Source organism: Streptopelia decaocto (genome assembly GCF_964273445.1).
Source record: "Streptopelia decaocto genome assembly, chromosome: 1".
Lineage (NCBI taxonomy): Eukaryota > Metazoa > Chordata > Aves > Columbiformes > Columbidae > Streptopelia > Streptopelia decaocto.
The window spans coordinates 183,529,279-183,673,457 of NC_138663.1; the positions used below are offsets into that span (position 1 = coordinate 183,529,279).

The 144,179-nt window shown below is 42.6% G+C and overlaps 3 protein-coding genes across 5 annotated transcripts in view; 1 reads left to right on the forward strand and 2 right to left on the reverse strand.

Moving 5' to 3' along the window:
* Positions 1 to 18,020: 18,020 nt before the first annotated feature.
* WDFY2 (WD repeat and FYVE domain containing 2) lies at positions 18,021 to 85,217 on the forward strand. Its single transcript, XM_082053651.1, has 12 exons — positions 18,021 to 18,289; positions 52,746 to 52,813; positions 57,836 to 57,909; positions 65,693 to 65,747; positions 72,422 to 72,572; positions 74,213 to 74,325; positions 75,265 to 75,391; positions 77,320 to 77,425; positions 80,711 to 80,812; positions 82,950 to 83,080; positions 83,328 to 83,436; positions 84,090 to 85,217. The coding sequence occupies exons 1-12, from the start codon at positions 18,153 to 18,155 to the stop codon at positions 84,117 to 84,119; spliced, it is 1,203 nt and encodes a 400-aa protein (XP_081909777.1). The 5' UTR covers positions 18,021 to 18,152; the 3' UTR covers positions 84,120 to 85,217.
* Positions 85,218 to 92,308: 7,091 nt separating this feature from the next.
* On the reverse strand, positions 92,309 to 118,728 carry DHRS12 (dehydrogenase/reductase 12). 3 transcript variants are annotated; one of them, XM_082065439.1, is made up of 10 exons: positions 118,612 to 118,728; positions 117,979 to 118,112; positions 114,233 to 114,315; positions 109,879 to 109,971; positions 108,333 to 108,414; positions 98,355 to 98,416; positions 97,521 to 97,625; positions 96,900 to 96,990; positions 95,419 to 95,556; positions 92,309 to 92,766 (listed from the first exon to the last, which is right to left on the reverse strand). In XM_082065439.1, exons 1-10 carry the CDS (start codon positions 118,716 to 118,718, stop codon positions 92,639 to 92,641), a joined length of 1,023 nt encoding a protein of 340 aa, XP_081921565.1. In that variant the 5' UTR covers positions 118,719 to 118,728; the 3' UTR covers positions 92,309 to 92,638. The 3 variants fall into 3 exon arrangements, with proteins under 3 accessions (XP_081921565.1, XP_081921567.1, XP_081921566.1); XM_082065441.1 differs by having other exon boundaries at positions 117,979 to 118,131; positions 118,612 to 118,624; XM_082065440.1 differs by lacking the exons at positions 92,309 to 92,766; positions 96,900 to 96,990 and having other exon boundaries at positions 95,488 to 95,556.
* A 12,059-nt stretch (positions 118,729 to 130,787) lies between these two features.
* TMEM272 (transmembrane protein 272) overlaps positions 130,788 to 144,179 on the reverse strand; it is a gene marked incomplete at both ends in the record, with an annotated part of 18,994 nt that continues 5,602 nt past the window's right edge. The window contains 3 exons of the mRNA XM_082062386.1: positions 130,788 to 131,150; positions 135,747 to 135,829; positions 142,564 to 142,623. Coding sequence (XP_081918512.1) covers positions 130,788 to 131,150; positions 135,747 to 135,829; positions 142,564 to 142,623 — 506 coding nt within the window. The remainder of the gene's footprint in view (positions 131,151 to 135,746; positions 135,830 to 142,563; positions 142,624 to 144,179) is intronic.

Sequence of the window (144,179 nt, forward strand, 5' to 3'; positions counted from 1 at the left end):
TTAGGACACCCTTCTTCCCCACAGAAGCTTGCCAGTATCTTCTGCAGCTCCAAAGGCTGGCAGTACTGGTTGCTGCTAGAGTAGTAATTGTCTCCCTAAGGTGGTGGGATTCAAGTTATTAAGTAAAGGCTGTGGTGCTGCTATAACGAATCATACCTTGGGATTAGTAACTTCATTTGGGAGTAATGTTGAGTGAGTGTATGATGTGAGCCTCTAATTGGCTTCCTTTTAAATCTTGGAGATACGCACATTCTTCAGACATGCCACCTTCTCTCCTATTTGTATGTTGCTGATGTTTCATTGATGGTCCTAATAAAAACAGCTTCACTTTTACATGTCAAACATCATGTATCTTCTTGGAGAGCATCCTAAAAATGGAAAACTTCTGGAATGGTTCCTTCTTAAAATTGCAGGAAAAACCACATTTTAGAGTCCTTGCCATACCAGGAAAATGTTATGGAAGCCTGGGCCATGGAGACTCTGCATAAATCCTGGAGGTCATTTGGAATTTCTAAGTTTTGTTGCCAGTAAGTGAAGAGAGAGGGGAGCAAAAAAAAGTTAACTCATAGTGGTAGAATCAGTCATCAACCAGCATGAATTCTGAATCAGCTTTGAAAATTGGAAGCTGCAGGCACACTGTAATTTTCTTACCAATACAAGAGGGAGGTGGGACCAAAGCATCTGGGCCTGCTCTACCCTTAGTCCCCTCATCCCCGGTGATTATTACTGATAGAAGAATCCCACAAGTAAAACTTACACGCAGTTCCAATGGGATTTATAGAAGCAAAACCACTTTACTGTACTTTTCTGTATGTACTTGCTTTTTGCTGTTGTCTTTGAAGCTGTTTGGAACATTCAGTTCTTCCTGCTCCTGTGCATCTTAGATCCATATTAGATCCCCTATAGGGCAGAATCAAGGCTGGGTGGGTGTTGTCGGTGGCAGGCATTAGTACTTTTCTGCTGGGAGTGGGCCAATTTGTTTAATATTGAGAAAGATTCTTTCAAAGATAATCAGCCTGAGCCTTAAGTGCGTATCAGCCTCTTGATGTGAGAGTCATAATGGCTAGTGCTGCCATCAGAGTCACATTTATAAATCTGTACGAGAGATTTGCTGCAAAGGAACAAAACCCAGTGATATTAGTGCCTGTGCTCATTACTGGTAGAGCTGACACAGCTGAGCAGGGGGAGAGTTTGAGGCTGCCACTAAAGGCAGATGCATCTTCCTTTGGTTTCAGCTTTTTTGCATGGTGGGCAAAGTTATACCGCATGCATAGTCTAAATCACAGGATGGTTTGGGTTGGAAGGGACCTTAAAGATCATGTCATTCCAACCCTGCTGCCATGGGCAGGGACACCTTCCACCAGACCAGGTTGCTCAGAAGCCCCATCCAGCCTGGCCTTGAACACTTGCAGGGATGGGGCATCCACAGCTTGTCTAGGTATCCTGTTCCAGTGCCTGATCACTCTCATGGTGAAGAATTTCTTCCTTGTATTTAGTTTAAATCCACCCTCTTTCAGTTAAAAGCCATTACCCCTTGTCCTATCACAATGTGCCCTTGGTGGCCTTGTAAAAAGTCCATCTCCAGCTTTCTTGTAGACCCTCTTTAGATACTGGAATGCTGCTATCAGGTCTCACCAGAGCCTTCTCCAGGCTGTGTAATGCCTGTTGATTATTACAGATAGAAGAATCCCACAAATGAGCCAGTTCTACCTTTTCTCCTAAATCTAGAATGATTTCAGCACAGTTCTGTCGGAAGGAACACTCTTGCTCTTCTGATGATGCAAAAGATTCCTGCTACTTTCATACAGTTTGTTGTCATGCATTCATAAAGTAGCATGAATGTATATGTATGCCTAAGAATACTCATTTTCTGATCTTCAGAATGGGCACTGTCCATTTGGGGACAAATAAGATGGTATTAACAATACAAATTTCACGTTAAATTTGAATGCTAAGTCAGTAAATCAGAACTAAAACATAAGTACGAAAATATACCTAAAAAATCATATGAAAAAAAATGAAGAGCATTTTTCATATAGTTTGTTGTTACTGTGTTTTTTCCTTAAACAGCTGCTTCTCCCCATTGATATTTGTGAGATTTTTGTTCTGTTATCTCATAGTGTTAGCCTTATTTGGTCCTAAACTGCAGGCTCGAATGGAAGATGTTATGCTAAAGACCTTCAAGCAGGTCTGAGAACTAAAATTGACAGTCTAACTTTTTTTTTAGTAGGCTTTCTCTGTCTCAATACAGAATTGTTTCAGGAAGAATATGTCAAGATCTTGTTCAGTCCAGGTTTTATTGACACAGGTAAATTTTTCGGAGCTTCCTTCAGAATACAATTCTGTAGCCTTGTAGGTTGTCAGCACTAAGCTTTTTCTTCCCATTTTAAAGTCTTTTACTTTCCATTGCCTAATTTTATGTTGCTGCTTATCATTAAAATATATATCTTTATACAGAATTCTGAGCTTCAATTTATTATGTTTTAATACTTGTGCCTTATTCCTTTTAGTGTTCCTTTAGCTAAGTTCTGTGCATTCAACTTACTTGCTTTTTTTAATAAATAAAATTTTATTTTTCACTTGTCTTGCGTACACAGCAGCTCATATTGTTGTTTTTTTTGTTGTTTTTACTAGTTTCAATTCAGTAGGTTTTGACCCTACTTTTTTTCCCCTCTTCCCGAAATTGTCACCAAAGCAAAACAGATTTAATCTTATAATTCAGGTAAACATATAAAACTCATCCTAGACTGAGTAATTACGGAGAATGCTGGGATCAAATACGATATAACCCCCAAATTTTTTCAGAAAAGTGACATTAAGATAACTGGATTTCAGGTTTTTGTGTATATTCTATGACTTGGACTGAGGAGGCCTATTTTTCTAAAATTTGCAGAGGCAGCTGCCTGCCTTTGAAACTGTCTAGCACCTTTTAGAAGTCTGTACTTTGGCTTCCCCAGCACCAGAACACGGTGAAACTACATCCCTTTGCAGAACTATGACCTTTAAAAGAAGTTGTATTCTGGCTTCTCTTGGCCCATCTTCAAAGACAGCCTCCTTTCCATTGTCCGTCTGTTGGGAAGCCCACAGGATCGCCTTTGAAGCTTCCTAGGGATTTTTGTATTCCCCACCACCCCTCCAGTCATCCACATCCCTTGCTGTTTCCTGGCTTGGGATTTGGAACCATGGTGAACAGCAGCATACCAGCCAGGGGAAAAATAGTTAATGTGGAAATGCAAGAAAATGGGTATTACAGAGGTTTGATATAGTTTGTTTTCTAACTGTACAGACTGAATGTGGGTAGTGGGAGACTAGGTTCCTGAATATTTGTGAAATACTTAGGTTCTTCCAAAGAAAGTTCAGAGGAAAAACTAATCTCTTTGAGGACCATCCGTGCGGTGACAGCCAGTTAACGACGGAGAAGTTGCAAGGCACCTGAATAGATGATAAGGAGGCTTTTGTCATTAAAATCAAAGTGCATGTTTGATACATGCCTTTCCTTTAGTATTGCTGGCCTTAGAATGAAAGGTCTTATAGGCTGTGAGTTGTCTTCATATGTATTTAACAGTCATAGAATCATAGAATATTTTGGATTGGAAGGGGCCTTCAAAGGTCATCTAGTCCAACCCCCTGCAATGAGCATGGACACCTTCAACTAGATCAGGTTGCTCAGAGCCCCATCCAGCCTGGCCTGGAGTGTCTCCAGGGATGGGCCATCAACCACCTCTCTGGGTAACCTATGTCAGCATTGAACAGAGCGGGACCTCTCCTGTTTGGTGCCATGGGCGAATATTAAATCTAACATGGAGAAAGTTGCTAGAAACAAACATTTCAAAATTACCATTGTAATGAAGTAGTATGTATGAGAATTCAAAAAGATGCACAGTTCTTATCTGTCCTTCCTGATGTGTTGCATTGTTCCTTTCACTTAAGGTAGGATTCTGGTCAAGAAAAAGAAACCCTGTCTGAGCTCCAGGACTTTAAATTTATTTCGTCTCTTGGGTATCTCAGCTTGTGTGTCAAGACCCAAAGAGAACAGAAAACACCCTCTAGCATACCAAAGCTAAGACATTTTACCTGTCTTTTTTTGTTTACTTTCTTCTGGAACTTATTTTCCATTCTTGAGATGCTGGTAGCAGCAGCAGTCTGCTTGATTCCTGACAACATCAGAGTGCCCAGGGAAATACTGGTACAGACTTCACAGCTTCCCTCCACCCCCCCCAGGCCGTGAAGACAGGAGGAGTCTTTAGTGTTCACTAAAACAACAGGTCTGAGGAGACCTTTGCTTATTATGCCAAGGAAAAAAAAAAAACAATCCTCTCTTGTCAGGATAGCCAGAGATAATATTTATATCTATCATATAGTCTGAGAGAGGTCATATGTAGCAGTCCACCCTGGTTTTGTTTAGCTTTCTCTTTTTGTAGCCCTCTTTAAAAGCTCCTGCATGTGTGGTAAGTGGCTAATGCAGCCCTCCACGCAAATACCTGTAACACACAATGTTGCCATGCAGGTTCTCCTCAGGATGACAGGAATAGAACTAGGATATTCTTCCCCTCCAACACCACTTTTACACAACCTTTCAGATGGCTGTTGCATCCCTCCCAGGGAAGCTTTCCTGGAGTGTCAGTGCCCTGCTGACCTGAGCGATCCCCTGTCACCATTCCAGTGATTGCTTTTGTTCATTCCTCCAAGCATTCCTTCTTGTCTACACTACCGAGTTCCAGTAGCCCTGGAAATCATATCCTTCCCGAAATGCTGCACCCTCCCGCACATTTCATAGCATAGCAACGTGACTCCATTACCATGGATCCCAGACAGAGGCGTGCAGAATTTATCTAACTAATCAAGCAGCTGAGGGACACCAACTCTAGCTTGGAGTATAAAGCAGTTACAGCAAAAAGATAGTCTACAAGCACTTCCCAGAGAGGCAAAACAATGAGGTGTATTTTTCTTCTTTTCTTCTTCTTTAGTGGCTAATGTAATGGGCATAGTCTTGGTAAACAAGAGGACAGAATTATTCATTCATCCCTAAATTGCTTCCCACTGAGGTATCACACCTGCATGTGCTATTTGAGAGCTGGGAGCTCTTTCTTTAAAATATTGCCATGCTGTAGAAGTTTATTATCCAGCTTTTACTCTAAATGTGATTATTGTGCACTGCCAACTTTTGCCCAAAGTCAAAATACACTGTAAAAGAAAGATGCACATGGTGGCTCTTTGCAAAGCAGCTGGCATGCCTGGTGTCAAATGGAATATAGACCTGTTGGTCTGTCTTTTACCACTTACCAGTTAATGAAAACTTATCAACTCTCAACTAGTAGCTAATTGGAAATACGTACAAAGGCCATCTATAAAGCACAGACATAGGTCTTCTAGAATAAAGCATAAAGCCTTTTTCATCCAGGGAAGAAACCTGCTCATCTGTATTCCATGACTTTGAGCACCTCTGGCAAGGATTTTGGAACTGTTTGCTGAGCATGTTACACCAAAGATAGAGTTAAAATGAAGTGAGAGGGTTTGTGTTTTTTCTACTTTCATGAAGACACTGAAGCCCTGAAATAAGGCCCGTTTGATAGAGAAAACTTGAATGGATGCCACCATAGGCAAATCTGTCTTGCACCAACTTGCGGAAAAATATTGTTTTGTTTTAGATATATTTCAAACAGGGAGGACACTTAAAACACGGCTTTGAAAGGCACAAAAGTATAATTCTTACCAAGTTGAGCTTACAAAAACACTTCTCACTGGGAAAATTTTAGACCTGCCTTGAGACCAGCTTATAATGAACCTTGAATTACAAGTGTAAACTTTTCTCTTAAGAACAGTCTTCAGCAAGCACCACTGTTTTGGTCAGTGATGAGTTCTTTTGTTGTTGGAGATGGCTTTCAATTTCATGATGTTGCAATCAGAAAGCCTTGAATATTTTGGGATCCGTTCTAATATTTTCCTGTTGGGGAGACATTTTTAAGGCAATATATGGTTTACGGTTATTTTCCAAACAGGGGTTCAAAATAAAAAGTCCAAGAAAACCCATCCCATAATTCAGGCTGACACTAAGTGTATGCTTCTCCAGGTTTGGCAGAGTGTGTTGTGTACACTGGTTGTGTGATGAATGTAACATTTTCTCTGATATCCTCCTGCCCCTTCCCTCCTTAAAGGTATTTCTATTTTCTCTTACTTCTGTTTTCCTAGGGCCTTGACACTTATATGCATTCATGTTGGCTGGTTTATGTGAGCTGTGAATATACAGCTAACAGTGATTTACATAACCGGGGTCTTGAAGGAAGGTGAAACTTAACAATGCAAACGAGACAAAAAATCAGGCTTTTAACTATTATATCCGTTCCATTTACTTTCAAAGTATTGCAGTGGGGTTTTTGTATTTTATTTGCCTTGATCAATTCTTATTTTTCTTCATGTCTGCCATTTCAGGTCCTCTTTATCTTATATTTTCCTTCAGAAAAAGTTACAATATGTTTTTCTTGACATTTCTACTTAGATATTCAGTATGGCTCATCTCAGCTGGGTGAGGGAAAACAGCCAGAACTATGCATTGCCCTGACAAGTGTTTTCACTCTCTGTGTTTTCAATGATTGGTTATGCTGTGTGCTTGACTTCTGCAGCAGCTAATAAGTAACTCCTGATTCCAGAGTAACTCCTGATTCCAAAGGTTGACAGATGTCACTTGAGCTCTCATTTCAGAGGTGACAGCCCTTTAACCCAATTATAGTCCAGTGCCACATAACTGGACACACTTGTGATCCTCTACCAAACAGCTACTACAGTTTATTTATGGGTAATCGAACAGTGTTCCTTTTTCAAGAGGAATTAGGGTTTGTTGTGCCTTGTTTGGAATGCTCCAGCCTGTTTCCACCACAGCACTAATTTTTCCATTGGTGCATCTGCTCCTTGTTTCCTAATTCCCTTTTCTGTAGTGAAATTTATTACTTGTATGTTAGCTGAGACATTTGGAGTTTTTACTTTTATCTAGTTAATGGGACACTTTTGTCACAATGTCCCTCTAATTAATATGGCAAATTTTGCTATCATGTCAGTTACTTTGTGGAATATGTAATTGTGACCTTCGTCTAAATCTGTTCCATATCACACTGGTAGCAATCCAGCAAACCACTGCCACTAGCACCAAACTTCCCTGTAATTTTGAAATCGTAGTGAATTCATCCCCAGCTGGCAATAAGAAGGTCTTACATGGCTTTTTCTCTGCTTGAATTCTCTGTTTTCTGGATTGTGAAATTATCCTCTGCATAATTCAAGAACCGTTTCATGATCTATGTTTAGCAGAATTTGTTACCCAACAGATGTCTGGACAGTTAATGACCTCTGTAAGTACAGCCCTGTGATTTCTTGCTACTGATGGTCCAAGAATTTTTAATCTCTTCTGCTACAAGTCAGCACTAGGGCAGCATGTCACCTCTTATTAAAAACCGAAAGCATAAAATGTGTATAAATTTTATTTCAGAATTGTTATGCCTAGTCAGAAGTGGTATTTCTCCCTCATTCTCTTTAGAACCTTTTTGTTAGTGAATGTGTGCATACATCAATATGCATAGTTCCATATTTTTCTGGAAAAAAAAAAAAAAAGGACATGAATAAACCCCCCTGAAATTTATCAAAATATAATTTCAAAGAAAAAGTATTTCCATAAATATAACTCAGAACTGACACTGCCAGCCTTCAAGATGGGGAAAAGGTAGCTGTCTAGAAAAGTCCATGGTAGGAAACCCTCTTTGACTGTCACTTTTACATGTATGGCAAATGTAGTCTTACAAGAAGATTTGGAGGCACTGGAGCCAGACCATTACTCCAGGCTAGTGATGTGTTCACAGTATGGCATCATACTGCAGCTGCATAACCATTCCCTCCTTCTTTCTCCCCATTCAGATCAGGCTCGAGCCCATCCCTACATAGGAAAGTTGTCCTAGTTTCTCTTCTGGTTTTGCATTTTTGGGGGGTTTGTTTGTTTGTTTTGGGTTTTTGTTTTGTGGTTGGTTTGTTTGTTTGTTTCTCTTATCTCTCTTCAGTTTTAGGCACTTGGGAGAGGAAAACTATCAGGCAGGATTGTATCAAAGAGGAGGTAATAGAGTCCCTAACATCTGGCACTCCTCTGGCAGGGGAGGGGGTCAAGGAATTGGATGCTGATTGATACAAGTCCGGTCAGACATCCCTATGGAGAAATTCTGCAAGCCAGATGCTGAAGTCCCTAGAACATAAATTTGCTTGAGAGGATGGCTCATACTTCACTGTCTGCCACTGTGAAGGAGAGAGACTGGGCTGGGGGCACACGAGTGCACCTGTACTAGTTGGGCTTCCAGCACCTGCCTGGGACCATCAATACATAGTTCCCGAATGCCAAGAAGTTTGCTAGATGTCTTGATGGTACCTGCTTCTAGACTGGAAGGGTCATTGTGGCCCAGCTGCTGGAGTGGAAGGTACCAAAACCCACCCTGGAGAAAGATTCATCAGCTGGATCTACACTGGTAGGGTTCAGAGGCCAACGCTCTGGCACTGCTACGCAGAGCTCTTACCTTTGAATTGTAAGCATGTTACCTGGCAGTTTTTGCACACAACACTTAGCAGCCTCTCAGGTGGTACCTGGACATGGCTTGGAGGACAACATGGAGCAAAGGCCATTTTTTTCCCCAAAGGCAGTTGTACATCATCACTCTTTCTTGGGGGCAGAAGAAAATGTAGTGCTGTGATGTGAGCAGGGACACAATTTTTGGCCTCAGAACCCAAAGAACAATCTCTGGTCTGTTCTAGGAGCTAATAAAGTTGGACCTATAATGGAGGAGGTACCGGAGTTTCTTGTTACAATTTTGGCCTTGGGCTCTCTAGCTTTAGGGAAAGGCTTCTTTTTTAGTTTGGTTTTGTGGAGGGGTTCTTGTTGTTGTTTTTGTGTTGTTTTGGTTTTGTGCTTGTTTTTGTTTGTTTTTTGTTTGTTTATTTTGTGTGTGGTTTGGGGTTTTTTTTGGTGGTGTGTTGTTTTTTTTTTTTAATGTGTTGAAGTATGTGCATATATGCATACCTACCCATGTGGATTTTCAGGTGGAGAAAACTCTTTCCAACACTCATTCATTACAATTTGAGGGTCTTTACATGTTCTTAATTACTACCTGTCCCTTCCCCAATGTCTTCTCACTTGAACAGTTTGGGAGGACTAACAAAGCCCGTTCTTACAGTGTTTCTTGTTGTGGTTCAGTGAAAAATAACTATTGCCCTAGTTCCTTCCTACTATTTGGAACTGATCTAACACTCCAGAGAAGTTCTTTTGACTTCATGAGCAATGCTTTGCCTCATACCTTAATTCTTGACACTGATACCTGATTTAGAACCTCTGTCTGAAAATTTTCCTGTGCTCATATTAAGCGTACAATATAGAGGCAATTCTGGGACCAATTAGCCTGAGCAGCAGGGGCTAATCAAAACTACTGGGCATGTCACACTTTTTTAAGTCAGTACCAGGTGAGCTGACTATGGAGTTTCCTCATCCACTTTCAGAGGTAGAAGATGTACATTCACCAGTTTCTCAGTCTTTACGGAGGTATTTCTACCATCTTGTCAGGTGATATTTTTATACCAGGAGGTCACCAAGTTACAGATGAGGACATGACTGAGTAACTGGTTTTCCCCTGCAAACACATGTGGCCTCTTGTCTCTAGAGCATTTACTGTTTTACAGATTTCTTCCACTTTTATGGATTTTCCTATTTGGTGGCTGTCCTGGAATGGGCCAGTGCTTCCACACATACTCTTGTGCCAAAGGATGTCTCCCCAAAGCAGCTAAACCTGACTTAAATACGGTTATCTCTTCAAAATCAAAGGGCACTCTGTAAATTCTGACTATAGACATATGGGCCTACTACTGTGCAAGATGTTCAAAGCAATCAGACATTCTGGCTGTAATCTATCTAGAATAAAAATTATGCTTATCAGGAATAGCCATGAGGTAATTGGGGAATCAAATGCTCCACAACACCATCTGTGATAGTGCACATCTGAATGTGGTATCGCTGTGATGTATAGATGTGCTCACAGGCTGAGGAACCCTGTCCTGCAGTGATGGCCAGAAATGCTGACTTACCTGCTAAAGTGAAGGTGACTCATAGCATTTGGACAGAATAAGATATTAAAAAGTTGGATTAGACACTCTGGGATTCTTTTTTAGCTCCTCAGACAGCTCTATGGTACTGAGTCATAAGTCCCTTTATACACTGAAACTTCTGCAATTTTGCTCTCAAGTTGCTTCCTGGGACATCTTTGAAAGAATTGTTTTCCACAGAAAGTATGAGTTGAGCCACCCTGCTTCAGGAACCACAAGCTTTTAAAGCAATTTGTTGTCACAGGTGTGCTGGTTTAACTGAAAAGGAGTTAATTTTCTTCATGCAGTTAGAAACCTTTATTTTTCATAGCTAGCATGGTCATTGCTTGGACTTATTTTGAGAACAAGAAGATAACACCCCAGGACACAGTTAATGTTCTAAATTGTTGTTGTCTGCCAAGGACATTCTGAGCACTCTGCCCACAGGTGTGAGGCAGCGAGGAATGGGCGCACAGATGGGGCAGAGCTTGACTGACACCCAGAATGATCGATAAGAATATCCCATGCCATTAGTGTCATGCTTCATATCTAAAGAGAGTTGGGATCTTCCAGTTGTGTTCGAGTTGGTTTGTAGCAGACAGAGACCTGTTCAGGGGAGTTCTGCTTGGGAGCTTCTTTAGTTTGGCCTTTTGCCATCCTGCCATTTTCTCTCTTCTCTTTCTGAGATGGGCTGCTCAGGACCAGGTGCCACTTCCTGGGACTGACTGCTTGGTGTGGATGGAGCTCATAAGGAATTGCATTGAGTATCTTTTATTTTATACTCTATTTCCATTTTATATATAGTAGTAGTATATTAGTGTTGTTTTGTTATTTTATTAAACTGTGTTTATCTCAATCCATGAGCTTCTCCCTTCCTTTTTTATTCTCTCCTGTATTCAGGGGCGGGGTAGGAGTGAGCAAGTAGCTATCGTGGTTATATTGCTAGTTTGGGTTAAACCACAACAATAGGTTTGAATCGACAAAAATTGGCAGCTTTAGTGAGGGACTACCTATTTATTTTTAAGACTCTAAAGCTTATTTTGTACAATATGAAGCTTTCCATGTAATTGCAGTAAAGGATAGTCTACAAAATGGCTTCACTTAAAGAAAACTGCCCAGCTCCAAAAACTTTCCATTGAAAAATGCATATTAAAATGATGCAGTAGCTGTGTTAGCAGTACCACTCTTAGGATCTTTTTGTCTCAAGTTGTATAAAACTTTTTTTTTTTTTTTTTTAATATTCCTTCATTCCTATGTCTAAGGTACTTTCAACATTTGCAAGCAAAAAAAAAGTGTTTAATAGTTTAACGGTAGTTTTATTGTTTTGTTTTCTCTTGATATGCTCAGATCATAGGGTCAGAGAATGGTTTGGGTTGGAAGTGGCCTTTAAAGATCATCTAGTTCCAACTCCCCTGCCATGGGCAGGGACACCTTCCACCAGGCCAGGTTGCTCAAAGCCCCATCCAGCCTGGCCTTGAACACTCCCAGGGATGGGGCATCCACAACTTCTCTGGGAAACCTGTGCCAGTGTCTCACCACACTCCTCATAAAAAAAAATCTTATGTTCAATCTAAACCTACCCCCTTTCAATTTAAAACCATTGCCACTTTTCCTGTGACTATAGTCTTCAGTAAAAAGTCTCTCTCTGTCTTTCTTATAAGCCCATTTTAAGTACTGAAAAGCCACAATAAGGTCTCCCCAGAGCCTTCTTTACTCTGGGCCAAACAACCCCAGCTCTCTCAGCCTGTCCTCACAGCAGAGTTGTTCCAGCCCTCTGATAATCTCATGTCCCTCCTCTGGCCCCTCTCCAACAGGTCCATGTCTTTCCTGTACTGAGGCTCCAGAGCTGGACACAGGACTCCAGGTGGGGTCTCACCAGAGCGGAGCAGAGGGGCAGAATCACCTCCCTCGACGTGCTGGCCACACTGCTTTTGATGCCACCCAGAATAGAGTTGGCTTTCTAGGCTCCAGGCACACATTGCTGGATCACATCCAATTTTTCATCCACCAGCACCTCCAAGTCCTTCTCACAGGGCTGCTCTCCATCCCTTCATCCCCCAGCCTCTATTGATACTGGGGGTTGACCCGACCCAGATGCAGGACCTTGCACTTGACGTTGTTGAACCTTATGAGGTTTCAGATTGTTGAAAGCATTTTGTCAACCTAGCAACATCCACTGCTAGGTCCATGTGTAGTAAAGGTGAGGAAAAAAATATCTAAAAGACAAATGTTATTGTAGGAAAATGTTCCTTGATATTCCCTGAGCATGTTTGTAATTGTACACTTCAGATGAAAGAAAATGAAATACTTCAAAGTAGTTTGTGCATTATGTAAGATAAATTTATTTACCTTTCAAGCAGGTTACGTAGGTGATTTTAATGCGTTTTCCAAATAGGAAACGTATTTATTGACAATACGCTGTGATGCTTCAATATTGCAGAGGGAGGGAAAACTTACAGAGGAAAGAAAAAAAAAAGGAGTTCTGAAGTCCCAAGGCCTAGAAAAATAAAAGAATAATGAGCTTAGAAGAACTAGTGGTCAGAAAGCTCCAACAAAAAGACAGTGAATTAAATTACAGATTTTTTTAACAGTAAGTTGGGAGCCCAAAATGTGAGTATCACTATAGCAGGATCAGTGAGGACAAAGGAAACAGCAGTAAGACTGCATACAATGCCAGAACTGCTTATGGGGCAAAATGTATGAGCCAGGAGTTCTCATTTTCAGCCCACACACTGACACAGCATCACTTTTTTTTGTTCTCACATGTTCACAGTCAGTTACAAAGCCAACAGCACTTGCATGGCAGCTGAAAATGAGTGTATTTCTTCTCGATAAGGTGCTATACAGTGATACTGCCATCCATATTTTTTAAAGCTAATCTTTTGCTCCATAACCTTGACCTACAGCAGATTCGAGTTGTGTTTCTGATAGGTCCTCATTTTCTGCATACCTGCATAAAACAAAACTAATGAAATATAGGAGAAAACTGTCATAATGAGCCTGTAGGGGTTATTAATAGAAATGTGATAGGCAGTACTATTCATTGTGTGACTGATAAATGCCTGGAGCAAAGTGAGGAGCAATGTCTAAATTTGAGGGTGCATTTTTATGACAAGTTTTGTATTTTTAAGCAAGATGGACAAGCAAATTTTCCACAGAACATTTTGGTGCTCTGTTAAGTTTGCCCTTCTCTATAAAGAGCTCATCTATATTTGTTTCCCACATGCTTCCAAGAATGATGTAGTATCTGAAATTAAAAATATTTTTCAGTAACTATCTTATGAAGGCTATCACTGCTGACAAAACAGGAGAAGGAGAGAATTTTAAGCACACATTTTTGCAGTCGCACACGAGTGCAAGTTTTGAAGAAATTGTAAATCCTATATACTGTCAAGCTGGAAAACATTTAGTTTACAAACAGGCAGAAAAGAAAAGCATGGGAGAGAATAAAACACTGCCATATTCAATGGCTATTGAGAGGCCGCTCTACTTGTTGCCAAGTGGTTTTACCTTTTTTATGTGGTTATCTTTTGTGTAAATAAGTTCCCTGGCTTTGCATGGGTGATTGAGGAAGAGGCCTCAGAAGCTGAAATCTGGCTCGCTGTCAACAGAGCAGTTTTAAATTTAAGCACTGAATCAGTCTAAGTGCAGTTTTGCTCCCACACTAGTTCCCCTCTTTGCAGAACGAGAGCAACTGGCGTCAGATTACTTAATGGCTCAAAGGAGCATGTGTTGAACAGTTCGTACCTAAGATTTCATCGCCATAAACCAGTTTTTCATTATTAAAGGCCTCTTCTTGTGATTATTAATATTACTCTTATTATTGTTGAGCACTTTATGAAAGGGCTGTTTTTCTTAGTATCCGCAAAGAGGCCAACCTGTTTATTAAACTGTCCTACCCAGGGGCCCCAGTGCTTGCCAGTTTTAGCTGAAAGGTCTGTGAGATGCCACTATGTTGCCAGATCATGTAATGATCATAATTTTGAAGAAAAGTTACAATTACACCAAAACAGAATATATTGCTATGCTTTTTGGCCAGGTTGTTTTTCCCTCTTGTAAGAGAAAACCCAGGGCTGGCAGAAGAGCTGGAGAACCTCCAGCTCCCTCCTCACCTGTGGGTCGGGATTCTCTTCTGCTTGTCTGAACTGCCACACAAGACATGATTACCTAGTTTTTAAACAAATTTACTTCATAAAACTCAGAAGAATCTGACTCACCCTGATAAACCTAAATAAATAAATAAAACAACCCCAAACTAACCAATTAACAAACAGAAGATGGAGCCAGAGAGCAGCTTTTAAAGCAAATTTCCTGGAGAAGGTGGGGAATTCACTTTGCCCCATCTCCCAGGCTTCATTCATACCAGACTGCAGATGTGGAACTGGAGGAAGTCCCCTGAGCCTCTGGTGCGGTACGAGGGCACGTAAGGTGGTGGCCCCACTGTGTGCGAACACATCGTTTCCAACCAGCACTGCTCCTTCCCAGAGGTCAGGATCCTGTCATCATCCTGCTCGGGAACACATCAGTGCTATTGCTCATAGGCAGGCAGCCTAATTCTGCTCCATCCAAATCCAAGGAGGGAAAGTCAACCTGCATCAAGAAAATAAAGGCCAAAACTAACAGAGGGAAGGATGTCTTGTTTACTCTGCTGTCATGCCAAAATGCAGGGCGAGAAAATGACGCTAAGCAACAGAGATGAGGTAATATTAATCCAATATAAAGTAAGCTTGTTTTTCACCCTGTGTTACTGAAGGATATGCTCTTCCAGGAAAGTTCAAATAATCCAAGCATACCACACTAGTAACCACACTTTCTACCCATTCATAATTTTTTTAATAAGAAAAAGAACCTTTAAATGAAGTAGTCATATGAATTTCCTTCCAGGTAATGGTTATTATTACCTGCAAAAATTATGTACCAGAGCAAGCAGCATATAATTCTTAACCTCACTTTTTTTTAAATGTAGAAAAAGAACTGAATTAGCTTTCCTTTCATGGCTTCAAATTCAGTTACTAAGTCAGTTTGCATTCAGTGCTAGCAATATTTTTAATCCATGAAATTTGACCTCAAAGCTAAGACAGAAAATGAAAAAAAAAATGCTAAGAAGTATTTGTAACATTTATTTTCCTGATTTTTTTTTTCAATTAGGTGGGGAAACACTTTTCTACCCTGATTTTGCTTATGTAGGTACTAATTTCATTTAATGTCTAAAGTGATTCTAACTTGAAGTATTTTTGTCCATTAGTTTTTGTCATTATGGGAAAACTTTTTTTAAAGTTTTTGATTGAATTGTGTGTGACAACAGTAGATCTGGAAGAACACTCAGGTCTTGATGCTAATTTCAATGTCTTTTCCACCATTACAACAATATTCTTTTAGCCTGTTGGGTGCAATGCAGGAGGAAGCTCCATGTTCCTGCCTCCCTTTGAAATCTATTTCTTCTCTGCTTCCCCTCCTCTCCCCAGTTTTCCATGCATTACTTTTCCTCCCCTCTGTCACATCAAAACTGCTTTTGTGTACAATAGTTTCCCAACCATATTCCCCTTTCTAATAAGGCAGAGTAGAGCACTGACCTCAAGTCTGGACACCTGGTAAAGCGATGTACTACACCTCAGGACATCTTTCTATTATTCAAGAGCCTTCCTGGTCTTGCAGAGGAAGTCACCATTACCGATAAGCTTTAAAACCTGCCCTTAAGATTTTTATCTTGACTGGCTGCTGGAGCCTCTCTTGCATTGTAGTTGCTTTTGTTTGTTTGTTTCCCAAAGGTCAACTTATTTCCTAAGATCAAAACTTTATATAAAGCATATATTTTATTTCAGCATACTTTTTTTTTTTTTATTTGGTCCAAAATGCATGCTCCCCTTTCAGTGTTTTCCTCCAAACAGTGTCTTAAGCTTTGAAGGAATAGTGTTGGACCTGAAACTGTTTAAAGATATGGGAGAGACAAGGTTAATAGGGAAATGTAGCATGTCTCGATAGGCAATCAAAGAAAATCCAGCTAATTTGGGGGATACGTAGGACATAATTCCAGCCCTGTGAATCACACCTTTGCCTATCAAGACAATAATTTTCTCCATTACCTGCTTCCTTAAGGAAGCCTGTTTGGCAAAAGCAGGGTCTCCCAAGAGCTGGCAGTCTGTTCTCTCCAGCACATTCTCAGCCTGTTTATCTGTCAGCGATGCACAGCACCCAGTCTTGAATACGAACAACTGCAAAGGCAGCAAACCTTGCCAGATTTCCCTTTTAAAAGACATTTTTACATACATTGTCCATTCTGACAACTATCAGGTATATGAGCATCCTGAAAGAATATCTCACTTGTCTCATCAAATAGCGAGATAAGCATTTCTATCTGTAGGTCTAGCCTAAGACCACAGGATGATCCATAGCAGTAAGAGGATTGGTTTTTGTCTCTTTATAAGTAGTTCCCTTCTAGGAATTGTGAGAAAGAGATGTGAACTAGTGCAATCACATGTCCTCTGGGAAAGAGTTTGAGACTGCAGATTCTTTTCCTGTAAGCCATTATGCAGCCTTTTGAGTGTTGCTGACCAGACCTTTCCATCCACAGTACACTTCTGAATCTCCAAAGTTTAGTCAAGTGAAGCTTGTATGTCTTGCTGTGGTCCTGCAGATACTGCTTGTTTGTTTAGCATAACACAGATTACTAAACATTATGAAAGTTTAGTTTCTGCCCCAAATAATTTCCTATATCTTTCCTCTGTTGCCTCTGTTATACTACATAGGCAATGTAAGTGCCAAGCAGGCCATCAGGATTTGTTCTGTTGCTGTGTGTTACCCCCAGAGAAAAAGTGAACTCTTGATCTTTGAGTTTTTCGTACCTGAACTCTTCCAATGTTTCCTCAGTTTTCTGCTGATGGGCAGGAGCTCTAATTTTTTTCACAGAGAACTGCTGTGGATAAAATTAAAGTTACAGCTGAAATAATGCTTTCCTGTCAGCTGACAGGTTCTCCAACGTAGGACAACCGCTCAGACATTGAGCATGGTTTTCCAGAATCTTTTGAGAGAGATTATGAAAGTTTGGCACACGCCTCCGGAGGAAGTGCTTTCTTACTGGCTTTAGCACAGAGCTTTGGGCAAGTTATCTGGTCTTCTTGGACCTCAAAAAATCCGCCAGGAAAAGTGAGTGAAAAGTAGCATCTTGTTGGATGTGAGCTGCTGGAAGCCTGTTGCATTTATTTCAATTAGGAATAAACTCCCTGACGGTGGATTTCTACCACTGGGCCACAAACCCGCTGCCAAGCCCTGCCGGCCACAAGGCTCGTGCTCGCCGCTACCTCTGCCCAGGCTGCCCCCGCCTTTTATTTCACCAATTTTCAACCCTGAATACCGAAAGCCACGTAGAAATTGTTCAATTACGTAAACGTTGTGTGATGCAGAAGATAACGCATGAAGTTTAACACGAGGTCCTACTGCCTAATGCAGCAGCAGAAATCCTGTTTTAACATCACCTGCTGACCTTCAGCCCCAAGGTAAACCCAGATAGGAAAAAGTAATGTAAACAGAGGGAAGCGATCGCCCCGTTTAATCTTTACCCCCGCCTCTTTATTTCGCAGAAGGGTTCACGGCGATGTCACCACGGCACGGACAGCACAACAGCCCACCCGTGCCAACAGAGGGGCACCGGGCACCCCTCAGAGCCGGGATGCGTTTACCCGGCTGCCCCCTGAGGCGTGCCCTGGCTCGGCCCGGACAGCCCGCGCCCCTGGGAGGGCAGCCATGGGAGGAGATGCGTGTTTAAACAACTGTTCGCCCAAAGGTTTCCCTCCGCAAAGGCGCGGCGCAGCACCCCATCACTTCGAGATGGCGGCGGGCGGCCGCCATTTTCCCCTGCTCAGCCCGCCCCGCCCCGCCCGGCCCGGCACAGCCCGGCTCGGGGGCGGTGCCGCCGCCGCCGCGTTGGTTCCTGCGCCCCAGGGAGCCGGCGGCGAAGCCGGCTCCGGCAAGTCCCTCCTCCGCCTCGGCAGTGCGGCCGCCTTCCCCGGCCGCAGCCTCCCCCGGCCGCAGCGGCGGTGCCCGCCGGCCCCGTGGCGCCCATGGCGGCGGAGCCTCAGCCCAAGGCGCTGACACGCAAGCCCCTCCTGCTCAACAAAGTGGAGGGCTCGCAGGAGGTGGTCAACATGGCAGCGATAGTACCCAAGGAGGACGGGGTCATCAGCGTCTCCGAGGACAGGTACCGGGAAGGGGGTGTCCACAGGTCCTGCGGGGCCGTGGCCTGTCGCGTCCCCCGTCACTTGCCGGTGATGGTTGTGGACCAGGGTCCTGGTCCATCACTGCTAGCATCACCGACGAGTGCTGGTGGGACGTGAGAGGTCCTGCGATGGTGCTTTATCTCCATCACTGGCGAGCGATGCTGGTGACACACCGTCACTGATGTGGCTGTGGACTCCACCAGCGGTGTCCGGGCAAGCGCCGGGGCCGTGGTGGTCCAGCATGGGGACACGGCTTTAGGCAGCCACACCTGGTCCTGCTGGGGAAGGAGTGTGGGGCAGGGGGTCTCCAGCTTGGTGTCCATCTCCTTCTCCACCGCCGTGTTGGTCAGGGCAATGAGTGGGCTGCAGTGCTGCGGAAACTTGCAGGACTTGAGTGACTTTTCTTAATGTGGGTAAAATGGGGCTTGAGATCGCTTTCATCACCAGGATTGCTGGGGAGGCTGTGGAGATTTTTGACCTTGCCTAGAGATTGCGGTGGCATTGGCTAAAACAGTAGTTTTGGTTCCGGTTTCCCCTCTCCAAACGTTTCTTGGTAATTGTTTAAAAATACCGTGTATCAGTGATAAGATCTTGGAGTTAAATCCCGTGTTGTAAAGCTGCCAAAGAGGAGAATGTTTTCAGGCCATTTAGTGGTTTAGTGCGGGGTCTGAGGCTGCCCAGAGGCAGCTTTGGCTCTTCTGAAAGAGCTCAAACTTAATTCAGCCCTGCAGCTGGAGCTTCAAAACTCCATCCTGAAGCTGTGTGGTGGAGAATATTAACTCTATCCCAGCCGAAACCAGGACAAGGTGCCCGCCTTTAAGTTAAGAGCACATTTTGCTTCTGCCGTACCTTAATAATATTTCAAGTGTGGTTTCTTTGCAACTCTGGTGCATAGTGTGTAACTTGTGACCCTAGCTTGAAAGACAAATGTTGACCAGTGTGTGATGATGTTTTGATTCTCAAAGGGTTTTTTGGTGGGCTGGTTTTCTTGGATGCCTGCTATCTTGTTGAGTATTTGCTTATACATCTCTGCTAGCTTTCACAAAACTGACAGTATTTCTTTCATCTTGTCTTTGTCCTCACTGTGAGTTAGTTTTCAGCTAGTTGTCAAATATGTGCAAATTTAAGATCATTTAATTTCCCTTAAGCTGTGCTTTCCAAATGAACTCTCATGCCTCGTAGCAAGAGGAACTGAGCTACTTAAAACAAGTACACTGTAAAAGAGACTTCAAGCAGAGTTTTACATCACCATGATTTTATTTTCTCATTTATTGTGAAGCTGAATAAAGCTTGAATGTATTTTGGCCTATTGTAAATTGTTAGGCTTACTCAGCCAATTCTTTGTATCTGCAAGAAAGTATTCCTGAAATTCATTTGCTCTTGTATATGTGTCCCTCTCAATCTCTGCCTCTCCTCTGACCTTAGAAAAAAGAAGTAGCTTCTGCTGTTTTAACATGTACGAGTTGTTGATGCTCCAAGTCAACATTTTAATGTAGAGCAAGGGATTGATTAGAGATCTTTGTTTCACTAATAACTGAGGTATCACGTTCAAGAAACAAGTGGTGAAGTGGAAACCAGGGTTTCCCACTAAGAAACTTGTTAGTTCATGAGCACCACCCTTTCCCTTCCCATCCCAGAGCAACCTCCTGCTGTAGGTCAGTTAGGTCCTACTTGCTGATGAAACTGGGTGAAGAATTCTGCTTCTAGATGTACTGGTAGATGTCTAAGGATTTGCTGGTGATGTGGATAGTAAAATACTGTAGTAATGTCTGGAGCTTCCCAGGTTGTTTTCTGTTTAAAGGCATCAACGAGGTAATTTGCCTGCTTATGGGGCTGGTTTGTGGCATCTTGAGATGCTATAAGCTAGTTCATGCCTTTTGTTTCTTTAGGCAGGAAGATGTTGATTGATGGGTTTTTCTTTCATTTTCCATCTACATTAGCATTTTTATTGTAATTATAAGGTCCAGAGTTTAAACTTACTTGGAAGGAACAGCAGGTTAGGAGTCAAACTTGGAGGTTTCAGGATATGGGGGGTGGAAGAAAATAATTCAAACTTTCAGTACCTGTGGCTTATGATGAGGCTTGTGCAGATCCTTATGGTACCTTTTCCTGTTTAGACCTGCCTTCTAGTGTTTACATAGATGTTTAATAGCCTTGGAATATGGAGGACTTTTAGAGATCCCTGGAAACTGCAAAGGACAGTTATGGTGATGTTCTCTCTCTCGTGTTAGTCAAATAAAAGAGTTTTCGTTGCATTTACCAGCCTGTGATATGCACTGCTCCTATAAGAGAAATGCTCTGTAACTTTTGCAGAGAACTTCAGCTGAAAGAACTTGCCGTCTCCAACAGTTGCTTCAGGCTGGGGAGGACACTCTTCCAAAGATGAAGAGGAGGGAGTTCTCCATCGGTTCCTTGGCTAATGGCTGAACATATTCTTGAATTTGCTGGTAGTCTTAACATACACAATAAGTAGCTACCACTTTAAAGGTTTTCTTTGACACATGTTATGGCTCTATACCCATAAACTCTTCAAAGCAGGAGTTTGGTCTCTAGCCTTTGTATGGCATCAGTGGTTTTATCTGGTTTTAAAAGACATGGAAATGGTTTCAGCTATAGCTTGGACACATAGTCTTGCATTATATAGCCCCAAATTGTTTTATTTGTAGCACATGCACGTATTTTAAGAAATAAAATGAAAGCTAAGTAATAACAGAGAGTGCAGTTATTCCTCATAAAGAATGGCATAGAGAGGGAAAGAAGGAATCTCAGAGGAAGTTTACATATTTAACTAGATTATCTAAACTTTACATAACCTGCAAGGTTGGGGTTTCTTTTCTGTGTGTATGACATACATATTTCACTTCTGAATCCTAGTCAGTCATGTTAATTGAATGATGTCCATTGTCTCCTAATCTTAGTTAATTTGGCTGATTCCTTACTAGGGCAAAACAGGCTGAGCCTGTATCTCCTTATAATACAGCTGATGTGCATTGGGAGGGAGAAGATGTATTTTTACTTTGTGTTTTTCTTCCGAGGAAAATGGGTGCACCTGTCTAGGCAGGTGGGAGTTAAAGGAGTGGTTGCATTTGTTATCCAAGAATATATAAGTGTGATGCAGGATGGCTACAAGAAATAAATTGTTAGCTTTCATCCGTGCTCTTTCACCTGCCAGCAAATGGGTGGAATTAACAGACGCATATATCCAAATGTGTAGAGCAGAGGTGTCAAACTCATTTTCATTGGAGGTCACATCAGCCTCGCGGTTACATTCGGCCCTTTGAAGGCAATCTTAGGACCATATAAATGTAACCACTCCTACATTTATACGGTCCTAAAATTACATTCGGCCCTTTGAAGGCAACCGCAAGGCTGATGTGACCTCCAATGAAAATGAGTTTGATACCCCTGGTGTAAAGTCTTTAGTGATCCATAGCATTGAATGCTGTAGGTGCTGCACGTGAAGCTAAAGTGGGATTTTTCTAATGTGCATAGCTGGCCCTAAGTTGTCCTAGCTTTCTGTGTGTTAAAAGCATGTGCTACGATTTCAAAATTGCTGAGCCTCCTTGTCTTTTGTTGTCTTCAGAGGGAATGTGGGTGTTGGGCATGTCTAAAAAGTAGGTCACTGGCATGTCAAGTTCAGACATATCTCACTCTGTGCTCCAGAGAAGATTTAGTGTCATTAATCTTACCTGAGCATGGGGTTAGGGTGGGAGATGTGCACTGACTCATCCAGCTTTCAGTGCAAGCAGTTCTGCTTGGCGTGGGCACCTTTCTGTGTTTCTCAAGAGCCTGCCAGTGCTGTGAGTGCTAATTCAGCTGGGTGTCCAATGTGCTGATCGTGTGTCACCGTGCAAGACTGGCAGGGGGGGGCTGGGTGCCATCACGGTAAACCCGCACTTTGCCACTAGCTGTCTTTTTTTCCACTAGCAATATTACAGGTGAGGAAATCTTAGACATGCGCTGGTGTAGCTGGCTTTCCTGGTAATTATGAGCTCTGCTCTGTGCCCTCTTTTGAGTGGGAGTTCTGTGCACACTTCCATGCTACAGACCTTGGAAATGTAGGTGTTGCACTCAAGAACTGTTCTCTTTAAAGTAATCACAGGAGGTAAAAGCTTTTATAGTCAACTGAAAATTGTCAAAATCCTTTGTTTTTTTAAAAAATAGGCATTCTAGTCTCTTAGAAGGAGAAAAAAATGAGGAGAAAAATATTTTTTGCCATGGGATTTATTTTATTTTTAAATAAGCAAACAGAGACCTTTGTCTTCTCCACTACCTCATATCATCTTAAGCTCCTTTTGAACTGCGATGTCTCAGCTTCTTTGTATGGATCACCATATAAACAATGAGCCCAGACTGTTTTTTCATGTACGTTCATATTAGCATCTTCATCTCATGTAAGGAAAACTGTGCAGAGCTTGTGTTGCTACATTTGGTTTACAGTTTGATGCTTTTAACTGCAGCTGTATACTTAAGAAGTTTTTAAATGCAGATGTGCGCTTAAGCTGTTGTCCAAGGCTTGTCTTTCGGATATGCTAACTAGCAGATTTTTAGGGGGTACAAAAAAATGAATGACTGTGTTGTGTTGATTATATCTCAGTTTCTCTAAACTAATGGTAAACTGGGAATGGGAATGTGCATATGTGACAAGAGATGTGGGGATTGTCTTTGGCATCCTGCTGTCGTGCTTTCTAGCATGAAGTGTGACCTTTCCACCCTTAAACATATCAAAAGCAACCTCTTGCTCCTTGTGGTTTTCTTGTCCAGATCCAGGGCATAAAGCATAAAGAGTTCACACCTGTGAAGTGCCTCTAATGGGAAAGCTGCACTGTTCACTTGGTGCTGCATCCAGGCAAGACATGAGGACCTGCAGACCCTTGCTAAACTCTCTTGGGTTTCCTTTCTCCTGTGGTGGAATGGTAGTGAGCAATTGCTTTGCAGAGCTGTAGTTGCAATACAGGTTTGTAATTCTCATCTAAATACAGGATTATGTCACAGACAGTCTCTCTGCTTTGTGTGTGGCTGTTGGTTCGCAGCACAAGTGCAGGTGGTGTGAGAACTGATTTTGATGCTGGCTGTTTGTGTATGTTCATTGCTCCAAGCCTGTAGGTTTCACACCCAGGTTATTGCAGCATGAGCAGCAGTTCAAACAGTGCAGAAGGTGTGGATGCTCTTCATGGGTGTTAAGAGACTTGTCCCCGCCTGGAGGTTCTTTAAATTTTTATAAAAACATCAGTCACCAATAAAATTGTTGAGAGAAAATGAAGAAACTCAGTGCAAAAGTTTGTAGGAGACCTATTACCATAGATGCAACTTGTTTGCTCTGCATTTTTTTAAACTAATTGGATGTGTTGCAACTTGATGACTGCATTTGGAACAAAGCTGAGGGTGGGTGTTAGTGCTGGCTGTTGCAGTGGAAGAAGTGGATGCTGGGAAGAGGTTTAAGAGAAGACAGAAGGTCCAAAAGCTCTTGGAATCAGAAACTGTTGCAGATGTTGAAAAGTAACTGTTCCTGATTTGACAAACATGTATCCTGTCGAGATGCCAAAATCCTGGGACTAGCACAGAAAATGTTGTGCTAAGTACTTGTTGGGGATGATAAGCTCTGTGTAGTAATTTGTGGGGTATGGGATGACCTTGCAATGTATGTGTTTAACCCTCCTGTGGCACTAGGTGCCACCAGGAGATGACTTGTTGAAGTTTGCCAAACCTTGTATATCCCTTGCCTTACGATGCTCTCCCTCCCCATGGACTTAGAGTCCGCTAAAGATTTAAAGAACAAGCATTTAGGCTTGTCTTTCTGATTTGAGCTATCCTGCAACTGCTAGTTCATGTAGGTCAATGCACAAATTGGTGCAACTCTTGCAGTTGTATAAAGTTCATGTCTTAACTGCAAGATGGCAGCTGCAAAAATGAAATACGACAATGTGGCGTAGGCATTGTACAGACCTAGTTTTAGCAGTGCAATTAGGCATCAAAATAGAGTGGAACATGAGGTGTTTGAAAATTTAAAGTCAGATATGCAGTGATTTTTTACTAGCCTCTTTGATTCAGAGATTATCCTTTATATAAAAGGTGTAAATGCATGTATTGTATATTACAAACTTTATTTGGAATAAGAAGAGCTACTTAATACACCTTCCATTTGCCTTATGGTAGCCTCATTTTCTACCAGTTGCTGAACAATGCTCTTGAGTTGCAGCAAGTTTCAGGATGGTGTGTCTGCCTCCCATATTACCCAGTTCTCGTTTTACTCCTTGTCTTCCCTGACCCCATCTTAATTTCACTGGTATCCATTTACACCGAGCCTGGATCTCTCATCAGTGCATCTTGCATCTGTCGGGCTTGGTGACCTTCCCCTGCAGTGTCTCCAGTTCTGCAGCTGAACAACACTCCTCGCTGAGAGGGGACTGCACAATGCCACCTCTGTGCGTGCCCTGCGGCCCCTGCAAGAAAAACAAATGCTGGTTATAGAGGATATGTGGTACAGAGCCGGCATATAACTATAAATGTACTGTTGCAGGAAACTTGTTGTTTTTTCTCCTAAAGCTAGGGATGGCTAGAGGAAGCAATGATGTTACATTGTTAAACAGCTGTAATATCTTAAAAAGAACTGCAACAGTTTTGAAGTGACCAGGCTAGTTCAGTAAGGCTGGCCTTTCATTGAGGGTCACTTAGTGGACGGAAGGTCTCAAATAGCACGCAAAGCTGTAGCACAATAGAAATATGTCAGTGGCTCATTTGACCTACCTTCTAGGATTTTGGTTATTGTGGCAGACTTTTTTCTTTCCCTTTCTCCAGCTGCACCGGTTCCTGCATGGTATCTGCAGACAGCATTCTGTGCACAGGTTTGGCAGCAACATCTTTCAGTTATGTGATAATATGTACAAGAGAACTGCTCAAAAGTGGAAAAAGTTTTGTAAAATGTTGTTTGTAGCAGCCTTAAGAGAAGTCAGAATATGCTTGACAGCTCAGAGAACAAATGGGAAAGAAAAATGGGAGGGTGTAATGCAGGCATGTGCTGCTCCTGTGCTTGAGAGCTCTAAAAGCTTTGTAAATAATGCACAATGCCCTAAGGAGAGCAACTGGCTTTTGCACAAGCATCATCTGTACATCACTGTGTTCTGTGCCCTGTAACCTCTCAGACATTGTTGGAAGACCATTCACTTAAAAGCACCCCAGAAACCATGTTTAATTACCTTGCCCATGGTACTTCTGTCACACACCTGTCAAATACAAGTGGTTTTATATAAAACTCTGCCAGTATCTGCGTGTATTTGCCCAGAGATTTGATGAGAATTGCAGTAGTCCCTAGTGTAGTCTTTTGCAAAGAGGGGAGCAAGGGAGACCACATCTGTTTCCCTTCTGCTTATGGTGCGAGGGAGTGAGGGATGCAGCTGTGGTGCCACAGGATGGGTTGGGACATCGTGGGAGGGGACAGGACCAGCAGACATCGGGGACCGATAATAGCCACACACAGCAGGACACATCCTGTTCAGCAGAGCCTTGTCCTCATGGGTTGTTTTAGGAAAGAGAAAACAAAACTTACTTCTTTATGCTATTGTGAGGTGAAGCATGAAATGCAGTAAATGGGAAAACTATAAAACAGACATCCACACAGGAATGGCAGGTACGGCAGCAAACAGGTTGGGCAAGTGGCTGGAGCAAGCCTAGAGAATGACAAGGACAATTTTGTGAAAGCAGCAGGAGAAGGCAGGTTTACCAGGCAGCCCTACTGGGAGGGAACTTTACATATCATGAAACCGTATGTATGTCCAGGGTTCTTCATATGTCACATTCTGTCTGCCTGATGGCTTGAAACTGTGCATAAATAATAGTCAAAATGGGTATTTGGCTATTAGAAAGCAGATAAAAAATTCTCAAATTAGACTATCCTAAAATTTTAGATAGACAAAATACAGCCTTCATCCTCATAATAGGAAGAACTGTTGTGAAGGCTGGGTTTAAAAAAAAAAAAAAAAAAAAAGTGGTGTTTTAATTTTTTTCTTAGTCAAGCTCCAGGAAATAGTGTTGTGTAACTAACCTTGGCCAGACTTTGAACATATGGGCTTTGCTTGTCATACCATGTGTATTCACCACTTAAATTAAGTTTTTCAGGGAACTCTTAAGGTTTTGAGCACTGAATCAAAGGCAGTGCCAAAGCACAGTTCTGGGTAGAAGAGCACTGCTGTTCTGCTGCCAGGTTTACAGAGAAGTTTGATCTAAAGTTGTCTTTTATCCTCCAAATCCCGTACTGTTCCCTCTTACTGCGAGATAAAAGATCAATGTTCTTAACAGTTTCTTGAAACAACAATAGTTATTGATCAGCCCCAGAAGGCAATGCTTTTGACCTTTATGAGTTTGTAATAGAGATTTCCTTAGGAATTGAGTCCTGCAGTGAGAAATCTGAGAAAAGACTGTCCTAATGTGAATTGGCCTATTTTGCTACCAGGTTGAATTATCTGGATTAGAATTATCTGGATTCAGGTGACAGAGCAAATACAGTGCCCTGTCTTGAAGGGATATGGAGAGAAAATCCTTACCTGTGTTTAGAACATGACAGATAATGAGATTTTACCCCCTTCAGCAGTGAGTGTAAATTTGATAAATTTACCTTTGACTTTGAATTCACTTATAATAGCAAATAAAGGTTTAATTGTATTCTTAAGCAGGTGGTGCATCTGCCTTATGGAGTACTTTAGGGTCTTAAGGTAAACAGCTCTTTAAAAAAACAAAACAACAATTACAACCAAAAAAGAAAACACATTCTAGTAAGGTCTAATCATGAGTTTGTCCTAAAGCTTTTAATTTAGCTTAAAAGGTAATAAGGTATAGTGAAAACCTAATTACATCTATGCAAGCTAATGTATGCCAGAAGATGGGAGATAAAGAAGGTTTTGATGTTGGTTCATAGCAGTGATACATGTCCTCCTGGTACACTGGTTTCAGGATTTAGATGTATAGCTACCAACAGCCTCTGACTTCTATGCTATTTAGTTTATCCATGGCTTGGAATAAAAAAAATATATAGGCAGTGACTGAAAGTGGATATCCAGTAAGTTTATTGTGATACAAGCTAAGATGAAGCAGGAGAGTACTGAAAATTAGTCTTTTCTGATGCTTTCCTTCTTGATGTTTAGCCTTTCTGAAGCAATACAGCAAAGCTTTATCTTGTAGACATCTCTGATTTGGATGCTTCTCTGAGAACATACACACTGAGGTTTCTTCCCTTGCAGGTGTTGGCTGAATGTAGTGTTGAACTCAATATTCTTTAAGGCATTTGCCTATACATTTGTTTCTGGAACAGTTTATTACATAAAGATCCAGAAGGGATTGCCTTTTCATGTAAAACAGTTACCCCTTATCTGTCTTAAGAGACACTAAGTATTTTGCCCTCTTTATGTATGTCGGAAACTTCAGGACTCTCAGTGCTGTGAGACTGGAAATGATGGCTTAACGTTTTATTTGTAACTAGTTTGCATCCATTTTGCTTATGTGATGTATTATCCTCACTTTAAATATTTTCCTCTTGATCCTTAGTGTTATTAAGCTGTATGTTCTCATTCCCCTACTCCATCCCTATTTCTCTGTTTGATACAAGGAAGTTCTGTCCCTCCTCTCAGCTGTGTTTTGCTGGGGCAGATGTGGGCTATGAAGTCAACCAACAAGTGGTTCAAATCAACATGGTGAAGGCCTCATGTTTTACAGTAGCCTGTATGTGGTGCAGGATGAAAGTAAAATTTCTGAGGAGATCCTTTCTGCTTTCATGGTAAAAACATAGTCTGTGGTCCAACCTGGCTTTTACTGCATGCGGGGCTGGCTAAAGACAGCTGCAGCATTTTAATGGCAGGGGAGAGATACCTCTACATGCTGTCTTCACTGGACTTAAAATTCATGCCTTTGCTTCACTGGCCATTTCATCAGTTTCACCAGCAATAAGCTGCTGTCAAAGGCCAGTTGCACTTCTGCAGTTCCTGGAAGTCCAGTAGGAAAGTTCACGTCTGTGCATTTTCCAATATCAGGCACACAGCCCTTGTGCCTGCTCCTGTCCTGTTGGTCCCATTGCTTCAGCCTCCTGTGGCATGGGAGTCCTTGGTCAGGCAGTGGCCTTGGTGTAGCCTGCTTTCTGCTGGCCAGGAGCTTGAGGGGAGGTGGGCCTTTGCTGGAGAGCCCTGCAACTGGCTTCCAGAGCTCAAGGATTGCGGTTAATGTGCTGTGGTAATGGTTTTCTTCATCAGTACCTGCTTCTGCCTATGCTGAAAGCTGCAGATCATACTAGAGCAGTGTGGTAGGTGCTAACAGAGGGCAGAGAGGACTAAAGCTGGTTTAACATTAATTTTGCTGAAGGGTGCAGGTGAGAAGATAATGTATTTGTCAAGTCAAAATTGACACCTTTGGCTTTATTGTACCCTAGGCCTGGACTAAAGCTATTTAATGACTGGAATTAAAAAGTTGATACTGTTTGTGGCAGTGAAATGTTGCATTTTATTCTGTTCCATTGAGCCCTATTTTGTGTCCCATTCAGTCAGAATAACTATAATTAAATTCCAGAAGTGCATATTGCATCTACCAGAGCCTTTCCTGGGCTGGTGTATGTGCTGCCTTAGTAGCTGAGGCTTTTAGCACTGTCTGACAAGTGAAAGCTTGTCTGATATGATGAGTGAAAGCCTGTCTGATATTACCTTATGTTTTCTAGCTTGTGTTGCATCTGAAATCAGGACTAATAGGAGATTCTGAGGGTACATTAGCTGCCATTGTCAGCTAAGAGTTGGATATACGCTGGATTTCTTCGGGGGGAAAAAGCAGGGGAAGGCGTTAGCTTAAACATATCAACTCCAATTGGCGGTAGACCACTGTACTTGGCACAGTGTCTTATGTAGCAGGGGTTGGTTACACAACATATAGGCACTAATCGAAGAAGAGAGCAGTCTCTTCCCTTCAGGAAATGAATCAGACTTAATAAACAAATCTCTTCTCAGTAACTTCTACAATGGCCAGTAAATGAGTGGGAATAGAGAAATCCATCACCATGTTTTCAAAATATGAACTAGTTCATGATCCTACTAGACTTCAGCAGGAACATCAGTTCAGCATGGTACAAGCACTTACTGAACCTTCACATTCACAATCTGATTCCTCCTGTTGCTAGATTTGTTTGTAGCCAAAAAGCAAAAGCACATAGACTTTAGAGAGTTTGGTGTGGTGTTTGGAGTCCCATGGCAGCCTGAGCTGTGAAGCATCAGCAAATGAGGAGCTCTGTTGAGTGTGGTGGGCTGTTGCAGAGACAGCCCCACTGCAGGCAGGGTTTTTGCAGGCTGCACAGCTGCAAACTTTGCTCTGGGGGACATTTGGGACCCCTGTTTTTTTGGCACCTCATCTTCCCCTTTGTACGATCTTCATGGTTGCTTGTAAGGTGGTGGAGCTTGTGATCAGCAGGAAAGTAGGAAATCCCACAGTAGCTTGTACCACTAATTCAGTTCCAGAGTGTTAGTTTTAGAGTGGAAGATTAAAAGCAAAGGTAGGATTTTTTTCTTTTTTTAGTAAACAAGAAATGCTGTAAATGCTGGTGGTCATGGACCTTAGGTTTCCAGCTGTTAACTTTTCCTCAGATACTGTGGCTAAGCCATATTAGATACCAGAGAAAGTAGTAGGGAAAGGGAGTTATGAATGTACTGCTTGTTTAAAAAAAAAAAAACATACATGCTGTAGTGCCTGAAAATGCATGAACTTTATCTGAATTCTGAAAGCTCCTCTGTGATTTAGAATACTTCTACTTCTCCCTTCCCTCCTCGTAGTAGGTTCTTTCATAGATAAGAGATAAGCTTGGTGAGGATTTCCTTAGTAAGTTTTCATTAACAGGAAGCCAAGCCAAGAAGTCTCCAAGCCCAACTAGTTTCATCCACAGAATACTTTTTGTTACAGCTTATATTCATCCTCTAAAAACCTGATGACTTAAAAAAAATTTTTTTTTGAGGAATCAGAAATGAACATAGTTGTCTGCTTTTTATGAGATGTGAATAATGTCTGCATGAATGGCCCAAGGACTGCAAATGTTGAGATCACCAGCAGGAAGCTTGGGTAAACCTAAGAAATGTCTTGGAGTGCTTCTGTCTGTGTCTCCCATGGTCTTTCATTTGCTCTAAAACTGAGCTTGTGTTCCCCTGCACTTTTTGACAAGAACAGACATCTTTACATGGTTTAAGAAAACAGATTCTTGTAGAAACAAGTGTAATTGTTATTAACCTCTTAATCACAAAACCAGTACTATTAACTACATAGGCAAGAGTTTTGTATACAAAGTGATGTGAGAGAAGTAGATAAATAATCATTTTGACAAAAATCCTGGATGCGAGGAAAAGCAAACTACATAGGTAATTGCTTAGTGACCTGTGTTCAAGTGTTTTGCACGTGGATTAAAACGTGCAAACTGAGGTTTGAAAAAATGAGGTGCGTGCATGTATTGCTACCTCTGGCTCAATGGTATTCTTCCAGAAATAAATGATACTGCCTGTGTTTGCAGGCAGGCTCCTAATTTGAAAAGCAGCCATTGTGATACTCTCAAGCATTATTCAGGCAATGGTTGTCTTTTTGGTTTTAGTTTCATTTCCCTTTATGGCTGTGTGTGATGACTATTTAAGGCAGAAAATGCTCTTTATTCAGTTTCTGGCCAATGCCTTTACACTGACCTCAGACTAATAAAAATTAAGGAGGAAAAGTGGGAAAGTATGGGCCACCTTGACATATTATTGTGGTGTGCAAGGTAACAAGAAAGAAAGGCTCTTGTGAGCAGAAACAGCAAACCACTGCTTGTTCCAAATTCCCAGTCCTTTTGAACAAGCCCAGTATTGCACAGGGTGGTGTATGTAGGGCAGACTTCAGCCAGATCAATATTGTTCCTCTTTTCAATGACTGCATGACCCAGCTAGGAGAAATGGGCAGCTGAACCCAGGGCCAGTTGCTATAATGACTTTATTTCTAGTAAATTAAATAGCATGAGGGCATGTATTCAGGCACAGGGATCTGGCTGGCTGTACCATATGATTGTTGGTACCAGGCACTGTTCTTGTCATGAGCCAATTTGCACAGCATCCAACAATCCCCAGACAGGGTTTGAGAGTCAGCTTGGACCAGGGACCGCTCCCAGTACACAGTGTGGATGCAGCTGCTGGCATCTGTGCCAGCTGGCTTCGCTGCCAGAGACTGGTCCCAGGCCTGTGTCATTTATTAATCCATGTGTGTTTCACATCTCCGGGGCACCCAGATCACATGGCTGTCCCTGCTGGTGGGGTGTGAGATTGCCTATAGGAAATTGGTTTTGTGATTTAAAACCAAAAACAAACACAACCAACCAAGACAAGGAAAAAAAAAACAAAACACAAACAAACAAAACAAAACACACAAGTTGCTGGTTTAAAGAAAGCACAGCCTTAAAACTAGTCTGCATGTAAACATTTCTGCTAATTTGAGATCTGTAACAATCTACCTGAAAGGAGGTTGTAGCATGGAGGGTGTTGGTCTCTTCTCCCAAGTAGCAAGTGATAGGACAAGAGGAAATGGCCTCAAGTTGCACCAGGGGAGGTTTAGATTGTATATTAGGAAAAAATTCGTAATGGAAAGTGTTGTCAGGCATTGGAACAGGCTGCTCAGGGAAGTGGTGGAGTCACCGTCCCTGAAGGTGTTTAAAAGGCATTTAGATGAGGTTCTTAGGGACATGGTTGAGTTGGACTTGATGATTTTGAGAGTCTCTTCCAACTGAAATGATTGTATGATTCTAACCGTGAGTTTAAAAAGCCTGAATTTGAGACCAAAAATAGTTCAATATTCTTAAAACTAACTTCAGCCAGATGTCTGGGGGAGGCAGGTCTCCTGGTGCTGTGATGCTGAGCAGAAGTGCATGCGCTGCCAAATTCCTGTGTGTGACATCAGCCAGTGACCCATGGAGCTGCAGCCAGGGCTGAACACAGCTGGAGTACTGAGGTGGCACTCGTGGCCTCTGTGGCCTAGTCCTCTGACCAGACCCCTGTTTTTGCTTGCTGCACCACCAGAGGCCCAAGCATTGGGCCTGTAACCTGTGTGAAGCCATCTCCTTGCCGTCATCAACAGCTGTCAAGATAATTTGTGTCCACAAGCCTTTGCTTCAGACCACCAGGGAAATATCTTTAGTTTGAGCAGAGCACTGCTTTATCATGTCCTGTAGCTCTGGGAGATGGGACATGAATGCTTCTTTACATGCCATCTCGCTCCTTGCTTACGCCATACTGGGGTAACATCCTTCCAGTGGGACTGGTGTCATTGCACTGGGGCTGCTCCATGGGCTGCCAGTAGAAGAGCCCAAGCCTCAGCTCTGATGAGTGTGATGGTCCCTCCATTGTCTCAGGCCATGTGAAAGCTTTGGTCCTATATTTTGAAAGTCACAGAACAGTGCTAAGCTGTACTAAGACCAGTTTCAAAGTACAAGCCACTGATAATTTACGCGTTTGAAACATATATATATAGTTTCATGTTATATGCTAAAGAAAGAATGCTTCATGGGGCTCTACACATCTTTTAAACACTTACAGAAATGGCGACTCCACCACTTCCCTGGGCAGCCTGTTCCAATGCCTGACAACTCTTTCTGTGGAGAAGTTTTTCCTAATATCCAATCTAAACCTCCCCTGATGCAACTTGAGGCAATTTCCTGTCATCCTGTCGCTTCTTACTTGGGAGAAGAGACCAACACCCTCCATGCTACAACCTCCTTTCAAGTAGTTGTAGATAGCAATAAGGCCTTCCCTCAGCCTCCTTTTCTCCAGGTTAAACAGCCCCAGTTCCCTCAACCACTCCTCATCAGACTTGTCCAGGCCCCTCACCAGCCTCGTCACCCTCCTCTGAACTCCTTCCAGTACATCAGTGCTTTTCTTGTAGTGAGAGGCCCGAAACGGGACACAGGATTCAAGGTGCGGCCTCACCAGTGCTGAGTACGGGGGGATGATCAGTGCCCTAGTCCTGCTGGCCACACTATTCCTGATACAAGCCAGGATGGTGTTGGCCTTTTTTGCCACCTGGGCACACTGCTGGCTCATATTCAGCCGGCTGTCAACCAACAGCCCCAGATCCCTCTCTGCCAGGCACTTTCCAGCCACTCTTCCCCAAGCCTGTAGCGCTGCCTGGGGTTTTTTTGACCCAAGTGCAGGGCACAGCACTTGGCCTTGTTGAACCTCATACAATTGGCCTCTGCCCATCGATCCAGCTGGTCCAGATCCCTCGCAGAGCCTTCCTACCCTCCAGCAGATCAACACTTCCAGCCATCTTGGTGTCATCTGCAAATTTACTGAGAGTGCACTTGATCCCCTTGTCCAGATCACTGATAAAGATAGTGAAGGTAACTGGCCCCAATACTGAGCCCTTCAGGAACACCACTTTTGACTGGCTGCCATCTGGATTTAACTTGATTCATGACGATCCTTTGGGCCTGGCCATCCAGGCAGTTTTCCTGTGCACCTTGAATCATAAGTACCTCGAATACCTGGGACATAAGAGTTTTACAACAGTCTTTATAGTATTTTTGTACAAAAATAGAAATTCTGCTCAGCCTTTGTTGCCTAAAATCTTGTGGAAACAACAATATTTAATCAGATACAAAGAGACAGGAGCAGATTTTGAGTCAAATTTAAATTATGAATAGCTATCAATTATGCAGACTTGGCTTTCCTTCCTTCTATGTAACTAAATTTATACGGATTCCTAAAATTGCAGATCAGAGTGGCATTTGTGTTGCTATTTGGCAATGTATTATAGTTATGTATTATCTGAAAAAACTTAGGCAATTGGGGAAAAAAAATAAATTGTTGAAGTAGAAATGGAAAGTGTATGCGGAGAATGTGTGATTATCCATCCTGCCTTGCAAAGAAGTTAAATCCTTGTTCAATTGGTATTTATGCAGTCTCAATTGTATGTTTTTAGCTGCTGCTGGAGGTAACTGCTGCATCTTTGATAAGTTTGTGTAGTGGTTAGTTTCTGATGTAAGAACTTAGCAGACACAGGAGACTTCTGAGTGTCCTGGGGATAAAATGGCCAGGCTAATGTCAATCCTTCCAGGGGACCTAGCATCAACTTTTTGTTCAATTATTCCCACCCAGACTTGTGTTCGAGATTTGATTCTGGGGAGGATGTTGTCAGTCCCCACATGCTCAGATCTTACTACCTGCCTTGTCCTCTTAGTTGACTGCTCTTACAGCTAAGCTCTTACAGAGTAAAAACAGGTCCTGGGGTGAGATTTTGGGATCCAGGTGCTAATGCACTCCAAATTAGGATTGCAGGAGGGTGTCCTGGTCTAAGGAGGTTGTGGGATTTCACGCAATGTATTTTGCATTGGTTGGCTTGAACTGCCGTATTTAATGAGAGTTCAGTTTTTGAGCATCTACGTGTTTCAGGAGGGCAGTGCTCCCAAACACGTGTGCCCTTTCCAGAGACCTGCTGGTGTTTGCTGTCCCTGTCCTTAAGTTCTGTTGTGGAGCTGGGTGGAGGTGCTGCTTTCCCCACCTGTCCAGGATTGATTTAGAAGCATCTCAAACATATGGGTTTTATTTTGACTAATATTAATATTTGGTAAATATTCTGTGAACAGGACCGTGTGTGTTTAATTTTTTTTTTAATTAAAAAACTAAGCTGCTTAAAAAAAAAAAGAAGTGGTTTATTCTTAAGACTTGGTAGTAACTTGACTCAAGCAAGGGAGGGAATGAGAGGAGGAGCTTCTTAATAGCTAGTCCTGAGACTTGACATTTTTGACAAGCACTGCACAGGAAGCCAATTGAAGTGAAGCTCTTCCTCTCCCTGAAAAACTGTACAGTGCAAATGTTTTCTTACAAGTACAAATTTTGCAGTATGCAGTTGGCAGAAAGATAACTTGAAATTTAATTCAGATAGTCTGTGTTAGACTTTCTTTTTCAAACTACTGTTTATTTTCTGATATGCTTATTTTGCAGTGATAAATAATGAACCTTTTTTGCCTTCAGTGACAAGAAAACCTCACCATCTCTTAAAAGAAAGCTGATACAGTCTTATGGGTTTAGTATCCCAAGTATCATTAGCAGAGCAAGAACTTCATATCTGTGAGGTACCGACATAAGTGCAAGTGCACTGTCTGGAGAAGCCTGAATGTGGAAAATATTTTCCATGTTAGATATTTGGAGGTTACACACAGGGAAATAGTTGTGGAGTACAGCTGGAAGGGTTTTCATTACATCTGTCACCACCACACTGCTTTGTAAATGGAAACTGTGGAGCTGGACTTCTCCCTTCCTTCTGGTAACCTTTTGCACAAAGCCCTCTTGAGACCTCAGTGATTGGGTTGCAAGGAGAGTCTCAGGGTTTGAAGGGTTTGTCTTCAGCCTGTTGCCTCCATTTGGATGGATGAATTATTACCAAAATACTGTTCTGTTTCAGTTTTCTTGTCCAAGGGTTACTGAACCAGCTGCTCACTGCCACCCTTACTGCAGACTTGGTATCATTTTTATTTTATAACCTGTTCCCTACTGCTTATTCTTCCCATTCGTCTTTTATCTCTAACACAACTCCTCTCAACTCACTCTGTCCTTTCCTCACCTTCCTGTTTATTCATTCTTTTGATGGCCCTGTCTTATCAATTCAAAATTCAAAAAAAGGATGACTGCCTCCTTCCTGCATGAACTGCTGGAGCAGCTGCACATCCTTGCTAATGCTGAATGCTGTTAAATACCAATATCCAGCAGTCATCTCATACAAAAGTGAAATGGGGCAGCTTGGACTGGGAGAAACACTAGCACCAGAAAGCTGGTATAAAACATTGTTGTACATTGGTGATGTGAAAGGTGTTTGGTGTGTTTAGCTGTTTTTATCTGCCAGATGTTGCCTTTTGAAAACCTGATATATCCACTATATTCTTCTGTGTTCCAGCAGCTCCTTTCCCACCAGCAGCCTGTAGTAATTCCCAGTTTATTAATGGATTTCTTAACCTCCTTAAATATAATTAAAATGCGTTCCATCATTTTGAGTAATTGAGAGACAGTGAATGTGTGATACCTCTCAGGCAACAGGGAGTGGGCTGGGATGCTATAACCAGTACAGAAATGGAAATCAAATGGGAAGCAATTATTTCCTTTGCAGTGAGGTGGAAGGAATGGCTATATTTGTCTTTGCCTCACTGCTTCGAAGCCATGATTGACTTGGTGAGGAAGGGGACAAGAGCTGCCTGAGCAGGTATGTGGGCTACCTCTGCAGTTGCTTGGGGTTACACTAGTGCTGAAGAGTTGCTGCTGCTAAGGAGAGGTGACCTTGGAAGTCTGGTACCTGCTGATTAATGGATATTTCCAAAAACAGGGGGATTGGGATGCAGAGGGAGGATCTGCACCTTTCCCCCACACAAACACACCTGAAGCTTATGTTCCTGCCAATAGCATGAGTATTGTTAAAAGCCCAAGTCTAGTAGGACTTGTAAATCACTGTCAGCCCTTGCTGAACCAGAGCGCTGAAGCCAAAATTCTGGGGAGAGAAATAACATGGCTGAAAGGTGGGTGAAAGCGAAGTGTGCCAGAGGAGCAGTCAGTGTGGGATGATTGGGAGAACTGATGGGAATACAGCAAAATGACACTAAGCTTTTCAGTGCATGATTTGGAAGCAGACTACTGGGCTGTCTTCTTTAGTTCCTATGTCTTAAACAGAGGTTACTGGTTGACCACTGGAAAAGCTGAGTTCAGCATTCAGTGGCTTCTAATTACCGTGTAGCTGCCATACCAGGAGCTTCTCTTTCCTTCTACGGAAATACTTCCCTTTCAAAAATTCGATCAAGCAAAACCATTAAATGGTCTGGACAAACAAAAAACAAAAACCAACAAACAAACAAAAGTGAGAAAAGCAAAGACAAACTTCTAAAGGTACAGTGCCAGGGGGAAAAAGATGCATTTGTGAAATGATCTGGTTGTTGCATTTCTAAGAGCCTTTGTTAGCTCGCATTTGTTTATACTGTGCAGCACAGATGATGAAAATTTCTGTGTATTTCCAGAACAACCCATTTGTTCACTGCAGTGTTCAAAGTCATAACTGTTCTGGGTCTTTCTTGTAAACTCGATGTTACTGTTTATTGGTATTATTTAGAGCAAGCTGTCCAGCTGATCTGTTTTAGAGGGCAGATCCTGCCCACAAGACATCTCTCTCTAATCTCTGAATGGTATTTTTCCCTCTTCCCCCACAACTGGAATAGAAATTGATTATAAAAATTGCAACCTGCCACTGACCTCTGAGTAAATTATTAAAATACTGCCCTCCATGTGTGCTGCCTCCCTCCAGATGTTCAGTAGTTGGGCCATCTCTGAATTGAGGTAATTGCTTAATCTGCTGCAGATTGTTAATGGTTTACATTTCTTGATAACTGCTCACAAATTGGATATATCCCTTCAAAGCTCACTCTGTGTTTTTGATAAGAAGACACAATTTACTTATAGTAGATGTGGAATATGGAAGAGACTTACTGGACTATCAGGTTGTTCCGCCTGGATGTTTTCAGCATGTCTCAGATGCCAGAACAGGAGAGTGGGAGGAGGAATCGCTTGATGCAGCAGAATACACATGGATGTTTGAAACAGAAAGAATGGATTTTACTTTGTGGGAAGCATATCTCATGGCTTGAGGTGACTGAATGTATCGTCTCAGCCCTTTTTCATAGTAGCTTATCTGCCTGCAGGGAAAGCTGTTCCTCCCCTCACTGCCCTCCATGTATGAGGCAATCCTGTCTGACCTGTGAATAGCTGAGTCAAAATTACAAACCTAATTTAATTTTTCAGGCAGTGCTGAGCCTGCAAGGCAAAGAGATCATAAAGGACCCTTCCCTCATTAACTGCCTTTACCCCATCTCAGCTCATCTTTTTGCTTGGCAGATGCTGTGAGCTGATTTTATGCTTTAACTAATAGCACAAGGATTTACTTGCCCAATGGGTGGTCTTCAGCTGTCTTTTACCTTGTATTACCATTTAAAATCTGGTGTCCTCTGCCAAGGTCAGCGATAGATGTAGTCTGCTTCAGTCTGCTGCCATCCTCTGCTTTCAACCACCCTTGAACAGCCCAAAGTCATTGCTTCAGACACTGTTCTTTGCACTGTCCATGCCTATGCTAACTAATAGTCTTCTGCTGGAAGGCAACATCTCTGAATGGAGTGATGTGGAACACGCTGTGTTCATGTGCATGCAACTGCTCTGTACGTAACTCGGGTCACTGTGAAAATATTACTTAATTCAGAGATTAGTGATGTGTACTTCTCTTGGTTAATATCAAGTTACCCTTTCCTAAGAAGAAACAGTGCACATCATCATGTTGCTAGTGGAATAGCACAACACCATCCTGACCATGACAGAATGGCTGGTACAGCACTTACATGCAGCATACACTGTCGCTAATGATGTAGCACAGTGGATGACGGGACTCTTCAAACCTGCATATGCACTGTGCTTCTGTGGTGGGCCAGGCCTGTGGCATGTGTTATAAAATGACTTGCGTCTATTGTAGCCTTCATATCTGTCAACGTTCTTTTATGTGAATTAAGAATCCTTACTTGTCTCAATTTGGGTAGGCTGGTGTGGGAGCTTACTGAAAAGAAGGCCTCTGGTAAGGCACCCCATCTTTATTCAGGATGGGGAAAGCTGATCAGCCTTTTCCAGTGAAGCTGTACAGTTGCTCTGTAGTTAAATCAGCAATTATTATGTAAAGTCCTTGCTTTGAAAGTACTCTGCCTCAAATCTCTGATTCCTATGAATTTTATTGTGTTCATCATGCCTAATAGTATGACCTAGCAAGAACTTACTGCTTTTGAACTGCAGGATGTTGCCTTTTGTATTAGCTTGGAATAAGATTTACATGTGAGGGGCTGCGAAACAAAGAAGCAGATCTTTAAAGCTGATTTTGTCTGAAGACCTCAATTCTGTTTTTTCCAAGATAAGGCTGATACTTCCTCTGTGAATGGCAGTGATAAAGATCTGGAGAATGCAAGCTGAGACAGCATCTGGACAGGAATTGCAGAGGACTTGTAACCCTCTAGAGAAAAATAAGTTAGTAAAGTAAGCCAGTAACAAGGTGCCAGCAGAGAAATTTTAGTAATATTTGATGCTTTTGCCATGAACTGGATGCTTTCCCTTATTGCAAAGCAGAACTTAGCGATATGGCAACAACTAGATAAATGAACTGGAACTGCTACAGGCTTTATTGGGTTGGTGCGTGGGTAGCTGTCACCTAAGCAGAGGCCTCCTGTGAGTTGTACCAGGCATCTTTACAAAGCTGCACTGTAATATAATACATCGTTTCACATATTTAAATAATGTATTTTTCTGTACTTGAGGAGAGAGTTGGTCTTTTGTCCTTCCTACACTTATATAATAGACATGATTTTCCCAACCCATCTTCACTAGGAGAAAGTGTGATGTCTACCATCAAGGTTTTCCCTGGCATGTGATTGCCTCAGCCCATTGCTCTCCTTTATGATTTTATTTCCACCTGTCTTTGCCAGGAACATGTGGTGGTTCTGGGATTGCCCCTAGGAGCTGTAGCTGGTGACTCCTCTGTTCCCTCCCTTACCAGTGCAGTCTGGGCCACTTGTCTGCCTCAAATTAGCAGATAAGCTGATTTGGTCTGGAGAGATGTGAAGAACTTCAGGAGAATATAGTAAGTAGATGGCAATGTATTGCAGAGAGAATCTAATATTGATAAATAAATGTTTTTCTTTCACCCATATTTTGTAAGTTTCTAAATCCTGCCAGTGTGAATAAAAAACACGTACAGCTGCTGCCAAATAAACAAATGCTGCTAGGGTACATGCAGGGAAAAGATGGATGAAGAAAGGAATGATAATGCTCTTATAATTCAGCAGGTTTATCTGTGTCTGGATTGCTGTGTTTAGTACAGAAGATGCCAGTTCAGACAGGATATTGCCTCATTAGAGGGATTGGACAACAGGTAAGGAGAACAGGACCCAAGAACAGCTTTCCCAAGAGATGGGATAGATTGATTACCTTAAAGAGGAAGCATTTAAGAAATCATAGGAGGAGTATACACAGCAACTAGCCAGGGGGGAACAAAGAGACAACAGAAGCTTCCAATCATGTAGCACAAGAGCAAGAGGACCTTCAATGAAATGAGCAGTTAACTAACTTAAAGACGGTAGAATAAAATTAGCAGAGCATGAAGTTGAAAGCTGAAGAATGAGAATGCTGTAATGAGGCTATCTGAAAGAAGTAGCTGGATCTGAAGAGGGAATGCATGTTTAAGATGATTTTTTTTTTTTTTAATAATAAACCATTAGGTTTAGGATGTGACGTTCAGGCTTGCAATACAGGTTTGAAGACAGTTTTTATTCCCTTGTGCTGATTTCCATCTCCCCATGCATCCCCCACAGGAATGCAGAGGTGACAAACTGTGACTGTCTTATGAGCCCTCAGAATGTCACATCGCCTCTAAATGACAGAGTCAGAGGTTTGGGCTTTGCTGGCATCTGACAAAGCACTCAGTATGTGTGATGAGAAGAAGACTGAGAACCCCTAGCAGGGCACTTCAAGGCTGCAGTTCCTTCGCAGCTGAAGAACAAACCTTTCAGGATGAGGCTGAGTCTGAATTGCTTTGCCCTGCTTTCTCCACCCCTTTTTACTGGCACTAAAGCTGCTAGGCTTGCTCCTTTCCTTCCCAGGGAGTTCTGTGACTCTCCAGCTGAAGTTGTCCTGCTGGGTCAGAGCAAGGGGAGCTTCTGGCCTCCTCTAGCAGAGCAAAGAAGGTAGGAGTTGGGTTTGTGTGAGAACAGTGAAAATATCACTGAGTCCAGCTGCCCTGAGAAGAAAATAGCAAAGATCAAAAAAGCTGAAGGAACATTTCATCACCTGTGAATCATTGTTCAAGTTGAATGGTAATCTAGAGGAACTGGAAATGGGAATCCCCTGCAGAAAGTCCTTGATGCCCCAAGGAGAGCATTTCCAGAGGCTTCTTGATGTGGTGCAGAGCACGCAGATACATTCCATGTAGATGTGTTTGCTGTCTCTGGAAAAACAGTGCCATATTTGTTCATAAATACTTACAAAACAAAAGCCTATCTGTTCTTAGAGAAGGTTTTTCAATAAGCCTTCAGCATCTGTAGCTGCATGTGACCAGCTGATTGTCCTATTTATTTGCTAAGGAACTTAGCTGTACCATACAGGTATGAGGGTTGGGTTTTGGGTTGGGTTTGTTTGGGTTTTTTGTTGGTTTTTTTTTTTTTTTTTTTTTTTTTGCACAGAGAGCAATGAATTAAAGTGAAAGTTCATATAGTGACAGAAATACACATGTAAATTGGGAGGTAACAACTTTATGGGAACTTTTGCAGGAAGAAATTCTTCACCATGAGAGTGATCAGGCACTGGAACAGGATACCCAGAGAAGCTGTGGATGCCTCATCCCTGCAAGTGTTCAAGGCCAGGCTGGATGGAGCTTTGAGCAACCTGGACTGGTGGAAGGTGTCCCTGGCCATGGCAGGGGGATTGGAACTAGACAATCTTCAAGATTCCTTCCAACCCAAACCATTCTATGATTCTGTGTGGATGTTAGGATTTGACAGCTGTTTTCTTGGAAAAGGGTTCATTTTCATTGGGATATGATTGATGGTCTTCTCAAAATCCAAGAAAAACAGGTTTTCCCCTACAACTTTGTGTTGTATGACTTAAATGTTAGGTGCTTTGTGACTGAATGTAATAAGTATACTGTAAGTGGAAAATGACACTTTAATGGGTGGTGCGTACTCTTGTCTATTTGCAGCTAGGACCCTACTTTCCTTACGCTAGGATTCTCAAATATCTGCAATGAATGGTTATATTCTGATTAATACATGAAATAACCTCAAAGAAGCAGTGAAGTAGTTAATGATTTAATTTAGTCTTGTGCAGTGGATGATGCAGATGACTTATATCCAGAAATTAAAATGCTAAGAGAGCGCATCATCCTATGGATTTTGGAATGTGTGTTCCTTCCCCCACAGTAAATCCATAATTTACTAGATGCTGCGCTGTATAGTTAACCAAGGAAAATATTTATATGAAAAATAAACAGAAGCCTAAGGGCATGACTGAACCAGGATGTTTCATCTTCCTCTGTATCTCTTTATTACTTGCGAACTCTTTTCTTCTGCATTAATTTCTGCTCCCAGGTGCTGTGCTGTTCTCTTACCTGGTGCCATGGTATTGTTTCAGATCAGCATGGAAAAGAAGAGTAAAACTGAGGAAATTCTTTCTGCTATAGTATATTGGCATTTATGTTTGTTGTAAATTCCAGCCAGGGGCTTAATTTAGTGCTTGGGATCAAATATCAGTCTTTCCCGTAAGTGTATCCAAATATGAATATAATTTCTTAGAAATTGTTTTCTGGTGGTATGTATATTGAAATGGGTATGTCCAGCTTTCACTTGACAGATTCAAAAGCATAAGCTTACTTTTTCTCTGCTGCGTAATTAATTTATTTTTCTGCAGAGTGAAGTATGCGTAACTTATTGTAAAAATGAGCATTAACTGAGTTGATAGCTCATAGCAGCTTTAGAATAAAAAAACATGTTGTGTTCTTCTGAACAGATGTTCCTACCAGGCTGCTGGAAGCTGCTGGGCTGGTGACCTGGTAGGTTCTTGTTCTTTGACTTTGCTACACGGACGATTTAGAAGGTGGCTGGAGGGTTGCTTTCTTGCAAATTGTGGATCCGCCAGGTATTTTTAACATGGTTCCACTGGGTCACTTACTGCATAGCAGGCCTGTGTTTTAATCTTTCTAATAACTTCCATTACTGAAACATTTGAATGTGGGAAGGAGGTGAAAGTAATTGGATTGCAATAATTAAATCATCCAATTACCTTCAAAAGGTTGTGTGTTTACACTTCCCGACTGTAAACAGGAATCAATCAGTACAAGAAGAACTGAAGCTGCATCTGTTCTGGGAGGAGATAATTTGGTGGGATGCAGGTGGGGATGGGTGTCTGTGGGTAAGAGGGAGTGGTGATCATTTTGTTACCCCAAGGCTCTGTAAGGAAGACTGATGCACAGGTCTTAATGAGGGAGTTAATTTTGAAACTTTGCTTGAAAAAAATCTTAGTGTGGTATAACAGTCATTATCTAATAATTCCCATAACTGCAGGCTGATGCTCACTGAGAACTCCAGCTCTGCATTTACCTGCATTTGCAGATAAAATGAGCTTCCCTACAGAGTTTTTGCTGGAATGTGGTGTAGTCACTGTACTGCTTCATATGATACATGATGAACAGTGTTTCTGTGGAGCTGCTGGAGACCTGAGGCAGCTCAGCTCTCTGAACTTTGTGATAGTAACCCGAAGGTAACACAATATTTTTCTGTGGTTGTGATTTCTGTTTCATTTCTTTGGTTTCTCTTTATTTGCCCGAAGTTTCTGCAGTGGAAACTGGTCAGAATCTGATTTAGGTCCAGTGCCTGACCAGCAGAGCATGCACTGCTTCCAGGCATATGTGCTCGGATGACTGGAAAAAGTCACTGAACTGCATTGCTTATTGTCCAGAAAACTGAAAAATGGGTGGAAACTGTTTCACAGCTGAGTAGTAAAACTGTCATGTCCCTATCATTTTTCTGAGTCATAAAAATCCATTTCTCCTGAGATTGTCTCTTGTGAATCTTTGTTTTCTAGTCACTTCCCACAAAATACCCAAAAAGGCCTCTATGTAAACCAAAACTGTGTTAAATAAAATGGTGTCTCTTTTTCTTAGGTCTATGTATCACTGATGCTTATAACAGTTTTTCCTTGACAAACCCATGCAATCTATAGCTGCATAAAACCTACCAAAACTGTGACATTTTCTCTACTATGCAATCTGCATTTGCATTCAGTTTATGGCAGCATGAATTATATTGGGAAATATAAAGTGTAGTTTGGGTGAGGATGTTGTGTAAGCTTTGTGTGAAAAAATTCCTGCCTTTTGGTCTGTCTGCCTCCTTGCTTGGGCTACTGTTTTGTGTAATTTTTTTCTGAAGATAGATGTTAAATGTACAGTATTTCACATTTGCAGTTTCTTCCCATTGTACCTTTGTACTGAGCTTCATTCCAGGACTTTTCCACCACAGAAAAGAACTAGTAAAGGACTTTGTGAGATCATTAACCTCTGAGCTTAGTTCGCACAATACTTTAGTAGCTCATTCCCTAAGATGTTGGCTTAAAATGAGATTATTCATGATCAAAAGTTTTATATGACATAAATTCTTTATTTTTTTGTAGGATACGGGGTCTTGCTGGGTTCCATGGGAAGATACTATACTTGTGACTCTGAGAAGGGATGAGGCAAGAGGCAGTTGCAGGGGAGGATTACGAAGAAGAGCTAATAAGACTATTTAGATTTAATAAGGTGAATCATTAAAGGTAGCAAAAATCAGGTTCATTGCCACCAGCTGATGGCCAAGAAAGTCCATGAGTGAACCCCATTGTTCATTACTCCCCTACCCTACTCTTTGCACCAGGCTGCAGAGTTGCTTCTGAGGTCCCTGTTCAGCATTAGGCAGGTGCTTGCATTGCAAATTCTGCATCTGGTGTCACTGTTGTGTGACAGAAGGAGAAAAGAAGAGTCTGGACTTCTATTGACCCATGTCTGAGAAGTGCTATGTAGATCATTATCATGGAGATTGCTGTAGTGATGAACTACATGAAATGTGAAGTTCTCTGCAAGCCTGGACATGTATAAAATCAAAGCAGTGGCATTTTGTATCACTGGGTGGGATGGACAGTGTGCTTGAACATTTAGGGACTCAGTCAGATTCCTTCCTACCGCACAGTTGGTCCTGAACTACTGCTGCCAGACGCAGCTGCTTCCACGTGGTTTTTGATGTGTTCCCTGTGCTGTCCATGTCTAGGACTGCATGCAGCCATTATCTGATTCATCTCCCTTGCAGCAGTTTTGTTTCTCTGGGGCTTCTGAGCTTTGTGCACAAGTTTTGCTGGACTGGCAATGGCAGCGGCGTTTCAGATACAACAGCAGGATGTCCAAGGTGGTGGCCAGCGGGGGCTGGTCCAGCTTCCTCTTGAAGCCAGACCTCACTGCTTCTATGACTTTGCTGCAGGGCTTGAGGCACACAGAGTAAAGAGAGCAATTATAGTTCAAAAGGCTTTTATTTTATAGGAAGCCTGATGCTTGAGTTACAGACTGAGGTTACAATGAAGATATTGTATCATCTAGAAATGCCTTTATCTAATTGCTGCTTAAGAGAGAACCTCTCTAAGCCAGCCCTGACGTAAAGCCCATTCTTCAAAACTCTTTGATCTTTTCCCCACTCATTGTCCCTCTTTCCTGAACTAGTAGCTCCTGCATTTCATTTTAGAAACTGAACCTGCACTTTAATAATATGAAAGAACTTAGAACCAATCTACAGTGATGTATAGCTGTACACTGTCTAATAGTCTTAGAAAGAGTCCCGTGAGTAAACTCTTGATCAGTTCAGTTTAAATTGAACATCTGTTTATCAAAACCAGTGAAAAGGAGGTAGAGCCTGGAATGTGCCTGAAAATCATAGGTTTTATACAGAACCCTCCATCAAAATTGTGTGATGGGCTATGTGGGCACTAGTATGGATGAGCCTGAGACACACAGTCCTGCACTTCCCTGGACCATTGGGGTTGGGTTTGGGGCAGGTGGTGGTGTGGAAGGGTTAGGATTTGGGGTTTTGTTGTTATTGTTGGGGCTTGGGGTTTTTGTTTGTTTTGGGTGTTGGGTTAGGTTGGTTTGTTTGCTGTTTTTTTTCAGGAGGACAATAAGTGAGGACCTGTTCAATAAAGTCATCTTGATGTCTGAGGTTTTGGCACTCTGCCATTAAATTTCTTTTTGTTTTCTCTGAAACACAGACTAGCTCAGAAATCAGTTCTGGTTTTGACTTTTGCTTTCGTATATTTTCTTTCAAAATTTATCAGAGAAATGAAACTCCTCATCACTGGTTCCAGTGCAGTCACAGGGGTTTATGAGCTGCCACTGACCATGAAAGATCTTTTATTCTTTCAGAAAATCCCAGTAACAGCTCATGTCATTAACTGGTGGGAGCAAAAGTCTCTTTATATCTCTTGCCCAAAAAAAGTCCCTGGAGAAGCTGGGAAGTTTGCAGTACTGTAGTGTCTTTAATGCAGTTTTAAGTATTTTCCTTATCTAATGACAGTGTCTCTCTGTGAAAGGCAGTAAAACTGTCAGTGCTGTGCTTGGATTTCAAATACTACTATTGTCATGTTTATTTAATGACACCAGCTAAAACCTTTGCTGTTTCCAAAGCAGATATTTAGTTCCCGGAGAGACATGTCTTTTTAATACTTCTGAAATTTCTGTTTTCAGATATTTAGGAACATGTAGAGCTTTTAAATGTTTTGTTTCAACAGTAAAGAAGATGTCAGTATATGTGCTAATACTCCATTAGGTATGCCTGAAACCTCATCAACTATACTAACCCTGGATGTGGTATTATCCTAATCTCTCTTTCTTTCTTCTGTCAATTAGATAGCTAGATGAGCATTTTAAAGTATTTTTCCAGAATAGTTTAGTGCCTTCCTTTTCCTGTTTGGGCACTGTTCTATAGCTGCGTTAAACCAACTCTGTGGTTAGGACAGCTGACTGAAGGGAATGTCTTTATTTTTAACCTTTTGCACTGACGACCTGCCTACCTTTCCCAAGGAGCAGTAATGAGCAAGGGACAGGCGTTGATCTCTGGATGGGCCTGATATGACTTTAGAAAGCGACAGATAAAAATTTCTGTACCAGGTGCTCACTACAAATAGGAATAAAACTGATTTCACAGCTTATACTGTGTTTGATGCTTACCCTCTTGGTCTCTCAGCAGGACAGGAGATGAAAAAAAATCCACAGTAGATCGTCCAAAGTATAAGCAATGAGGAGTACATTCAAATGCCATTTAAAACAATTTCCTGAAGCCCAAGAATACCTACAAAATCTTGTAGTGAATTGTATGTGTTGAAGGTTACCTCTGCTCTGTTATACAGTCGTTGTACGCCTGGGGCATAAAGGCAACAGTGTGTTACACAAGTGCATCTCAATGAAGAGAAATAGTTAAAAAGGCAGGAGTGAGGAAGGCAAACATTCACAAACAGGAGAGGATGGATCTGTTATGGGAAACAGATACACTGGATTTCTTTACTGACACTGTACAACTAGAATGGGTGGTTTTATGGATATTCTGGAGAAGTGGAGTAGAATAGGGATAAATTGTTCCTCTAGGTAATGGTGGTGTGGGATCTTCCTGCAACAGAGTTCACAGTATAACAATGTGGAGACTTCTTGGAACAGTGCTTGGACATGTCCAGAGAATCTTGCATCCTGCCCTGCAGCGTTGTGCAGACTTCTATGGAGCACACTGCAACCTGAAAGCACAAAGTAAGATTTGTATGACCAAAATGTCTTTTTTTAGAAAGAAGATACTGTGGCATGTACTGCTGCTTGAATAAATTTCTGTAGATAGAATCATAGAATTGTTTTGGTTGGAAAAGAGCTTTAAGATCATCAAGTCCAACCATTAACCTAACACTGCCAAGGCCACCACAAAACTGCGTCCCTAAGTACCTCATCTACACATCTTTTGAATACCTCCAGGGCTGGTGACTCAACCCCTTCCCTGGGCAGCCTGTTCCAATGCCTGACAACCCTTTCTGTGAATAAACTTTTCCTAATATCCAATCTAAACCTCCCCTGGTGAGATGGTGAAGTGCAGAGCTGCCATACTGAAGACGTGTGCCATTGACATGTGCCCCTCTGTGAGCAGTAGGTACTTAGATGAAGCCCACCTCCTGCACACATGCACAGCGTAGCAGTGGGTTTGAGACCTGCCGGTACAACCACAGCCACCTGGGCTTTAGACACATACTCTGGTGCATAACAGAGAGAAGCAATTTTTCTTTTAAAATATAAATTTTTCACCTGGCCTTAATATATGGAGACGTAGCCTGTCTTTTGCATGGCAGAATTATTTCTGTATAGCCTGTCTCATTTAAAAATAAATCATCTCTGTTATGAAAAGACTAGAAGAGTATCCATTGATTTGACAGGTTCTAAAAATCTTTCTGAATCAATTCACTGGCAACAAAATGAAGGGACAACTCATTTCCATGGTGATGCCAACTGAATCACTCTGGAGCCATTGAAGACTGGATCCTGACCTGGGTGGGTGCCATGTTTAAGTCCAGTAACCATGCAACCAGCAAGTACTTTTTGTGCTATATATCCATTTTAAAAAGCCTATTTGCCTTTTTTTTTTTTTCCCTCTTTGCATTCTTTAAAAGCTTCAGAAGCTCTGGCTTTCAGGTCTAATGGGTAGTATTGTGTTAATAAGTATACAAAACTATGCAGAACTGAAAAAAAAGACACTCCCTTCCATGAACATTTGGCTTCTCCCAAGTTCGGTTGTCAGCGGTTTCTTCTTTAGCCCAAATCTACTTTGAGAAAGACTTACCCAGAAAAGTTTAATGAAGTGATGTCAGTTTTTCTTCTTTCAATAAAATGTCTTATCTAATCCAGTGATCTTAAGAAAATCACGAAACATCATTTTCTGACATAACGAATTTTTACACTTTTACATCAACTTATACATAGATATTGAAATTCCATTAAAATGCTTAACATAACTTTAAAATGCTTGTTTTAAAGACGTGCATAGTAATCATCCTTAATTTAAAAGTGAATTGTTTACAAGCTTTTTTTCTCCTTTATTTAAAATTATTTACTGGGGAGATAAGTATTTCTGTAAGGAGTTTCATGAACTAACTTGCTGGTTATGTTCCCTTTCACACACCTTAGAGTTAAAAAATATCCTTTCATACTCTTTTTATTCTTAGAATGCTTTTTTCTCATTTTGCATGAATTAGTCATTGAATGGAAATATATTTGTCTACCTAATGAAGTGAGCTTATTACATACCTACAGAAGAGGCCTACACTAATAAAAGTACTTTCACTGTTAACTAGGAACCTCCTAGTTTCTACTTTAAATTAAGTAGAAAATATTTTTGTTTCAATATCATTCAGCTAAAAGTCTTAACATTGACATAACTGTGAAATTAATTAGCAAGTCTGTAGGGGGTACAGTTTAAAAACCAACAAAAATAACACAAAGCATCCAAATTATTGCCATTTTTGCAAATCAGATGGATTTTAATTTTCTCTAACTTTTGAAGAAACATTTATTGTACATAGTCCTTTTTTAACCAGCAGAATAATCTGCTATGTTGTACTGGATTTATTATTTACAAGAACCTTAAAGTGGAGATGAGAGGCAACTTTGTCGAAGCCTGGGAGTTTTGAAACTGGTTGCACTGAATATATGGATGGAGATGGTAAAGAAAGACAAGCCTTTCATGGCATATTGGTGCATCTCCTCAGGGCTGTTTCATATTGAATTATTTCAGCTCCCTGTGATTCATCTCATTATTTTTTTGTGCACACTCATTCACTTACACTATAACTTCACTTGTCAAAGATAAACACATCAGCAGGAGCTCGCCTCTTTGGGAAACAGAGTGGTTGATCTCCTTCCAGAATTACGGTGATCATGTTAGCAAAGGTGAACCCCTTTGGGTGGTCGCAAAAGTTTCGGACCCTGTCCCAAACCTGGCGTACAGCCCTGTGTCTGTGAGCATCTTCCCAGACCTGTGTGCTGATGTCTTGACACAGAGTCCTGCTCTGACAACAGCCACTGTTACCTACAGCCAGAAATGACAGAAGGATTTGACCCTCTTGCTGTCAACAATACAATAGCTTTGTTATCAGCTGATGAATTGTCCCTGAAAAAGTATTGGTGGTTTTGCATCAGATCTGTTGAAGAGCTGCTGATGTGTTTGTTGCAAAAAGGCTGTTAGACTTAAGGGTGATTATACTGAATTTTGTATGTTTTAAGTAATTTGTGAGAGTATTCTAACCATGGGACTTGCTGACCCAGTGAAGTGTTAGTTTTTAGAGCAACATACTCTGTCAGAGTGTATGCATGAGACATTTCTAAAATGATACAGCTTGTGTGGTGCCCAAATATGCAGCTCTCTGAATTATTTGCTGAAAAATGAGTTTGTGTGCAGGGCAGGATGAGCAGAAAACTGATTTTGGGTATGTGCAGTCCCAGAACACACCACGGTGCAGCCTTTAGCTTAATATTCGGAGGACAGATAACTGGTTCTTGAATTGCTTGATTATATTGCATGGCATCTCTGTTCAGACTTGATTTATGTATGTAATGCCTTAGATCAACTTATATTATATTGTGTTGTATTAACATATTGCTCTAAACATCTGCTGGCTAAAAACTGCTGAAATCTGCTCTTCCATGAAAACGACTTAACAATAGGAATGACCATGTAGTCTTTTACGTAACCTATATTTCCACATGTTTCATGAACTGGAAAGAACATTCTTGTGGGGTTTGTTTGTTGGTTGGTGGGTTTTTGGGGGTTGTTTTTGTAGGGTTTTTTTGTTTGGTTTGTTGGGTTTGGTGGCAGTGGGTGTTGTTTTGGTATTTTTTGTTTGTTTGTTTTTTTCCTTAATACTATCAAATGCAAGTTATAGATTTACTACAGGAAAATAAGGCTTATTTTTAACAATAGTTTTTTAGATGCCTCTTGTAGCTATTGTCACATGCTAACAACTAAAAAACTGAATAGACATAGATGACCTGGGTTGAAATGTATTGTGCTACACTAGCACAATGCTGTCTGTATTGGACAACTAGATTTTCTAGAGAAGGTGAATACATTTGGTGTAAATCAGTAACACATGGCATACAGTGTTATATGGAGAATTTGCTAGTTAAAACTGGAGATGGCAAGGATTTGAGGAGCGGTAAGGCACATAAGAGTTGTCTGTAATTGAGATGATCGTGGCTTATGCAGGAATCAAAGAATCACAGAATGTTAGGGACTGTAAGGGACCTCGAAAGATCATCTAGTCCAAATACCCCGCCAGAGCAGGAACACCCAGATAAGGTTACACAGGAAGGCGTCCAGGAGGGTTTTGAATGTCTCCAGAGAAGGAGACTCCACAACCTCCCTGGGCAGCCTGTTCCAATGTTCTGTCACCGAAGTTTCTTCTCATATTTAAGTGGAACCTCCTATGTTCTAGTTTGCGCCTATTGCCCCTTGTCCTATCATTTGTTGTCACTGAGAAGAGCCTGGCTCCATCCTTGTGACACTCACCGTTTATATATTTATAAACATTAATGAGGTCACCCCTCAGTCTCCTCCAAGCTAAAGAGACCCAGCTCCCTCAGCGTTTCCTCATAAGGGAGATGCTCCACTCCCTTAATCATCTTCCTGGCTCTGCGCTGGACTCTCTCAAGCAGGAGATAACTGGTTGCCTGCTGCTTTAACTGGTGGCACTGTTTTTAGGCATGTTTTGATTAAATTAGTAGCTGATGAACTAAAGTAAGAGAGAGCTTCAGTTAGAGGCTACAGAGATTGGACCAAATCAAGTGGCACTGAAGACTGAAGTAATAAACGTTTAATGACCCAGATAGATCATTGGTGCAGATTGTTGGTTCAGGAAACAAGCAACAAGTGTCTCGTGCATGTGAAGGGCATGGATTGAGTGACAGGGAGCTGCCAGCGTGAAATGATTATGAGAAAACAAAAGTAATCCTGAGATATATTGGGAAGCTCTTCTAGCAGAGGGGAAAACACTGATGTGTTTGTGGAAAGGTCTAGACCACTGTGTGGTTCTAGGTGCTTCTGTTTGAGGATGGCAAATCTGAACTGATGGGGCAGAGAACTGCCAGGCTGCATGTTGCCTTGATCATCCTCTTCAGAGAAGGTTCAGGCTTTGGTTTCTTCAGCCTAATGCTCAGTGGGCATCTGATAGCACTCTTGAGTACACTGAGGAGACAGGAAAGTCCTGAAGCTGAAGAGCTCATTGTTGGCACAAATGGATATAATCTTAATAAACAGAAGCCAAAAATCTCAGAACTTCATTGCTTTGCTTAGAGATTTTCCTGAAGCAGAACAACGAAATGACAGGCACCAGATGGACCAAGGCTTACCCTGAGATCTGGGGGAAGGCTTCTGCAGTGAAGGGCTCTGGATGGGCTGATACAGGAATGCTTTTCTGGACTATCAAGGGTGTCCCAAATCCTCATCTGAGGCAATGAATGAGCAGCGGTGTTCCAGTCCTTGGGAAAGGCAAAGAACAAAAAGCCACTGCAGTTTGCAGATACTGTTCTGATGTGTTCAGCTGAGATTTTGAGTACTGCATGGCACTAAGGAATGGGCTACCCTCATCACCTTACAGGGGTTAATCTGAGGCTGATGTATAAGACTGGTGTAGGAGTTTGCATGCTTTTTTTTTCCCCTCTCAGTAAAATAATTTCAATTTATTGTGCATTCATCGTCACCACTTAGTTTTCATTCATAGTCACTTTTTCTTTTTTCCTCACACGTGTGTTGTGCTTTTTCTTTCGTAGAACAGTTCGTGTCTGGCTGAAGAGAGACAGTGGGCAGTACTGGCCCAGTATATACCATGCAATGCCATGTAAGTATAAGGAGATCCTTGCTATCTGCTATGTATTTGCAAAATGGCTTTTCTGTTTTTGGTGAAGCTTTATGTTTATGACCATTTGCAAGCTTATCACTCCATATTAAATACTGTTAATGAACAATCCTCTGTTTCTGTGAAGCTTTACCAAGTTACATGCTAATGCTTCTGAGAGGCATCAGGGATTACAGCAGCAAAAGATACAGATATGGTAACAAGGGATGAGCATGTAATCCAAACATAGATACAAAATGTGGGAGCTCAAAATGTAGCCTTGCATTCTGCTACTAATGGAGTCCATAAAGCTTTGTAAGTCTCCAGTATAAATCACTGTGCCCATCCTGCATGTGCTCCTTCTGTTAGCGTGCAATGGTAAATGGTTTTATTTGATAACTTAATATCCTGCAGCAGCTAATATGATAGAGAGGATACTAAAGAGGGAAGGCAGCTCTTCCAGTGAAGAAGGAGAATCATTTTACCACTGCAATTAGATGCTGAAAACCAAGTCTCCTTGATGGATCCCTCCAGTATGATCTGCTGTATGTCTCCTCTCTCAGAGTGAGTGTTCATGCTTTAAAAGAAACTGCAGATCAATGTCATTTTTTTCAAGAGACAGTTGAAGAAATCACTACCCTAGAGATTTGTCATAACCCCTGTGTTGAGTGCAAGAGTATAACCCTGCAGGTCATCAGCAACAGGGATATGTTGATGCTACTCAATCAGCTTCAGAGGTGCTGAGTTAGCCTGTCTTTGGAAAGCTTATGAAGCTGACCTTAAATTCACAGATTGGAGAGCATTTATCCCATCCCATTGAGGCATTCGTACTGTCTGGAGAAATAATTCTTTTAAGCTAAGATAGCTAGATTTGGAAGAGAGCATCTGTCTCCATGATCTGTCATGATCACTAGCAGGTGGCCTGAGTTCCCTCGATCTGTTCTAATCTGAATCTGTATGCTTTCCCCAGTCAAACTGTTATGAAATTACTATTCTAGCAGATTGGCATGGATACTTCTCTTTTTCCATGTGGTGTTTTTGCATACATTTGCATTTTAAAAACACACACATTAGGTCCTCCTCTGGTCTTTGTAAGGCTGCATTATTGCCAGTAATAACAGCTTCACTGGAAATGATAGAGTAAATCCAGATCCACTCAAACAGGACTATTTTAAAGCTCCTTCATAAATTTGAACACCTGACACTGTTCCTTCACTTGGAAGGCTGCTAAGCTTTTGAGCCATGAGATATTAAAGTTATACTGTGTTATTCACCAATTTCAAAAATGATCAGGTGTAATTAAGAACTAGAGCAATGCCATTGTTAGTGGCCATGACTTTAAGCTTGGAAATGGTAGGAAGGGCTCTGAGTAAGCCTCTGCACAAGTCTGCACTTGACTGGAGATGATAGTTTTGTCTGTTTCTGTGTGGAACACCTTTTTGACAGTCCTCTGTTTTAGGTTCACATGTTTTTTGTTGTCTGGAGAACAACTGCCCCGAGGTTCTCTCTGTAAAAATGTAGTAGCCATGTTGGTGCCTTTGTGCTGCTTAGCAAGCTGTGAGTAGCGGTCTCAACCATAGATACCCTGTTAGCATGAACTGTGACTTTGGTTACGGTGGTGCATGACCCACACCCTTTTATGATTTGATATCAGGTAGCCTTAATAATTGAGTTTGCACCTTGGGTACTCTGGGAGATGAGGAGGATGAGAAGTTGGGCCAAGTCAGCCATGCACTATGGTCAAGCTCTTCAACCAAATGGGGCCATCAGTGTGTTCTGAATGTGAAACCCGTTTAATACCTGGAAAAAAGACCAAGATTGTACATCCCTTTTGAGTAGGGGTGCATGCTGCTGTTTAGAGGTGGGATTTTCCCAATTACAAAGTTTTATGTCCCGTCTATGGGTGTTTTTATGGTTGGAAAACTCTGGACAATATGATGGCCACTTTTTTTATCGTATTCTCTAGCCTATGAGAAAGAAAGAGCTGTGGGTGTTATACATACTGTTATATTATCAGTGAGGCAAACTAGGTAAGCTGGAAACCTGGCTAATGCATCTCCTTCATGGCAGTGTTGTCTCAACAGCTCATATTAACAACAGAGTTCTGACGAGCATGTTAACCCTCCTCGTGGTTAGATGTGTACCCTTGGTTACACATCTAACACAGACTATAGGTGTGTAACCGTGCTTAGATGTCTGGCTTTGGGCGGTGTCTGTATAGGAGGAAAAAGAATTAATAGGCACAGATTTATGGAAGCGGAAGGAATTCTAGTCAAGAGAAATAAGCTTTGGGGAAAAACAACAAAACACACAAACAAAAAAACAAGCAAACAAACAAAAACCACAACAAAAAACAAAAAACAAACCAACCAATCAAAAAGACCCAAACCCAACCAAACAAAAACCTCTCACAGATGTGGAGTGAGGTAAAGGATTTATTGTAGTGAGGAACAGTGGAGTATCCAGTCTTTGGGCCAGGTAATACACTGTCTTATGACGGTATTCATAGCTAATGCTTTGGTTTGAACACAAAGGTAAAAAATCTGCAAAGCAAAACATGCCCCTTTGGTCTTAAACTAAACCACTTTTAGGCACTTCAAAATGGGGTCTCCAAAGCTGCAGTTGCAGTTTGTGTTTCTCTTCTACTTCTGTCAGCCTCTAACAGAGGTGACACACTGTTGAGAGTGTGAAATATGCAATTGGGCTTTTCCTCCATAATTTATTTTCTGAAGGCTAATATCAGTGTGTATAAAGACTACAGCCAGACTTCTGCATAAGGAATATCCTACCTGTCCTTTGTAGTAGTTCAGATCAATCTTTTTCCAGTCTGAAATCCATAGGTAGGTACTGAAGTAAAGGGCCTTCTGAGAGCTGTTATTTTTCCTAGCTATTATTTTGAAAGGATCTTAAACATGTCAGAAGCTTAAGGTTTGGGTGTGTTTTGTGGGTTTTGTTTGTTTGTGTTTTGTCTCCCCCTCTTCTTACTGAACACAAGTGCTTATCTGAATGCCATCTTATTTTCACTAAAGCATAAGCTGCTGCAATCGTGTTACAACTGGCATCACTTTAGCTACATTAGTGTAGCCAGTGTGCACATCATTTTAGTGCTGACGTAATGTTTTTTCCAAGAGCACGTGTTACTGAAGAATTCCCTTAGGACAACAAGTATAGCAAAATAAGTATCTTTACACTGCTATGGCTCTGTACACATGAGTCTGGAATTTAGGAGTGACTCTTTTGTAATCAGCCTGTGTCAAGCAGTTGCTTGCGCCTTTTGCGTCTGAAGTGTTTCAGGCCCTTTGGGAAGAGCATACTTCAAATAGCTAATTTACCTGAGACTTTTTCTCTGCAATCTGTTGCCTTCATAGTTAGTAGTACCTCTTTCAATGTATGCACAGTGTCTAGCATTTGAAGGCTGATATGTGGAATGTGCCCATTCTGGCATAGTGTGCCTTTAAAAGGGTTTGATGTTTATTCTGCGTAGAATTGCCTTTTTTCTGTCTGTTTTTACTACAACTGTCTCATTCTGCTACAACCCTAGAAGCCTCAAATAAGAGTTAATGCATGACCATCCAAAGGAATAATTCAATTTAGCCTTTTCTGAGGGAGAGGTATACGAAGGAGCAATTTTGTCAGTGTTATTAGCCCTAATTTAAGTGTTTCCCTTATGGCAGTTTCTTAAACCAAAACTTAGCCTTTGATTTAATTCAGTCAGCCTTTTCAGGAAAGAAAGAAATTGAGGTTCTTGCCTGGATGTGGATCTGGTAGGTTTTCTGCTTGCGGCTAGTTGTCCTTTAGGAAGTGTTTCAAGGGGGAGTCAATACTGAAGGTAGAACAAGTTTTGTTAAACAGTCAACATAGACTTGCCTCTTCTTCATATAGCTTTGCTGCCAACTGAACTATTGAGGAAGATTTGCTGAGCTATGGACTGTTTAATCCAAGGTGAGACATTACACAAATTGAGAACATACCAGATATATAGCGTTGCAAAAGAGAGGACTCAAAGCTTGTTAGTAACAAAAACACTGCGAGTAATCGCAATGGAGAGTAGAAACCAAGAGGCAGGGGAAAGCAGAACTGAAAGCACATCTGTCAGTACTCTATATTTATCACAAGAATATGGTTTAAAAAATACTGTTACTGCTATCGAAGGAGCAAGAATGCCTGCCCCTAGCTGCAGTTGGCAATTGCTGCTGAAAAATGATTCCTGAAGGTTTCTGTTGGGACAGCACAATTCTCAGCTGTGCGCTGCTGTGTCGAGCAGTAAAAACAATCCCTGCCTTTTGAAGGCAAATTCACAGTTTCTCAATTAAACCAAGGATAGCTCTTGAATTCTTGCAAGAATGTTCTGGTTTTACCTTTGATGTGAACCCTGTCAGATCCTCGAGGGAGCATAGTATGACTGACTTGTGTCCAGTTTGAGTATATCCTGAGTAATACTAATATGATAAAACAATGGCTAGTTTTCAATACAGTCTTTTGTTTTGACCATAGTATGTGATACTGTCGTATTGTTGTCTGTGGTGAAATTAGAGGAGGGGACAGTTGGACTCATGGTCCTTAAGATTGGCTGATTTGTGGATTCCTACAGGTTAACTTTCTTACTGCAGGTATAGGATGCAAGCCTCTGATATAATAGAGTGTTTTCTTTTATTGTTGGTAAAGTTCAGGAAGATTTAAAAAACTAAGTTATTCAGCTAAGTAATCTCTCAGATTTATACTGAAATGTCAGGTGCCTCTTATATCAAAATGCCACCACTGCTCTACTATGACGTGCATGTTTTCAGATAACCAGCAAGAAAAAATGAAGGTGCTGGAGCAAGGAATAGCCATTGTTCCATGTCCTAATATGACAGGGTTGAATGAACTGCAAGAACGCTTTTTTTTTTAAATGCTTGTCTATTGGAAGGGGCAAAATGCTGAACAGCATCATAGAGCATGTTGGCTAGTTTTAGGCTTTCCAGAACTTCAAGAAAATGAGAATCGCAGTTTTGTTAACTTCATCAACATGTTCATTTTTTTCAGCTCCATGTTCATGCATGTCTTTTAACCCGGAAACCAGAAGGCTGTCCATAGGTCTAGACAATGGTACAATCTCAGTAAGTACATCCAAAGATTTCTAGTTGAAATGCTTCCCTTTTGAGAAGTATATGTGTGATGTTGTGGTGAGGATATTTTTGCTAGTGCTTGGGAGAGAGACTTTTTACTGCTAGTGGCACTGAAGCTGTAGTGTAGAAAATGGTAGATTATTTCAGATTTCATTCCAACTGCCACAAAGAGATCAAGTGGGATTTACAATATTTATTAGGCAACTCAACAAACTGTCTTGATTTGCATATCTCTTTAAAAAATGACAACACAGAAAAACAGCTGCTGTTTTATTACATTTTAGTGCCTTGTTAATCATACAATACCAAAGTTTTTTGAAAGCAACAATTAAGAGGGGGGAAATTATCTTCTGAGAGGCAGAAGGTGGATTTCTACTCCATAGCTAGCTGCTTTTCCAGACTTCAGGGTTCAGCTTTTGTTTTCCTCTCACTTTCTTCAGAGGAGTTGCTCTTAACTGGCAGTGCTGTCAATGAAAGATTTGGTTCCTTAACATCTAAGAGGGATCTGTATGTGTGCAAAGGAAGCTGTATATTAAAACAAGAGTCTGTCTTTTAGATCTGGGACAGAGGGTAGTATTAGACTTTATTGGTTGTCTTTTTCTTGTGGGATGGTAAAGAGCTATATAATTTTGTGGGAGGGTCGTGGGTCAGAGAGATGTTTTTTCAGCAAAGCCTCATCAATAGACTCCTCTTCCAGTTTAAGAGCATTTTGCCATCATTTCAGATTTTTATTGCTGTTGTCTCTGCCTTATGAGCTTTATAACTGAATGAGTGTTTGCAGGTTGACATAAGGGTAGCTGTCAGCACTAAAGCCAAGGTGGTATTTGGGAAAGGCTGTGTGACCCTTTTAGCTGTTCCCTGTGAACTGTATCAAAGATGTGAAGGTTTTAACCTATAAAGCTGTTAATGGCTAGTAGCAGAGATTTTTTGTGCCTGTAGGAGATTTCTGCTTTTGTGTCTAGGAGATGAAACAGCTGCTAGAGAATTCCTTGAACTTCTGAAATTCCCTCCTTCCCACTCTCTGAAATAGTTGTCATTTGCCAGTCCTACTAGACACTTTTGCTTTTACCAGGCCTTTGAGGGCTGTGAAGGTGACTGTAAATAAGGTATTTAAAATTCCAGTTTGCAGATGACACCAAGACAGGTGGGAGCCCTGAGCTGCTTGAGGGTAGGAAGGCTCTACAAAGGGATCTGGACTGGCTGGATCAATGGGCTGAGGCCAGTTGTATGAAGTTCAACAAAGCTGGGTCCTGCACTTGGGTCACAACAACCCCAGGCAGCACTACAGGCTCGGGGAAGAGTGGCTGGAAAGCTGCTTGGTGGAAGAGGACCTGAAGGTGTTGATTGACAGCTGGCTGAACATGAGCCACCAGCATGCCCAGGTGGCCAAGAAGGCCAAGAGCATCCTGGCTTGTATAGTGTGGCCAGCAGGACTGGGCAGTGATCGTCCTCCTGTACTCAGCACTGGTGAGGCCCCACCTCGAATCCTGTGTTCAGTTTTGGGTTCCTCACTGCAAGAAAGACATCGAGGTGCCTGAGTGTGTCCAAAGAAGAGCAACAAAGCTGGTGAGGGGCCTGGAGCACAATTCTGATGAGGAGCAGCTGAGAGAACTGGAGTTGTTTAGCCTGGAGAAAGGAGGCTGAGGGGAGACCTTATCGCTGTCTACAACTACCTGAAAGGAGGTTGTAGCATGGAGGGGGTTGGTCTCTTCTTCCAACTAGCAAGTGACAGGACGAGAGAAAATGGATGAGAGGTTTAGATGGGATAATTTCTTTACAGAAAGGGTTGTCAGGCATTGGAATAGGCTGCCCAGGGAAGTGGTGGAGTCACCATCCCTGGAGGTGTTTAAAAAAATGTGTAGATGTGGCGCTTAGGGATGTGGTTTCATGGTGGACTTAGCAGTGCTAGGTTCACAGTTGGACTCAATGACCTTGAGGCTCTTTTCCAACCTAAATGCTTCTATGATTCTGTATATTGCCATCTCTAAGGCAGATTCTATTTGTTGCTAAGATGGGCTTTTCTTTTCCTTGTCTTCTGGATACAAGTACATGTTGGGGGAAAGAGCTTGTCTGTGTTGCTTGATTTAGTCCCCTGTAGTTGCAGGCAGTTATGTGGCAGAGCATTGTGCGAAAAATGTGCTCCACAAACTTCCACAGGCAATGAAACGTTTCCTTCTGTAGCAAACCTAAGGCTTGTAAGAGAATCCACAACTGTAGTGTGTTACAAGAAGTGGTGGAGATGGGAATGGGCGGCGAGCAAGGATAGCCCCATATTCAAGTCCCACCAATACCAGGGTGTTAGAGAAAATCCCCAGGTATTTGAAAGTGTGTTACAACTACTCTCTAGAGGAAAAGATGAATTTTTTTCTTCTGGGGCACAGCTATGATAATCAGTTTAATGCAGGAGATTACAAGCAGGGCATGCTGACCTTAGTGCCCTTACTTTTAGCACTGTGGCTCTCAAAGGGAAAGTACAGGCAATGTACTTGAGCAACTTGAAATATTTGGGAATTAGTCAGCAGTTCCATGTCAGCACTTCTGGTAAGGCCCAGCACTCTTTTGTACGCTGGGTACAGGACCAAAAAAATTGCTGAAAATCATTTTGCATCTTCCCTTTGACTATGTAGAAGGAAAGGACTCCTGGCAAGGGCTACAAGTTGATACGATACTCATGAGAGTGCCACATAATCTCAAACTAATCTTTTTGCAGTGCAAGGAAGTGTGGCTTGTACTTGCAGATGTAAATGGGGATAAGAAAGTGGAACGGCCTTTTTTCTTTTACGTTACATTTTTGTAAATGTTATGGGGTTTGGCTATAAACCTGGAACCTTAGAAATGTGTCTGGTGCACTTTGAGAAGGATGGGCAGCAATGCTATTGTCAAAAAAGTTACAGCAAAGCCACCATGAGGTGAGCTTGTATGGCCACCTTTGTGAAACAGGGTGAAAATTTTTTCTTCTACAAAGATGAAGAGATTTTTTTCAGCCTTTTGTAACTTCTCAATGTCAAGGCTGCACAAACATTTGTGCAGTACAGTAGACCATTCCCTTGAGCGAAAAATTGTCTAGCATTGCAACCTTATTTTTGAGAAGAAGTGGCATTTATGTCTTAGAGGCTGCCTGAGGTCCCTTTTTGAAGCCAAAGAACTTTATCATAGTCTTAAATTCCTTGCTCTGAAGTGGAAAAAAAATACTTTAATGGGTTCAAGTCTCTCAAGGTACCACAAGAATGAAGAGAAGAAAGATCTGTTATTTGCAACAGATAGGAGACTTCCACAGCCAAGATGAGACTCCTCACCTTATTTCATCCATTTGAAAGTTGCTTCCTAGATAAAGTTCATGATTAGGTTATGTAGCCAGTACAGAAGAACTGAATTGCCTTTGGAGATACCCATGTTACTTACCCTAGAAACTGCCTTAGAATGGCGCAAATATCTCTCCTCATTTCTGAGGAGATTTAAATGAGATATTTAGTTTTTAGGTAGCTGAACCTGAATTAAATTGATCTTTTTCTGTTGACCATGCTTTTGTCTAGATGGAGTTGTTACACACTTTGAGCAGGGCCACAAGGACAACAGGGCACCAGAATAACCCCTTCAGAATTCTTCCTCAGGCTTGGTACTTATTAAGATAGATTCATCTTCCACATCATTTGATCTGCAGGTGTCTACAGGTTTGGCCACAAACAGCACTTTGAATACCTGAGACTGAGTCAGGCTCTACTCGCTGCTGTGCACCCTTCCCCTCTGCCACTGTGGGAAGTTTACCGTTTTTTCCTTCAGGAAAACTACATGATAGTTTGTCCTCTCCCAGTTTTTGAACTTTTTTTATAAAGTAGAAGTGAAAATAAAAAATACTGCAATCATTTTATAGAGCTTTCTTTGCAACTGACATAGATGTAGGGTCTCGCAGTAGATTTGAGAGTCGTCTTTCTCTTCCATTTCTGAAGCAGGTTTATTGTTCTCCGGAAGACATGGTGCTAGTGCTGTTGGCCACTTGTGTTAACAGGGCAGAGTCAAACCTTTAAGGAGATCCTCAATGTGGCATGATCTGTCAGGCTACAAACTGTAAATTCCCTGGGGTGGGAACTATGTTGTAAATGGGTGACACATAACTAATATATAAAGATTATTAACTCTCAGAAATGGATTCAGTTGCCTAAGCAGAGGGCTCTAGTGCTGTTTGGGGATACTTCAGTTGGCATCCACCTGTTCTCTGGAAAGGTGTGGATCTTCCTTAGACCCTGGGCCCTGTTCAGCCAGCCCCATGGCCAAGGACTCTGAAATAGCACACGGCTGGGTTCTGTTTTCCTTAGCAAGAGTCACTTGAAAAAAGATGCTGATATATTTCCAGGGTGAGGATTTAGAGAGGTCTTAGGCTCAAGAGAAGTTTGTGGTGGGTGTATACATTTCAGTGTGAGGGAGCTGTGTTCCATGAAGGCATAGTTGAGAGTCTTTGTACAACAGTGGCATTAGATGGGACAGTCTTTTCAGATGCTCAAGACTTCTTCTTTCTGCTTTGTGAAGGCTTTCATGGTACTAAGTCACCGTTGTAATAAGATTACCTGAAATAGCCAAGACTGATCACTAACATTTTCAGTGTGGCAATAAAGGTAGTAAGGTAGCTCGGAAAAAACCTTTGAAGAGGAAAAAGCAATCTTAAAAAAGTTTTTCATCCCTCCAAGGAAGGGTTTTGGTCTTGCTATCCTGAGCAGTCTGATATATTCCAGCCCCTCCTGTGCAAAAGGGCTCTCACAGGACTCAGAGATCTTTCTCTGTTCTGTTAACAAGCACTGGCTGAGCTGTGTGTGTGACCCCAGACTTTCCAGCTCGTTAAGAAGAGCCAAAAAGCTCCCTAATGAGAAGTGAGCGTCAGCAGCTCTGAGAGGCACAAAACATCTACGTATGAAAGGAAAAAAAAAAAAAAAGAAACATGTTTCTGCTGGTACAACATTAAAGAGATGTAGTCAGTGTTTTTGTAGTGCAGATGACACAATGTATGTGCAATAGGGCATGAATTTCTTGAGCAAGGTGCCCTCTGCTAAAATACCTGTCTGTTGACGCAACTAATACATTTGGCCTTGAGAGGGAAAGGGGAGTGAGTGCAACGGAAGAACATGTGACAGTGTAAAAGGGAGCAGGGAGCAGAACATCTGGAGAAAGATTAGAAAATGCAAAACGAGAAAACACATTGGCAATTATCAAATACATTCAAAGGAGAAAATTAGAAGCAAGAAGTCTTCAGGGGTGGAAAAAAAAAAGAAGAAAAAATTCTATCCAGTATTCAGCTTAATTGAACTGTGTTTATTTTGTACTGTGTTTGTTTATCTCTTTGGATGGAGTGGTATATTAGTAGTACATAGTTGTGGTTTGTATTCAAGCATACAAAGCTAATCAAAACTTGGGTAAACCTTACAAATTGCAGTTGTGTGTGATTCACTGTATTATAATGGAGAGACTCAAAAACCTTTTCAGGCTTCCACTGAAACTGTGGGACTCTTCAGATCATGGAACAGAATGGCCATATCAAATTTATTACGGGAAAAATGCAAAGAAAAATGAGAATGCAAACCACACTCTTCATTGTGCCTGAAGTCAACAGCACCTGTGTTGCAACCACAATGAAAGTTGGGGTCAGCTCTGGGACAACCAAACTGGTAGGAAAGACAGACATATTCTCCCACCGTGTGTTGCAGCGATTGAAGCTGTTTCCCTTTAGGTAACAACAGCAGAAAATTACCATTCATAGCAAAGGGTCTCGCTTCAGGTGGGCTTTGTACACAGCATTTCACGTGGTGGTTTAGCATTCTTCAGGCAGCGGTTAATGAAAACCACTTCCCCTGTAAGTAGCTAGGGCGGTGTAGCAGGTTTTTAACTTTCTGTGGTTTGCAGAGTTAAGGTGACCCTGGTATAGAAATCCAGCTGACTTAATTGATTTGTTACTGCCATTTAAATAACACTCCCCACTGTAGTCCTCTGCTGCCAGGGGAAAGCTAATGGAAGGTGGAGCAGATTAAGGAAAGGAAGATGAAGAAGAGATATTCAAGAGAACATATCTATAACTAACTCATGAGCAGAAACCTAGAAATAGCAAAATATATAGATAGCTGCTTGTTGCAGTTGTTTTGCAGGAAGCTGGGGTATGTAGATGTTCATAGATGAGTATTGTAGCCTCTCCTCCTTGGTGCCAAGCAGTAGAAAAAATGGGGTAGGGTAATCGCAGTGCTGTAAAGCCATCCAGATCACCTGCAGTGAACCCACAGAAATTGCAGAATGACTTTACTTTAAGTTTCGATTTGGAAACTATGGGTAAATACCAGTTTTTCAGTGGTTAGAATGTCTTCTCACTGTCTTTTGTGCTAAATGTTTAGTTTCTCTCACCTGTAGTCTATAGGCTTCTGATGACCAGTCCTCTCCACCTACATGTTGCACAGTGCTTTTGACAGTGCCTGTACATTAATACTTCACAACTCTATGCTTTAAAATTTAGCTTATCTTGTGTTTATAATGCTTCTCTCATTCTCACCCTGTTTCCAGATTGAATGAATTAGGTTTTACTTCTTCTGTCCCCAAGGCAGAGGAGCTCAGGGAGTTTCTGTGTAGTTTGCTATAAATTATTAATATGATGTGCTTTTACACTCCTGGTTTCTTCTTTGTGTACTCTGAGTATGTGGTGCATGTATGTAGATACCCGACAGCAATTTGAAAGCTAATTCATGCGATGGGGCTGCAGAGCCTACCCTTTGCCTGGGTGTTTCCTCCAGAGATGTTTTGTTGTGGCGGCTCCATTTCCCCTGCCTTGAGCAACCTCTCCTCTTCAAAACAACCAGCAGGGACATCCAGGTGCTCAGTCAGTTTAACCACGTGTGGTTTTTCCTGGAGCTGAGGCTGCCGTGCAGACCCTCAGCTGCTGTTTTCATCATTTCCTTGTGCCAAAGCCGTATGGGTGGTTAAACAGCAGGCCCAAGGCAGCAGGACTGCAGAGCAGTCAGTCCCCATGGCTGTGCCCTTCCCTGGCTGCAGGAGCCAGCCTGGCTGGGTCACACCACGCTCCTCTCCCCAGGCAGCCACAGCCACCCTCCCTCACACACACAGCTGCTTGTTGGCCACAACGAAGCAGTAGCAAAGCAGGAAAGGTCTGCTTCTGAGGTGCCAGATTAAATATTAACCAATGGTGGGATAAAATCAAGGGGGGAAAAGTCTGGGTTTCTGTTTGTCTGAAGCACTGAGAGACTTTTGACCAGAGACCTGAAATGTGTTCCCATCGATTATTGGTTCCTAGTTTGGACTAAGCAACTTCAAAGGGGTTCTTGCATAATTATGGGGAGTTTCCTGAGTGTTCAGATGGGGATGTAGTGTGTGTGCACACATGGATACATGTGTGTGCACACATGCACACACGTAGCTGTGATCACATGCAGGTTTCTGCCCAGCAGCCCTGAGCAATAGGTGTTTGCTATGTGCCAGATCTCAGGTCTCTCATTTTGTGCCTCATAGCCAGCCATTTCTGTCAGCTCTTCTGACTTCTTTCTTGATAGCTCCTCTTTTATCTCCACCATTCTGTTCAAAAGCACTCATGTTGTTTCTTAGGCAGCTTTAAAAAGTAAAATAATTCAGTTTTTTAGATGGAGGTACTAAAAATCAGCAAAAGTGTGGACAGGGCAGTGGTTGCAAAGGAGGGAGAGCTCACCTTGGTAACAAATTCAAATGAAAACACTCTCAACCACTTCACATCTCTAAGCACTGTTTCTTTTGTTTTTTCTTTCCCCTCCCTCAGGAATTCATTTTGTCAGAAGATTACAACAAAATGACACTAGTGAAAAGTTACCAGGGTAAGAACCATGATCTGTCTTAATTGGTTTGTATTGCCATTAATTTTTGTTAATGTTCCCTTCAGAGCGTGAATGGAGAAAAGTCTCCTTTACAGTTATTGGTTTCTTTTTTTTTTTTTTTTAACTAATGTAAATGGTGGTTTTATCGATAGATCAATAATGTATTTTGTTCTGAAATTACAAGACTTCTAAAGAGCTGTTTAGTTTTCTGTTTTTCCTTATAAATGCTATTTTGGAATATCATTCAAGACAGCAAACTGTCAAAAATCCGGACCATGTTTGAGGAAGAGAAGTATTAATTTTTCATCTTTATTAATCCACTGTATCTAATGAAACAACTTAGGAAACTAACCCATCTTTTAGGGATGAGGCATTTAAGATTGCAGCTTTTGGAGTTAGTCTGGTTAAATTTCAATAACTGTCAGCTTCAGTAATCTCAAGATTATCAGTGAATACCTCATAGTAGAAGGTCAAGAAATGCTAATCCATAGCTTTTCTAATTATATATTCTGGTATTCACAAAAGTGATGTTTTAAGAAACCTGGCTATTTATCCATGTCAGACCTCTAAAGGACACTGCGCTTGGGATGGGTATTCTTATAAAAGTCACAAACACATGCAGCAATTTATTCTTGTATCTCTTGCTCTTATACTACAAAATATCATACCACCTCTTAGTCTAATATCATATTATATACTAAACATTATGTTTCTTTATAGAAGCCTCTGACATATTGGCTTGAGATTTCTCACATACATTTTAAAATATATATTTACTAATCTGTTTTGAGTTTTGTACCTTGAAATGTTGAGAGGATAATTTAAATCTCTAAATGGAGGCTCTGGGGATCACTTTGTAACATTTAGATTTTAAGGTATGAAAAGAATTGTGATTTTTTTGCAGGGCACAACTAACATGCATCAGCTTTTGAGCATTTTACTTCAGCTTTCTCATGAATGCCTGGTGCATTGTAAAATTAAGCTAGAATGCCTGCATTTTTTCTTAGCTTGTGAAAACTGAAGAAAAATATCCAATGATGATAAAGTACATATGTGAATCTTAAAGAAGATTGCTGCAGTCTGATGGTACTAGTCTTTAGTATTGGAAGTTGTGATCGCTCCAGAATCACTGAAGTCTGAGACACCCAGGTTTTATATTTAAGGGCTGTTGCACCGAAGAGTCCTACTGACTGTTCTGTAGCACCCTTTGTTATCAGCTTATCCATTTGCATGCTGGGATTCAATCATGGAGGCCAATCACAGCCCAGGAAGGGTGAGCTGAAGTCTTTTCTTCTGCATATGCTGAAAAACACACACTTGAGGCCACTTTTTTATTTTGAGCCCTTTGGGGAAAAGGCTGAAAGGGGAGGCAGAATAGCCAGTTGGCTGTGGCAGCCTGCCCAAAGCCTGGGGAGCACCCCCCATAAAATTTAAAAAGAAGGAAGGAAAATGAAGGCTGTTCTCATGGCCTTTGGCTGCAGCATGCCAGATGTGCTGCTGCTGGATAGCATTGGAGGAGGTCTCTGGACAGAATGCAGTGAAGCTGATGTTCTGCTTTCTGCACATTGTTGGCCACGTGGACAAAAATTTGGTTATGGAAAAATATGCCCTCAGGTACTATTGGAGGTGCTTTTTTTTCTTTTGTTTTACTCCCCCCACTGCTGGCTTAGGAAAGACAGACCTGCTGTTAGTGCTGCAAATGGAAATTATGCCCAGAGAGAAGGAAAGACAGGTCCCAGTTTCTTGCTACAGGAGGAACAAGACTCTGTGAAGGGCCATTTGGATTTGGTAGGAAACTTTCCTTGGAACAGTGTCCGACAGCTGCCATAACACAGCCAAGCAGGACATGGGGACAGAGGGGAGCTTCTGCACAAAGACATGCTCTGCCCAGCTTACCAGCAACGCCAGCAACCCACGCTGAGCTACACCCCTCTGGGCTGCTCCTCAGTAGGTTACAGCAACCCAGGGACAATCTCAGCTTGCCTCAGCACCACTGGAAAGTGTCACTCAAAGGGTGACAATTGCAGTGGGCAGGTTTTTGATGGTGCAAGGGAGGAGAACAAAGCAGAGATTCCCCACTGTTTGCAGTGCACCGATGACCTGAATCTGCCCACTGCTCCACAGCACAGTGCCTCCCACCACCCCCATCCATAGAGGCATCCCTGACTCTCCACTTCTCACCCCATGTGTTAGTAGGGGAGCGCAGAACCCGCTCCTACACTTCTCTGGGCTTGGCTGCATCCGTACTGGAGGTCTGGGGTGCTGGGCAAGCATGGTGAAAGTGAGATGCTCTGGGAGCTGCTGTCAGTCACAGGCTCCTATAGCTTCATTGGAACGTGCACCTGGAGGTACTCCTGTGCTCCTCATAGTTGTCTTCATCCAGGACACTGGATCAGATCTTCCTGGGGTTGTCACTGGGACCAGAGTCCAACAGCACTGCTGGGACACAGCGAGGTGGGAAGGGCCCTGTGTTCACCATGCTCTCTGGGAGAATATGCAAGGAAGGGCCACTTAGTCCTTTGGGTAGGCATGTGATGCTCCAACAGAGATGAACCCTCCTCACTTGGTCCAGGATGTCTCCCTTCCACAATCCTATCCCTGTAGAAGAGCTTCCTCATGTGGCTGTGCCAAGGTATAGGGGTTGGCATAAGCATCTTGGCAAAGCCTTCAGTGAAAGAAAAACATAATTAAAAAGGACATGGGGTTTTGTTAAGTATGGTGGCCTTCTAGTGGTTCACTTGTTAAAAGCTTTGCTTGTAAAAGTGTTGAGTGTTTGGTTTTGTTTAAAGTTTTCAAGTAAGGCCTTTATGTTCTTTAAAGATATTTTAGGGGGAGTAAATAATTTTATTTAGTCTACCAAGGAGTTTTAGCTCAGCCATGCTGCCTGGTTTTGCTTGTGCTGGCTTAGTTTGTAAAAGTTCAGCAGTGCTCTTAGAAGTAGCACCTTGCCCAGTGACTGGCTGGCTATTGATCACGTCCCACAAGAAGATGAAGGTGCTGTAGTGATTACAGGACAGTAGTTGCATCTTGAAAGGACATGAATATGCCTGCCAAGTGATCTGTCAGTGACAGAGGATGACAGCACGAGCATAGGCTGTGCTTTGGTCTTGGCAGGGATCTGTGGCCAGGTCCGGTGCCATATGGTGGCCAAGCACTGCTAGTGGAGGTGGCATGCCATGCTCTGCAGAGGTTTTGCTGTGATGCTGTGTCTAGAGTTGTGAAAACTTCCCTTTCGAGAAAGGGATCAAAACTCAGAGATTGGGGATGTGACACACTGGTCAGGACTCCAAGGTGGGTCATGAGGCATTTGCCTCCTACAGGCACTAACTCCTCTTGCATGAGGAAGGGTGGTGCAGGCGTTCGAGTGGTTCCATCTCTGGGTGCATTGACAAAACCCTTCCCTCCCCTCAGCAGCCTCAGTTCCAGCCCCCTCCAGCCCCTCACAGGCTGGTTCTGCCGTGTGGCTGTTGCTGCTTCCCGCTCTGCGCAGCCTTCTCCACCCTGCTCCTTGCAACTGCACCTTCTTGCCAGAGGACTCTTCTGTCTGGATGATATGACAGTTCCTGCTGCAATACATGCACTGGTTCTGCTGAGCAGGATTTGTAGTCTTGCTTCTGTAGCCTGCCAGTTTCAGGGGTGTCCCACACCCTCCTTGCTTTCAGGCCAGCTCATGCCGTGCCCTTACTTCTGCTTTCCTTTTTGCACAGCCTCTTATGCTTTTCTTGCGCATGCTAAGCTTTGCTTTCTTACCACTAACTTCTACCTCTCTTTTGGTGTTTGCTGCTGCTTTTCCCTGTTGCAACTCTCCATTTCACCCAGCACAACTTCTTGCCCTGCACTGTGCGTGGCCACGCATGGTCTGTGCTTCTCAGACCTTTGCCTTCACACACAGCACAGACCCTCCTTTCCCCTGCATTCTGGCTGTTTCTCTCCCAGTGTGCACCTCCTGGCTGCAGCTGCTTTTCTCTAGGCAGAGCCCTCCCATCCTCCCTCCAGCCTGCTCTTTGTGTGGTGCTCACTGCTGCTATCTCATAGCAGCAGTGCAGCCCCTCTGTCTGCTCCCTCCCACCCTCCTGCTGCAGACAGACCTCCCTTCTCCTGTCTGCTGCTTCTCTACCTTCTGTACAGCACAATCTTCCCTCGCACATGGGCTCTCTTCTCATGCTGGCTTACACAGATCTCCTTTTGCCTGGTTCTTGCTGTGGCTTTTTCTGTACTGTGACCGCATTCACCCTCCATCCCTGCTTCTCCCTTCTGCTGTTGTTGCAGTGAGCAGCTTTGGAAGTGCTTGCTCCACTTTTGTTCAGCACACAAATGGTGATCAAACCACCTGTGGCTGAAGGACCAGGTTTTTGTTTTCTGCTTCACAACCCTGAACCTGTGTTAATCCTGGGGCCCAGGCTTCTTCCTTCCTCTACTATCAACTTCCAGCCTTCTGACATTTTGCTTCTTTAAGACTTACGTGGGTAAAATTGCCTCCAAATGACAAATGACCATTTCTATTTGCATTTGTCCTTTCTTTCCTCCCTTACCTAGATAGTGTACACCATGCTCTTTCACTTAGTTCAGGTATTTTTGCCATCAGCATGTGTGTGGTGGTACCAGAAAATAAGTGCAGCATGTGCAGGTGGGCAAGAGAATGCTGAATTGAAAGCCCTTCTTGGGCAGGAAGGATAAGCAAAGCTACCATGCACCCCGCCTTCTACCTCTTGGCACATACACATTTCTTTAATGTCTGCTCCTTACTTGCCAGAGAGCTGCTTCACCATCTGTGGGCAGTACTTCTGGCAAAAGGTAGAAGCCCTGACTTTTAGAAGAAGTTTTAGAAGGAGATTTAGGAGATTTGTGTCGTGCCTGGTCGGGTTGAAGCTGTCCCTGCTCCTTGCAAGGACAGTTGTACTAGATGACTTTTAAAGGTCACCTGCAACCCGAACTATTCTATGCCAGCTATCCCCATGGCCAGTTCAGACCATGGGAAGCCGACATGAGCAGTAGCAGTTGCCATGTCCTGAGAAAACATTCCTGGGCAGCCCTTGAACACCCTGATCTCAGCCGGCTTTGCACATCCTGTGGAAGTACATTGGACTGTCTTCGGCACTGCTGGTGTACACAAGCCCCTGGGGCATGTATAGGAGCTTATGAGGTGCTCGCAGCAGGATGCATCCCCCATGGTGGCCCTGCCTGCAGTGCACTGCTCCCAGGGAGACCAGCAGTTAGGTAAAGGCAAGCTTTAGTCACCCATGGGGCCACTGGATTTCTTCCCAGAGAAGAAATCTGCAGGGTGAAGAGAAGAGAAGATCTGTTTAAAAGAGCTCAAGTGACTCCTGGGTGGTCCCCATCCCTCTGTCCTTATTACAGACCTGGAGTTTAAAAGCGTATGGAAACAAGAGCTAAAGTCCAAGCTCTTCTATGGGCAAGGGTGAAAGCATCTGGGCACACTTCAAGTCTGATGCTGTAAACTAGTCCAGCTGCCAGTCACAGTTATGGAAATTTGCGTCAATGCATCTATTGACTATTCTCCTTGGGGAATCTGGATGCAAAAGGCAGCATGGATCAGGGGCAGATGTTGGCCTGTGCAAGTCTCCTGTTCTTTGCCACAGCTGCTTTCTCCTCATAGGGTTTGAACATGGCTCTCATCTGTGATGTACATTTGTATAGGGTAGGCAGCAATCTTCCCATACTGTTCTGAAGGAATTTATCTGCATTTCAAACAGAGGTTTCAGGGTGGTTTTTAAGCTTCCAAGATATTTAATCTTTCCAATGTGTCAGCTTTTACACAAACAAATACAAGCAGCCTGCTTTGTGTGACACGTGTTGCCTGGTCTCTGAACAGTAATAAACCAGTAGGGCTGTGGATTGAAAAGTATGGCATTCGCCATGAAGTTACAGCTGGGAATAATTCTGCATGTCTTTCCAGCCACTTGTTTTATTAAAAAGTCATCTCAATCAGCACTTCATGACCAAGTCCACTGGTCATACATACAAAACAAAACGCCTGTACGAGCCTGGGTTCTCTTGCTTTAATGAAAAGCTCTTGATGGCTTTATTTAGGTAGCAGTAGAAATTTATTCCTTCAGCTGTTTCATTCATCTTGCCTAGCTGTGATCTTTTTAATTTTTATTTATTTTATTTTTTCTAATTTCCCTTTTAGCTGGTTTACATGCAATGCTAAAACATCCCTTTGGTGCAGGGTTGTGCCTGTTCTGAGCATCATTCTGCTGGGGTACCACAATCCACCACCCAGATCCACACCAGACCTCATGGCAGGAGGAGCAGCAGCATAGGCATCTCCACTACTGTCTTAAAACCAATTCAAAAGATGTTTAAGTAGAGCCCTGAGTGTTTTGCACAATGGCAGCTTTGTTAGTGATGATACAATGATGGAAGGAAGACTTGTGCTACTGTAGAAGATAAATGGCTGCAATAGGCATGGAAGGAATTAAGTCTTTCTTCTGCTCTTTCTCATGCAAGCGCTGAACATGCAGAGCAGGGACTTTACAACTTGCATGGTAGCTTGTGTCAACGGGATTATTAAATACCAGCTTCTTCTGTAGGGAGGGGGTAACGGGTGGGTAGGGAGCAGAGGAGCTGTGTGCATTTGGTATTTGCAGTGGTCTTCTGCGTCCATGTTCTTCTCCACAATGCGATTTTATGTCTCTCTGCTTAATTTTCAGCTCATCAAAGCAGGGTCATAATGGTTCTGTTCGTCCTGGAGATGGAGTGGCTGCTGAGCACTGGGCAAGACAAGCACTTCACGTGGCACTGTTCGGAGAGCGGCCAGCGGCTGGGAGGTTACCGCACCAGTGCCGGGGCCTGCGGCCTGCAGTATCCTCTGATGAGCTCTGGGTTTTGCTTCTGCTCTTTGGCACTTAATGAGCCTTTTCGGTGTATTTTTCTATTTGTCTTCCAGATTTTGTTTCCTGTATAGGTACAGTGCTTTGTGAGAGAAACAGTGATTTAAAGCCAATTTTAAAAACTGTCTGTTCTCCTTGCTTTGTCTCCTTAACGCATGGTGGCATATTTAGGTCTAACCATTTTTGAGCAAAACAAAGGGCAATCTGCAACCTATTGTGGTCTGCTTTTGTAATAAATATGGACAGGGCCTTCATTTAAACATGCAGCACATGCTTTTTTCTAAGAATTAACGGTAGCAAAGTAGGTCAGTGATCAGGTCAGCGTGCCTTTGTGTATGCATGGTAAAAATTAAATTACTTTAATATAAAATAATGAGTGCTTGTCCTTCACTCTGGAACAACCCACTATATATTGGGAATTTGGGTTAACTAACGAGTAAATGGCTCCAGAAATGGCACTCAAGTGGCTTATTCACCTAGAGCTGCCCCAGCTGCCTGGCAATAAAAGAAATATTAATTCAGCTTTATTGCAAATGAAAAGGGAAGTGGAAAAGTATGAGCTCTTAGGCTGAAACCAGGGGTTAGCATAAACAGCCTTTTTAGTGCCCTTTAGCATATGTGGTATAGATGATGGGTGTTTTGCTAGTTCATGGGAAGTGACCCAGAATTACTGTCTGAACATGGATTTGCTTTATATTGTCTGGTCTTTCAGCCAATTTAAAAAGCATTAAGACTAAACTTATATTTTAATTAAGTGATAAATAATTTTGAAAGTGTGATGCAGTAATTTGACCTGTATTTCCTAAACCTCTCTAGAGAACAGACCATTTTGAGTGATTCAAAATTTTGGAGGGCACTTTAATTTGGGTCATCAGATCATAGTGTTGGAGGGCAGGGGAATGGAGAATCACTGACAAATATTGCACAAATCTTGGCAGAACAAGGAACGTGTTTTTTTTCCTCAGTGTTCTGTGTGCATAAAATCAGTGCTAAGCAGTTGTACCTTAAATATCCAGTATGGACTCTGAATGTGGAATTAAATTGGATGAAGAGGTCAGAATCTGTCCAGATAGGTGGTTCCAGTAGGTGGCTGAATGGGTCCAGATTTCATTGAGGTTAGGGTATGTTGGGTGATGCACCTGACATAGCTGACACTTCCCCAAATACAACATAAATGAATAACCTGTCATCGTATTTGTAAACTTAACTATAATGAAGAAACAGAAAACTAGTAATAGTTATTTTATACAATTTGGGAATGGAAAGAGAGAGTGGATGCCATCCAATTCTAACACTCGAGTTAGAGAGCCTGAGGAGATGACTTCTGTGTTCATGGTGAAGGGCTACTTCAAAAGTGTTTCGTAACATAAACACGAATTGCATCCTCTGGAGTAGTATCATTTTTTCTCACTGTTTGTTTACTCAAGGAGACTGCCTTTTTACTATGAAGAGGTGTAAGCTTGATGCCTGAAAGTACACTCTGAATACCTCCTTGAGACTGGAGCACTATGCACGAGGTTGCAGGACACTCATGCTAAAAGAACTAACAAGTCATGAAAGGAATGCAAAGCTTGTATAAGCAATGTATTTTCCTCAGCATTTATCCATCAGATTTGATGTGGAAACCCGGCACGTGTTTGTTGGTGATCATTCTGGGCAAGTGACCATACTCAAACTAGAGCAAGAGTCCTGCAGCCTTGTGACGACATTTAAGGGACACACAGGTAAGGCCTCGGGGGTAAACGCAGTTGGGTTCATCATCTCTGCTCAGCATCATGGCGATTTGACTCTCCTGTGAAACACCAGGATGGCTTGTGTCAGTGTATAGCATAGAAGGGAGGTAGATCTCAAACTGTCACTAGAGCTCAGGGAAGTTTATTCTTTATGGGTAAAACTGAGAGCGATCAGATTTCTGATCAGAAAACTTCTGTAGCAGAAAACACCACAACCAGTAGCTGCTAATTAAAGCAGAGTGAGAGCAGAATGAGTTGTGCTAACTTGGGGAAAAAGGTTGCTCCTCAAGGAAAGAGCCATATTGGTAGACACTTTTGCCCAAGTGGAATAGGCATATCTCGGAGTTGCTAACTCCTTGTTTCACTGCTGGGACTTGTGCCCCATCATGCTTTAAAAACAGTAATCCTGGAATGTGATCCTGCCATTTAACAGAAGAAATGGTGGTCATTTCTAGGCTTTCTCTCCATAGCCCTTCTCTCTGATTGAACGCTAGTAGCTCAGTCATGAGGTACAACAGTGTAGTTCAATCCTCGTGCTAGGATACAGTGAAGATGCCCATGATATTGCACGCTTGCTTCTCTTTTTTTAATAATATCTATCTTCTGGGAATGATGGAGGTGAAAAGCTGTGTAGTCACACCATGACCATCCTTCTACTTCACTGCTCGGTGGATTCACCCATGCGAGTGACAGCAGAGCTCTCTGGTGCAGAAGGGCACAATGGGGCTTCAGTAGATTTTCTAGGCTGTCAGTTTTCAGCTGGCAAGCACAGTGGCTGTGTGGCCCTTGCTAAAGGGACCTGTGTTTTAATCACTCTTATTTTTTGTTGTTTGTATGTATGTATGTATGTATCTGATATCTATCTATAGCTACATTCCTATCTTCCACTTTCTGTAATGAAATTACTGTTGTGTGCATGTCCTATTTCAGGTGGTGTCACTGCTCTCTGTTGGGACCCAATACAGCGAGTTTTATTCTCAGGCAGTTCTGATCATTCCATTATAATGTGGGATATTGGAGGAAGAAAAGGAACAGCCATCGAGCTGCAAGGACATAAGTACGTTCAAAGCCCTTCCTCCTGCTTTTATGGGAGAAAACCTAAAGCCCGAAGCCACATCTGGAATCAAACATCCCAAAGGTTACAGTCTTCACATGCCTCAAGCTTGTATGTGTGACTCCCTGTGGTCCATATACAACTGGAATAAGTTGATTATAGTAAGTTTTTCAGTGTTGGACCCACAGGCTGGTTTGAGAGTCTGCAAAGGGTGGTGAAGGAAAGCACAATATCTGTAGTCCTGAATGTGTCATGCCAGAGCCTGCCCCTTTGTTGGAAAGAGGAAGGTCCTAAAATGAGAACAGCTGCAGGGAAATTCTCGCTTTTTAAGTGTTAAGGTCTTTCTCTCCCCTAGAGGGAGCATCAGGCTTGGACAATTAGTCCCTTTTTACTCCATGCTAACTTTTTCCATACCACTTTACTTACAGCCTGAATTCTAAATGATGTGCTTTACCCATAGGGGCCTTCACCATCTCTTCAAATGCAAAGAGGCTTTATCTTTGCATGTACAGACCTCACGTTTGCACAGCATAGTAAAAGTCTTTGGAGAAGAGTAAGCCTGTGCTGGGTGTTGAATAGAGATCAGAATGCAATGACCTGGCAATGCAACAGGTTTCTTTCAGTGTGTTGGGAGTGCATATATATGGGACTTGCACACCGTGCTGAGGTCTGGAAAGGCAAAATCCCACAGTGGTTTTGGTCTAAATGTTTCTTATACATTCATACATTTCTTTTGAGTAATGCTGCACTCTGCTGAACAATTTGGATGCTGCTGGGATTTCAGAGCACTGCAGAGCTCTTGCTGAAATTCCCAGATTACCCTTGTACCCTAACAGTTGTTCTTGCTAATGTACCACTGCTAGATTTATTGCTGTGGAAATCAGTTCTCCTGATAAAAATTTAGCCTCTGGGTCTTAATCTGTGGCACAGCTGTTGGCTGGCACTGTACAGCGTAGAAACCTGGTCCTAAGGACAGCAGGGACCAAGAAACATTTCACCTGATGGTGCCACTGATGTGGGCAGGCGGGTGAGGTGAAGGCAAACTGTGCCATAAACACAGGCCCCTTTGGAGGAGCGGCCCTATGCACAAGAAGATGCATTGGCATCAAAGTCCTTTGGGCAGACAAGACCAGCGGTGGTAGCAAAGAAAACCAAATGTTGTGGATGATTTCCAGTCACTTTGTGCTCAGTTCTCAGTTACTGATTCTTCTTAATCTTGTTTCTCATTTACTGATTCTTCTTAATCTTGTATTTTCCCAAAATAGTCTCTATTTCTCAGGTTGTAAATAGCTTGAGATGAGGTCTGGTTTTCTTTCTTTTATGAAGAACGGAGCACAGCTTTAGGGGTTTAAGCTGAATTGTTTCTCCCATGTTGCTTTTTTCTTAAGAGAAGAAGCAGAAGCACCTAAACTGTCCACCATACCCTAGGAAGGTTTAGGAAAAATTTAGTGATTCCTATATTATTTTTTCCAGTGATAGAAAAGAATCTTCAGCAGTTCCTCAGTGCTTCTTTCCTAGATGTTACAGAGATTGATGAAAACGAAGTTGTTACTGACTTTCTGAGAAGAAGGTACCCTGCCGGGGCTGTGTTTATGCACCCAAACGTGGCCTCAGAGAAGCCCGGAGCTGCAGCTCTGTTCTGGCTTCCCAGTGCAGCTGGGACCTCCCATCTCAAGGGCAGCAAAAGCAGCTGTCAGAACAGGTCTTTCTTTTGTGGATGCTGCCCAGATGCTGCCCAAATGAGCAACAGTCTGGTTCTGATCCCAGCTGGACAGCAAAGACTGATCTGCATCTGATGGATGCCATGTAAAGGGAGGGGAGAAGGGAAACGTGAGCAAGCAAGTGGTTTATACTGCTTTATTGTATATTCGACGCTTACTTGTGTGCTAGCCATCGATGGTTGGTTAGTAACTGTCTTGTTTCTTTTTCAGTGATAAAGTTCAGTCTCTCTCCTATGCTCACCACACTCGGCAGCTCATCTCCTGTGGTGCAGATGGGGGAATCGTTGTCTGGAACATGGATGTTGAGAGGCAGGAGGTAGGTACTCGGTTCTTGTCGATTTGGTCTGAAACAGTCTTGGGAAGAAGGGGCCTTTCTAAAATGTGCGACTTTCAACCTGAACAAGATCATTCCAGGCTTTAAAAATGTTTTTGGACATGCTCCAGTTGTTATACAGCAATTATGCTGTGCCTTTGATAATATGGTACAGGGGAAATTGTCTGGAAGAAAATGCATATTAAGTAGGCTGCTAAATGGCTCTTACTCTTTACATTACTGCTCCAAAAGACATCCTCTGAGAAGGGTATTGTGAGATGTTCTGCTTTGTTTTTCATGACACCATGAGAAATATCAGTTCAGAGGTAAATGGATTCATAATTATTAGGGTTTTTTAAGAAAACCAAATAAGAAAGCTCTTTGTCACCTCTGGAAACCTGCAATTCAGGGTGTTTTTCCTCTTCTTGCTAAAATGACATTTAACTAGGGCTTCAATCTCACCCATAACTTGGTCTTGCTTCCCCCTGGTGTAACCACACAGAAGCAGGGTAAGCAATGACTTTACCGATCCAGACAGTAAGATTTCACCCACATGCTCCTAATTGCTTTTGTGCTGCACGGCTAATGAGCGTAAGTGGGTGCAGAAACTGCACCCCAGGTCTTTGGCGCTGTGGGAAGCAGCCTTCACTTGGCAATTTCTGAGCCCTGACTCAGAGATGGGGAACGAGCGCGGTGCTGAGTGAGTCAGGCGCCAGCCCGGCTCAGCACCATGGCAAATCCTGGCAACGTGAGTCACGGCAAACCTCTGCCCTGTTCCTGTTCCTGCGGGGGGCACACGGGCACCCCAAGTCCCTGCGGTGGGTAGGTCTGAGCAGGGCTTTTGGCAGCACAGGCTTTCTCCAGCTTTGCTGGTTCTCAAGGGCTTTGGCCTCCCTGGGTCCTGTGTGTCTCCCTGGAGCAAGGAGCAAAGTTAAGTGGAAAATTGGATTTAAAAAACTACTGCAATAGGCCTAGGCAGGAACTGAGCTCCCTTTTTAATGTGAATTAGCATTCCAGTTGGCTGTCTTTAATTGCTAAGCTAATGGCCAATTATGTCATCAGCTCCAAAGTGAAGCGAAAGCAGAGTTGCTTCCTCCTTCCCAACAGATGTTTCCTTTTTGCTGCAACTCGAGCATCCAGAAACGAAATTCTTTATATATTTGCTGCCTTTGAAAGTCAGGGCTAAGGGTTAAGACTGGCTTCTCACAAAACAGGCAGCAATGCTGTGACAAGGCTGGTTTAAAAAGTGGAGGAGAAATGTAATTAGCTAAATGAGGGCTTAGCAGCAGATGCTAATGGGTTCTCTGCTTTCTCTAACTGGCTATGTGTGCTTGTTCATGTTATCAAGTAGCGTGGTAGGGTGTTCATGGTGCTAAACCACCCCTGAAACATGAACCTTTGAGATTTTAATACCAAATCTTGGTTTGGGGTCCCAGAGTATTTTCTTCTGGATTTTGGCTTTGTTATTTTTGTCCTTATTTAGGGGTTTTCTGCATGTGATATATGTGCTCAGTACGCATTTTAATGCTATCAGATTTTCCCAGATCTCTGAGATTAAGGGAATTAAACCATTTTAGCCCTCGATTGTTTTATTTTAATCTCTGTTTTTAAAAAGCTGTAACATCTGAAAGATGCTGGAAGCTGTGTTTCTGTTTGACTACAAAGGAGTTACTAGTCACAAGCAAATGTCTTCCTCATCCATAGTGTTCAGATGCTTAAGAGCTGAAATCTTATAGATGCAGATGTAAATCTGTAGACATTAAACGAGAAGACTATTGTGGGTAGGAAAAGACAAGGATTTGTCACAGCAGAATGAGCTGCCTTCAGAGTTACTAGCAGAAGTAGTAGAAGCAGGCAGTTGTTTTATTGCTGGGGGTCAAAGCTGTCCTGGGAGCTGAGGGTCTCCATCAGCCTTATCTTTGCCTGGCTTTTGTATTATTTTTAATTCTTAATTTCAGCTGGGTTTCTTGCCATTTTAAATTGCAGCATGTCAGAAGCCGGTGGCTCTGATAAGGCAACCACAGTTTGCTAATAGCAATTCCTCATAAATTATTAAATGTTATTGGTTATTTGATCACCTGGAGTTGGTGGGGCTGGTGGGAAGGTGTTGCAGTGGTGCTGGGGCAGTGGTGACAGGGCTGGCCAGGGCTGTCCTGCTGGAGGGATGAGACAGACCTGCTTGCTAGCACCAGCTTTGGGCTGAGCTTTTGGGGAGGACAACGAGAGAGGACCAGAAGTCATCTGCTGGGAAGGAGCATAGGCCAAGCTAGGACAGATGGGTGGGCAGCAGCTGGAAAGGGGTCAAGAACCAAGACTCTTTGAGAGTCTCACATCCCCCAGAATGTTTCTTAAATATTGTGGGGAGACACAGTCTGTGTCGTCCCCCAAGCAAGGCAAGTGTCAAGGGACCCAAATGTAGGGGAGGAGATCACCTACCCCCTCTGCATGTCCCCCTGCCACTTCAGGTGTTTCCTGAGCTCTTTCAGGATCTGGCAAGACTTACTTCCCTATAGGGTGTCTGGTCCATGCTACTCTGCACAGCAAAACCTAGCTGCAGGAGACAGAAGTGCCTTTAATATTTTCTTTCTTTTCTTTAAATCTTCTTACCCTCTTTATCCACAGCATGAGTGCAAAGATACACCCTGCATTAGGAAATGGAAGACCTTCTTTCCATTGTCTTTGTGTAAAAGCAGGAAAAAGAGCTGGTTTGGGTTTTAGGCTTGTTCAGGTGAATCTCATCTTGTTCACCCCTGTGTGTGATTTGTAGCAGAGATACCTCTGGCAGCAGGAATGCCTTTTACAGTATTGAAAGAAAGAAAGAAATAATAATGAAAAATTGCTGGGATTTCAGATACCTCTCCTTCCCTCCAGATGAGTAGCTTGGCTTTTGGAAAATACTAATCACCCCCAGTTCCCACCAGAGGCAACAGCAGATGTTAAATGCTGTCCAGACAGGACAGAATATTTGTACATGCTTAATTCCAAACCTGGGGAGGTGGGAGATGCTCGTTTGCTCCTGGGTTATTTTTATGGTCTTATAATCAAACTCTGCTTCATGATTTGGGTAAGAAATGTTCTTCCTGTGTCCTTCAGGGCTCAGAGCTGAGCCAAAAAAGACATCCCAGAGAACAGTCAAAATGGCATCTTGTGAAAATGGGGATTTTAAATTAAGTTTAGTTGGCTGCATTACCGCACCCCAGTACATCTTTGTTGTCCTGTCTCTAGGCTCCACTGGAAGCTTTTCTGTTTGTTGCTCACTCCAACTTTGTCTATGTGTGTGTGTTGCAGACCCCTGAGTGGCTGGATAGTGATTCCTGTCAAAAATGTGACCAGCCTTTCTTCTGGAACTTCAAGCAAATGTGGGACAGTAAGAAAATAGGCCTCAGGCAGGTTTGTATGCATCCTTGCTGTGTTAATACGGTGCATTTAGGCTTTTCTCTCATAATAAACAGTAGTAACCTTTTTCCCCATAAAGCCTTGTGAACTTGCACTTTGTTCTTCCACTGAGTGCTCGATAGTGGGACAGTGAGCTCCCCTCTGATGAGGCTTGATTTTGTGGTTGGAAGGAGCACACTTTTTTTTCTTCTTTTATTTTTTTTCTTTTCAGCCAGTCGCAATAAGAAGTGCATGTATAGGCCTTGGGCTGATTAAGTTGGTTTGGGGCCTTCCATGGCTTCAGCTGTGTGGGATTTTGCTTATTGTTAGTTGAATGTGCTGTAAAAAGAAAATTGCAGCTGATTTTTGGAGATTGTCCTGGAACCAAAACTGTTTTCAATGAGGTGGAGTAAACATCTGTAACTGCTCAGGCTGTTTTGGAAAAGGCTTATTGGTCTGCTTGGAACATGCTGCTGTGTTTTCCTGCCCAGCAGGAGAGGTCTGTGGATTGCAGACTTTTGGGAGAGAAGCATAAAAATGCTGAAAGGGATGTTCTCATGGAGCTTGGAGAAGTCAGGTGTCTGCGGCAGAGCTGAGCCGCGTCTTCTCTTTATGTAACGCTCATCACTGCAGAGCCTGCCTGTCCTGCGGCCACTGAGGCAGCCTTGCAGTTCTACACAAGGTTATTGAAGCAGGGGCAGGTGCTGATCTCTTCTCTCTGGTGACCAATGACAGAACCCGAGGGAATGGCAGGAAGATGTGCCAGGGGAGGTTCAGGTTGGACATTAGGAAAAGGTTCTTCCCCAAGAGGGTGGTGGAGCACTGGAACAGGCTCCCCAGGGAGGTGTCACGGCCCCAAGCCTGACAGTGTTCAAGAAGAGACTGGACAACACCCTCAGACACATGGTGTGAACTGTGGGGTTGTCCTGTGCAGGGACAGGAGCTGGACTCGATGATCCTTGTGGGTCCCTTCCAACTCAGGACATTCTGGGATTCTATGATACACAGCCAATACACAAGAAAACATGAGGCGGATAGCATCAAAATGCAGAAACACTTGTGCTTCTGGGACCAAAGATGGCCAAAGGAGTTGACCAAGATGATTAGGTGGTAGATGTTTATAATTAGAGGCTGGAATGGGACTCCAGAATGACACTGTGCCAATGTGGCCCTGTCCTACCTCAACTTGGAGATGTCTTAATGTGTCACATGCTACTGAGTGGTGGTGTCATCCCCTACAAGCCCAAAGTGAGACTCTCAGGGACAGGGGTAATTATAGCTCCCAGCCCTGTGGCAGACGCCCATCTGGCAGGGACATATCTCTTACGCACATAGCAGGGCTCTTTGTCCAGTGCTCCTGTCTCTCACTGTGCTAACAAAAAGAGGACAGCTTAGACTTCCTTCTTCTACCTTCTGCTCTGTTGAAAATCTTCTGTAACACAGGTCACACTCAGTGTAGAAGTCCTGACCCACAACTACATCCACAGATGCCAGGTGGTGGAGGCAGAGATGATTTACTGGGTGGTATATATTGTCACCTGGAGCCTGAGAGAGAGGTAGAGTCCACCTAGCCTGGGCAGAGCTTTATCTGGCACCTTCCAGTGTCCATACTATTGCTCAGCTGCTTCTTGCCCCAGGTAATGGAGGAGATGGGCAAAGTAAGAATTTTTTTTCCCCCGTTTATTCTGAAGTTGTTGCCTATTTTCCTTCATAGAATCATGGTATAGTTTGGGTTGACCATCAAAGTTCATCTAGTCCAACCCCTCTGCAATGAGCAGGGACATCTTCAGCTAGATCAGGTTGCTCAGAGCCCCATCCAGCCTGGCCTTGAATGTCTCCAGGGATGGGGTGTCAACCACCTCTCTGGGCAACCTGTTCACCCTCTTTGTGAAAAATTTCTTCCTCGTGTCTAGCCTGAATCTCCTCTCCTCTAGTTCAAAACCACCACTCCCTGTCCCACCACAACAGGCCCTGCTACAAAGTCCATCCCCATCCTTCCCATCGTCTTCTTCATGTTCTCTGGAAGAGTCACTTTGCTGTTTGCTGCAGCCTTCACTGGGTCTTGCTTGAGTGAGTCAGTGGAGTCTGTGGGACCTGAGCAGTGATGTGGGTTTGTGGCTCAAGATGTCTTTCTGCATGTTGTCTCCCACAGCATCACTGCCGGAAGTGTGGGAAAGCTGTGTGCGGCAAATGCAGCTCCAAGCGCTCCTCCATCCCGCTGATGGGGTTCGAGTTCGAAGTGAGGGTCTGTGACAGCTGTCACGAGTCCATAACGGATGAAGAGTAAGTGTGGACGCTGAGCCGGCTTGCGCTGGAGTGCGGTGAAACTCCAGTGTTTGGGAGGGCTGGGGGGAATGCAAACCCTCCACCCTTGTGCCTCTCAGGCTGGAGATGTCTCAAAGTGGAGTTTACAAAGAGGTTGCTGCATTGATGATTTACAGCAGCATTCAAATACTTATTCAACAGAGAACATTTTTGACGAAAATCCTGCAGTTGCGGTCTTTGCTGATTTCCGGATCTCTTTCTTCAGGCGGGCTCCCACAGCTACTTTCCACGACAGTAAGCACAACATCGTTCACGTACACTTTGATGCCACCAGAGGATGGCTCTTGACCTCGGGGACAGACAAGGTTATTAAGGTAGGAGCGAGGAGCTTGCTCTAGCCCCTGTATGGCATTTCCCTTTCCTCTCCAGTGTGGTTTCAGGTGTGTCCTACCTGCTTTCTTACACCCAGAGACCTCTCACTCATCAACTTTTGCCCAGTAAGGACCAAGGAGGTCTTGGTCTATGAAGTTGCTGCCCGAAGGGGCTGGGATAAGTACTCACTGTAGCTTTTCCTCTGGGAAGATAAACTGTATTTTGACACGACGAATCTCAGTTTGTGTGGCTAGGTAAAGAAATAGCTAAAATAATGAATAAGTTTATAACAAAGCTTGAATAATTAAAAAAAAACAAAAAACAAACAACCCACGTCACAATGTGTTGTGACTATGTTAATCATTCAAGTTAGCGACATAGTGTGGGGTTTTTGGTTTCTCTCAAGGCCAGCTGTGAACCTGGCTCATAAAGCACAGTGACATACAGAATGTCATTTGGTCATCCTCCATCAGTCTGACATGAGTGCTGGAAAATGAAAGCAAACTTCTTCAGACTTGCTGCTTCCCCCTCTAACCATGTAGCCTCTCTTAAGCAGGAAAAAAAGAGTGAAATTATTCAGACATTACTTTATATACTATATTTTATTATCTTTTACTATTATTCACTATATTGTTTTATTTTGTTGTATTAACAGTTATGGGATATGACACCAGTAGTGTCTTGATGGTACATCAGTGGAACCTGAAAGGTGATATTTCCAGAAGAAACAGATTTCCTAACCCTAATCATACTGCAGAAGATAGGTAACGCTGGGTGCATACAGCAGATGAAGAAGGAACTAATGTGTTTACAACGATTTTACATCCTCTGCTTGATCAAGGCTGAACATTTGCACGAAGACTCTTTCCACTTATTCTCAAAATATACAAGAAAGTATTTTTTTAACTAATGGTTTGTACGATCCAACTTCAGTTGTCCTGAGTTTCTTTGGAAAATCCGTGTGCGGTGCAATTTTTAGTTTTTATATTTCACCATGTCGAGATACTTGCTGATTTGTACAGAAGGTTCTTGGGTTGTATCTTACCATGTGAATTTTGGGTATCAACATACTGTATCGGGCAATCGGCTCTCCCCGCAGTGAGTACCTATTGATTTGGGATGTTTCTGCGGACCACATTCTCTTCAGTGTTGGAACTGCAGCCGTGGTGTCGTGTGTTCTCCGGGTGCATCACCGAGGAGCTGATGGACTATTGCAGTTCCTAAACGGGCTCTACCATCTACCTGTCCTAGTGGGCATCACCCAGAGAGAGTGTTGTTGGTTTGTAGTAGCTAAAATCCAGCTTCCTGCCTCTTTCCTTGCTGCACAAGTTGCAAAACCAGGGGGGCAGGTTGCTTAGCAACTAGTTTCTACAAAAACTGAAATAGTTTTTCCGTCTCAGAGCATTACAAGGAGCACACAGACCTGTTTGAGTTTGATGAGGCTGACAGGCTGAATCAAATTAAATTACTGGCAACAGGAACTTTGGGGTGTGTGTGCATGGGTGGAGGGGGGACAGATCTAAAACTGGTTTAAGTCTGAAAAAATCTAGTTTTCCTCTACCTCTACCTTGCTCAGCAACATTTCAGCATTTATACCTGTGTTGTTGAAGATGAATTCGATTTCCCTGTTTTCCATACGGTTAGTCATATTTATTTTTTAAAATGCTGATGGTTTTTATTAATTTCCCCTATAGACCAGAAACTGATATTGCTGAATGACACCCATTGTCCTATTGTCATATTTTATGGTTTCTTTTAAAAATAAAAACAATTTTAAAACCTGGATTGACCTAAATTACCTTTTTAGAAGGATATTGCTGGAATGAATGAACAAAAATAAAGGTGCTTTTTCCAAAGGCATCTTCTCTGAGGAGTCAACTCTTTGTGCCTTTAATCCGTTTTAGCATGCTGTTGGCGTAGAGAACAGAACAGCAGGCTAGTGCCAGGGCTTTCCTGTACCTCCTCCTTAAGCAGTGCTCGTGCTCGGTGCCACAGCACCTCAGGGGTGCTCAGTCCTGCCCCATTCCAGACTGCACCTTTCCCCGCTAAAGCGGGGAGGCCATGATGTTTACCACTGCAGAGCACATTGCTACCTAGAGAAGCCTTGTGTTTTCCCTCGAGTGGTACTGCCAAAAGAAAAGAAGGGTTCTCTTCTGTTTGCCTGGAAGTAATTGGCTTTTGAGGAAACAAAAAGGTTAACACCATCCGTTGCATTAATTCTAGACTGGTGTGCTGCTGCAGTAAAGGGTGAGTGGACTTTTGTGTGCGTGTCACAGGACTGCTACGTATTTTCAGGGGAAATTCTCTTTTCAAACATCCTATAAGCTGTGCTTAAGCATTTTGCTGTCACGTTCCCTGAAATGATGTCACTTCGGCTTTCCTGGTCATACAGCCCATTGTTGGTTCCCCTCTAGAGAGCATATTTTAAAGCATATTTTAACACATAATTCACACAGCACTGAAAAGGTTCTTTTTCCAGCTTGAATGATAATTGTTTTCCAAGTCCTCCCACTTTCTCTCCCGGAAGCGAGATGCTTGTTTCCTCTTGGAGAGCTTTTCGTTACACCTTGTGCGTGTTTTCTGATGACTGAAGTGTTCTTGGCTGACAAAGCTATGCAAAATGAGCAAGTCGCCTGCCAATATTTCATTCCAGCTGGAGAAGGTGTATGAAACTTTGCTGGACTACACTGTTCCACATCACCTTGGGCTCATGGCCTTTTGGCCACAGACCTGACTCGCTTTGCTGTGCAGGGAGAGTCTCATCTGGTGGCAGGAACACGGGAGCACCGAAGTGAACTGAAATCATTGCGCAGTGCCTTGCTCCTGAAGACACATCGCTGTTGCAACAAGCCCGGGACTCCAGCGTGGATTGTGCTTCCAGTGGTGGAGCAGTGGAGCCAGCAAGCTGAGGATCTGCTCCTGGGTCAACGCTGAGTCCTTTTGAACATGTAATGTCCAAACGAAGGTGAGGAACCACTTCCAAAAGAGACTAAATTTGAGAGCGATGTGTGTTTGGGCTGCTGTGTAAGTGCTTGGCCACCCCCACTTCCAAGCAGTTGTGGGTTCAGTGTTGCTTATGGGTGGATGTTGGGTATAAAAATCCATTTTGTGAAATTTCCCTTGCTGTTCTTTCTGACTAAACTATCTGCAGGGTTATCTGAAGTTAACCTGAACATTCCTTTATCTTGCAGTCTCAGGACAGGCTGGTCTTGGCTTAGAAAGTGATATAAGCTGAAGGGGAAGCTGGTGGAGAAGGGCAAGTGTGTCCCTTTCTATGATCTTAAGAGCTGTAATGTAGAGAGATGAAGGGAAACCAGGTGTCTCTAATTCAAGTAATTCCTTTACCTCCCAAATGAAACAAGAAGGATTTGATGTTGAGTGAGTTAAAACACCTGCCTTTCTGTTCTGGTGTGTTAGGGGAACATTCTCATCTACATCCACACAAAAAAGGATCCTTGTTGCCTGGTCCTTTTATTTCCATGTTAGTTGCTGAATAACAAATCTGAGCTATTTTTATTAACTGCATTATTAGGGAGGGGGGGCAGGGTGTCTTCTGGTACAGATGCAAACTATGTAGCACCCCACACACACACTCATATGGAGCAGAGTCCCTTTTTCCCCAGGGTTGATGCAGTACAGGAGTAGTCTTCTAGCGATATCTCCTGCTGTGCAAAGGGATGTGCAGACAGTACTGGCCTTCCTCGGCTCTTTGCTTTAGAAAATTGATTTTCATTTTTCTCTTAGCTGGTGTTTTCTTGGGGGAAGCAGCAGCAGTGTTCTTCAGAGCATCTACCTGACATTCTTGATCTTAAAATGAACAGTATCTGTAGTGCTCAGGCAGGCGATGGGGCAGCCAGCGCTCGCATACGCCGTGTCTGAGCAGCTGCCTTGAGCCACTTGTAGTCCAAGTGGCTGAAGGAAGGTCAAGTTGAGCCCAAACTTCAGTCTTTTCAAGCTGAAAACATTTGTTGTGGTTTAACCGCAGTGGGCAACTAGGACCACACAGCCCCTCGCTCACCTACCCCAAGTGTGATGAGGGAGAGACTCGAAAGGGGGAAGAAAAAGCAACCAGACTTGTGGGTTGAGATATGGACAGTTTAATAGGGCAGCAAAGGAAGATAACATAATTAATAATAATAATAGAATATACAAAACGAGTGATGCACAATGCAATTGTTCTTTGGTTTAATCACCCAACAGTATTTATGTACCTCAAGTAGCACTGTGAAAAATGCCCTAAGTGTGTACTCTGACATTAAACTGTTGGGGAAGAGACACGTCACCACTAAGATGGTGCAGAGAAGGTGTCAGGCCTTATGCAGATACAGGCTTTGCCTCTCTCCAGTTACTTGTTCCCCAGACGTTACATCATCTGAATTTATTAAAGGGTTTATCTCCTTTGTACTTTCCAGGTTCTTTACACAATTTTTTCATCCCTGTTTGCTGAATTCAGCACCTTTGCAGATATTAACCAAATAAAAAAGTTTTACAACAGATCAGGGCTTCCTTCAGGTGTGAAAGACCCATCATTAACAGCTCTATTTTGTCCTGTCCCAGGAGAATTCTGTGGGGTTGCCACCACCAACTAATCAAGACAGCTTCAGGGGAAAAAAAAGGGTATATGGACATACTTGATTCATCTTTGTCATTACCACTAGTTTCAGGTGCGGTTTAGTTTTCCAATGAGAGTTGCTTCTGACTCTGCTTGATAAGTTAAGTGCCCCATACTGACCAATATCTTGTGGGCTTTGTTGTCTCTCAGAATAGAGGGCTTTTTTCACATGAAAAAATCTTACTGGCTTTTGTTCAGGTCAGTGCTTTCTAGGAATACTGCTCAGCCACTTGACCATCTTTTCTGCTAATTGTATGGTAACATGTAAGTGCGTGCCTCCAATGTAAGTGAATAAATTGTGCTAGTTAAACCCCGCCAAATGAATTTCTATCAGCTTTTGCCTGTTACTTTTCCTTCTCTATGTGTGTGTTGATTTGTAATGAGGAATTTGAGTTATTAAGTTTTTACTGGACCTATTCACCTACCTGTTCTGCGTGCTGTCATAAAACTGACAAGTGTTCTATGGGCACATGGGGTCATTCCTTTACGACGAAGAATCCTCACTGCACCGGGCAGCCGCTGAGCAGCCAGGGGACGCAGCGTGTTGGGGCAGTGAATGAATTGCACTATTTTCTACATCACCTCAAGCCTACCTGTGGATTCTCAACTGGGAAGTAAAGGGAAGATGATTTTTGACCACCAAGGAAAATGCCGCTTCTTGGGTGCTCCCTCCCTGACTTTTGCACCAGTGCTGGTTTTACCACTCTTCCTCTGTTCTGATGATGTTTTAATCTGTGAAATACCGCTGGCACAACAAATATTTGAGCTTTCTTGAGCAGGCTGACAATCTGGCCTGCTGAGACCTTTGGCCGGGTTGATGCTGTTTCTTTGTAAAACTGTGCATTAGCTTTTGTCTTGAGAGAACAAGGTTCCTTCACAAGAATACATAGTTTTTCCTAACGGCTATCTGATGGCTCCCTCTAGAGAGAGAAACATAAATACTGACCTGCTTCAGAAACTGAAGTTCTTGGATTGGGTCACTTTTAGTCCCAAAAGTGTTACCAGTTTCATTACCCTTGCTCCCCATCGGACTTCTTGCCCTTTCAGTGCCTTCTTTCTTGCGCTGTCCAGATCCGTGCCGTTAGCGTGACTGCAGGAATACAGGGTTTTCAACTTGTCTTATTTGCATTTCAAAAGTATCTCCTGTCATCAGCCCATGTGTCTGACCAAATGCAGCCAGAGCTGCCTCTCCCAACAAAACAAGACACGTGAGCCTGACGTGCAAACAGGGAAATAGGCTGACCTGAGCCAGGAGGCATCTGAGGCTTCCCACCGCTGCTCAGTGACAACAGCTCGTTTACAAAGACAAGTGGGTGGCTGTTCACCCGCACCAATTTTAGATAAGTAGGACCTGGTGTCATGAGAAGGGGCACTTTATTTTTGCAAGGAGTGTGAGATACAATTAGTGATTGAATTGAAAATTGCAGTGTCTGGTCCAGGGCTGTGTCTCACCAGATATATTGCTTATTTTGAGTTTTTCAGCGCTGACTTAAGTTTCTTTACATTGAAGTCTATAGCGCAGCTCCCCTCTTTGGGCTCAGACAGGACATGTTCAGCATCCCACCTGAGTTTTGTTTGTGTCCTGTTCCTAGTGAGTAGAACAGGACAGCACGAAACTGGCGGGTGTTGTAAATGCCAACAGTTCGTATTTGCAGTTTCCTCCGAAATAGTGAGGTACATATAGGAATGCCCTGCTATTCAAAGGCAGAAAACACACAATTGTTTTTACCTTTAATCAGCCACAGCTTGTTTTATTTTGGTTTTTGTTTAGTTTTACAAAGAATAAATATGGCCCAGAAATTAAATTTAGGAAAAGAGGCAATTCAGTTTACAAAATCGGCTGATATTCATTACATTGAGTTCCTAAAATCTTCGCCCAAGACTGAAACGTTTCGGTGGCCTCCGCAGCACTGCGCTCAGCCCGGCTGCACTGTTGATGGGCCGTGCCTTCCCATCAGGACTTGGGGAAACGAGTCTGCACGTGGTCTGTGGCAACACATTCCTCTGTGCAAAATCCCCATGAGCAAAAACCTTCCGACCAAGTGACTTCACAACATGAAGAAAAATGTGAAAGTCTTCAGAATGTGTTTAAAAAAAACCCACAACCACTACCTGAGGTCAGAGCCGTGTGAGCCTGACACAAAAGTGTTGGGCTGAGTGTGGAAAGAGAAGAGCAGTAAGAATAGCTGCTGTTCTTCTCCTTCAGCTCCTATAGCGCAGGTGTGTGCGGACACCTCAGGGTGTGCTGCTCAGCAAGAATTTGCACCATCTGCTTCTGGTGAGCTGTCCCTGGACACCATTTTTCTCTTGCGCCTAAAATTTTGTAGGTGGCAATTAATGTATTTGCTTACATGCAGGTACAAGACATTCTGAACTGCACCAACGCAAAGCATCTCGCTGGTTCTACAGGCACACGCTCCTGTGGAAACGGGCTGAGCTGAAGCATCATCAGGACCATAGTATCAGTGTGGGAGACTCCAGATTTTGTTACTAATTGCTGGCCTGTGTTTTAATTCTTTATAAATCACAGGTGCTCTTAATCCATAGTATCTGGCTCTTATACACTGTGACCAAACTTTGATTAGAACAGTTTTCATACTTTCAGCTTGTTTTAAAGCTGTGACTAAAAAGAAGTACATAGGCTACTCAAATACATCAGTACAGAATGTAGGCTAAAATATATGTTATATACTGTGCACTTTTATTTTTATGAACTATTTATATACCTGTCATTAAATTTTTCTTCTATACTGCAGAGCTGAGAAGCAACTTGACTTTTACAAAACATGTATGCAAATGTCTTTCTTACCTTTGCTGCTACTGGATTGAGAAATGTAGTTACTACAAATGCTTTCAGCCATGCCTTTATTTTTAGTAACTGTATTGAAGAGTGAAATGTTAACACTGGAATTCTAGGCTATGAACATCTCTACAAGCCCTGCAGTTGTTTTCTTTCACTGCAGTGTGAGAAGGAGTTAAGCTTCTAAAATGCAGCAATAGTTCAAATGCTGATCCAGCCTCTCCAGGAAGAGCTGTGACAGCATGACGTGTCTCAGCGCTGCTTATCACGGGAAAACGTATTTCAGTGCCTCTCTGCCAGTAAATCCCTTCTTTCCAAGGACACTGACAATGGGCTGAAAGAAGAACTTTTTTTTCTGAATTGACACTTAATAGGGTGTCTTTGAATAATGAGTAAGTGCCATCAGCCAGTAGGATATCTTTGGGGAAACTAAATTATGAAGAGGGGACATAACGAGTTCTCTGCTGCCCACCAGCCTGGCCTTCAGCTGCCGGTCACTGCAGGGAGCCCGAGAACACCTGCGTTACAGTTGTGTCTGGGCCTTTTGTCCCACCACACGGGTCTGCAGCCAGCTGTAAAACCCTAGTGCAACATGGTTGGGTTCTGTACACAACAGTGCAGGAGAACACGTATTACCACTGTTTTTATTAATAACCTTGGCTTTGCAGTAAATCTGAAATGTGTACGACAAAAATGAATCACACCTGAATGTCTTAGCCTGAGCTGGTTGTCTTCACCATCAGTAGAGAGATGTAGGAATTTAGGGGTTGTTTCTTAAACTAGATCCAGCAAAACACGGTGAAAAAGTCTGCTTTCTCTCTACTGATTTACACTGAGAATCCCAAAGAGAAATTCAAATGTTCACAGGTCAAGTAAGATTAATCCCATCCTCTGTGTCTGGAAATAAACAGTTCCAGGCAAAATACAACCCCTTCATCAGGAGGTGGACTTCTCTAAAACCTGCGCCTCCCAGTGTTCCCTCCTCCTCTTAATCCATTTGTAATGACAAAGCAATTCCCTTCGATCTTTCCCAGAAACAGCAAGCACGTACGGCTTAACATGTTCTTTCTTTTCACGCCTGGAGTCATGCAGCCATTTCCCTGGTGGGTGCCTGGGTGTGGTATGTGTTGAAACCTCCCATTTCATGGTATCTTGACATAAACAGGATGATCTTCAGCCCTGGCTCCATAAAGTAATGTGGAAGGCATTTGGCAGTGTTCCCGCATTCTTGCTGTTTAAACATGAGGAAGCAGATCGCTTCTGCATACCAGCATTGATTTATAGAAACTGAAGGCTGCAAGGAATCCTATTTAAACTAAGCAGGCAATGCAAGACAGAGTTTCTGCATTCCCAGTCATAGCTTTGAGCCCAGTCAGCCTTGTACCATGAAGGAAGTCACCACCCTGTCAAATACAGTGGTTGAACATTGTTTAAAACATTTACTACTTCTTCCCTGAAGTACACTCCTCTGCATTTCTCTGCGCTGTTTTAAAAGATTTTGGGTAACTTCACAAAGTCTTGGGCTTTATTTTATGCCTCCCAATTTTTCTTCTAATTCAAAGGACACAACCTTACTGTGTCTTGAGACAGCAGGTGCATATTCACCATGGGAGAAACTTGGCAGCAGCAGCAAGAAAAGAAATTGCAGGCACCACTCTGCCCCATGATGAGAACACCTGAACACAATCTATTTTTAACAGGCCTACAGCATCCTACTTCCCCTCAACAGCAGGCGCACTACAGCGCTGTTCCTGTGTAATTAGAAGCGTTGTGGTTGCACTGAGTAGTGACACTAAGTTCCTAGAGAAGCGGATTTAAACTTCTGGGAGAATTCTTCCAGCACCTCCATTAGCTTCTCTTCATCCTCAGGTGGGCTGTGCGTGCTTGCCAGGGGTAAGTGTGTAGGGACAGGTTGCCTGTCTGGAAGACAAAAAAATAAAAAATCCTGAACTGTTTAACTATCTCTTTCACCACAAAGGTGAAAGATTTTTCTGCTAGGGTCTATACTTCCCAAACACACCTCATGGTCTTGAAGGCAGGAAACTTACCTTCTAGGTATCTGTAAACACTGTTAGTTAAGCATATCTTCCAAACCAGAAATTAAACTGATTTCAGTTGTATTCTGGAACTAGAGTCATTGTGCTTTAGCACAATAGGCTGGGGAGGGAGACCTCATGTGCAGCTAGGGACAGGAAAGACGAAGGATGGCCTTGTTGTGGGGTTAGGGCAGCATCCTTTCAGTTGTGTGACGCTTGTACACAAAGACCAAAAACTTGCAACTGTTGTTGCAGGCAGAAGGGGCTTTTGCAGCATGAGACAGTTTTTTCTTGCCTCCTGGATAACGTTTCTGGTGCTACACAAATTCCCCAGCTAGGACGTTGCAAAATTTTCAATGTCAAAATGCTTACTTTCATCCTTAAGAATAAATGGTTAAATTCTAATTGCTAAAGAATTTCTGCTAATTGCTCAACCACCAGAAGTAACATGTATCCAACATAAAGATGTCTGCCCAAATTTGCTCAGTTTGATGCTTTGTATTGGTTTTCCAGATCTCATATTCCTTGCTCCCTCTGTGTAAATCCAACTTTATCATCATCCATTCTAAGGGATTTTTTCTCTCCAAAACTACAATATCTAGGTCCTGGGAACCTCACAACAATGTTCTCACGTGTATGAAGCAACAACCAGGGTGCTGGTACAGCACTGTTACTCTATTTAATAAGTCCAACTTCTGCAGTAGCCACCTACTAGAGAGAGACTAGAAGAGGGATTCAAGAGGAGACTAGAAGAACAAGCAGTTGCAGCACAGGGCAGCAGATTTCTCTGCAAACCTATCAGGCTTCCATCGGGCTTCCCAGGGGAGCAGAGATGTTTGCTCTCTTAAGAGCAAATATTGTAACTGGCTGCACATACAGCGTAACCTCTGCTCATGGAAAACTGAGAAGAGAGAAACATGCAAACGAATGTTCCCTTCTCTGTCACGGAATATGAGCTGCTTCCTACCCAACTGCAGTGCTTCCAGTAGCCTGTGCTAAAGTTTGGGAACTACGTGTGAAAGCCAAGTTCAGCATCACGGAGAAGAAGCTTCAAGTCTTTGGAAAACAGAACTCTGGCAAACATTTTTTATTTATTTTGGCAGATGAAGAGAATGTTGTAGGAGTCATGTTCTCACTTCCCATTTTTTTTTTCCTCAGGAAAAAAAAAAATGCTCATTTCAGTTTGCACTCAAAGGGAAGAGAATAAAAGAGAACAGAGGAAATGGAGGGAAGGTGTTGCTATTTGGGAAATGGCCACCTAGGACCAGAAGAGCAGGGTCTCTGATAAAGTGCTCCTGCACACAAAGCCCTTTACTGAAAAGGCCCAAAGAAGGGCCCATACTAAGCTGTGGCTTCCAAAGGGCAGTAAGAGAGAGAAATAATCAACTTCATCACTATTTGATCAGCATGGGACACGGGCACAGGACTTCTCTTGCAGCCTTAAGGGCAGTCATGCCAAAACCAAAGCTCTCAAAAGTCAACAGATACATCTAAAGAGCCAAGGCGTGTTCCCTTTTTACTAAGTCTGGGAGTAGAAAAAGGTCAAAGGCAAGAGCCTGGTGGAATTATTATCTAGAGAAAGAATAACTGAGCAGAAGCATTATGACCAAAGAAGGTGATAGGAGTATGAAAAATGCAAAGCCTGGTTTCACAAAGAACACAGAGCAGCTGGGATGTAGTGTTTCTGTAGGCACCACATGATGACATGAGAAAGCTCAGGTTAAAGTATCTGTCAGCCAACCCGGTGTGACTGTCTGGGAGGGGACAGAAGGCACAAAGTCAGCTCAACTCCAGAAAAGTCTAAGTTTCCTGCATGTTCCATCTAGAAATTCAGTGAATCAGGATTTGAGTGCCACATCCAATAAAAGAACTGGGCTTCTGTAAGCAATTACCCTGAGCTTTGCCTTTCTCCTTCTGGACTGACCTGCACCACCAGTAAGACATCCATGCTTCCAGCTCCTCCTACTAAGGTGCCTGTCATTTGCCTGGGAGAAAAGAAAGGCTCTACCCTAATTTTCCATTCCCTCCGCTTACAGTGCCAAAAATGCCACTGTGCTCAAGTCTCTGCCCAGCGTTAGAGAAAGGGGGAATTGGCAGCTTTAACTAGCATGAAACAGTAGGAAGAAGAGCCTGTCAAAGCAAAGCCAACCCCCAGTGCTCTGTCAGAAGGATGCTAGTTTCCCAGCATCATAAAAGATGCTGTTTGCCTGCTGCGATTCACCTCCACTTGGCACAGTCCTGCACACAGCCATTTTTGTTTTAAAAAGCCCAACTTGCCCTAAAGAAATCCTTTGAAGTCCTCATCAGCTACTTTAGAGAACAAAAGCAGGAACATAACAACTTAATACAGTTTTTCTCTGGTTGCACAATGCTCACTTGAACCCTTAGTCCTGGAATTATTTTGATAAATACTTTATCCTTTGAAATACAGTTGCCCAGTGGAGCCTCAATCCCCTTCCACGCCAGATGGGGATCCTACAGTCCAGGCAGCTCAGGGATCTCCACTGCTATACACTGTAAGACACTGCCCCCTCACCTTGGAAGAACAAGCCACTTGGTAACTTTGTTGCTTCAGATGACACTGCCAACCACACAACAGTATCAGCTCCCTGGGCCTCTGTGCGCAGAGCGTTCTTCATCCTCTGATAGAAATCTGGCATTGAGGACCTCACAGCTAGAAAGAATAACAAAGTAACACTGGTCTGCCACGCAAGGCTTTTTTGATTTAAAACAAATAAACAAACAAAAAAAGGCAGCTTAAAATTGCCATTGTGAGTGTAGGGAGAAGATAAAGCATCTCAGAGTTATGAAAGAGAATGAGTATTTCCCCATAACTAGGGGTATGACTTTGTGCTGGAATACTGCTAAACTGCCAGATGATCCACCAGTTGTTTGTTTGGGTCAAATTACAGGGATAACACTAGAAGGAGCTGAGAACAGGACCCAGAAGAGGTTCCTGAGCCAATTCCATTCTAAACCACAAAGTAAGACATGGGGGAAACAGAAATACCAAATAACAATTATACTAACAGGATTTTTAGCTCTTATTTTCTCACCAGTTTTAGGAAACCAGTCACAGTACTGCATTTAAAAACTGTATGGTGAACAGTATCTACACTAACTATATAATTCACGTTTAAACTCTGGTTTCTTATGTCCAACAGGTGATGACTGAAGCCCCATCCCCTGCAGCTGTTTATTATTGGGGGCTGGATAGTCCTTGAACTTTAAGGTGGGATAACTTTATGGTTCATTAGGTTTGAAAACCACAAAGGATGTGTAAAAATACACATATTTTAAAGAAAAAGAAATACTAGGATATTTAGTTGGAAAGCACAGTATTCAAGGATGGGTAAACGCTTCTGTCATCGGAAACTAATGTGGGAAACTGTATCCCTAGGGAAGACCTAGAGATGGAATTGCCAGTCTGCACCCCAAGCTTTGGTGTTAGGGGCTGGTAAGATACTGCAGAACGCAACATGTACACTGGATAACTGGTGCTGGCCCACCTGCTGAGACACAGTCACTGAAGAACAGCTGCAGCTCACGCAAAGGGCTGTCTGGCCAAACACACTGCTTCTTGACAGCAATAAATGTTTAGAGGAAGAGCAGAGGAACAGGGCTTGCACAATGGTGTGTGCTCCATTTTCCTCTATGCCCTTGCAAATTCCCAGCATCTGCACCTTGGTGCTCACAGAGGCAAAAGCTCTTATCTGTGTGTTTAACAGTCCCACTACAAACGTAACTTCAAGGTTAGCTTAACGCACTATGGCTCTGCTGTGCATTTGTGTGGGTCTGGAACCATTCATTGCCCATCATTATTCTCTGTATACACAGACAGCAGACACTGTGCAGAACAGAGCTACCAAGGGAGTACAAAACTACTTCAAGCACCAGTTTGTAGCCAAGAAATCACTGCACCTGTTGGAGAAATCTACCAGAAAGTTTCATTTCTCTTTGCTATTAGACTAATCCTGAAAAGAAAAAAATATACTCAGAGTGTCAAGCAGATGTTACCTGGAGTGTCTGCCCAGCCGGGGTGCATAACAGAGAAATGGATGTTTCTGTGAGCTTTTGCCCATTGTTCTGTCAAGACAACTTGCTGTCTCTGGGATAGAGCAAAAAGAGCCAGACAAGCATCAAGTTCAATAGCCTGTCCAACAAGTTAGTTCCCAGGGAGATAAACTACACCATAGCAGGGCACCTATGCATAGCAGAAATATACCCTTGCTCATCCTGACTAGATTTATTGGATAATTTTGTCTGAGAACACTGTAGTCATCGCAATCCATATGCTGGCCACGAGCTTACTTATCAAGTGGTTACACTGCTTTTACTGACCACATCTATTTGCTGCAGACTGTAGCTAAGAACTAAGCAGGCAGGAAGTGTCCATCAGCTAAAGACAGTTTCTCCCCTTGAGACTTAAATCAAATCAAATCAAAGTCTAGCCATGCTCTTGGCATGAGATGGCACACACTCATAAGTGCATGCCATCATACTCTCGAACGTTTATAGCTCTGTGTGGTTGGATAAAACAGGAAAGCAACAGCAAACAAGAGGCTTTTTGCAAAGCAGATGGTGTAAGCCACCGAGCAAATGAGTGCCGGGCTCTGTTCTCTAACCCATGGACTGTACCTTGTTTTGTGCATACACCATAACTCCATCAAATGTCCCATTTCCCGACTGCAAGTCAGATATGTTTAATTTTTGAACTAGCATGCCCCCTGAAGAAACCGTTATCTGTAAGTGAATGAATGAAAAGCAAATGAATGACAAGCAAACGCAGGAACTCCACACAATCACACTCATGCACATAATGTGGTCTTCAGCCCATATTTTGAAGTTCCTAGAAGGATTTCTCTGCAAACTCTTTGCACTATACTTGTCCTTGGGTGTGGAACGTACTTGGAGATGAGGAAGAAGAAATAGCATTTTTTCAGAAAGTGATTTTCATTTGAAGTGGTGTTGATTCTGTTAAGGAACTTTGTGCATTTTACTTTTGAAAAGTAATTGGGAGAAAGAAAAGAGCAGAATAGCACTATTTGTAGTTTATGTTTAGCATTTATAGAAGCTAGTTAGAAACCAAGAGACTGTACAAAACTTGGGAAATCTCATTTAAAAGGTATACCTGCTCTCCAGTTTTAGACCAAGACCTGTAAGGTTCTTTGAAGCCTACACTCCTATTATAGGCATTTTGCACTATTCTGCAAGAGATAACTTGCCCCAGGAAAAGGAAAAGGGGAAGTTTCCAAAGGAAGTGTTTTACTCATTTTTCCAAAGAAGGGTTGAGAACAGCAAGCAGGAGCTTTGCCTTGGAGAAGGCGGCTGTTGTCAGCAAAATACAAGAGAATTCTAGACATGCTTACAGCATCATAATTGATTCTGCATCACCAGGACAGCCAAACAAATGCTGTCACAAGAATAGTAAAAATAGTAAACCACCACTTTTCAACAGCACTGCAGACTCACCACTCTGGCATCAGCTTCTTTTTCCAGCAGGGGCAGCAGGGCAGTTGTCAGAATGTATGTACCTACAAGACAGACAGACATCAACATTAACTTTTCTTTTTAAAAAGGTTTTCTTCTCTCTCCACCCCCTGTCACAACATCTCTTTATCTCTGAAGCTTCATCGGAATTTAATCATTTTCTTACCTGCAATATGCCTATTCAACTTGTTCTGGTCTGCAATGCTGCGTACTTCTCCAAAGGCACATCAGTTATTTTATAGACTTTTATGTTTATTGTACCTACAGAGCAAACTGATCACTACATTCCAGCCACGACTGTGAAAACGAAATGGCTTGGGTATGGGTTTCTGTGTGGGAGAGGCAACATCAGTGAGGAAAAAGAGAATGCATTTCCCCTTCATGTGGCATATATACATGTACATATGCCGGGTCATGAACAAGAGAAGGGAACTGTGCTTCACGTTGTGTATCTTAGACCCTTGCATATGCACTTAAAACTCAACCATTTTTACCTTCTCACTGTGAAATTAGAGTACCCCAACACTTCTGACTTGCGTTGCACACAAAAACTGCCTCTTAAATCGCCAGCATGACTACTACAGAAGACAGGGAACCCTTGGGGACAAAAACATTGATGTTGCATGCCCAAGGCTAAGCCAAGATTACGTGGGGAAACGGAACTGTGTCCTTCCCCACTTTAATCAAGTTCATTTAGCATAAGATTTGTACACACCACACAAATATATTCCATTACAGCTGTCACCATGAGTAGCAAAGTTTGTTATTCAAAACATTGTTCAAGTTCTGGTGTGTTTGATTCAGACACACCTAGTGATGTTTCACCCACTCAAGTGCAACACAGGGATTTTTGTTTATTTCTTAAGAGATCTTTTTTCCCTTTTAAACTGTGTTTAAAGAAAATGTTTAATTCAAAATTAATCTAGCACTATTTAGTCTAGTGTTTCTTTGTTGAGTATAATACTTCCCTCTCATCTCTTCACAAATGGCTCTAGTTCAAAAATTCTGTGTCAGTGATAAACATATTTTTCTCCATGAGCTACCAAGGCCATGTTTTCCACTAGACATGAAGACTCCAGCATGTGTCTTTATAACCTCTCTTCCACAGAGGCAATGAGATCACTCAGTTAAAATACAGCATGTTTATAAACACGCTACCAAAATCAAATGTGTTACATGCTCGGTGAACAAACTGTTCATTTTCCCCGTCAGTCACAGCATTCTTCATTTCCTCTATATAATCAGAGGGACACCCATATGCACACAATATATTTAAAACCCTGGCAAATCAAACTAAGTGAATGCACATCAGATGAGTAAATGCAGCCTGTCTTCAGCAGAAAATGCAAGCAGAGGCAGTTGCCAGTGAATAGAGAGAGCCTGTATGTCTCCCCCAATAGCGGTGAGGAGACAGAACGATGACATCATTAGGACAAGAACTACCGTTGATTGTCACGGGAGACTGCCACGAGGTAAAAAAAACAGAAAACAAAATCCCTTCAGTACAAGCTGGGAGTCTGGATTAAATTTTCATTTGCTATGGATTCTTCAAATGCAAAATAACATCATGTCTTGGTTAAATATGCTGCGTTTCCTAAAGGCAGAGCTGCAATGCACCAGCTATGAGGATGCTGGATTTTACTGTTCTGCAGAGTAATTTACACTTATAAGGGGCTTCACGTTGGTTTGTTAATTCTAAAGGGATGCAAAGATGAATGCATTAACATTGCCTCATTAACAACTGGGGTTTGTTTTGTTTTCCAGCTGGATGAGAAAAATGTTCAATGCCAAAAATCCTGCTTGCTCATAGCAACTACAGCTTGTCAGAAGTTTATGTGCTTATTTAAAACCACAAACTATCTGCAAATCCAGCGACTCCTCTCTTCCTCAAGTTTATTAAGAATTCAGTTAAATCCCACAGAGCCAGAGCATTCAATCTTTTGGCCCCACAAAGCCATTTGCTCATTTGCTTCGAGAAAACGCATAAAAAGACCAGTTTTGATCCCAGCTTCCTATGGTAAGCACTAGTATCTCAAAACACACACAGATGCGACACATCAGACGTTACAAGTGAAGCATTTAATTTCTCCCACTACTAAATATTTCACCAACTATTGTCCCCACTTTAAGTGTGTGAACACAAACTTCTCAGTACTCTCACAAATATACTCAGATATTAAACATGCTTATTTGCATGGGCTGGTCTGTCAGGCAGATTAATTGGAATACCTTATCAATAAGGTGTATTGCTGATTGGAATACACCATCTACAATTGAAACCTCCATGTTTTTATTGATGTAAAAGCCAGCATGTAGTTTGCTAGAAACCTTTGAACAAATAGGAACAACACAAAGTGCAGTCAGTCTAGAGGTCTGGCACAGCCACGTACTCCATGGTCTGTGTTTTGCCAAGCGCAGTTGTACTGCAGCATGCAGTAGCACAGAAATGAATTTCTAAGTCAAAGGGGAGGAAGCCACAAAGGACTACGTTGCCTGGCACAGTCCTTATAAAAACATGAACTGCATGAACAGAATAAAAAACAAAGAAGGAAAATTTTATTTGTAGTTAAAGAAAATTTGCAAGAACAACTAAGACTGATTTGGTAGAAGAAACTACATTCCCCTCTCCCCCCACTTAAGGAAATCAAGACAACATCCAAATTGTATATCCTTTGTCATAGAATTGATTATTAATACAAATGTACTGAACCTCTGCCTTTCCAAAATGAACACTTCAGCATTCTAGTATACTTCTTTGACACAAAAATCATTTTTGTCTGTTAAAGGAGTCTGTTAAAGGAGTCTGTTAAATGTACTTTCCACAGAGCTTAGTTAAAAATGGTAAAGCATATCAACATGATTAATGCTTAATTACCACTGTGTTCAAACTGTGCAGATCTTTTGAAGTCACTTTTTTTTTTCTTATATTGTTTAAAAGACCAAGAGAGAACACAAAGGCATATGGAGGGAAAGGTGATGATCAGCAGTGAAGTGCCTGGCACTGCAAGCATTAAGCGTTGGGTACCTTGGTGATCCTACCCCTCCACTGAGAGGACCTTCAGGATTCTGCCAAAAAACAAAGACAGACCCCTTTTTCCTGGAAAAAAAAAAAAGAACTGCCAGTACTCCTGGGGGTATTCTGGAGAAAGCTTGTCCTTGTCTCAAGCAGATACTCTGAAAGTGGAGATGCTCAGCCTTGAGGCCAGCACGTTTCCCAGTGCCTGCTTCCCAGCAGCTGTACCCAGGACAGAGGAGGAGCTGAGCACCCTCTGGGACACACGGCAACTGGGAGCAGTACATTTCTGTCTGAAGAGCTCTCCCTGACTACTTTGAATTACTGACATGATGGAAACTCAAGTAGCAGCCTCTCTCTTTCTCACTCCCAGCAGAAAGGGAGCAATGAGCACACCTACAAGGCAGCACTGGACATATGGCTGTTCTGCCTGCCCCTATGGCTGTGTGACAGGGCTCAGACTGTTAAACGTTCCTGCCACGGGAAGGTATATCGTGCACATGGCCTGAAAGCTTGGCTCTCACTGCTATAAAGGTGGGAAAAGAAAAAAGAAAAGAAAAATGCAGGAAAACAGTATACAACGCTTTCCTTTGAAAAGAGCATTTGCTGTGCCACGCCAGAGTCCAGCAGGATGAGTTCAGGAACTTGCTCAGAAGCAGCAGGACTAGGGAAGGGGGTGAGTAAGCATCCCGTCCATCACCCACCCATGTGGGGTTTCGTCTTGCCCTCACTGAACTCTGTGGAGGTGAATAGCTGACTGGAGAAACCTACTGGACAAGCTACATCCCTGTTCCACGTTTGAGACAGTACTTGCTGGTCGTGTTTTTGCCAGTTAAAGAGGCTCCTGGGATTGAATGCACAATTTCTTTTAAAGATAAACACCCTCTGAACATTTGCTTTTCTTTGGAAAAATTCCTGCAAGTTTTATGTCTTGAAGCTGGGCTCACATAATAGCAAATCATGTATAATACCATGTAATTATAACCTTCCTATAAGGACCCAGCTACTCCAGCATTACACATCATTCAACCAACTCTATTGTATGGTAGATCAGAGAGTGTGGGTTGTCAGTCTGTGCATTACACATGGTAATTCCAGTAAAAGCCATGAGCATGGCACTTAATGAGAAGACACTTTGCTCATTCACAGTCCCTCCCAAGTGCTGATCATGTTAATGTTTAAGTTTCACGTTTACTTGCTCAAAAAAAAATATAAAAATCTAATTGAATCACCATGCATTCCCTTGTGGCCTATTGTGTAAGTGCACCACTTGTTCTGAGATTTTCTCCGTTTCTCAATTTAGTTGAGTAATCTGATATGGTGTCCTAATTAGCAACTCCCATTTTTAACTCTTACAGTGAACTACTCTGTCGACCTGCATGAGCAGTAATTCACTGTTTCACAATCACAGAGTGAAACCTCAATTATGCAAGTGCCAAAAAATAAGGAGCTGTTAGGGAGATTAAAAAAATAATAAAAAACCCCCACTATTTGTACATCAAGTTGTTTAAAAGACTACTACTACTATTAAAAAAAAAATTAGTCTGTCTGCTTCATAAATTCTTACATAAAACGAGGCTACCTTTCACGTGACCTGAAGTAGAAGCTGAGGGAACTCTGTGGAAAAGCCTATGGTTAGGTCTAGCAAGAAGGTAACTCTGCACATTCTTGCAGCAGTTGGTTCACCGTGGATCTCACCATCTCTACCACAGCGTAACCAAAGTCAAAGTTATCCCCGTGCAAGGAACAGAAGCCTACAGTTTATTAGACACTGGTCTTCATTCCCACATAAGGCTACAGATCTTTCTGTACTAGAACATTAAACTAAGCAAAACATAGAATAGCCCTAACAGAAAATATAAACACACACTGTGGAGGCATATTTCCAAAATGCTGGTATTATAACTCAGCTTCAGCCTGCCAAAACCTGGAAGACTCCTTAGGATTTGTATACTTCAGACTTGGAAATCAACAGGATATCACATATAACAATAGCGCATGAACACAGACTCCTCCCTGCTTCACAGATTTAAAGTGACTGCAAACCTGTACTTTAAAACTGATTTATAAAGAAAATTATGGTTTCAGCAGAAGTCACATTGTAAAGCCACTACCCCTTTATAACATCAAATTAATTGATGATGCAATTATTGCAGACCCAAGTGTCTTGGTGGATTCTAGAACATTTTTTGCTTGATGTTCTATCTGGCAATTAGTGTTAAATTGTTGGTGAGGTTTTTAATCTGCTAACATTCAGACAAGGGCAGGCAGCCAGCACCACACTCAGTGAAGTTTTCCATCTGCCTGAGCTTTGCAGTATTATTAGGAACAGCGTTATTTCAACTGTGAAAAGAGTGGGAACAAAAAAAAGAAAAAAGTTTTATTGTACAGATTTCAATGGTTCATTCATCTGGTAAAAATCAGTTAAATTGGCTTGCTTTCCTTATGTCCAAGTCTTTAAAAAGAAGAACAAACTACACATTCTTCCTTGACCTGGTTATCTTTCAAGCCTTCAATGTATGCCGTTCCAAGTAAGAGACATCCCTGAGCCTATTTCCTGAGCACAAGATCAAGAATGAAGATTTTAGTGTGCTGTCTCTGTGGGCCAATTCCCCCACACTAGCAATAACTGAGAGTGTATGGGAAGAGCTAGTGAACATGAGAGACAAAACAAAGGTTCACTTTTCCATTGAATTACAAACCTCAGCTCAATAAGGGTTGTTCCGTGTTTTAGGGACCTAGGCTTCAGCATAGTTAGTGGATGTGCAACTATATTCAACTTCATCCTTTCACATAGCACCTCTCATCCATAAGTCTCAAAGTTCTTTAGAAAGAAAATTAGTATCATAGTCTCCTTTTCACAGGTAAGGTTGTCTTCCCAAACATTAAGCACTGACCTTACGGTAGACTGACAGCTGGTCTACAAGCTGCCTGACTTCCAAGTTGTTCAGAACACAACCCAACAGGCAACGCTGGCTTGTGTGAAACACCAGTTAGATACGGTTTATGTGTAGGGAAGAGACTGACAAATATTCATACAGGTTAGGCAAATTGCCATGGATGGACTGTACTGCTACTGTGGTAGAAAAGCACCTTATTTCCCCTGGCCCTACACCTTCTTGCACAGAGACTAAATGTATGTGGCTATATTATTAAAACATGAGAGTACATTAGACTGCAGAAAAGATGCATGCTGGGAGCATCATTTATTTATCTCCAAGTGGGTTTTAGCATCCCCTTGGCTGCTAAGTAGCAATAAAAATGTAACATATATGCCATTTTTCCATGTCAAGTAAGAAGATGTGTTGACTAAAAGTAAAGTGAGGCAGGCTATAAAATAGAGGAACAAGGATTGTTTCAGCTATATGTCTAGTGCTTCAGTAAAAACATGCTGCTGTTGCCTCCACTTGCCTATCAATGCTGACAGTTTTTTTTCCAAAATGACTGAATACTGGCAGTTCGAATAGTCTTTGTTGGGAGTTGTACTAAAGCTAGTAAAATAAAATCAGAATTTTTTTTAAAAAAGTGTTGACTCAGAAGTCTGCAAGTCTCATCAGAAGAAATGACTGCTTGTTGCTGCCCAGCTCCTGCCTAGAAGCCCGAGTACAAGGCCAGCCCACAGGAGGATACAGAAGGGCAACAACACACAATAAATCTGCCCATCGGGATCAGCAGCTCCCCAGGAAATCTGCCCACATTACCCCACGCCAGTCGCCCACTTCCACACCGAAGGTGTGATTCAATCAGCAATGTGGCATTTCAAACTCGTGTCTGGCAAGCACTCCCACATTACAGCCTAAGTGGTCCACATCTATTCTGCTCTCTGCACCTTCACTGAGCTCCAGCAATCAGAGCAATAACCCTTGGGGATCCAGCAGGGGAAAAAAAGGTAAGATATTTAATGTGACAGCAGTAACAGAACCACAAGTAGCCATACAATGTTTGTGTCTGACCCCATTTTAAGGATGCCAGGCACAGATACAGCTGCCACTGCCTGCTCGAGGCAGTTCACAGTTTGAACTTGAACACTAAACAAACCATACAAAGCCTGAACTATCAATCTGTACTTTGCATTTTCATGACCTTCACCCACCTGTAAATTCTGACACCACCAGAGAAGACTCTGCACCTCCTATTTTGATGAGCTGTCCTCAATGAGCCAGTCAGTGGTGGTTTCACATGAAGGGAGGTTGACTTTCTATTCTAACCAGTATTATTTTTGTATGTATTCATCTTATCTACCAAAGGACATAGGCATTCATTTTTGCCTCACATATGTCCAAGAAGAGATCATATAATCATAGAACAGATCCATAGAGTCATTTAGTTTGGAAAGGATCCTTGAGTCCAACCGTTAACCAATACATTTATATAATACTAATACATACCAATATATTTCTATGTAGCCTACTTTAGTAGGCTTTCACAAATGAGATTATCAATTAGAACTGAACATCCATTAAGCAAAATATCAAAAATCAGACTAACAAGTCAGACAAGAGGAAAATATTCCTAGCCTGGATTTAAAAGCTCCACAGCATTTTAGACACCTAGATGAGCAATTCTACAACTTACATAAATGCTAATCAGATGTCAGATACAGAATTCAAAGACTGTTCTGCATTTAAAGCATATTGTACTTCAGGGTCTTGCATTCTTATTTACAACCTACACACTCCTTTACTAGACCAAAGCCAAGATCCAGGGTAGAAACAGTCAAAGAAGGATGGAAGGAATGTGAAGATCTGAAAAAAATGTTAATATAATCCCATATTATTTCTGCAGAAATCAGGTAGTCATGAGTTACTGTTTCCATGCTGCTGACGAGAGGGACAACTGCAGATTTTCAAAACAGGGGCTTTGAGCCCATGTCACCCTTCAGGCTCTGGCTTTTCTGGGCCAAAAGGCAGGGAGGGGAATTTAGTTTTTTCCCCTCAGACCACATTCTAGTTTAGAGCCAACCTACATACCAGCCACACTTAATTTAGCCAAGGTTTTCTCTTCAAACCTATAATCACAGATAATTACCAATAAGAAGTAACATCTCCAGAGTAAAGCATGCCCAAAGGTACCCAGTGCTTAGGTGTACCCTTTAGGGTACACATCTACTCTGATATGCATTTCTCCATACAGTTTCTCCTGCTATCACTCCAACAGGCATTATTTTTTTATTCCATTTCTGACTTTGAAAGAAAAAACTCCTGCACTGTTGATAGCACTGGTCTTCCATGTGTGCCTGACTTGCAAGCACAGAAGCTTTCTCTTGCACAGATGGCCTATTCCAGCTCAACCGTGTTCCACTCTGTTCTAAAAGCTTCAAAATTTAATCCTTATTGTTGCCTAGAGAGAACCAGTCTAAGCAAACAACCCAGTCCTTGTTAGAATCCCACAGAAGTTGGTCAATAGAGAATGACTTACCTGTGATATGTGCAATCACCTCCTTAACCTTCTTATACAGTCACACAGCAAGTGATACACAAAGATCTACACATAACACTCGTGAAAGATAATACAGACATTTTCCTAGTTTGCTACAATCATAATTCAGCTTTCTCTACTATATACATGCAGCTATATATCTCTAGTGAGGCTGACTAACAACTGGGAAAGCAGAACTCGTTGCTTTTACTTGTGTGATAAAATCTAATTCAAGTGATGCACTAGTACAGTTCCTCAGCAATACATTTCCTTTCCTCAATGTTTAAAACTAAAGCAAAACATGTTTAGACTGTTGTATTGTTTCACTCTGCTTCTCTCTGGAAGAGCTGCACCTTTGCACATTGCTGGATTTTTGTTTAAAAGACCACAAGAGGGTTAAACTCATTTAAGGTGAATACATTTCTCAAGGTAGAAGTTCTTGTACTTCTGCAACCATGGGAAATCCGACAGTAAAATAAAATTAGTTTTGAATTTTGACCATGAGAAACAGATGAATGTTGGCAGAAGATTAATTTGAAGAAAATTAAGTTATGCCTTTATACTTTAATTAATTCTCAGTTTAATGTGGTCAGACTTGCAGAACAAAACAAGCTGTATGCACCACATCATCTAAGCACAAGACATATATACTACTAAAAGTTAGTTTTCACAAGTAAATAGGAGATAAGGAAGCAACGCAGGAAAAAGGACAAGAATAAAACCCAACAATGGTTTCCGGGCTCTATTACTTCTAAAAATGCCTGATCTTTATAGCCTAAGCTTCCCTCTTCCTCATTGCACAAATTACTGAACAGGAAGAAAACACAGAAACGAAGCATCACAGCTGCTCCTTACTTTGCCACTTCTGAATATATTAAAGACAATCTCATGGGAAAGCCACCCATCTTGCATGGAAGCAAAGGGAAAACAGAGTGCCAGGACTGTTTGCTGGTGCAAACAGTACATCTCTCTTCACGAGAGGTGCAGCTTTTAGCCTAAGACTTCCCCAGTACTGCTCAGTCACTTGACTGGATGTTGCATCTGTTTGAGCATGTCCAGGGCACCATAAAAGGCACAGTTGTCCTACCCAGTGCACCTGTCACACCAAACAGGGCTGTTCAAGCCTACTGAAGCACTTGAATGTCTTCTAAAATATCTGAATGTGCTCCCAGCGCCATCCAAGCCACAGAAGCACACCTATTACAAAAAGAGTATCATGAGCAGCACTGCTTGGAACAAAGTTTCCTAGCAAATTTCAGAACCAATTTAATTAAATGTTATCTGCATTTGTCCACTGCTGCTATGACAAATAAAGGCACTGATATGAGAACAACTGAAAAATGGACAAATCAAAAAAAATGACACTCCAAACAAGCTGTAGTATTTCTTCTTTTTCTTTCCTGCTTCCCTGGCATAGCAGAAGTATGATCCCTCTTGGAGCAGAAATATACACCTCCTGAACCCAGCTGTAAAAACATGCTTCTGTAACCAAAATAACTATATTTCAGAACTAAGCCTTCAATACTCACCTAAAGTATTTGTTGCAAAGTTTTTTTCAAGTCCATCTTCAGTTAATTCTCTGTTAGTCACCATACACCCTGCATTATTGATCTGTAAGACAACTCTTGTAAACAAAAATCATCTACAAAAATATCTACAAACAAAACCACTCATGCAAGCAGTCCATGATAGTTTGCTCTTCTCTGACACTGCAACACAAAGGTACAAACTGTTTCCATAAACCACATAATTCCAAGTCATATACTCTGTTGCTGATCATAAGTTTTTCAGAAAATAAAGGATCTTCAGAGAAATGGCTCACCACATATGTATGACTCTAATAGTCAATGGTCCTCTTCATGCCTTCCTGCATGTTTTTAAACTCTTTTCTCAGAGAAAATAATATGCACATTGTAGAGCCAGTATTAGAACATACAAACACAGTGCAGTTTGTTAGCCTCATCTGAGACATCACACTGATCCCACATCATCTGTGCTATGTGGTGATGTATTCTCTGTTGGAGGTTTCTGTACTGGTGAAAATTGACTAAGGGAAACTGTACGACACGGTAGAATAGTCTGCAGGCACCTCCACCCTCATCAAATTAAACGAATTAGCTCCAAACTTAGCAGCACTTCAGCCAGGCCAGTGGGTTAGCCACGAGAGGAGCAGAGCTAACCAGCAGAGGTTCATCACACTGACTCTGTGCCCTGGTTGTGGGGACCTCAGCTTTTCTCTGCCTGGCAATCCTGCACAGATACGCCCACCTGATGCACACACTGCTAAAACAGCACTGTAGCACAGAGCACTGTAAGGCAGAACCTCATGAAAATTCAAAAGCTTGTTGTGTGAAGCCAGCATATTCTCAGACACACTTCTTTCTCTGCCTTACCTTCCAGAAGAAGCTCAAGCTTTCTTTTCCCACATCAAAAAGAGATCTGTCCCTACATACCTCCCTGCTCCTTCACTGCCACTCCTCACAAGCAATTTTCCCATTTCTATCAGAATTTCAGCATCTAGTAAGCACTAAAACAACTGCTCCAGGTGCCTCAGTTTTAGTACAATCCCCAGGGCAAATTTGCACTGCTAAGTAAAGGGGAGAGAGAACTAAGCCCCTTACCATCCATGCTGCTTAACTGCGAGCTCCCTCCATGGCTCAGTTTTAGACTGCTCTAACTAGACTTTCTATAAAAATTTAATCTTTAAGAGGGACTAGCTCGAAGCAAGTGTAATCTGCCCTTGGAAGGAGGCATCAGTCCCTGTCTTATTCTGTTTAGCAGAACATGCATAGCCTGATATGCAACCTAAAGGCCACAGTGTTTGCACGGTAAGATCCTCAAAAGATGCAGCTAAAAAAAATACTGCATTTCTTTTTTTTTTTTTTAATGTCGTATCTGTGTATGTGAACTGAGAACAGACAAGGGCAAACAGATCACAGAAACTACCACAGAAACACCTTGAGAAAATTGAGCAGAGAACTGTGGGTCAACTTGTAAAATCTAGACTACCTGTTGGACAAGTTCAGAGGCCATACACTTCAAAGACAGACCTGTGATTTAATTATGCAAACTTACCAACACATGTAATTTATGTTCATTTTTGAAATTTTCAGCAAACTTCCAGATTTCCTTGGGATTAGATATATCCACAATATGCAAGAAGATATTCTAAAGGGGAAAAAAAAAAAAAAAAGTAACTTACAGCAGGTATCGGGGTGGTTCAAGCACTCCATGAGTACCAGGACCTGTGATCATTGGGCTGCCCCGGCGCTCTAAAAAATGCTCAATCTACTTCATTCACTACATCAGGCAGTCTATAGCAGACACCCACCATGACATCATCCAGACTGATCTGACCTCTGTGCCTTACCCATAAGCTCTCAACTGGCTCATAACCCATTTCAGAGCAAAGCTCCATGCATTCAAACGACTCCTTCGCACAGAACACAACTCCTCCTCCTTGTCTTCCCAGCTTGCCCTTCTAAGAGGGCCTGTATACCTCCGTTCCAGCACTGCAGTCATGCCAACTGCATCTCTCTAATGCCAGTGAGATCACAGCTGTGCAACCATGTATGGATTCCTGTTTGTTTCCTATGGTATGTGTATTCACATACTGGCATCTGAGATGCATTCCTGGTCATGTCGCTTTCACATGAAAACTGTGAGACCCTCCTCCATTTTGCTGTTCCCTAGACATGTACTCATCCCCATGACTCCACTGCTCTTCTGGGTTTGGTCACTATTTCCCAGTGAAACCAATTTAAAGCCCTCCTCACTAGCTTAGCAAACCTGTTGGCAAAGATACTCTTGCTCCACTTTGTTATCACTGCTCAGCTGTGCTCATTTCTCAGAGAAGGTCAAAGAGGTCATAAAGGCCAAAGACAAAGTGACACCAGGTGTTGACCTGCAGAGTGCATATGCTCCTACCCAAGCCCTTCCCTTTCACTGGCAGGATTTAGGAGAGCACTGCTTCAGCCTCCATGCTCTCCACTCTCTGTAAGCACTCTTGATGAATTTAAGGTCTCACCTCACAATGTCATGGGTGCCCATGTGGCTGGGCAACAACAGGTACTAGTCTGAGGTCCAGATGAACCTCAGCAGACTCTCCACAATACCCTAGATCTGAGTCCCCAGCAAGCAACAAAGCTCTCAAGACATCAAGCCAAGCCCACAGATGGGTGCCTCCACCTCCCACAGGAGGGAGCCTCCAGCCATTATCACCCACCACTTCCTCACAGTGCCAACAACCGTTCAGGCTCATCTAGCTCCAACACCTGCCCTGAGAGAGCTTGTTCTTCCTCATCTGTTACCATGGCACTATACTTATTCTATCAATGCACATCTGCAGGCAGAGAACCAACCTGCCTTCTGTTGCCAGCAGTCACAAGCTTCCAGTCTTTCCCATCTTGTGAGTCTCTATCCATCAGTTGTTTGAGCATAGCTTCTAGCTGTCCCTCCTTCCATGCAATGTAGGGTTTGTGCTCTTCTACTCTGTGCAAAGACTCTGTTGATTTCCTGTTTCTGCTTCCTACAGCTATGCAGCCTGCTTACCTCCTGCCATTGCTTTACCTGGCAGCCCAGCACCTTGATTGCAGCAGAACCCAAGAGACGATGCTCCACCATCATGCTCTGTCCCAGGCTCAGGGAGAAATAACAGTCAGTCCCAGTAGCCGAAGATCTGCCACATCATTCCTCTGGAGCTCTGCCTGAGCCAGATTCCCACGTGCTGGGCACAGCCGCTCCAACCAGGGCAGAAGCCCACACTGTCAGGTGCATCGCTGTGCCTAGTCTAGCTGTCTCAGAGTGACAGGTGACTTCTGCATCCCCTTCCACGCTAACCGCTGCATGAACAGCTTAGTCCCTGTTAGCCACTCCATGTCACAACAGTCTTGCAACGTTTTGAAATACTATGGCCAGGAACGTGGATGCAACAGAATTTAAAAAAAATAAATTTAAAAGGAAAAGCTTGACATGAGAGCCAAGTTATAATTTTCTAAACGACTAAAGATAGAAATATTTCCTCTCTTCAAAACATCAAAAACATTTTTACTGTTTGTTACAGGCAATTCTCTTGCTTTTTGCAAATTTGTGTTCCACCTAGTACAAGCACAGTGGCATTTATCAGCATACAAAAGGAATGTCAACTCCTACTCTTCTCCTGGATAGCACTTAATCTCAAAGACACACCACAGACAGTCTTATGACGTACCCCAGGAAAAGGCAGTTTTAAAATAATTATGCAGAGGATGTGTTCTCATGCAAAACAACAAATAATCATTATAGGGCCTCCTCTCTTTCCAAGCTGTTTCTTTATATAGTCATTATACAAACAAATGAGATAAGTGAAGAAGCTGAGAAAATTATAATGCATTACTCCCTGCCTGTAATTGTGCTTCCCTGAAGATAAAAAAAACCCATATGACTTCTTCTTTCTAGCCATTGGATTTCAGCTCCTTAGTTGAGTTAGGTCAGAATTTTCTTATCACAATGTTCATTTCTGACCAAAATCCTGATACTGCTCTACTGTTTCCTAACTGGGTACGTCTCTAAAAGCTTTCTACTTTTAAAGTTACTACCATTATCTACCGGAACAGAAGAACTGAAGACTTTTGGGCAGATGTTCTATATTACAAGAGCTTTCAGAGACTGAAAAAGATCTAAACACTTATCTGCTGACTGCAACACTGGCCCAGAACAATGACCCACAGGCCTATTCCCTATAAAAGTCTTCAATGGTAACAAAGTAATTTTCAAAGTGAGAACTAACATCCGTGACTAGAACTACTTTAACAGATTAGAACTTCTCAGTTTCCACGTGTAGATGCAGGTGCCTGCCAAACAGCAATTCCATTTCAGCACTGAACTCTGGCATGTGTTGCTGTGGAAGATGGAAAAAAAAAAAAAAAATCTTTGCCATATACTACAACAGGATCTCTATCCAGATGATCAAGAAGAGCAAGCTGAGTCTTGATACAGCTTGTCAAGTTGCAGATAAAGCATTTTATTACCTCCCTGCATTGCTTCTGAATGAGTACTTATAAAGAAGGATGTTCATGTGGACTCCTTATTAAAATGACTCTTCCCTGTGCAGTCACATGTCCCACGGGGCCTCTCGTACAGCTCGTTAACACTTCACTGAATGCTGCTTTCTGCTTTTCTGCCTTGTCCCCAGGGTCACGCACTAGCTCTGCAGTGCCCGCCTACTCTTTCATGATTAGACAAACTACAGGTTTGCAGCCTACCAAAAAGTGCAAATGCAGTAAATGTGCTGCTTTTAGAGGAAGAATGTTATTTGCCCGAAGCTTTGTTTCACCAAATGACAGAAAACAACAGGAAGGAACCTTCAGAGGTCATTGAACTCGCCCGTCTTCCCAGGCTGACCACAGTTGGAAAAGGAGGTAACACAGATAATCACCAGTCTTACTATAGCTGTGGGATAACACAGTTATAGACAGCTGGAATGTGTTTGTTTCTACATATGGACTGATCTAATTCACATCCATTAAAGAACTGAAGTGTAATGCTGGTTGTGTCACACTAGAGAGCTGAAACCAAAGACCAGAAATTTAGTCAATATGGTATCTCTAACCATAAAAAGTCTTCATAATTTTTGATCCACATTAAAAACTATTTCTGGAATCAATAGCATGAGAACCGGAAAAGGTCTTGATGTTGTGCGAGCACTATTTACCTATAACTAAAACATGGGTTGTTAACCCTGTTTTGGTCACAAAACCAAACCATAGCACCACAGCAGCCACTATGAAGAAAATTAACTCTACCCCAGACAAAACCGATATACCAAGACAGAAAGACAATGTACTTCTCCATACACATACCCGCCTGAATAATTAGCAAAAGCAACAGTGACAGCTATAGGAGTATACTGTAGAGTGATATATGCAGAAGCAAAAAGAATATGTAACAGAAGAGAGGAGATAAGGAAGAGATGCTATGAGAAAAGGAGATGAAAAAGTCTGTAGAGCACGGAACTGGGACAACACACAGGGCTTCAGAGAGCAGCCAACCTTAGCAAATCAAGAGCATGTTATTCAAACACATAAAACTTCCAACTTCAACACTGTAAACTCATAAATGTTGTTGCAAGAGTGTTGCAATGCATTAACTTCTAAGAGCCTCAGCCACATAGTTAGGAATAAAAAGTAGGACATCACAAAACATATCAACAACTAACATTAAATAAAACAGCAGGCTGCTGGTGATGTTATTAATCACAGAAAATACTACCTAGTGAAATTAAATCACTTCAAACCATATGGATGACAGACTACCAGATGTCTGCATGTCCAAATGAAAATACTATTAAAAACACAACACAAAATGGCAAAACAGAATATCTCAAAGCCTCTAAGGTCTTTAATATTAACAGTATTTCTAAGAGTAAACAAAAGACCAAATTTCAACTCACCTGATTGCCTGTTTCTGTCACTATTTCTCCTTTGGCAGCCTCAGCCCGTTCCTTATTTCGGCAAACCAGATGAACCGTGCCACCTGGTGGATTTCCACAAGAAACACATCGGATAATTAATTACTAAGAGTGCTTGGGGAGGCAGTAGCAAAGAGGGAGGGTCAGGAAGTGATGTGCAGTTTACAGCTCTGTCTGGGGTTAGTTTTTTATACAGTCCAAATGAAACAAAAAACTTCTTGTAATTGCATTCCAGTTTGTGGGAAATCTATAGCCTGTTAATAGCAGTGGCAATACTGGTTAGATGGTCGCCGAAACATCACAGGAGCTTCCCAGCAGGCAGAATGTTCCTGAGCTGTCCACAGCCAACAATCCCACTTCCTGCTGCCAAGAGCTGAGCCGTGGCCTTTCATCGGTGCTGCTGAAGGTCTGTGGAGGTCTTGGGGCTCCCATAACACTTGCTGATGAGCAGGGAGCTGGTTAAGGTCATAGCACCCCATAGCAGCTTCACATCCACCAGCTTTGGGCCATTCCTAGGGAAAAAATCCCCACAAAAGGCCCAGAGCCAACAGTACTCCCAGGCAGACTGGACACACCAAGAATCTCAACAGAGTCTGCCAAAGAGCTGAGGTAAACAAAATGTTCAGGACACAATTAGTGGATGTACTGAGAAAGCTTGAAAATTTCTGGTTGGCTCTGGTCACTCTGAAGGCAGAAAGGAGGGAGAAAGTATCATGCTCTGAGTCCCCAAGCAAGGTTCTGTGGATGGAGACGGCCACTGCAGTTTAGGCACTGTCTGACCAAACCATATCTGGGAAGTTTTCACATCATGTTTGGTGTTGATAGAATACCAGGGCTACACTGGAAATTGAAGTCAAAGCATCTGTATCATAAACGCTTCTTTTGGCACATGCCTTAAAAAGTTCAGTAAAGGGCTTCAACAACACAAGGGACTGGAATGGCTCTGTGAAAAGGAAATTAAAATGCCACATTTAAGAATTCTTCTCAGCAGTGGGAGAACTGACAAGGACCATGGTCACAGCTTGGCAGGCTCAGGTTAGATATTAAGAAAAAAGTTTTCACTTTTCTCAAGAGGCTGCATAATTTCCATCCTTGTGGGTTTCAAGATCCAGAGAGACAAAGCAAAGGCTGGTTTGATCTAGTGCTGGCAATAGTCTTGCTTCAAGTGAGATGCTGGACAAGATGACCTCTAGATGTTCCTTCCAACCAACTTTTCTATGAAAGGAATATGCAGGGCAAGGCTCCTCTCAAAGGCCTAGTCACTCACCATGACCTCATAACTTCGCCACATTAAAGAGAGCCTTCAAAAAGAGGACTAAAGTACAGGTAGGCGTAACTATTTTTTATTTTTATGCTTTGTATTCTCTGATCATTACAAGTAATGTGTTAATCTCAGTCACAGCAGTACCCGCATTCTTTACTTTTACTTATTGTTAAAGGTGTTTTAGGGGTTGCTTGCAGTCCACCCCCAGAAGGCTCAAGCAATGTAATCCTGAAGGAGTGATAATAGAAACAACAGTGCCAGGTCACTCTTCTAGTCACAGATCCTAAATGCAAGGCACCAAGTGTACCCTAGGCATAGAGCAATCAGACACTGCACAGCCCAGCACGGAGTCCAGTAATGAAATCTTCTGTCTATGAAAGATGTTCTCACACTGACCACCATTACAGCAAGTAAACTTGGCATGCAGCCGGTGCAGGAAAGAAGCCTCAGGGTTCTAATGAGAATTTCTAACAGGGTGTGATTCCTCTACTGCACTGCCAGAGTTGGTTATGTTACTTTTAGCAAGTGCACAACCACAGTGGAACAACTCCCGAATCTGGGATAATCATACGATTGACACTAACAAATGTTTAGTAAAGTTTCATCTTCAGTTTGTGTTACACATATGCCATGCATGGAAGGGACCATACCAGAGAGGCATGGATATATAAAGACCAGAATGAAATACAGTCTTTGCTCCAGGAAAAGTAGATTTCATGAGTGAGAGAAAAGACAATCAGAAGGGACAGTGTCCAATGCTCATCTTTGGACATTCTCACAATGACTGCAGGCTTCACTGCACAAGAGAGCTTTAATTACAGACCTTAAGGCAGTCAAGGATATGCATTTGCAGACATTCAAAAAGCTCTTCCCAAAGCACAGGGGACAGCACAAGTAATGTGTGCAGATAAAACTAAACACATGGAAGAAGCAGCTGGTCTTCAAGCTGATAAGGAACATTGTCATAGTCTACAGTGGAAAACATTCAGTAAAAACAGAGGTGGGATTTAAGGGCTTTGAATATGAACTTTTTTCTTGCCGTTCAGGAGAGAGGGAAGTTTTGGTGTGACCTATCGGCTAGGAAAGGGATTTAAATATATTTTCCACAGTAAATATCAAAATTATTTTAATTTAAACAACATATGGGAATTGTCAGAGTGGTTGGAAGAAGACCGGATCAAAGTGGACCCGGAGTTCACAAGACATACAGGAAAGCCCAAATCTGCAATACCCATAAGACACCGATTCTGACAAAAGCTGAACTCAGGCTAGAGAAATTGTCATCAAGATTGTCATTATTTACAAAGATCTGATGTAGCTTGGTTATTCTTTAACTGAGTCTGAACTCCTTGTTTTCTTGCATAGTGTACTTGAAGAGTTTCAACTAGAAGCCAGAGCAACAACGGCTGACATTAAGTTTTGGACTGACACATGCAAGGATGGGATCAGGAAGACACTGTTATTTTAACTTCATAACCACGGCAACACCCACGCAAGGTATCAGACCTGAGCCCAAGGATGAGCCCAAGGTTGTTCTTGGGGCCCGTAATACTAGACATGGTGACCAGATCCTCCGCAGTTCCACTCAGCTTGACAGCCTATCATAGCATATCCATTTGTGAGCAGAACAGTCACCAGTCAAGGCAATACTTACATAAGGCTGTTATGCATAATGGCAGTAGTGGGAACCTAAAATCAATCACATACTGGCACTGAATGGGATCTTTAACCCAACGGCTTTTTGATGCTAATAATTCTGAATTAATTTAACTGAGCCACCACTTTCCTTCTTAAGATCATTACAAAACCTAAGTAGGCAAAGAGAGAGCAAAGCCACAATCTCTCCCCTTTTATTCTACTTGCTAAAACTCCTGTCACTCTTGCACAACTGGAATTACTTTGTCAACTCTGAAAGGCCTTAGGTTTATCCTTCCACAGCACCCAGTTCCAGTTCACACCATCTCCTTGCTTATGGCAAGCAACAGAAAAAAAATGATTGCTTGTAATCAGGTAAAAGGCGCAAACTTTAGGTTATTTCTAAGGTCAAGCACAACTACATTGCTATTGTCATACTCCCTCAGCACAGCCAACTGTTTTCGTTCGTTACATCATACATTTGCAAGTTCTGCAAAATAGTTCAAATTCAGCCAGGCTCATATTTGTACCAAATCAGCCTTAAGCAGACCCTGATCTGTCACTAACATCCTCCGATGCCACTGTAACACAGTTGTGGTTAACATACACTCGAGAAACACTCCACCGATCCTCTCTGCCAATTTTATTTCATTATTCTGGTTTTCACACTAGTGATTGTGCTTAAACCTCCAACCCACACTAACAGCCCTGTAAAATAACACACCAGACCCCTCATCCCGGGAAGCTGTGTCTTTGTGTTCGTGCTGGAAGGCCAAACCTGCCTCCTTCATTCTTCCCCGTGCAGACTCCTCACGGCAGCCCCGCTCACCTCTCCTCGCTACCTCCGTGGCCGCGGCCTTGCCAATGCCGCTGTTCGCGCCCGTGACCAAAAACGATCTTCCAGCCACGTTCACCTCCACATCGGCCGGATCAAAGTGCTTGGAAGCGGACTCGTAGCCGCTCCTGAGGGAATCAGAGACACCTGTGAGAAACTAGAAGAGAGTATTTCCAAAAAAAACACTCTCTCCTCATGGCTCCACATATGCTGAACATCCCCCCGCTCCCCATTACTCTTCATACTTGTGGGACCAGTGGCACTGTGATAAGCAATATGACAAAAACTCGAGGCATTTTGCCCTTTCACAGCCCAGACTTTGTCACTCGGGAGGTGACCAGGCTGTGGCACCACAGCCACCCCATGACAGCTGCTCAGGGGGGGCACAGGCAGCGCCGTCGGGCAGCTCTCACAGATAAGGCCCTGAAATGCGTTTGCTCTGGCAGAAGTGTGGAGGCTTCGATTAAAAATGATTTTAAACCTCCCAACACCTCGAGGTGGCGAAACGCGCCGCGGACCCCGCGGACGCCCCGAAGCGCCCCCAGCCGGACCCAGCGCGCCCCGCCCCGCCACAGAGCCCGCTGCCGCCTCACAGCCGCCTCACAGCCGCCTCACAGCCGCCCGTACCTCGTGTACTCCCGCAGCCCCTTCACGAACCACACGGCGTTGCGGTACCAGGACATGTTGCTGCTGCCGCCGCCACAACAGTGTCGGCCCCGCCCCTGCCCTTGCATAAGGCTCCGGGTCCAGCCCTGCCCGCCCGCCGTTAGGTAAGGGCCGGGGCGGCCCCGCCCTGCCCGCCGCCGCCATGACGGGCTGGCAGCACGGCTGCTGTGGGGGGAAACGTGTGTCTGTGGGGGGAGCTGGGTCCTTCTCCTACCCCACAGCGACCGTAGGGTACAGAATCACAGAACGCTAGGGATTAGAAGGGGCCTCGAAAGATCATCTAGTCCAATCCCCCTGCCGGAGCACCTAGACGATGTTACACATGAACGCGTCTCCAGAGTAGGAGACTCCACAACCTCCCTGGGCAGGCGGTTCCAGTGTCCTGCCACCCTCACTGTGAAGAAGTTTGTTCTCAAATTTAAATGGAACCTCCTGTGTTCCACTTTATACCCATTGCCCTTTGTCTTACTGTTGGTTGTCACCGAGAAGAGCCTGGCTCCATGCTCATGACACTCAGGTTGTTTTTTCCTCTGGAAAGCTGTCAAAGGGCAGCTGCTGGACAAACATAAACAGCCGCATTGTGCCACACCAAACAGCATTTTATGTGACAAACAAACCCATGAAACTCCAAGCTCCTACGTATGAAGTTAACTATACCAGTAGGAAAGGATACACTGGTGGTTGTTGCATAGAGGGACTGAAATTTAAAATGTGTTTTCAGTTCTTCTGGTATGTGCGTTGGAGCTATGAAGCCCAAGAGGATCACTTGGAGTTGCACATCTGGACAGCCCATGTTAGCCATAAGGAAGTTGTCACTATAATTATGTTTTAAAGCACATTAAAGGACTGTGCCCCTACAAAGTTCAGTGTGCAAGGCAGATAAATGCATGTATTTTATGTGGTATGCAGGACCACATGCCGCATTGAGCTACTTTGAGTACCCTATCTAAGATTTCAAGAGCTTAAATTACCTGTTTTCAAATGCAGAGGCCGGAGAAATAGGAAAATTCTGTCTTTTTTGAGCATGTATGGTTGCCTGATACTTCTTTTTCTAAATCTTTTCACTTTGGCAAAGGCCTCATACTGAAGTCTGCCACTTTCTCAGCATGTTGTGAGCATTAGGCTCTCACACAAAAGGTACTTCCCACCATGAAGTTAAAACTTTTGAACTCAGCACTGTCCACTTGTACTAGGTATTGTGTAAGAAATAAGAGCTTTCAGAGGGCAAAAATATACATTTTCACTGTGATATTTTCTCCCCTGCAGAGACGATCCAGCTACATATATCTCTGCACCAAAGATGCTTGTTCTTGTTGCTTGTTCTTATTAAAATAGTTTAAATAATTTATTTAAAATCAGCATCCTGAGTCATTTTAACTGATTTTGTTCTTGGAAATGGCTAGGAGTTTTTGACTGAAATGTTCCTAAACAACTCATCCTGATTCTGATGCCCAAAATGGAGACTTCTGGCCCAGAAAGGAACAGCTTGGCGATAGTGTGAGTGGCAGAAAGTTATTTCCTATAATGGAAAATGAGTGGCAGCCTGAACTACAGGTACATAATATGATGTCTGTAAGCGTACAATTTTGAGCTATGTGGAAATAGTTTTGTAAGCATCACATACAATGCACAATTAGCAACCAAAACTGTACAGCCTAGGCTGCTATAGTGGTGTTAGATGATCACAGTTGCTGTGAACAGAGCAGGTATTGGGCTCGTGCACGTCTTGCATACAGGCTGAAATAATGACACCTCTTCCTACTTTCAGTCCCTTGCCTGGCTAGCCCTTCAGCTTCTCCCTTTCCCTCACAGCCTGTACAAGTCTGCCTGGTTCCTCTGCTCAAACACTGGCTCAGGAAAAACATAGAGCAGGGAAAAAAACAGAGTTATGTGGTCAGGCCTGCTGTTATGAATATCCACACAGAAAACTGCAGTGCTGCCCCACATTTTTATGCTACTTAAGAGAATGTCTCACCTTGAGCTTTGTAACCCTCAGTGCATCTCAGCGTGCTGTTGGGACAACAATAATGTTCCATGGTTGCTTACCGCACAGAATTACCTGCATTCTTTAGAGGAAATATCGTTTCAGTTTTAGAAACATTAAGAAACCCCAAATGAAACAAAAACCCTGTGGAAGTTCCTGTGAGTACACACAATAAGCCAGGTTGTGCTTTATTCTCTTGTCATTTCTTTGTTTACCATGTTTACTTCTCAAGCACTGAGACTATGGCTTAATACAAGCAAAACTGGATGATGGCTCTGATGTGTTCTGTTTGTAGTTTCAGTCTATGTTCTCGTAGATTGGGGTGTGCATCCCTGCAGACCTCTGAAAGTAAATGGGGAGTATGCAGATAACACAGGACTCCTTGCAGGCTAAACCATTTGGACTGTAATCAGCAAATGCTGGATGGTGCAGCCCTGAGGTACTAACTGATGTGAGTCTGCATGGCAGACGCTGTCCATGAGTCAAAAATATTACAGCAGCCAGACAGTGGGAGCAACTCATAATATTTTGGAGTTTAAGCAGTAATGGGCAATTACAACATTTTACTTTTATTAACATTAGAGAAGATATGCTTGTTAAGAACACATTTGAATGTAGAGTTGGGAACTTGTGTCACCCTGGTAGACATGCAAAATTCTCTGAGGGTGGTATATAAATACTGTAGCACTGCTACTGTGATCTTAGCCACACCGTGCTAATAAATGCCATTTTCAGGAGATTTTTGTAAGCACCAAGAAATGGTGCCCTTGCCGTTGAAGTGGGAGTGCAACTGTCCTTGAGCACATCCAGTGGAGGGATGTCTGCCTTTTCCATAGTGAGGGCCTAAACTTGCACCCAGATAAGAATTGTCACAGCACTGCATTGCCACATCTGTGCATAGATTTTTTCAGACATGAAATCTCTCTCTGTCTGTCTGAACAGCTTCACATCAGAAGTGAGCTGCCGCACATTGTCCTAACACCTAAATGTTTCCGCTACCTCATTTCACCCCCTGTGATGTTTTGCTTTTGTATTGTTGTTCCAGAGGCAGGAGACTGTAGAGATTGTACGAATGCTCTCTGCTAACCCAGCTGTCACAGTGACAAGGCAGTATGGGCTGCAGACAGAAGAAAGGTAAGACATTGTTTTGCCAAGAGTTGGCAAAATTTCCACCCACATCAAGATTTTTGGCTGCATGTTGCCTTTTCTACTGAATTCTAGGTTGATACACCTTGTTAGCTAAATTATAATCCATTCTGGAGCTTTGGAAATTTTGAAGGTCATGGCTTTTGGTTTCTTTCCTGGTTGCTACTAGCTTAGCATTAAACTCAGATAGGAGACTGCTCCAAATGTGAGGGATTTTTTAGACAAGAAGTTCTTCTCATGGCTTGGCAGCCAACATCTCAGGTAGTTATCACAGCTAGCAGCTGTGTATGTATGTGTAGCATGGCTGCCCCACTGGAATGGGGAGGATCAAGAGAGCGACGAGTCTGTTGAGCTCCTTACATTTCTGTCATTTGAGCACAGAACAAAACAGCTTCACCCTGTCAGTGTTGACTCCTGATATAACATACCCAAGTTAATGGTTCCCCTTGAGGACTACAACACTTAAAGTATATCTACACTATCAAATAATTAAGAGCACGTTTCCAGGTCGTGATACTCTTATTGCCCAAACTAGGCAAATGTTTGTTGATGCCCAGGCTCTCCTCAGGTATTAAACAGCTACTTCTGTCCAAGACAAGCTCAGACATTGTCTGGGGGATAGTCTGCTCAAGGAATAATTAATTCCCAAGCACTGTGGATAAGACTGCACCAGGGTTAACTCTGCACAGCTTAGCCTGGCGCTGGTGATCCTGCATTCACATAAATGCTTTTACCAGTGTAGAAATAGCCCCCAAGTCTGTTATGCAAGCCCTCCATGAATGCAGATAATTCTCAAAGCAAATAAAAATTCTGGAGTGTTACAACTGTGAGCCTCCAGATATTAGAATATTTCATACAGTAATGAATTGAGAATATCAATATTTTCTTAAAACACAAGGGCTGATGAAAAATGCCTCTTTGGCCCCAGCTGGACTAATATGAAAAACACACCTTAGATGTAATCCATCTTTGTACCTGTCAAAGAGTAAGAAGTTTTAAGCAAAGTTTTAATTGCTTTAATTGCAAGAGGGAAGTTGAAAATACTGGTTGCTGTTAAGGGCTGTGTGTTTTAGCATCTTTCATATTTTATTCCCAGGGGACAGATTAAAAAGGCAGACGGAGTACTCAAGAGCTGAGAAACAACTGTATATTATACAAGATGTTTAAGAGCAGCTTCAAGGCCATCTTGCCAATCTCTTTTATTATCTTTTTTTTTTTCTTTTTTTGGTAAGAGGCTGAAATCTCTGTCTTAAGTACAACTGGACAACTGGCTCCTTTGCCTGCATCCTACTGGAGATCTGTTGTGCATTCTCTTACTTCCTTGGAGTTACCAATTTTCTAATTAACTCTCTGGGCCTGCCCCCATTAAATCAATCAGAATGTCATCACTGATTGCAATGGGAACAGGAGCAGCCTTTAAGGGCCAGCTTTGCAGCAAAGCTCAGCATCTATAATTGGTGCCACGTTTTCAAAAGAAGTGGCAACTGTGTAGAAGCCACTGTCACTGTGGGAGCCACTCCCAATGCTGCATTTGCCATGCTGGCCTCAGCTCTGGGTGCAGAATGCTTGAAAACTCCAGCTTTAAAAACTAGTGCTGCCCCAGTGAATGTAAGACCAATTAAGAGCTGTCAGCAGCCTGGGGAGAGACAGTCAGCACTCTTTCCTTTGCCTAGCTGAAGCAGAGCATTTGGCAAGTGGGTGAAGAGGAACATCCAGGCCCTGAGGTCTCAGGGACGTGTCTGAAGTGCTTATGCTATTAGCAGGGTGAGAGAAGCAAAAGCTGCTCATCCTGAGCACAGGGAGGGGTCAAAGTTCTGGCATGTGTGGTGTTTTTCTGAACAGTGGGGTATTCTCGTTGTTGTGTGGTCTCGTACCCAAGTCATCGCTAAGTTTGCCAGCTGCTGTCATCAGCACTGTTGTTTCTAATGAACAGTCAGGCTTTCCCCGGACCAAGTAGCCTTTTCTTCTCGAGAAACAAATGTGGCAGTGTGTCATCAGCGTAGCTCAATCACTCGTTTTTACTCAGGGGCCAGTAAAAGGAACCTCTTACTTTGCTTTACCAGAAGTATAGGTTTGCTCCATCAGCTTCAGAGGGTTGGGTTTCTGAGAGCCTGTGGGGTCTCTCAGGGACAGGCACATCCCAGCAAGAGGAGGGGCTGTTGAGCATCCTCCCAAAGTGAAAAGAATTGACTGGGAGCAGCAGCTAAACCTGCTGCTAACCTAATTAATCTCCTTTGTATCAAATAGTCTATGCATGCTTTAATATGTAACTGTTTTAAAAATAATAGGAGCTTTCTAGTTGATTTGCATCTTAGAAAATAAAAGTTTTAGTCAATAAAAGATCAATTTTATTATTTCCATGACTGAGAAATTACCTTTATGTCCTTACAGTAGGCAACATACTGGAATGCACACCTGTTTGTTGCTAGGCAGTGACAGTAATGCAGTTATCTATACTAATATTTCCTTCAGCTACCTGTTTCTCTTCTTACCACTCTTCTACTGGATCTTACTGTTCTTACTACTGGCTCTTGGACAGGGATGCTCATGGTCTTACTAACTCAGGTGAGTTCTATTATACTCCATTATTTTATCTTATTTTTGTTATTCTTCTGCAAATCTTACAGCTCTTTAGGGCTTGATAATTTCAGAACAGTTGTTACCACTCAGTTGCAGACACTATCTAGTAGTATGTGTCCACTAAAAGATGTCTACAAGCAGGGCAATAGACAAACCTCAGCTTATATGGTTGCTGTACATTGTGTTCAAATGCCAAAGGAAAGGACTGAAGGTTTGTGTCTCTGAGCATTCCACTTGCTGTAGTAGCAGAAACCACAGAGAGATGTAAAACTTATCCATGTAAAGCTATGGAGCCAAACACACTCCCTGCAAATACCCATCAGAGCCATTTATTAAAAGTCTTATTTCACCTGTTGCTGGACAAATTTTTTTAAGTCCATTAAAAATAGTGAAGCAACTGTTTTTCTGGTATATTCTGATACATATAGTAACATGAAATCCATGCAGAATAGCAATACAAAGAGCAAAAATAAGCAATGATAATAAAAAGGTGTTGTCTATAGAAACTTGAGAATTAGTGTGCCCCACGGATTTTTTTCTCCACTGTTTGCACCCTGTGTAGTCATTTCATCTTGATATTGAAAGGCTAAAGATTTTTTTTTTTTTCTAAAGGACTGAGATTCAAATGCATAAGATATGCAGGTACCAAACTCACATGGAAATTGAGGATCTTGTTAAAAAAAGCTTTTATGCACATTGGCCCACAGGCCCAGAGTTGGCATCTCAGGGCACCTTTAACTTTTGAACTGTTATACTGCAGCACAGGGAAAGGTATCACAGATTCCCTCTTTGCTTGAGTATTAATGATCATACAGAAGAGTCAATATGGCTTAGATTCAAATCTGTGGGTGAAATCAGTCTCTCGTCTAACTATAAATCTCACTGAAATTGCAGCAGAGTTGATTATAATTAGCATGACTGGTAAATGTAAAGTACCTGAATTTTTAAACTCAGATCACAGAGGTACATGCACTTACACTGATCAATATCTTCTCCCTGCATTTTTATTCAAATGAAGTGTTTAATAGAAATTCACTTCTAACAAACATGTATATGTGTTTTCTCAGAACTTCACACAATTTTCTCAGAAACCTGTTCTTGTAATACACCATTGTTCTTTTAGCAACTTCCTTGTATCTTGTTTTCTTGTACTATGCAGTATCAAATTGCACTTGACAGCCTTTTTTGTTTTCCCTCAAATATTATACTTTGTAAAAAAGATTTCTTTTTCCTCTTATGACTAGCAACTGTGTGACTTTCATGGACTCCACTAGTGAACAGGAACCTCAAGAAATGTAAGCCAAGAAGCAACAATGTCAAACTGCAGTCCTGATGTAGCAATCCTTTCTGTGTTATATGTAGAACATACATATCTCTTCATCATGATGCAAATTTCTTATTGGCTAGAATTGGAGAAGATGAATAATCAGAGATAAGATTCAAGATAACTTGCAGAAACTGATCTGGTTTTAAATGTTGTACAATGTATAGAAAATTCACTGATTTAATCTTTGTAGCCCTTTGCCTGTAAAGTCAAAGCATTTAGGCTCATTTACACCAACTGTTCACGTTTCAGGATCTGAGACATTCAAGACAGCTTTTGACAAAAGCTAGAATAAATTCTGCTTGTTTTGGTGGGGTTTTTTTGTTTGTTTTTGTTGGTTTGTTCTGTTTTGTTTGGGGGTTTTTGTTGTTTGGTTGGTTTTTTGTTTGTTTTTTTGTTCATTTGTTTGTTTAATGCACAGTCACCTTGTAGTTCTAAAGTCTGATGTCTTGGTACCTCATAAAGCTCAAAGTGAGTGCTGTGTGAGAGAGATCTACTTCAACAGCACAAGATTCCTGTTTCTATTCCTGCAGAGATGAGGTCTGTGATAGGTCTGCTGCACATCTTTCCTCTCTTCTTTGGGTCAGCAGGTAGGAGCTGTCTGTTTTCAACAGTTGGGATGACGGAACAAAACATTTGCCTGTCTTGCTGCAGCTTTTAAAATAGCTGTGGGAAGCTGCTCCCTAGAGGTTTGGAATATTACGCCCATTATTCAAGAAGGCGGAGTAGTGGGAAGAGAAATGTACTATGGGCAATAAACTGTAATAAGTGTGATTTATTTCATGGCTGCTGCCATTGAATTTATGATATGTATATGTCTAGAGTTCGTGTGTGCATGCAGAAATGTCTTTGTGTCTTTATATTATTAGATTTCTGTAGTACCCACAACTATAATAGCAGTGAACAAACTATCTAATCCGTTGAAACCATGTATATTTTTTCTTTTAAAAGTTAGAAATTGACCTTTTTTTCCTCAAGAAGGGGACATGATTTAACTAGAACAGTTAAAGCTGTTTTCCTGCATTGTAGTCAACACATTTCTGAGTTTATAATAATTAGGTTAAGGTTGTGTTTTGTTTGGTTTACAGAAGACATTCATTTTCTATTTGTAATTTTAGTCCTGTTTGTAATTTTAGTCTAGTGGCAAAATATTAGACATTTCATACCAAGGTGTAGATAGTATTGTCAGCCATTTGACCTTTGGGCTGTGTAATGACTTAATTCCCCCACAGCTGTTTGCTGAAGAAATGTGCCTACTCCTCCAGGGACTGAGCATATGTCTGGGACACCATCCATTTGTCAGCATTTAAAAAGTTGCTGCTTGCAAGTTAAGGTGTTGTGGACAATGCATGTGTCCCCAGCTTATCCCAAAGTGAGATAAAGTGCCTTCAATTAAACTACTTCCATTTGGGTTAAGCAGAGTGCTTAATTTAGCCATTGGAGCAACCCAAGAGAAACTATGCTGCTGCAGGTGGTTCAGGAGAAAAGTGTTAACTTCTTAAATTGCTTGTAACTCAGTTGTATTTGACTGTATGTCCAACACCAGGTGTCCCTGCTCCACACCTGCATGACTTCAGCCTGCTGAAGAAGGTGGTGGCAGTGAATGTGCAGAAGGCACATGCACACCTTTCTGGATACAGAATTGATGGCTCCAGCTATTGTGGAGGTGCTGATGTTCACACTTGCATGTGCCATAACTTACTGATGTACACAAGTAAAGGGAAATACTATCAATTCAGAATTTTCCTCTCCCAGTGCTAACAAAGCTTTTTGTTTACTCTGTTTAACTTCAAAGTATTTCACAAATGCCTTTAGCTTCATTAAAACCTCCTCTCTCATTTTGTGTTTGTGCCAGCCAGGTACTGAACACTAGCACTGTGATCTAGCGGCACTTTCCCAAGATGTTAATGGTTCTCATACCTAAAGAATTAAGCTTTCATGGTAGACCATAGAGAAACAGTCAGTCTTAGCCTCCTGTGAATGAGGCATAGGCCTCAGGCTTACCATTGTGTGGCTGAAGTTTGATAAATCGTTGCACATCTGCTCAGCTGCTGTAACTGTGCTCACACAGGCATGCAGAAAACAGAAGGCAATGTGACTGATCTTACATCTCCTCTGGGCTGAACTAAAATCGCCTCAAATTTGCTCAGATAGCAGAGCACACATCATCACTTGCTTCGAGGTCGCTGGATGTGCAGTGACTTGGGAATCAATTGAGACTTAATCAGGAGTATGAGCCCTTAATTGTTTGTGAACAAGAATGATTCTAGCAGCATTTTGCAAGAACAAGGAAGCTTGTACTTGAGTCCTATGGGTGGAGAGTGTGTAGCTACTTTCTTGTTAGATTTCTTTTGCATTATCAACTGTATAATTTTCTCTTTTTATGCCTGTTCCATGCTTTTAGGTAGAGTTTCTGTGTAATGATAAACAGCTGCTTTGTTGCATTTGAGTGATGGAAGGAGTTATGCCTGCTGATAGGCAATTTCTTAAACACTTTGGCATCTTAATGAATTAAAGATGCTCTCTGCTGAAGGTAAAATCACTTAGATCAGTTCAGAACTGAGCACTGAAATCCAGGAGCCCAAGTGCTGAGCCAATAAAGTATTTGGGATGGGAAGAAGGAATTCTAGCATTCCACCATTGGCAGCAGTTATGTTTCAGAAATGTGCAGTACCTTTAGAGAGGCAGCGGAGAGTGTGGGGTGGAGCAGCTCTTGGGAAAGTGCAGCCTGTGATTTCTCCCAGACACAGTCTGAGCCCCATGAATAAAAGGAAAGATTTCTATTGGTCATATCTCCCTACATACCACCGTGCATGGCCTAAATCAGCTGGCAGTGTTAGTATAATAATTCCCATTCCATGGATTTCTGAGCAGGGACAGCCTGACTGTGACCTCTGAGTGGCCACTGCAGAGCAGGGTAGTGCGACACTGATGCTGCCCTCTTGTCTGATTATTTCACCCTTTATCCCAACTTCTTTCAAGGACTAGTTTTCTGAAAATAAACAATTAAAGCCAGGGCCTGAATTAAAACCCTTATGAACGAAATGCACCCTGAATTATCTATAGAACAGACCCTGAGATAAATGTTCATGGCTGAAAACAGGTGGCTCCCACAGATGTTACACCATGTTCAGCCTGAGTCCCAGGAATCACAGAATCACAGAATGTCAGGGATTGGAAGTGACCTCAAAAGATCATCTAGTCCAATCCCCCTGCTGGAGCAGGAACACCCAGATGAGGTTACACAGGAAGGTGTCCAGGTGGGTTTGAATGTCTCCAGAGAAGGAGACTCCACAACCTCCCTGGGCAGCCTGTTCCAGTGCTCTGGCACCCTCACCATGAAGAAGTTTCTTCTCATATTTAAGTGGAATCTCTTGTGTTCCAGTTTGAACACATTACCCCTTGTCATATCATTGATTGTCACCAAGAAGAGCCTGGCTCCATCCTTGTGACACTCACCCTTTATATATTTATAAACATTAATGAGGTCACCGCTCAGTCTCCTCCAAACTAAAGAGCCCCAGCTCCCTCAGCCTTTCCTCATAAGGGAGATGCTCCACTCCCTTCTTCATCTTTGTTGCCCTGCGCTGGACTCTCTCCAGCAGTTCCCTGTCCTTCTTGAACTAAAGAAAGGATGGTTGAGCAGAGCTTGTTCAGATGTGGCATATTGTGGAGGTTATTTTACAGATCTCACCCTTCCACGGGCATCACATAATTATTTTAGATTTCTCTAAAACATAGGTTGCAGTTGTGTGGGTTTTAACAGAAAAAATACCCAAAACACACATCCTCTTCCTGTGCACGAGACCACCCTCATGCTTGTATAGAGAGGACCCCCTCCATTTTGAACATATTAACAGAAGTGCATAAAAGCACAAGCAGAAAGAGCACTTTTACACTGCATTCATCAACACATAAAATAACAATCTGCCAGAACTAGTCGTGGGCTTGTTCCAGTACATGTCACAATACAATTGTCTCTGTGCATGCTGTTGCTTTTAAAGCTGACACTGCTCTTGACTTAAAAGCTGTTTTCTTTACATCTGTCCATTAAGTATAGATTTTCATATGTACAGCACCAAGGTGAACAAATCAAAGGTACACTCACACCACAGCCCGAGAACCGCTGTAGTGAACACGTCTGCATGAAGTTCTTGCATCCCTGCCTGTGTCTTCTTATCATGTTTTATGTTTAAAATACCAACATAACATCATCAATTTTTCTGTGAACTTGGTCACAATGGTTTGACAACCATCTTTGTGTTGGTGTGGTAGTGACTAACTACTGCTATGCAAAAAGGGGAGAGGGGGAGGCTGGGGAATGCCAAGCCCTGGTTAAAGCACTGATCTGATACTCAAGCAGCTCAATTCCTTGTTCTGCCAAAGACTTGCAAAGCTGCCTTTGCTGATTTGGGATGTGTTTGGTATATATGGATATATGCAGACTATCTGTTTTAGCACCAAAGTTGGAGATATATGCTTTCTAATCCAAGCTGAGAAGAGACCTGGGGGCCATATTCAGACTGCCTTTTATACATGCTGATATTGCTATCATGGCTCCTTTACTGACTGGTCCAGCCGTGGCCTGGATAGCTCTCTAGTGCGCATCTATGTTACTGTCAAAGTCCAGGCGCCATGCAGGATGGTCTGAATACAGCCCTTTTTCTCAGGTCCCCCATCTGTAATGCAGGGACAGGGACATACCTCAGCAAGGCTACAGAGATGTTCAGATTCCAGGGAAGAGGACAACATGGCTGCTTTCATAGGCAAAGATGTACTATGCTGAAATGACATAAGGGGACCCGGTTTTAGAGGAGTTTGCCATCTGCGAGAGCTTTCTCCAAATAGAATATCCAAGAGTTAAAACAGGGATGTAGGAATTAGCAAGAGTGCACCCTGGCATCTGTAGCAGGAATTTTACATTGCCTATGCTGTATTCCAGCTTAGCTATTTCCAGATGGCACTGTATTTTACAATTTCCTCTTGCAGTTGACTGCTATCATACATACATATAGTACAACAAAGCTGTATACAAGGGTGAATTATTGCCTCTTCTTTGTTGTACACTCTTTCCATACATCTGGGGCTTTATTTATGTGGCAATTAGTCTTCCTCCGAAGAGTATCTTTGCCTGGAAAAACAATATATGCAGCAGCTACAAAAGATAAGAAGAAAGAGAACAGTATGGCTGATAATGAGAACACCAACAGCAAAAATGTACAGGGTTTTGTCACAGTAATCCTGCGGCTGATGGAAAGGCGGGATGAAATTTGGCAGGTATACAGAAAAAACCCAGTAGTTCCCAAGAATGAACCAGAGAAAGAGGAAAAGGCTGAGGGTTAGATGGATGTAGTACTTGTGAGCATTCTGCCTCCAGGGATATTCGTCGTCATCGTCATCATCAATCACGACAGACTTGGAAAGCAGCTGCCGCATCCTGGTTGAGTCGTACAGCAGGAGAGTCACCTGGAGGCATTGGAAGAGAAAAGGGAATAAGTAAATTGGCTGCAGAAAGTCTGAACGCCTTCTGGCCACTGCCAGCCTTTGGGCCAAATTAAAATTGGGTGTGGGAAAATCATGTAAGGGACAGCTGAGGAGCCATAAATGAGGCAGGTCCTGCTGGCAAATAATGCATTTTTTCCGTACACTTTATTCACCAGTGAGGTTTAGGCCGAACATGGGAAAAAAATGCCGATTGTAAGGACAGAAAGGCATGAGAACAGATTGTGTATGGAGATGGCAACAGCTCCCATGCTGGAGACTTTTAAGAACAGATTAGAGTAACTGCTAAATGACTTAAGTAGAGTAGTTCCTGCCTTGTAGTGGGTGGACTTGTCTGTCCTAACTCCATTTTCCACAGCTATACAGATGAATCAGCTTAAATAAAATTATGAAGGGTCTAGACTTTGACCTAAACCCTGAATAAATTGCTTCAGATACTTGGAATGATTGTCAAGTTTTCTTCAATTAAGCGTCATTTTCTCAGTTTGCTCCATTCCTGCCTTTAGTCAGAACCAGTAGAGAAATAGGTGGAAGACCATGATACCGTGAGCTTAGGAAGGTCTGGTTTACAGGGAAATGCAGTAGGACTCATCAGCAACATTTAGAAAATTTCTGGTTTAGTCATGGCAATAGGATGTAGGTAGGTAGGCTGCAGTGTAGAGAAACTTTCAGATTCCTGTCCTCTAAATGACTTCCTTAATTTTGGTAGATTTACAGGAGAGGTATGTACAGGGCCCAACAATGATTTGGACCAAACATTGTAAAACTTGTGTGTTAACTTGCTACACCTGCAGCACGTGGCCCAGTCCTCAAGGCACTACATATTGCAACACAACCACCTAGCTGTCCTCCTTGTGGAAACCTCAGTCACTTTTTAGGTACTCAGCTTCTTGTGCAAGTCTCCCCACAGGGAGCTGTGTCCTTTGAAATGCGACTCTAAGACACCAACTGAGGAGGAAGCTGCCTGGGCCAACCAGGAGTGAAATTCAGAGAGAAAGATAAAAAACATAGATGGGGAGGTTGCAGGGAGGGCTGTACTGTCCAAAAAGGGGTTCTCAACCATGTTGTCTGTACAAAAGTTATATTCTGTGCTCATGTTTCTGCTTGAAATGAGAGAGAAGAGCACCCCTCATTTTATAATCTTCCTTCTCCATTAGTCAGTGATTAATGGTGAGAACACTGGCTAAAGGAAATCCATTTGTGTTTATGTTCTGCCTGGTTCAGATTTTAGTCTATGTGCCCCATTTTCTAGAAGCAAGGCTTAGCAAGAGGATCCAGGACATCCTGAGAAGAGGATTCTCTTGCTCTTTCCTGCAAAACTGTTCAATTATGTTTAAGTTATTAAATATTTTTTTTTACAAAACCAGCTGTTTTCCTAGCACAGATGTTGGTACCAATTTGTGAGAAACAGGGATTAAGGTGCCAGCACCAACACAAGCAAAAAAAAATAGTGTTTCCACTGGATGTCTCACATCCATCTGAGCACTCAAATTGATAGGCTTGTCCAGTCCAGCAGAGTATCTTCTTTTTTTCAGGTGAACAGTTACCCTGGACAGGCTCATGACACACAGGGGGGATAAACCTACCTGGCCAGTGGGTCTGAGGTTTCCGCATGGGGATCTGTGGCTTGACCTGAAGCTCTGTGCGGCTCCTTAGCTTTGAGGTGAGCTCATCACATAGGCAGCTGCCTGTACTCAGGCTTTACCAGCTCAGCGATGGGAGTGGGGTTTAATAGCAAATAAGCATTGGTTCTGAGGAAGGGGGAGAAACCTACTTTTGGGTTTACGGATCTCAACTGCATCTAAACAGCTCATGGAAAGTGCATTTAATTTTTATGGACATTGCCTTGCCAAGCTATGATTGAAGCAAATTCTGGCTGTTGCTCACATTCTCAATAACTGTTGAACATACATTTATGAAGCAGCGTGACCTGAATTCAGCAGGCCTCTCTGGACACGGTAGAATGGTTCAGTTGCCTTGGTGAACATCAGTAAGTTACTATTGCCTTTTATAAGGCCGGAGTCGCTAAAGAAGCAGATGAGGAGCTCACAGACCTGTACAGACCTGGGCCAGAATGACTTGCCATTAGATGATGTCCATCACAGGACAGCATTCACTCAAATTCATCCTATACCCATTCTCTCACCTTTTAACTCTCAGAGGTCAAGCAATTGTACTGCTTAGGTACCACTTCTATTGAAGTCGGTGCAGTCTCATGAACATAACAGGGGGCAGAGTTGAGACAGGTGGAATTTGGCTACAGATCAATCTCTATGAGATGACACTATGAGTTAGGCCCACCAAATTCTGACAAATTGTATTGCCAGAATGCAATATACACAGTCCTGCTGTCAGCTGAAGCCAAATTCAAGCCATTATTTGATGTCAGCAGGAATATTAACTGACCCACTTAGCATCTAATTTAGGGTGAGAAAAACTGACTTTAAACCAGAAATAGCTAAGAAAGAGCCAACATTTTTGATTAAGGCTTCAGTTCATTAACATTAAAATGTCCTTTCAATTCTGCTCTAATCTTTTCTAAACTATTATTAAATGAACCTTTGATTACACAGATAAGTCTACTGGTGTGATCGAATGACTAAGCATTTGCCAGTAGAACTCATAGCATAAAAAATTCCTTATAACAGCATTAAGCACTTTTTTTCTCCATCTACTTATTTACTGACCAAAGGTCCTTGGGGGTGGATGATTCATATCCCAGTGATATATTGAGGTTTTGGATACCACTGTGAAAGAGTGCAGGGGATGCAGAGATTTGCAGAGGAATATTCTTCCCCATTCTTTCAATCCTGGCAAAAAAAGAGGGTCTAGAAACATTATCAAAGGGGAATGTAGATAGTGCCTGTCTGCTGTGTCTGCAGGCTGAAATATACAGTGCTGTCAAGTCAGAGATGAGCAGGTTCTCTTTCAAGGGACAGGCTGCCTGTACTGAAGCATTGGGCCAGAGCCCCTCGGGTCTACCCTGTCTGCTCTACCCTGCTCTGTTGAGACCCTACCTGGAGTCCTCCATCCAGCTCTGGGGCACTCAGTACAGGAAAGGCGTGCACCTGTTGGAGAGGGTCCAGAGGAGGGACATGAAAATGATCAGAGGGCTGGAACAGCTCTGCTGTGAGGACAGGCTGAGAGAGTTGGGGTTGTTCAGCCTGGAGAAGAGAAGGCTCCAGGGGGAGCTTATTGTGGCCTTTCAGTACTTAAAAGCAGCCTATTAGAAAGATGGGCATAGACTTCATAGCAGGGCCTGTTGTGATAGGACAAGGGGGTAATGGTCTCAAACTAAAAGAGTGGAGATTCAGGTTAGACACGAAGAAGAAATCTTTTACAATGAGGGTGGTAAAACACTGGCCCAGGTTGCCCAGAGAAGTAGTAGATGCCCCATCCCTGGAGACTTTCAAGGCTGGGCTGGACGGGGCTCTGAGCAACCTGATCTAGTTGAAGATGTCCCTGCTCATTGCAGGGGGGTTGGACTACGTGACCTTTGAAGGTCCCTTCCAACTCAAAATATTCTGTGATGCTATGTTCTGCTGATGCCAGGCTCCTGGGAAGGCAAGCTGGGTGCCAGGCCGCTGCTGTCCCCATTAGCTGTGCAGGACAGACACTGCTACCAGTACAGGCTTCCCTTCCAGCTGCAGCACTTGCTGTTCTTAGCCCTTCATGCCCCAGTGGTGTCTTTCCAAAGCTTTTCCTTCAGCTCTACTGCTGGCAGGAACATTGTTGGGACAGCATAAAACAGTTCTGATTAATCCTGCTGAAAAGCCTTGAACTAGCTCTGCAGTCTGTTGTGACAAGCCTCTCCATGCCCACTAGCTGCCAGGTAACACAGTCTGCAAAGGAACTGTCAGAACGGGGTGATCCTTTATCACAGAGTCAACAAAGAGTCAGTCATAGCTTTACAGTGACCAGGGTGTAACACAGTTATGGGGGTGTGTCTGCTTGTCAAGCAGCAAAGGTATAAGTGAGCACAGTCCACTAGAAGACAGGTAGCTGTGGCTAGAAAATACCATGCCTAGATGAATAAGCCCTGCTTATTTACTCTGGAAGGAAGGCACACTGCTGCATAGTCATTGCTTCTGGCCAGGCCAGAGTGGGAATAAATTGAACTTGTGAAGGGCTATGTACAAACACCTGTAATTTTATAGTATTCCCAAAACTAGGAGAGTAACTTGACTTTTTGTCCAGGCCACATGTCTGAAAATGAAGGAGAAAGGTCTGACAGGCTTGGAGAACAGCTTGGGAAAATAGGAGCCCATTTACCATAGGCATCCATGTTATGTAGTCATTTCCCTCAGTAGGGATGGTAGCACAGATGCTGTGATGTAGGAGAAAGTCACACCACAATGTGTGGGACAATGCTGAATGCTGAACTCATTAGCATCTCACTTGACTGACATGTGCTTTAGGTGCTGGAACAAGCATAGTTCAATCAAGATAGCTCTCTTCAGTACTGCATGCACATAGATGTCTGGAGCCATCATTATGTCTTAACTAGCAAGGCAAAATCTAGTCACACAAAATACTTTTCACACATAGAAAGCACATTACCTTTAAGCTGCCAATCACGCCACCCACCAACAGATATAATGGAATTAGTGGCTGAACTGGGCAATCTTCCAAAAACTTCATTCCTGAACAGCAAAAATTAAATGTTTGTTATCTCAAGTGATCAAATAGTGCAACAAGCTGTACAGTGAAAGCTCAAGATGCTGTAGTGTTAAGTGTAGTGCTTAGACCCAAGAGTTGTACCCAGCATCTACTGAAATGGGGGCTGAATTAAAGGGGGTTTGCATCTCCCACTACAGGAGTGGGGGCCATGAAGAATCAAAAGGCAAGAGAAGGGAGAGAGCAAAGGTAACAACAGCATTATTGTTGCTCTGACATTACTGATCTGTACACATACACAGGTCACTAGCGTCAGCCACTGCATCTTTGTTAAACAAATGATTGACTGAGCTGGACAGGGCATTTTCATCAGCAACAGAAAATTCATTGAGTTTGTGAAAAGAAGGAATTCTGGTAAGCTTCTCTCAGGCCTTTTCTGCTCATTGGCATCTGTGAGTGTGGCATGTTCCTTAGTCAGATGCTTCAAAGCTTTGGGAGCCAGCACCCGTGGGAGCGCCTGGAACCAGTTTATCTTCCCAAGCAGCTGAATATCGGACCCACAGAATCTCAAGCTTCCAGGCTGTTTGGGTTGCTGGAGGCTAAAAGCATTGGTTGTTATGGAGCCAGGGATCCTGGCAACCCTCAAATGTGCTGTTAGAAAGAGAAAGCTGAGTACGTTTTGGGGAAGGGAGTGTATGGCAGTATAAAGATGTTGCTGGCAGTAGACACTGAAGCTTGTGATACAGGTCTGTGGCAGTGAGACTCATCTGTCCAAATATAGATGTCTGCAATGCAGGCATCCATAGCTGAACTAGTTTCCTAGACTGTCTTTATAGTCAATAGGGAGGAATAGACACTTGTAAAGTTCAATTCCCCTCATCCTAAGATAGGCATTTAAAATAGGTCAGATGAGTTGGACCCTGAAAGTGCTTCTTTCTCTCCGTTGCTATACATGGAATCCAGACAGTCAGCTGAAGATATCTAAAGTTAGCAGAGATTAATCCGCTGCTCAAGTCTCCTACCCAATGGCACCTTTAGTCAATTTTAAACTGCTCATTATACTATCATTTTATTGTTGTTGATATCGTGTTTAAGGATATGTGCTGATCAGTTGCAGAGCCCAGAAAGGTTTTTCTGTTTTCTTCTTGGTGTATAAGTCATTTTCACGGAGAACTTTTGACTTTTCTCTGAACAACTGGGGTTATCCAGAGGCAGGATACTGAAAGCAATGTGCTGGTCTTAGTACCAAACATCTCTCAGGTGGAACATCTTGCCACCATGTTCAGAACTAAACTGAACAGGGGTTTGAGATCAGGAAGGAAGTACCAGTGGGGTAGTTTTGTCTTCTGTAGCTGTAATCCTCTCCATCTTGTCAATGTACCCACCAAATCCACTGCTACTGCTGGTCCAGAACATCGCTGATGTCCAGAATCTCTCCTACACTCTTAGCATGGCATAATACAGTTGTTTTGGATTGTGGTTGCTTGCTATAGATCTTATGTTAGTCGTAGGGTGCTGGGCAATGTTTTGTAATCTGCGTGTAAGGGCTGTGGAGTCCAGTGGACTATTCTACACTAAGTATTTATTACCAGCCTTCTCATAATTGAAAAGGGCTGGACATGGATGGATTTGGACTCTCTCCCTTTTTGTCCACTGTTGCAAGCCTGCTGGTTTTTGTCCATTTTGCCACTATGTAGCACCAAGACCTGCTCAGACTCCCAACTTCACAGGGGTCAGCAGCAGGGAAATCATAATGAATTATATAATTTTCAGAAAGCAGCTGCCAGGGTTTCTGGAGTCCTTGGCCCTGTAACAGCCTGCCACAAAAGCAGCTGGCCAGGGATCTCAGGGAATATATTTCAGTTTAGGAACCTAGGCAAGTGCTATTTCCAGTGTGTTACTGAGATTTTGATTTGAGGCAAAAAAAAATATCAAGAACACATGCAATTTTTTTTTTTTTTTAATGGAGTCATGATTCTGTTTCCCAGACAAATCTACTATGGAGTCCTTTCATATATATAACATGACAGGAGTCAGTCTTGGGGAAGGTTTGAATGACAGGCAGTGGTACTCTGTAGGTTTTGTGAGAATAGTGCAGGCAGATATGACAGCAAAAGAGGAGGTAAAAAGAGGCAATACTGTAGTAACTTTAAAAATACAACACTATAGATGAATAGGAAATATGGACCTCCTGTTGACAGATGGGGACTGATATTCATTACAGTAAAATCTAGGAACACACATCATGGACCAATCAATTCACACACAGCTCATGCCTGATTTATTTGGGAACATGAAAACTGGTAGGAGAGCATCAGTGCTAGTCCTTCTCTCCCATGAGCACCAGATATGTTTTCCTTTGACTGTTAATGATGGGATACATCGACCATGAGAGATCAAAGCTCTGCTTCTAGGCCAATGCTCACTGCAAGACAGAGCGATCTGCAATTTAGAGTCAAAAGCAATTGAACCTGATCACTACAGAGGCCAACGTGTGAGTCCAAATGAATAAACCAGCAACCTTTGCAAGGTCACCCTTTCTTCATGGAAAGGGTTGTCAGGCATTGGAACAGGCTGCCCAGGGAAGTGGTGGAGTCACCATCCCTGGAGGTGTTTAAAAGGCATTTAGACGGGGTTCTTAGGGACATGGTTTAGTGCTAGAGTTAGGTTATGGTTGGACTTGATGATCCTGAGGGCCTCTTCTAACTAAAATGATTCTATTATAATCAAACATAGCAGGGATATCCAACAGCTTTTTGTCCAAGGAAAAAAAAGAGAGAGGAAGCTTGGAGAAGCAGAAGTGTTTGCATATTTTACCTCTTGGCTACCACGGAACAACACTGCAGTGGGATCCAGGACACAAAGTCCAGACAAGTGGAAAGAGCAACCAAGATATGAGCTTCTCTAAGGACACCGGTTTGGGCAGCGTTGTGGGATGGCCCACAATGGATCACTACTAACCAAGTGTCCTCATGACTCACAATTATCCATGAGATGAGGGGTCAGGATGAAGGAAAGAAAATACAGCATTTCCCTGGTTTTAGCTACTTTGGTCTTCTTAGGCAGCTGAAAATGGCTGAAGTGCATCCCATAGTAAAGGAGGGCTGCTGTATAGCAAGGCTACTCTGGCATCTGGTGCCTGCTCCTCACTTCTCTTCTAACAGGAGGCAGAGGACAAAAAGTGCCAGAGCATTTTCTGCTGTTCCTAGTGGATGACTGCAGCTGCCATCACTTAGCGCAGGGCTCAGTCAGGCCCTGGACAGTGGGCTTTGCGCTAGGATCAAGGTGCTGTCGAGTAGTCATCATAAAGTAATTCCTTCTCGCTACCATTTTATCAGAAAGCATATCAGCAAGTCAGAGGTAACTCACAGAGACAGTGAGTGGCTGAAGGACTGAAATGCAAGGAAAGATAATGTTAACAACAACCATTAAAGAACAAGACTGGGTCCTGTGTAAAGGTGCAGAATACGAGAATAGACTTCAGAGAGTTATTTGGAGAGTTGAGGAGTTATTTGATGTAGATATGAGCATGAGGAGTAGTACTGAGTTAAATTTGAACAGAGGAAAATTTAGACTGCCTGATGAGAAAATGATGTCATCAGCTTTCAAGTGTTATTTAGCTACCCCTGGGGAACACTGTGTATAAAGGTAGTCTGGACAACTTGCAAGAATGTGTTATTGGAAGCAATCCTTCACTGTCCTGGAAACTGAAAAATATTCTCAAAAAGCTCTATGAGGTCCTTCCATAGATCTCTTTACTTTTGGAATGTTTAGCTGAGGGAAAAAAAAATAAATTAATCTCTACCAGTAAAAGTTAGAAAGCTGCTAAACAATCTGTGACTGAAATGATGTCAAAGTCTAGAGCTTGGAAAAATTTTTGAGTCCTCTTCATGCATCTTATACTGTGATTTGCAGTACTACCAAATTTAAAAAGTGTATAATGTTAGCGTGTAATTATTACTGGGGCTACCAGTTAGTCATCTCTGAGTGTTAACAAATATTGTAACTTATTTGTTTACATTTGAAAATATCTCACAGTTTTCCTCTGCAGAAAGAAAGAGCTAAAATGACTGGAGGCACATCAGCAAGTTATTCTCCGAGATCGTGGTAACCTAATGTTATCAGAAAATCAGAGGCTTTTGCTTGGAAAATAAATATCTGCATTTTCCTTGACATTTCATTTTCCTAAAAATGTCTTTGCAGATGTGTAGCTGCAGGAAACCAATATCCTCTGACAATGCTATATTACAGTGACATTATCTCTTAATTTCAGTAAGTTGAAAAAAAAGGACTCTTTATCTGATGCAGGAGATACCCAGAGCTCCAGGCTAATATCTTACCATACACTTTCCACTTCTCACTGACCTTAAAGATATTATGAAATATTCCTAGGAAATGATGTTTCTCAGAAGTCAGATTCCAGCCCTGGATTCATTTCCAGAAGGCTGGCTGTCAATATGCACGCAGGCTGCACCACACTTTGAATTATGCCTTCCCACCCTTGTTCTATAGCTCAGGCATAGTCAGCCTGGGGAAAAGCTAAAGCTGAAATCCTCTTATGGGATCAATAGCAATTTGAAGTGATGGATAAGCATAAGAGCCTAAGTGTTGAGATGTAACAGTTCAGTCCATCTCCCTGCTTCCTAATTGCTCCTTAATCCCTCGTTTGAACTCCCTAATTCCTAATTAGGATGTCCTAATCAGAATCCTACCACAGTCACCACTAGTACTCGGAAGGCCCCAGATGAAGGAAGCAGCACCAACCTTTAGCTGAACACTCTTTTTGTGGGTTTAGCCAATTATAGATGCCAATAGGCTGGATGTCCCCACTCCCTTAGAAGCCGTCTCATCTCAATGCAGACACCTAAATGAGGGTATGGGACTTTCACTGCCAGAAATGCCCATTTCTCTAAACTGCCTGCAAAGGCAACGCATGGCACTTAGCTTGGTTACAGATGTGTACAGTCCAAATCTAGGTGGGCTGCATCTTGCCCACAGCATCTGCATGTACAGTTCCTTTGCACTGTCTTTCATGAAGGATGAGGCAGAAGGTGGATAACTTCTGAAGGACACCCATCTGGAATGATTGTAAGGCCTCTTGAGGACAAGACTTAAAATTCAAAGTGATCTGGATACACTGAAAAAAGACACCTGAAATGACAGCCAATAAAGCTGAACAGTGTATAGACGAGAAAAATTCAATGTAAATAAAAATCAGGTTTTGTTTTTTTTTTTTTTAGAGGGGAAAGAAAATTTTAAAAGTAGTTACATTGGCCAGAGGCCAATGGAGGAGGAGGCAAAATGCAAAAGAAAAAGCTATGGAAACAGTGACACATGAGGGCAGGTGGAAAGAAGTAGGTTTTTGAGATCTCTGGGAAAAAAAAAAAAAAAAAAAAAAGAAGATGGAATGGGGTTATACTAGCAGCCTTCAAACAGTTCAAAGGTTCTCCTGAGTAGGATGGTCACCAATCTGTCTTTGTGACCATGGCGTGTAGGAGAGGCTGTAATCTGTTTAATTTGCCACAGGGAAGATTTAGGTTGGATATGGGGAAAAAATATTTTGTCTGTGAGAGCAATAAAATGCTGAAATAGGCTCCTTGGGAAGCGGTGGAATTTCCTTGAGCAAGGGCAAGTCAGACATCTGTCAGGGATGCCGTGAGCCTGTCTGCAAGCAGAGGTGGGCAAGTGTCTCTACCAGTATTTCTCACATGGTGCTTGCAACCCCTGGGAGGATGTGAAAGGCCCAAAGGGAGCGATGAAATGTTAGAAAATGCTCAGTTTTTTTAAAACAACAACAAAATCTATGTTAATGGAAAGGAAAAAGATGATGCTTAATAAAGAACAGAGCCTTATGGAGTTTAAAAATGTATAAAATTCTGCAGCTTAAAGAATTTACCTTTCCTTTCCTTTCCTTTCCTTTCCTTTCCTTTCCTTTCCTTTCCTTTCCTTTCCTTTCCTTTCCTTTCCTTTCCTTTCCTTTCCTTTCCTTTCCTTTCCTTTCCTTTCTTTCCTTTCCTAATATTTGATCTTGAAATGCTACTCGCAAATCCAGCCTTTGGGGGGTATTATAGAAACAGATCAGCCAAAAAGCAGGTCTCACTTTCAAAAAGCTGGAGAAATAGCAGCCTAGATCATCTCTTCTTCCCCTCAAGTCCTAGACTTCTAAGACTTTTGCAGTGCAGTTAATACAGAGGGATCCTGATTAATGAAATATTCTCATGTGTCAGATTCTGAGCTTCTTCCCACAGACGGAGCCAAAACACCCACAGCTCTTTGCCAGGTGCTGGTAGCCTAAGCACCAACTGAGCTGAAGTAAATACATCGGTAAAAAAGTGAGTTAAAATACATCTGAGGCTCAGAACAAGCTCACAGCTCCATGGTAGAAAGAAATAATGAGAAGTGCACTCAAAATAAGCAATGCACAACTAGAAATTTCAGGATTATGGTTAAATTTAAAGAAACCCAAACCTTGTGAGCTACAAAAAGGTATTGGTAAAGTCTCCAAGTTCCCTGACTCCTCCCATGTTGAGGCGAGACATGCCAGAGAGGTATTTAAGACAAACAGGGTCAGAATTGAAGCACTGCTTCCTCCCCACCTTGCGGCGTGGGCTGGGATTCTGTCTGAAACTAAAATACCAACATACATGTTTAACAGTTGGAAACTTTATGTTTTCCAACTCTTTTCTCCCACCAGATGTGTTAACCTGCCACACAGTGCCAGGAAGCTCCTCTTTTAAAATTGCTTTAGTAGTCAGCTTACCTGTAAAAGTCATGGACAGTGGTAAGGCAAGGAAAGTGAGGAGCCCAAATATAAAGCATGCTGTGAAAAAGAAAAGAAAGACAGTGTTACTGGGGCTGGTTGAAGTTCATTAAAGAGCAGAAGTTCTCTCCAATGCTTTGCAAGTGCTCTTTTTCCATAAAGCTGTGCAGCAAGAAATGCAGTGCACTCAGTGGGGTGGGAATATCACATTTGTGGTGCAGCATTTGAGATGATGAGACCAACAAGTGTTTATCGTTCTCCCAGAGCTCAGGCCTCAATTTTTTAACTCTGCGTTGTTAGCCCTTGTATCAGTGGAAGAGCAATGAGAGACACAAACTGCTTTTTTTTGCTACAACATCTGTCTTATTGCAAGGGTAAGGACTGAGCCACAACATCAGCTTCAGAGAGGCCACCAGGTGACTGCACAGTAATGAGTAGCTTTCCATCAGCTAAACCATGGCAACTGATGAGCCGTGTCTGTTTGCTAAGCAAATAGCAGCTCTAATGCCATTCCACTCAGTTTTCATTGATAGATAAATAAACTGTCTTTATTGCAGATGTGAATAGTTTCTGGCTGGTCTAACTCCCCAGTCCAGCTCAGCTCATGAACACAAATGCAGTAGCCTCACTGCAAGGAGTGGGATCAGCTTAATCTGCATGGAAGGATGCTCTTGGGGATGCACACGGGCTCTTCCCACGGATGAGCAGACCTGAGGTACTTAGTTACTCCCCAGAGGGCCACAGGTGTATCTGAGCCCTGATATTTTCCCAGCACAGCCTGGTGCTGCAGGGGATGAATGCTTACCTTGGCAGAAAGTGAGAAACAACAGTGTCAAGAACAGTGTGAGCAGCCTGTCTTACAAGAGCTGTCACCTGTGTGCCTAATCATGAACACTTGGCAATATTAAAGTGAAACACTGCCCTGCAAAATGAGAGTAAAGCATAATGAGGACATTCTGTGGTGAGCACCCCTGCAGACCGCTCCTGCAAATGGCTCAATCTGCAAGTCGATGCCTTAAGGAGGCAAAAGGGTGATAAGCAGAGGTGGGCATAGATTGCAGAGGGGAAGGCCATGGATAAGAAAAGCAGTAGGATGTCTCTTTGGAGGCTTATGAAAAAAATCTTGGAGCAAGCATTTGGGGTTGTTTTGCAGCCTGTGCAAGGTGGCCGGCATCCTCCTCGCCATGTGGGACTGGGGATGCTGCCAGCACCCTGCGTACAGTGCCACTCTGGGACAATCTGCAGCACCACCAAAGCATCACCCTCAGGGTAAGGAAACATCGCTGCCTCCATTTTACAGGAGAAGCTGAGACAGAGGACACAGGAGAAGCATAAAAATTCAGGGCAGATCTACCAGGCTTTCTGACTCGCAGACACTTTTCGTGGGAACACACCATCCCCCACATGCTGCTCGTGTTTTCTCAGCAGAGAACGAGGATCTGACACTTCAGTGCTTGGGAGACATCTTTCTTTCTCAGAAGCAGCATGTTTGTTATCTCTATGAATTGGTAGAGACTGAAGATATTTTGAGCTGAAGAAAGCTCTTGTGTTCCTTTATGCCATCCCCTCCTCCTCTCCCCGTTGGCCTGTCTCTCTCACACACACACTTTTGCTCA

Bases quoted from the DNA above. Each gene is read 5' to 3' on its own strand.
- WDFY2 (XM_082053651.1), top strand. From the start codon at position 18,153: ATGGCGGCGGAGCCTCAGCCCAAGGCGCTGACACGCAAGCCCCTCCTG. The intron at 57,910-65,692 runs GTAAGTACATCC...CCCCTCCCTCAG, and splicing joins TAGACAATGGTACAATCTCA to GAATTCATTTTGTCAGAAGA. The intron at 75,392-77,319 runs GTACGTTCAAAG...TTTCTTTTTCAG, and splicing joins ATCGAGCTGCAAGGACATAA to TGATAAAGTTCAGTCTCTCT.
- DHRS12 (XM_082065439.1), bottom strand. From the start codon at position 118,718: ATGCAAGGGCAGGGGCGGGGCCGACACTGTTGTGGCGGCGGCAGCAGC. The intron at 118,113-118,611 runs GTACGGGCGGCT...TGATTCCCTCAG, and splicing joins GGGCTGCGGGAGTACACGAG to GAGCGGCTACGAGTCCGCTT. The intron at 92,767-95,418 runs GTGAGGGGGCAG...TTTGTCTTCCAG, and splicing joins AAGTGGCTTGTTCTTCCAAG to ACAGGCAACCTGTCCCTACA.